The 144,179-nt window shown below is 30.8% G+C and overlaps 3 protein-coding genes across 5 annotated transcripts; 2 read left to right on the top strand and 1 right to left on the bottom strand.

Annotated features, from left to right (window-relative positions):
* The first annotated feature begins 10,290 nt into the window (after positions 1–10,290).
* Positions 10,291–50,005, top strand: eEF2 (eukaryotic translation elongation factor 2). Its single transcript, XM_075359721.1, has 16 exons — positions 10,291–10,409; positions 20,053–20,267; positions 24,181–24,374; positions 25,540–25,748; positions 27,821–27,945; positions 30,216–30,324; positions 35,008–35,121; positions 41,072–41,320; positions 42,314–42,452; positions 44,150–44,317; positions 44,468–44,757; positions 45,986–46,195; positions 46,946–47,128; positions 47,361–47,493; positions 48,598–48,722; positions 49,592–50,005. The coding sequence occupies exons 1-16, from the start codon at positions 10,407–10,409 to the stop codon at positions 49,658–49,660; spliced, it is 2,535 nt and encodes an 844-aa protein (XP_075215836.1). The 5' UTR covers positions 10,291–10,406; the 3' UTR covers positions 49,661–50,005.
* A 9,942-nt stretch (positions 50,006–59,947) lies between these two features.
* Positions 59,948–106,825, top strand: LOC142321549 (glutathione S-transferase C-terminal domain-containing protein homolog). Of its 3 annotated transcripts, XM_075359717.1 has the most exons (9): positions 59,948–60,340; positions 64,558–64,703; positions 72,890–72,983; positions 83,056–83,377; positions 87,597–88,144; positions 90,206–90,431; positions 94,549–94,761; positions 96,926–97,036; positions 102,492–106,825. In XM_075359717.1, the coding sequence occupies exons 1-9, from the start codon at positions 60,285–60,287 to the stop codon at positions 102,756–102,758; spliced, it is 1,983 nt and encodes a 660-aa protein (XP_075215832.1). In that variant the 5' UTR covers positions 59,948–60,284; the 3' UTR covers positions 102,759–106,825. The 3 variants fall into 3 exon arrangements, with proteins under 3 accessions (XP_075215832.1, XP_075215834.1, XP_075215833.1); XM_075359719.1 differs by lacking the exon at positions 64,558–64,703 and having other exon boundaries at positions 59,951–60,340; XM_075359718.1 differs by lacking the exons at positions 59,948–60,340; positions 64,558–64,703; positions 72,890–72,983 and adding an exon at positions 76,869–77,008.
* Positions 103,320–133,817, bottom strand: Rpt5 (26S proteasome regulatory subunit Rpt5). Its single transcript, XM_075359720.1, has 8 exons — positions 133,659–133,817; positions 125,802–126,008; positions 121,775–121,879; positions 117,525–117,725; positions 112,809–112,911; positions 106,622–106,908; positions 104,447–104,674; positions 103,320–103,532 (listed from the first exon to the last, which is right to left on the bottom strand). Exons 1-8 carry the CDS (start codon positions 133,725–133,727, stop codon positions 103,422–103,424), a joined length of 1,311 nt encoding a protein of 436 aa, XP_075215835.1. The 5' UTR covers positions 133,728–133,817; the 3' UTR covers positions 103,320–103,421.
* Between the last annotated feature and the right edge of the window lie 10,362 nt (positions 133,818–144,179).

The raw sequence follows: 144,179 nt of genomic DNA, 5'->3' as shown, positions 1-144,179 counted from the left end.
TTCAAGATACTGAGGATGACCTTGCTCTACAGCCTCTCTCCCTTCACCTAAGTTGAAAATTTAATGACATCAATGCCCCATGAAGTAATCTGACCAAGTTTGGTAAATATCAGTCCAGAAGTTCTATAGATATAAGGTGATTTAGAGGCCAACACCAAATACACATGCGCGCGCACACACACACATATATATATATATATATATATATAAACTTTAATATCTGGAAAATTTCCATCTGCTTTTTTTGGGTTCCTTAGGTGTCAAAACATCAAGATCTGGTGAAAACCATGTATGCCCAAATTAGACCAATTACAATACTTTCCCTTCTAGAGCTATAGCTCTTCTATAGCGCTATCTAGGTGGGAAAGTAAAATTCATTGATAAAGAAATTTTAATTCTGTTAACAAAAATCATATTCTAAAAATATTGTTGGGAAGATTTTTTTTGTAGTTTATTAACTTATTAAAAATGGCAACAGAAACATAATAAGACCCTTTCCTGTAAGCCAGAGTTTATGTCAAATTTCTTTTTAAATAGTGGTCTATCTTGTGATTGAATAAACAAATTCAACCATGATCAGTATATGTTGATTCATAACTATGAATCTATGAGTAAACCACAGCATTTTCCATCTGCAAAAAGCCTCTGTATAAGTAATGATGTGAAAAATAAACAGAAACATATAAAAAAAAATGTAAATGAGTTGATTAATGTGTTCACCGTATTAGATGAACAATAATTAAATTCACAAATTATTTTGATCATCAGATTTCCTTATCTGTTTTTTAGATTGTCTGCTGTTTAATGTATTTTATTAAGGAATCCTTTTTTTAAGGAACAGAGGAATTTACTGTTAAAGTTTTTCATAGGTGTGAAATATCCATAATAGATCTTTCACCCCTCCCCCCCCACACACATACACATTTTATATATATATATATATATATATATATATAGAGAGAGAGAGAGAGAGAGAGAGAGAGACAGAGATTTCAGTTAGAATTATTTTAATAAAAATAATGAAGCCAAATGTGTAGATAACTATAGGTTATCAGTTATCAGCATTATTTTAAAATGTGAATGAGTACTTACCTTATCACATTGAAGATAAAGTAATATTTAAGTAGATAAATATACTGAATTACAAATATTACAAAATTATTACATTAAATTAAAAATCATAATGAATAAATAATAAATTGAAATATAATTAATAAGTTCTGTGTGATCATATTTGAGAATAAGAAAAGTTTATTACAAATAATCATTTTATTCAACAGTATAGTAGAAAAATAAAAATAAAATCATTTATAAAATTTCTAAAATTTAGAAAAATTATTCCAAAATAAATGCACAGTTATGAATTTTATTCATGTATACACAGTATATACTCTTGTATATACACATTAATTGACACAGAATACATTGTGTGCTTGTATATTTCCAAATAATTGCAATCATGTATACAAACACCACATAAATCCACAATATTATTTACAAGTACAAGCAAATCATTACTGCAGTGATTGTTCTAATAAACAGAGCTACAATAAACATTCTACAACAATAGTATTAATAAGTTCAGTAAATACTTGAACATAAACTTTTATTTTAAATATAACCAATTATTGTTACAACTTGCAGAAGACACAACTGTATATATATCTAAACACAATTATTTAAAGGACTTGAAAATTCTACAGTAGCTGTTCAAAGAATTATACAACACCTAACTTTAAACTTGGGTAAAATCATTGCATTATTTATTTCAAATAGACCTAACATTCCTAATTGCATGGAGAGTACTTCCATTAGTATTTTGCTTTGAAGTGCTTTAATAAAACACTAACCTTGTTATTGTTATTAAATATTTATTGTGTTTATGTATAATTCCCTCCTGAAGTATATCAGCTCTTGGGACTCCCACAAAAAGTCAAAAAAAGTTTTCAAGTACAAAAATGGGTCATCAAAACCATGGTTTAATGCCCATAAGTATGAGTAATATTTACTCACTGATATTTAGAAAATTAAAAATGTAAATTTGTTGTGTTTATATTCATGTATGTGCAAGGTATGTCAGTCACCTATTGTTAAATAATAGCAATATCCACCTCTACCAAACCAGAAATTAGAACTGTTTTCATGTAACTTGATTCAATAGCTTATGAAAAACGGGCTTAATTTTTTTATATTTCCACTGCCCATTTTAATTAATTATTGAACCATTTAAAAAATCTTCTCAACAATTTATTTAAAAAACAATTACACACCTTTATTTCACAGTTACAATATTACTGTACGGATCAATTTTTAAATAGTACCAGTTAAAACATCCCTCTGAATTTTGTACATCCCACTCAAAATAAACATCATCAAAATGTGCTCTAATAGTAGTTATTAATAGCTTGAAAATTATTTTGTAATCTATTCTTATATTTCGTTCCTTCATTTACAAGTATTTATCTTTTTTTTTATGTTGGAGGAGGGAAAATCTCTAACAGACACCATTTGCTTGCACAAGATGATACTGTCAGACTCTCATTGACTAAACCTTAATCCCTCTACAACACGCGAAGACCAGACCCGCCATAAGCATAACACAGTCTGATGGGAATCACAGGAATGTCTGACTGAAAGGGGAGAGGTAAGGAACTCAGCGGAGCCTTACCTTATCGACGGAACATGTACATCCGCACCCGTACCTAACTCAGCCTGGTCCAACCTAACCTAATCTGGCCTAATCCAATCTGACGCAGATGGACGTCCCCCACTACTGCAGGCTGGTCCACAAACTATTCCCCAGCCCCCTTCCCCGCTATTATGCTTCTCACGATCTCGTAGAGCGCATCCCACTTCTCGCTAGCAAACATGATACGGATTATATTATTCGTGTCTAGCAGGCCCGTCCACTTATCGCACGCGAAAATCACATGCTTGATATCATCAAGGGCGCCACAATATGGGTACGGTACAAGTCGTCTTCACTGCGCTCCCTGGTGTACAGATTCGACCTGAAGTAACCAAAACCCAGCAGGAACTGAATAAGGAAATAGTTTACTTCTCCAAATTCCCTTCTAACCGACGGTGCGATACGTTTAATTAGCCTATATGTCCATTGTCGGAAACATCCCATCTGGACTGTATAGGAGAACACCGTAAGAAGATGCCCTACCCTCCCACCCACTACGTAACAGTCGTCCCTGAACCAGCAAGGCTATCAGCGGCATACTGGCGACAACAAACGCCGCCTCAGAGGAGACAGTTCAGTAGCCCCAGCAGACTCGCATCGCAAAGACATCCTTTTATGGACACGATCAAGCGTCAGTCTGTTACGCTGTGTGTTCAGGGCTATCAACCAGGCAAGCGCCCCATACAGCAGGATTGAGTTCACGACAATGTGTACACGCGCCACATCGAGGATCTTGGCTAGTTCACGTTGCTAAGAACCCTGCTCAGCGCAGACTCTATCTTCTCTGCTTTAACCGCGGTTTCGATCATATGTCTCCTAAAGGAATGCCTCGCTTCCGGCGATACCCCAAGGTACTTCACTGAAGTATTAGGGAGAACAGACATCGTGTACTCGGAAGGCAATCTGCCCCATTCTCCGCCTTCTGACCATACCAACACTTAAGTCTTCTCCGGGACCAGTTCCAGTTCCAGTTTTTTATCGAGTAGCCAGCCTCTCACTAAGTCGATGACTTTTTTGTTCCTGTCCATTATGTTCTGCTCGGTCCTACCACTACAACTAGAACCAAGTCATCGGCGAAGGCGACCGGGGCAACACCATCAAGGGACGTTAACCTCAAGACCCCATCGTAGACAACATTTCACAATAGGGATGTCAGCAGAGATCACTGCACACACACCGATCAACATAAATGTAGCCCTATCATTAACGCTAGATGCGATGATAACCCAATGGCAGAAATAAGCCTGAAGCACCCTCCTCAGATATTCGTCGATCGCCTTATCTGCAAGCGACTCGGAAGATCAACAACCATAACAGACGAAAACGTTCCTGCCGTCAAAGATGAGCGCCGGGAAGTTCCGTCTATGTCTTGATCCAGCAACCGCACTGTCAACCGTATTCATTACCCTGCTGACAGCGTCGTCGAAATGTCTATCCGAAAACCGTACTTAGGCCACCGTTTCTAGCGATGTTGTCAGCGAACCGCACCACCAATATCTTCTCGAACAGCTTCGTAAAGTTTTTGATTAACTTTCAGTTGGTGAGATGAAGTTTCACCGATACATACGGTGAGGTGACGTCATTTTGATACCCCTTAATTTTTTGTTGCTTTTACGTCATTTTTAAGTAAATTTTTAATTTTAGTTTCTGTTAAGTGAATAAAGGTTTTTAAAACACCTTTAATTCTTTAAACCACTTTTAAATACAGTAAAACAATTTTATTCTCTAATGACAAAAAAGGACTTGAACTATTGAGGGGTTTGACTAAACATCATAATATTAGATTACAAAAAATGTTTGGAGGAACTTTCATACGACTCACAGAAACTGGTATTCGAAACTAAGGGTAGTGATTGAATGTTCACATCAACAAAGATAAGCAACAACAAAGGTTTTATGAATTTATACAAATGTATAATAATGTGGAATCCAAAGTCACATTCCAACAAGGAAGTAAAAGATTATATACCAGTTGACTGCTTGACTGTAAATCAGAACTGATTTACAGCCCTAAGTAAACGAATTTACAATGCAACTAAGATAAAGCTTGGAATACAATTTGTACAGCATTTATTAAAGTGTAATGTAATTAATCTTCTGTAAGAATACTTCATAGTTCGAAATAATTAACCCGTTAGATGATTCTACGTTAGATTTCTATTCTAAGGGTTAGTACCTTTATATATATTCTGAGACGGATATAAAGGTGGTTTCTCCTAGAAAATGTGATAACTAGGTAATTGGCGGCTGAACTCATTCTGATTTACAGCCTTTTCCATTATTACATGATTGTCTGCAATTTCAAAGGAATTGCTAACAAAACGACTCACATGACTGCGAATCCGAGGAATGTGGTGTTGGAATTCCAAAGAAGGAAAACCAATATTAAAAACATAAAAAGAAATAAAGAATTTGGAAATCGTAATTTCGAGTTGATGGTTTTTCTTTTGTTTTTTTATTTTTTATTTTCACTGTTGTTTTAATTTTGGGACCGATCGGACCTTGGGAAAAAAATAACCCTTGTAAATGAGAGTAGGAGAGAAGTATAATAAGAAAATACAAAGAAGAAAAGCTAACTGGATAGGCCACATCCTATGAATGATTGTATTGAAAATGTTAATAATTGAAGGAAAGATTGCAGATATGAGGAAAAGAAGAGAAAGGAGGATAGGAATGTTGGACGATTTGAAAGAGAGACAAGGATGTTATAATTTGAGAGAAAAAGCTCAGGTCAATGGTCAATTGCTTGACCATTATGGAGAATGCAGTTCCTTGATGCCTATCAGTAGACAGTTCCACTAAAAAGTAAAATCAGTGATCTAGGATTTCAAATTTTCCAAATAATCAACAGATTATATTTGAAATTTAACACAGGACTACTTGTAGTAACATCTCAATTCCCCCCCCCCCCCCCCCCCCGAGGGGAGAAGATCCCGCCTCGTAGCGTGTCAGGTCGCTACACCATCCCCTCCGTTCCTTGCCAGTAACGGCTTTAACGGAGGACATCTTCTTGCCCTCTGAAACACTGAAACACATTCCACAGTGTACAGCCCGGCCACACAGCTGTTATTGTATTACCAACTTATGAAATAAAAATTTCTCCAAAAAAATTATTCCTTATTTTAATTTAATTTAAACAAAAATCATAGCTTTTTAACAGAACACTGCAATAACATTTATTCTTATTGTTCTTATTCTTGTTGTTTAGTGTTCTTATTCAGAACACGATCGTTGTATACGATCGTTGATACAGTACTATCCTGTATGAAATAATTTATTTTGAAACTTCTTTTATAAATTTGAGTACCAGAATTTCTGTTTTTTTTATAATTTTCCCCACTTTTGAGAAATAAATCGGTTATCTATAAAAATCACTTTCCAGTTAAATTTAGCTTTGTACTGCTCTAAATAAAAGCCCATTTTACTTAACTGTCAGTCGTTTTTTGTTTACTTTATTTATACTACTCTATTTAGAATTAAACTTCCTACAAGTTTTATTAAAGAGTTTTTTATTTGTTTATTGGCAATTTAACAAAGTTAGTACAAGTCAAATGTAAAAAAGTGTATTATTGTATACAAATCAGAATCAAGATATATTTATATTCGAGAATTACTTCTGCTAATAAAAACAGCACTATTTCATTCAACCAAAAAATACTCTTCCAAAGGGACAAACAATTAAAAAAAAAAAAACTGGACAGATAAGCCACAATAAAAATATAGTTAAATTTTATATAATGAACTGAAAATAATATTTTAAGCTGTGCTGTCAAATCAAAACGTGAAAAGATAGGTGAAATTAAATGTGAAAAAATGTGATTAGAATGATATTACACTGAACCAGCCTTTATTTATTCAAAAGTCATAATGAGTTATTGAATATTCTGATTATAATAATTCATATAAAAAATTTAAAAAAAAATACTGTTTGAATCAAATTAGGAGGAATTAATGCAGGAATTAAGTATGTAATTTTTATAAACCTGCAGAAGAAAAGTACATGTAAGTTGATGAATTATTTGTTTTTATGTTGCTATGAAGAAATGGTTATATCTTTTCATCATTATCTTTGCATACATCCTGTTTGTCCAATATAGTATTTTGCAAAATATAAAAATGTTTAAGCTCTTGAGAAGAGGAAGTTGCTTGAAATTAAGCTTAAGAAGATCTAATGGGTGTTGGGTAAGAGATCACAACTTTCTTTATCCAGTAAGGTTCTGTTCCAAAAGGGTTTCTTGAAACCAATATGGATGTATGGAATTAAACTCTGGGGAACAGCAAGTAACAGCAACATGGAGGTCATTCAACGCTTTCTGAACAAACTTGTATGGACATAACCCATGCACTGTGGTTCACAAGGAATGCTAAAATCCACAATTATGAAGCCATTCCATCCATATATTTCAAAGGAAGTTGGACGTCTAGTTTCAAGGTATGTATCCAGGTTGGATAAGCATATTAATCAACTCGCATTGAATTTGTTAGACAACAGCGAGGACATTAGGAGGCTAACAAGGCTCCATGTATTTTATCTGGTTTGATGGCTCATTATGATGATCCAGTTTTTGGCTTGGTGTTCACGTTTATTGTTTCTTGGCTGTTTCAAAGTTACTGTTTCATTTACTGTTCTATTTAAAGTTGTTATATTTATTTTGTTGTTTTAAGGTTAATGATGGTTACCATTCCATTCTAATTGACATTCTAATGAAGGTTAGGCACTATCAAATGTTATATTATTATGTTATACTATTGTTTGTTATATTTTACTATTGTTTTTGTATTACTTGGGGATTACCATTGGGTGGTCCTCTTTCAAATGATGGTTGGTCATATGTTCAGGGATAAAGGGTTCCATGAGTTAGAAAATCATCAGATGAAAATACATCACTTGCTCTTATCCAGCAATCAGTTAAACATCCCCAGAAAAAATTATATGGGGTTGTTTCACATTTAAAGATTCTTCTTCATTACTTCTATTAGATGGTACATTGAAAAGAACTGGATATATCAAAATTCTGAAGGAAAGAGTTGTAACACAACTTCAAAACAAATATTCACAAGGCAACAGAGTTTCCAGCTAGATTTGATACTATAACATACTGCCCAAAAAGAAGAAACATTTTTTGAAGAACAAAACATTAGTGTTCCCTTGGCCAGACAGTTCCCCATTATTAAATCCAGTTGAACATCTTTGTAGAATAGTAAAAAACGACAACTCTCAAAAATTATTTGTACCACAGAAATTGACCTCATTAAAATAATATCAGTATGATTTCATCATAAAGAAATGAAAAAAAATATATAGTACATTGTTAAATCAAGGCCAAATCGTGTATGTTACGTGATTAAGAATAAAGGACATATTAATTACTAGATATTCAGAAATTGTACAGGTATGATTTTTTTCTAAATAAAGTACTTTTTATTAAATAACATCTGTGTTTGGATTAATTTGCATGCTACTGTATTATGATAAATATTGGTAATTGGTAACAACCAGCATATAAATTATAAAGTTAACTGTCTTATCCATGATCTAGAATCTCACATTTTTCCTTAATGTCATGATATAAAACCTGTAGTTTTCCTTCATCATTGTTTCTTCCATCTCACCTTCCCACTTTATTTATAATGTTTGTAATCATATAAAATCTAAAAAAAATTATTTTACATTAGTTTGAATCTATCTTTGCACAACAAAAGGTTAGAGATGTAGTCTTCTACATTATAAAAAATTGTACAGAAAGTAAATATTTGCTAGATAATGATAAAATTCCTGCCACTATATTAAAAGATGTCATGTATGCTATTCTTCTTAAAAATAATTGAAGAATCTTTCATCAATGAATTTTTCCCAGTGCTTTAAGATTTTTGTTATTCTCCTCCAAGAATAAGGTTTTGCACTTTATTTAAAAAAAAAAAACATTACCGGCCAAATATAAAAAATTTTTTTGTTAGCATTTGTATTTTCCTGTGATATGTAAATTCTATTTTAAAATGAAATATTTAAATAAAATTTTTAGCATACAATTAGAAAATATTAGTTTACAGATATAGCCATATTCTAGTTTTTAGAAAGTAATTTAAATAACACAGAAAACAAAAAATTTCCTTTCAATATTTTATAACTTTAGTAAAGCATTAATTTAGTTTCATGCCTAGCTTTTCTTATTGATGAATTAGTAATTTTTTATTATATCTTTTCTGTTATGGCCTTTCACATGATAATTGTGAAAAGAATTGATTGTTTTTTAAAAAAGAAAGCCGGTGTGAATAAAATATTAAGTGAAAAAAAAAAATTTGATGTGGACACCAGATGACTTGCTTGTACGCCTATTAAATTGCATATACACATTTTTTTTTTTTTTTAATGAAAAGTACATAAAATTTTATTTCATTAATAACATCTGATTTTTTTAAAATTTTTATTGCTGAATTATTATTTATCGTAAAATTTTTTTACAATCAGAGGTTAATAATTATTAATAAATCAATATATTTAAATTAAAAAAAGGATATGAAGTCTGATTCGAACCGATGTGCCTTCTCCTTGTAAGAACCAAATATTTCATTAATTAAAATTTGATTTGCCTATAACTCTGAAACTAATGAAAATAAGTACCACTTATGATATATTGTGAAAACTTTCTTATTGAGGGATTATTATTGCAATTAAGAAAAATTCTAAAATGCAAATTTTAGGATTTTGGGCTTTTTTGGACACTTTTGATCCAATCGAATGCAATCAAAAGGGGAGGGGAATAACTAGATGAAAACATTTCTAAATTCAAAATTTCAACATCCTACGGCTAATCGTTTTTTAGTTATGCGAGATACATACGTAAATACTTACGTCATGCTGAAACTAGTCAAAATGGATTCAGGGATGGTTAAAATGGATATTTACATTAAAATCTGAAAATCGAAATTTTTTCGCGATCACAATACTTCCTTTACTCCATACAAGGAAGTATAAATGCCAGATCCACTAGCTATTTGGAATAAATGGATACATTTACAATTTTGTTTATATTTTATAAAAGTTACGACATTCATGAAAATTAAACGGAGAGATAAAACAGAATATTTATTTTACTAAATGTTTTACTAAAGAATTATCTGACATCTGAATAGTTTATATTGCTCTACTATAGAATACCTTTACTCTGTAAAAAAACGAACACTAAAACCGTATTAATGTTTTTTAACATTGCTTAAGTTAACCAAAGGAACAACGCTTTGAATGTCCCGGTTTTGAAACATCGATTGCCTCAGTAATAGAATTATTCGATTTTATTTATATGTATCAGCCCCTGAAATTTCATTCCAACCAAGAAATTAAACTGATCTACTTTAATTTATATTTTTATAATAATAAACCTTTTTTTAAATTAAGAAATATCGAAGAATTAGTTGCTTCGCAAATTTACTTGTGCAGTTAGTTAAACAATAAGAAACTATTAATATTTTTTTTAATAAAGATAGGTCGAGAATTTTATTTGGTATTTTAATTATTTTTTAAAAATTAAGTTTTTAGCGTGACAAGTAATTGATTTTAAATATTTGAAAATTTTTCTTGTATTTCTTTGGCTTTACCGGAAATAAGTTATATAGCTGCTGTCCAGATCTCGTGGCACTCTTCCTTTTGCAGGGAGTCTGCCTTCGTTGGCAGCTTCGTTTAGTGCGTTGTGTGAAAAGTAATCAGTACCCATCCAAAATGGTATGTATGAAAAGTAATTTATTGTGCTATTAGTGTATTTTAATAATCCCTATTTTGTGTTCTGTTTAATTTCATTGGTAAATTGTGGTATAATAATTACAGAATGATAAAATTGTTGCACCACCACCCGCAATAAACTTCAGTTGAAACTTGTTTAACACGTTTTCATATAATTTTTGCGTTGTATTATTATTTTATTCTGTTAAATAAAAATATAATTTTTTGAGTACTTTATGAAGATTTAAAAAAAATAATAACCGGGTTTATTTCACAACAATCAAAATCGGAAAATAGGCTTGGCCTAATTCGTGAAGTAGCAGCTTGTTACTGTAGTTCTTTTTATTTTTTGACGTATAAAAGAATAACATTTAGTAAGTTAGCGATAGGTTTGCTAGATGAACTATTCGTTACTTTAACAGCACTATCCATACTTAAAATTTTGAAGGTTAATTTTCATCGTGCTTTCAGTCGTAAACGTAGTTAAACGTGATGCCTTCAGGAACGGTCAGAATCTGTGCTTTGTACTATTAACAGTTTTGAGAACAGTAATATATTTTTTCGTGATTTTGTATTGCACTATATGGAAAATAAATCATAAGTTTCTTATATAAAAATGCACGAAATAGTTTTTCAGTTTACAATTTTATAATTTAGGACAGTCGCCTTTTTTCTTTTTTTTAAGGTAAACAGCCGTTTACTTCAAGAAAGCGAGATATCATGTTTACATGGCTGAAAATGTAATTGTCACGAGGATTTAATCTATGTATTGATTCTTTTTTTTCTTGTAACCTAGACGATATGAAATAGTTTTTATAAACTTGAAATTGCTGTGCCAAATCAGTTGCATTAAAAATAAAGCAGCGTCTGATGACAAAATAAGGTCTTATTTTTATAGGACTCTTATTTTGATTATAAACTACTTAGTGCTTGAAGTTGCAGTTAGTAAATTGGTCATGCTGAATGGAAATCCCCATTTTTTCATCCTCATAATTATTGACATTTAAACTTAAAATTGACCACAATATATGCTGCCTTATTGACCATTCTAATCTTATACTGAATGTAAGTTATAAGCATTACTGAAGTTTCTAATTTTTATTATTGAATCAATATAATATTGTATCTGACCAATGGGCATTTTAAAAGTTATTAAAATTATTTTTGATAATTAGTTGATCCGTGTAATAATTTGCCTGATAGCATTGAAAAATCAACACATCATTTTATAACACAATTTTTATATATAAAATCTGTTACAAAAGTGTTTGCATTGCAACAAATTACAGTGGTAATTGCTCTGGCTTAACAGGCCTTCTGTATTCAATACTGCTTCAGAATTGAAGTATATGTTAAATAAAAATATTTTAACAGGTTTTCATATATTGCATGGTAATCGTTAGGTAATTGTTGATTATTACCTTTTTACGTGCAATATTTTCCTTATACATTAAATGTTCTTGTTTCCATATTGCAGACAAATTACAACAGCACCTTTATGTTAAATGTGTAAATAAATTAAAATTCTTTTTTTTACTTTGACATAAGCAGCATTTAAAATTACTCTGTTGCTTGCCCCTCCCCACACTTAATACCTGGCAGGTCGCAACAGTGATCAATTGCTCAGATAATTTTGTCATACTGGGAACATATTTTTATTAATCATTAGGTTTTCACATGTCGCCTAAATCCTAAACTGACTGATTAGGGATCATAACTATCTCTGATAATTATCAGTTTGATTGTTTAATCATGCTTGTGGTTATTCAGATTCTGAATACCCATGTAGTTAAGTACATAAAATCATGTCATCTGCTTAAATTTCAAACTGCAATATTCAACTTTAATTTTACAAATTTATTTGGTACCTATGTATAATGTAGCAGCAGTTCATGTGGGAATTTTCTGATCAATATAAAATTATATTTTTTGTAAAAAAATATCGATATAGATTTTTAAGTTATTAATCTATTTTCTGATTTAGAATTTCTTTCCAGTGGAATTTGAAACCATCCATTTAACTTTCATAATTTTAAAAAGTTACAGCCTCTGATAATGCTACATACTCGTGAAAGTTGTAGTTGCATAACTATACAAGATTTCCAATATATATTAAGTTATTGAGCATATCTTATTACATATGGTGACTTCTATTTTCTATCAACATTATCACCTAAACAATCTGTAATTAATTTTTAACACTTTCGAAAGTTAGTTTTAAATCTCTAGTTAAATATAAATATTTTAAAATTCTATATGCTTGTTTTACTTTGAAATTGCTTAAATAACTTGCAGTGTAAAAGCTTCATTTGGTCTTGTTCCTGAACTTTTACAAACGTTCATCTATTAGAATTTTGTATTTTACTCTCCATTTCATCTGCAGGTTCTAATTTGAAATTGACTTCCATTAGTGTAGTGTATAATTTGGCTTTTTCTAAATTATAACTTTTTTAATGATTTAATATAATTCTCCTGGCTCAGTCTGAATGTTTCTCTCAAGACTTATTATTAATACTTATTCCTGTGTAATTCCTTACTTTTCCCATGTCTTCATTTTAAGATGTTCTTTTAACTTCTTTAATCATAGTTTGATCTTTATTTCATAGTGATAAGTCATCTACAAATATTAGAAATGTAAATATTTGCGTGTAAACAATAATCACAATTTCTTCTTTTGAAACCTAACTTCCTTGAATTTATTGAAACATTCATACCAAGTTCTGGTATTATCTCTTAAAACTATATAAAAATTCTAACAATCTAAATATATTTTATACTTTTATCATCTTTCATAATCTATTGGTTGATTAACATAAACTTCAGATTATTTTTCCATTTAAAAAGGCTGTTTCTTACATGCATTTGATCAATATTGAAACTTTTGACAACAAATATTAACAAAAATTTTAAAGTTTTTGTTCAACTTTTCCCGTTGAAAACTTGACTAACCTAACCTGCCTTTAAATTCACTTTTTCTGTCACTAAAAACCATTTTCCAAGTTCTATTAATCTATTTGTAGCTTTTTATTTTAGCAATTTTCAGATTCACTGCGTAGCAGTGAATTACATCACACCTATTTTTCTTACTCTCATGTATCTAGATTCTTACTTCATTACATTCATTAGTTTTACTTTCAGGCTCTATTGAATTGGATTTTTTAATCTGGTTTGATTCATTTTTCTCATCAATTACATTGTCTAAAATCTACATACGTGTTGTATTCTTTATTATGTCAGCAGTTTTGCATTTATTATTTATAAAAATTCAGTTGCCTACTTCTGTATATCCTAACAATTTTCTTAATTTCCCTTGGTCATAGTTTGGTTTTCTTAGTTTATATGGAATTCTCAAAAAATACTCGAACTTCCATATAATTTTTACCTACTTGGCACTAGGTTTTTCACATAAAAAATGTCATAAGGTGTTTTATGTTCCGTAGTGTTAGTTAAGAGTTCTATTTTTCATATAAGCTGCATTTTAATCACGTATGGCCAACAAATATTATTTTTTTACTTTAGCCAACAAACACCTAGCTTTATCCGTAATTGATTTGTTGTATCTTTCTGCTGAACCATTTTAACTAATGAGTCTAAGGTGGGCATGGAATTATATGTGTACTTTTTTTTCTAACTAACACATTTGCATTCAAATATTTTCTTTAACGTTATCGTTTTTTTATTATTTTACCAATCACAATTTCTGCTACATCTATGAAACAATTCGGACTGAGATTTAGTACAATAAAAGTTTGCTAGCTTATGATAACCATCTGTGAATGATAAAAAAATCTCTCCATAATTGCCTGCAGTTGCTTAAGGCGCATTTAAATCTGTATAGATCATTTCTAAAATGTCTTTGGTTTATTTTTCCATTTTAAAATATAGTTATCCATTTTACTTTTTATACCTGTTGCACACCTCATATATTCTGATTCTATTTTTTTTTTATACACCAATTATTTATTTTTTATGAAGTATTTAAATAATTAAAATTTTTGTCCCAACATAAGATGCCATTTTTCTTTTAAAATTGTTTTACTTTCATTATTTACTAAACTTCATGTACAGTTATTTTGTTTTTTATAAACTCATTATATAAGTTTCCATGCAGATAAGTTTTTCAGATGACCAACTACCGCAATGGAAAAAATTTTCTTTTCGATCAGTGTAAAAGCCACTTGACTTAAGACAAAATCCTTCAGTTTGCCCCATTAGATCTTTTCTTCAATTGATCTTTAACCATCCCATCCTCAGATAATACATGAATTAAATCTCCAATGTAACTGTAAGATAACTTTTTAACATGTATTTTACTTTCTCATGTTTGGTGAATTTTGGATTAGCTGCTTTGGATTTGTTTATTGCTATCTCAGATTCATCAAGAAATGTCACTTCTGTAAAATGTTTCAATGCTTTTACATGTCATACAACTTTTGAAAATGTTATATGTTGTATCAAGTTCATTGATATATTCTAGTTGTTCATTCAAAGTGATGTTACAGATATAGTTAATAGCTTTAATACAGCTACTTTCAAACATAATATATTATCCACATCACCTTTTACCTCTTGTAACGTTACAGTTTTTCATCTCTAAACTGAAAATTCTTTTTTTGATTTGATTACTCAAGTCCCATCGAAAAACTGTATCACAATGTCAACTATTTTCATGTACACAATTTTGCTTAACTTTTAATAGGAAAAAAAATTTCACATTGTTTTAATTTATAATAGCTACTTAAACATTTATTTTCATGTTTTTTTTATTAACATTCCATGCCCTGCTACATTGTTGAAATAACTGTTTAAATTAGCAGTTAGAATTAGATTGTATTAACTTATTAAAATAATTAGAAACATTAAAATAGTGAAATCAAATTATAATAATAAGTTATTGATGTGTTTTGTACATTTGACAATTTTATTAAGACTGAAATTATTTACCACTTTCTAATATCTGCTGCACAGCCTTGCCAACATAAATGCAAATTTGTTAAATATTTTATGTGATTATTTATTAATTATTCAACATCTAGAAATTCTCTATAAATCAGAATGTATGATTAGTGGATTGTGCTATGTTCATTAACATTTAAAGAGCTAGACTTGTGGGATAATTTAAAATGTATGTTTGTGATTTTCTCCCTCTCCTTGAAGAGATATTTTTCTACAGCTTGATTAGTTTAACTTGTGCATTATTGAAACACATTGTTTTATCAAGAGAGAAGACCTGAGGTCAAGGTTTTCACAGATATTGCGGTTGTGTTTTTTCAACTTACAGAAAGATTATAAAGAGAATTTTTTCATTGTCCTAATATAAATGTTGAATTTTATTGCTGTACATATGTGTAAATTATATTTTTAGTTTATTGGTCAGATATATTGACAGTTTATCAGTTATATAATATTGCCATTTGATACCTAAATATTTTTTAATCCAGAAATTTATGTCTGTAGATAATAAATATTTATTAAAAATTCAGATTAATATATAAATTTTATTTAATAATGTAAAAGTAAACATATTTAGACTTAAGTGAAAATTTTCTTTTTTTTAAATTACAAATTGTTAATGAAAAATTATGTGAGTCTATACTACTATACTATTGTTTTCATTCTGTATTATTATGTAAAATATGGAAAATCAATTCTTTTGAAATTATGTCTTAAAAATTTACGTTAATGTGTGAATTGTTAAAGAAAGTAGAATAAATCTTGAACCTTGGTCCTAGAATACTAGGTTATCTGTTACAGAATGGTACAGGTAATTTCATGATATTGTGCTGTCTGCATGATTGTTTGTTGCATAGCAGAACCTTAGCAAAAAAAAAATTTATAAAGAAGAAATGTCTTTACTATTAGCAGATGGATGGTATGTCTTTCTGAAAGCGGTCTTCGAATGTGAAGGAGTAAATATCATGCAGTTAATTTAGAACAACAGTTGTTAAAATTGGGTGTTAGAGCTGTTGTTGATGGGGGAGTGACTGCACTACATAGGGCATGGTAATCCATCCAGCCCTATTACTGTCTTCCCAAGGTCTTGATACTGTCTTCCCAAGGGCGGTCTTCATTATGATGTTTATAGAGGGCGGAGGGATGTAGGTTTGAATTTTGTTGTTACATATTACACATTTTGAAAGGTACGAGTTTAGCATTGTACTGACTCGTTATTTAGTTGATGGTTAGGCATTTACAATCACAAGTGTTGGTATTAAAATTGGACTATACACAGAGTTTGCCCTTCTGCAGACGCTGTTAGCTAGTTCTTATTGGGTGATATTGTAGGAAAAGAAGAGTGAAGATGTCCGAAAGAAGCCTAAAGTGATGGCATTGGTTGAGATAATAATTTTTACTGATGTAAATGTCTGCCGAGACATTTGCATTGGTGGCATTCTGAATGAAGTGGTGACTGAGATGTAATCAGTTATATCGGAGGGTCTAAAGACAACCTCCAGTAAAGCACCTCAGGGCTCAGAACAGAGGGGGTGGTGTGGCGACCAGGTCACCACTAACTGAGTGTCTTCCCCTATGGGTTGGGATGTGTGGTAGATAAAGCATAAATAATGTTGTCATTACATAGGTAGGGTTTTTGAAAAATTTCCTAGTCCTCTTAAGTTGAGAGCAGTAAAAATGTTTGCACAAGATATTTTATAACAGTCTATATATATATATATATATATGTGTGTAAGTATGATAATGCAGTACAGGACTGCATTTTAAAACTTGATATAGCAATTATTCATTTTTAAGTGAACTATATATATTTCTGAGGTTTATCCTGTTTCTGTTTATCCTCTAGGAGTTACTGTTCAGGTATTACTTATGAGGATGATATATATGAGTGTAAATGAAGTGTAGTCTTGCACAGTCTCAGTTCAACCATTCCTGAGATGTGTGGTTAATCGAAACCCAACCATCAGAGAATATTGGTATCCACAATCTAGTATTCAAGTCCGTATAGAGGTAACTGCCTTTACTAGGACTTGAATGCCTAGAACTCTCAACTTCCAAATTAGCTGATTTGGGTAGCTGCATTTACTACTAGACCAACCTGATTGGTTTGTCTCTGACATCTAAACTTACCTTGCCCTTTGGTACACTTGGGTGGCCAGGGTATGTTTATATCTTGTAATAGTTGATCAGATAAATCTCCCATGTCACATTGCTTCCACAAATATCACAAGAATGTAGAAATTCTCTTAAGTTTCTAGACAGAGAGATTTAAAGAGAAGTCTAGAGTAGCACTACTGCATTCTTGTTTTATTTTTCTTGATTCTCCATAGATTTTCCAACAGTCTGGAATTATTTGTGTACCAAATAAAATACAGGCTGTAATTGTTTCATAGAAACTGGATATGTCATGGCATACACGAAACAGTTTTTGTTGATCTCTGGGTTTTTTCCCAGGCCAGCAATTTTGATGTGACTTCCAACAAATGATTAACACAAACTTTTCAGTAATTTTCTTATTGTCTGTAGAAGTATTTGGAGACATTTCGAATTCAGTCAAAAAAATTGTTGCAGTTATTCACAAACTTGTGTGCAAATGAAATTAATAATTGTTTCGAGCTTTTCGGCCAAGTACTTTTGCTCAGCGACTCATCCATACAACATCCTTGTTTATAAAATCACAACTTGTGTTTGTTGTTAGAAAGCTGTAAATTCATTACATTAATGCAAAATTTGTGTGCATTGCAATAAGAACTTAGTGGTACTAGATTTATTAGGTTCTCTGCATACTAATTCTGTAAGCAACATTATTGAATTGGTACACTTTAAAAAAGAATGTAATTTGACATCTTTACAGATTGACTTATTTAATTTTAAATTACAGAATATTTACAGTTAAGTAAAGGCAGGTTATACCATGACAAGAAGTAAACAAGTAGAAATATACAATAAATCAACACAATGTAGTGATAGAAATCCATAGTGAATTAGAGATAAAAAAAAGTAGCTAAGTAAGCACCAAACGAGTAATTACAACTACTCTGTAACATAGTGTAAATACTGTTCAAAGTTAACTGTATGAACATATTTTATTACTAAATTAATATGAATGAATAAATTTGCTGAAAATACTCCCATACTAAAGATCCAAATTGAGTAATATGTTTGCTAATGTACTAAAATAATTATTAGTATGAATTAATTATTATGCTTATTAAAGACTAAAAAAATGCTTATTAAAAAAAAAAAATTTGAATGGATATAGTGTTGAGGTTATAAGTAGGTTTTTGTTCCTATTAATTTATTGATTAATTTTTGTTTATCATGAAACCTTTGCAGTTGTAAGAAAGCTTCACTTTTCTGAGAAACGAGTAGCTGTAGAAAACTGCAGCTCTTCAGTTTTTGAATGTACTACTCATTTTAGTGAGGCAGAATCCAAAAAGAGTGCATCTATTAATCAGTAAATTAAGTGAAATGAAAAACTATGATTTTAAAAGGAATAATTTGATAGAATGGTTTTATAATTCACAATATTACTGGTAATGTTTATTCATACTGGGAAAAACATCCCTCATATTTTTTCAAGTTTATAAGTAGCTCTTTATAAGGACAGCAGCAGTTCTCATATCATGGTTAGTAATCCATGGTAATTTGATTTCTTTTTTTTTAGGGAGATTGGAACAGGTGCAGTGAGGATTACTATTGACTGTTTTGCTGTTTTCCTCAGTGCATTTTCTACTGTTTTAAGTAGGAATAATACACATTTCACATAAAGTTTTCAAAGATTAATTTTAAATTATGTTAATTTTCTTTTATTTGCTGTATTGGTAGTTATGCTTCATTGATTATTTAGAAAGAATTTGTTTTACAAGATAGGCTTATGTTAAAAGTATAACAAATCAAAATAGTTTAAATATTCTAAAAGTAAATAGTGATAAAAATAACATTTACCAGAAAAATATTTTATAGATAGATTTTAAATGCATTAACGCACCAAACTATAGCTTTTGAGAGAGTTTATTTATTTAAACTGATAAATGGGTAACAAGAATAGTTTATTTGATGTTATCTAATCCACTTATATGTACAACTATGATAAATTTAAAACTTGAATTCTTTCTGTGATTATATTCCTTGCCAGTTTTAAAATGTTTCAGTATTTATAGCTTATGAATCTGCTGAAGTACAGAACTGAAGGAAATGTCTTGCCCTGTATTTCTGATAATTTTTATACAGATCCTGCACAATCAGTTTGTATTAACTAAAATTTTCAAAATAAAGAGGAACTTTTGTTTTAAAAACCATACACATAATTATTTTTATATCTTACCCTTAGTAGATCAGTTAACTTTAGAATCTGTCTTAACAATTCACAAAGATTCTAAAAAGCATTGTACCTTTTTAACTTTATCCTTTGTAATTAAGTTTATAAACCATTGAATAATTTTTCTGCTGTAGTTTGTGAAGTTATTAATGTAATTTTACTATCATACTAAAGATTATAATGGGTTTTCTGTCAATCCAATGGCTGTATTTTCTTTACAAGAGATATTGTAAATTTCCCTTGTTTATTTGTTGTTAGAGAATTTTAATTATTAATTGAAGTAAAAAATACTTAATGGTTCTTTTTTTATAGTTGCCTATTAAAGATACAAACTGTTATTGGGGTTTAAACAATTTTGTTGTTTTGTTCCAGGTTAATTTTACAGTAGATGAAATCCGTGTGATGATGGACAAGAAACGGAACATCCGTAACATGTCTGTCATTGCACATGTTGATCATGGAAAGTCTACATTGACTGACTCCCTTGTTTCCAAGGCTGGTATTATTGCAAGTGCCAAAGCTGGTGAAACACGTTTCACAGATACAAGAAAAGATGAACAAGAGAGATGTATTACAATTAAATCTACGTAAGTTTTATAAAGTAATTTACATACAATCTAAAGGTTATATCTCTTGCACAAAGAGTCATTCTATAATCATTGTTGTGGGATCTCCATGAGGTGACTGTGTTAGAATGACAGTGCATATGGAGTAAAGTAAATAAAACTACAGTCTTGCTGATAGTCGTCTTCAGAACCTCTATCCTTATGTTCATTTGAGGTTGACAAAGGCTTGAATGGTACATCTGAATTTTGTTTACTGATATATATATATATATATATATATAGAGCTTTTGTGGTCCAATTCATTTAGTTAACAGTGTTCCCATATTAGTTTTTATAACTTAACTTTGTATTTTCACTGCTGTAATCTTCATTTTTTAATTACAAATTAAAATATCCTTTGTATTTTAATAATATTGAAAAAACAAAGTATTGAAATTAATTTTTCCATAAATTTCAAATAGTTCTGGAGGGTTATGTAATAAATGTACAATTATGATGTAACATGCCTACTGTTCAACCCTGAGTAAGCCATCTTATTTTCAAAAGTTATGAATAAACAGTTTTAAACTGTGTGATTCAGTTCAATTTTTTAATGCAGTTGCTCTGGTGTACATAATTGGTGTAATGTTCATGTGAGACAATTTTGAAACGTAGGGTTAAGTGGTTATCTCATTTTGTTAGAAGTTTCTGACTGCTCTGCTACCCTGCACAGTTGCCAAGAACAGTTTTACAACCTTAATGATAAAATTGTGGATTCATATTAAAGGCTCGTGAAGGCCACACATCTGCAAAGTCAAATGTAGATAAAAAAAGATTTTAAAAAGCTTTTTATTTAGAAATCCCTGAAAATGCTGCTTTGTGGAAAAACTTTGTTTAGCAAACACCATACACTAATCAATAGAGATATTAAGGATATAAAGAAAGAAATTATTATTTCCTTAAAATACAACAGCAGTTTTGCCCTGGTATTTTTAGATGCTGTCTCAGTTGCCATATGAACAGTGATGTATTTCAAATATCTGAGATTCAAGAGCTACTTTCTCTGAGAATAATGTTACTACTACAGAATATATTCGTAGTACAGCGAATACCAACAGTGAACAGAGTGAAATTATGGCGTGCAAAGCCTAAATATTTTCAGTTTGTTGGTGGGCTTTGCATGCTTGTGTGTAGCAGAGTATCTTTGGTTTAATGAAAAATAATTGAAGTAAGAAATTATTCTTCTCATTTCCCTTAGCAAGCCTGGCATTTAAGCTTGAAATTGGCATGGTCATTTTTTAAATGACATGCCAATTTTATGAGTACTCATTTTTTCAAATTATTTTGGTTGTTGCACTTTATATTAACTTTTTAATTTATTTTGCTAGTGTAAATTTCAAACTTCATAGTTGGAAAAAAGAAATTCAGATTATTTTAAATGTATTTTAACTATGAATGGTGAAAGTGTTGTCTTAATGCGTATTTAAAAGTCGGATATGCAAATTAAGCTAGAGAAGCAATTTTTTTTTATCTAGAAAGAACACCCAACCGATTAAAACCATAGTCGTAAATTCAGAAATATAACTGAAAAAAATCACTTTCTATATATAACTTTTAATCCTATTAAGAACAAACAAAGCTGTAGAAATCTTATGGAGAAAAGACAAATGAAACTATGACATTACAGCTCAAAAAAGTTTACCTGTTAAAAAAAATGTATTTAGATTGCAAACAATAAGATGAACTGTGATTTAATCTTATTATAATGGCCATTTTAATTGTTAAAAATAATAATTGAAAACTAAAATTCAGAGTAAATAATAATTATTTACAATTAGGGACACTCCCCTCCAGTTTTGATGAAATTTTGAGTATACTTTATTTAAGACCTAGGTTATTTGTTACAATTGAAATTTTAATTTGGAAACTATTTTCACTCAAGTAATGTCTTATAAGTTGCACAGTACCTTATCAAAAATTTTGTAATTCAACACTGCACAAGTGTAAATGGATATTTTAGACTAAATAGTTTGGTTAAGTTCGTTAATTTTATGTTAAGAATGAGATTAGATTCACTTAAACTAAATTAAGTTAGGTTAAGTGCAGTACTCATTATTTAAGATTAAATAATTTGGTTTAAGTGAAATTTGAGTAGTTAGGTAACTAATGATTTTGTGTATTGAACTTGCTCATAAGATATCAACATAACACTCGTTTCTCTTGTTCATCTCACCTAATTAACCTTAAATATTAAAATGTCTGAAAGTTAAGCTAAGTCCATAATTATGCACAGTAACAAATTTAGTGTGAAAATAATGTATAATTACACATTGTACAGTGCTGGATTATGAAATTTTTGGTGACTACACTATGTAACTTACAAGGGACGCAAGTAATTGTAACGAATATCTTAAGTCCTTAAGATATATTTCAAACTTCATCAAAATCAGAGGAAGTACCTAATTGTAAATAATTATTGTACTGTTATAAGATGGCAAAATAAATTTTAATAACAATCTGTTTTCAAAGTAACGCAACCTGTGTTGTAAGGTGTGGCCAACTATTTTCTTTGTTTACTCAACACATTAAAAAAAAATCTTTATTTAGAATAGGGGTCATTTGGACTAATTGAATGAAAAAAATAAAACATTTCTGTAGTAATGATTGAAAATGAAATGAGTAGAAACAGATGCACTCTGGGTTTGAAATTATTTTTGTGGCATCATTATTTTTTGTCAGCAAGGGGGGAAATTCATACATCCTGGCAAGTACAAGTTTTTCGTAATGTTTCAGTAGCTTCTTCATTCCCTTAAAAATTTTTTTTTTTTGCTTGATCTTGCCACAAAAAGTTGAACTGTTGGTTATGCAGGTGGAATTTATTACTGTATGGAGGATGCCATGCCAGACTGGGATTTGAAGTAGGACCTCCAGATGAAAGACCAAGACGCTATTACTCCACCATAGATATGTCAAATTCCATTCACCAGTGACAATCCAAGCAGTAAAGCCACTTTTCAATTCTGCATCATAGTCAAACCGTTATGATGCAAGCCACTGATTTAAGGTGAAGAAAAGAAGAAAATTGCTGGGAGCTTAGTCAGGGCTATAGGGTGGATGGTAAAGGATTTTCCAGTAAAATTTTTATTTCCATTTGCCATTATATGGCTGGGCATTCACGCAAAAACAAAATCCCACAGTTTTTTTTTATATATATATAAGCTTAAGATATTTTTAATCTGCATTTACAATAGTGGTGATCACTAAATTCAACAAGCAAGACATTGTTTTGGTCCCAATGTTTGAAAAATGTCCACGATTGCAGTTACTGCTGCTTAATTTTTTATGGTCCAATTTTTCAGTTTAATATTACACAAATCAAACTTGAAACATCAGAGACAATTGTCCAACTCTGGTTTCCTCAACTTTCATTCAACATGTCCATTATGACTGATATGCAGTGGTTACACGTTCATCATGAACATTTATTCGTTTTTTTCACGATGAACTGACTTACTTTAGCATCTCATAATATCCAGCTCGTAAATGTCAAATTTGCCTGAGAATTTCAACCACAGAATTATTTTTTTTCGCCATTAAAAATCAGTTGCTCTTCTTCATTCTTCACACTTTGTGAGATCTCAAATTGTAGCACTATTTATAAACAGATGAATGTAAACAACTAATAAAAGTTAGACTAATTATTGTATAATAACAGTAAGAAAATTAATATACCTAACTGTTAATTGAGCTACACAAGTGCAATCTGTTAACATCATGTTTTGCCAACAATAAATTCAAAACTGACCTTACTTTAAAAACGCTTTCTAATTGCACAGTAAGTTTGTAATTTTTAGGCAAACTTTTCTCATTATTAAATTATGTTGATGGGTGTAATATATTTTGTATATTATATGCATTTATGCTATGCTAATTATAAATTTGTCTTTTTTTCCAGAGCTATTTCTATGTTCTTTGAGTTACAAGATAAGGATTTAGTTTTCATTACCAATCCTGATCAGAGAGATAAGGGAGAAAAGGGATTTCTTATTAATTTAATTGATTCTCCTGGTCACGTCGACTTCTCAAGTGAAGTAACAGCTGCCCTTCGTGTAACTGATGGTGCATTAGTTGTTGTTGATTGTGTGTCAGGTTAGTTTGTTGTGTTAATTTCAAAATATTTGTAAAAAAATTTCATTTTAATTAAATTTAAGTAATATTTTTCTTGTTATTTTTAATCTGTTAAAGACATTCTGTTGATAATAGAAGTTCACAGTTAAATTTAAAAAAACTGATAAGCTGAAAAATCTTATATGATTTTCGTTTAGAATTGTTGTGCCCTACATGTGAACATTATGAAGTAGGTCAAATCGTTGATATTCTGCATTACACAATCGATCTTAATATTCATTTTTATTAACTCTTGCTTCCTAAGTGCGGTGGCTGTAGACTTGAGATGTTCTTTCAATACCTTCCAATATTGGTTATTCACTCTGCAACATTCTCTATTTGTATTTCTTGAGTGAATATTATTTTTAAATTCATTTCAGACTTTATAAGATTAGTCCCATGTATTCACGGTAATCTAAGAATTGTACCTTATCCATTTTGAATATTTTCAATAAATCTGAGAAGTGTAATTTTTTTTATATGTTTATTGAGTGGAGCTAATAATATTTATTGATAGTTGGAGGTCTATAGCTTTTTAGACTTTAACAGTACTAAAATAAATCAATGTCATATGATTAAAGTAAGTAAACTTAGTTTAAAATATGCAGACGCTTTTACATACAATTTTTACTACTCACAGTCAGTTAATTTACAGCAATCTCATGAGTACTAGTGCCCAACCAACAATTGAACCACCATTTGTAATATTTTCCAAATTCAAGCGACCAGCACTATTTTCATATTCTGCCTTCTAGAAGCTTAGGAAATTATAACAAAATAATTGTAAGATTTTGAGAAAGATTTTAGACATCAGTGATTGATATACCCTAATAAATAAACCCCCTCCATCACTCTCTAATCCCTTTTCCTTATGCTCATACCTTTTCTTCCCCATTAACAATGTACATCCAAACCTGTTAGGTTCTCTGTGCTAAGGATGCTGGATGAAGACCTTTTTATCCTTGGTATCTCAATAAGTAATAGAGGAAATATGTATTGGATAATTATGATTAAAGGTGCTGTGTCTAAATCCTACAAAAATTACATTTTTTGTTTATAAAGATTTTTGTAAAGCAATGAAGTTATTAATTTTTTATTTTCTTGTGATTGTTCAATCTTAATGCTGTGCATTTGTCATATTATTTAGGTGTGTGTGTACAAACTGAAACCGTACTGAGACAAGCTATTGCTGAGAGAATAAAGCCAGTACTTTTTATGAACAAGATGGACCGGGCTTTATTGGAATTGCAGCTCGACGCTGAAGATTTATACCAAACTTTCCAGAGAATTGTAGAAAATGTTAATGTTATCATTGCCACTTATAGTGATGACAGTGGTCCAATGGGTGAAGTGCGGGTGAGTTGTGATGTGATTTTTTTTTCCCCCTAATGTTACAAGGTTTGTAAGTGTCAACTCATTTATCAGAGAATGAATATTAAATATTTTTTTCTTGAAAGTAAGGTGATAAAAATTGTAAAGGTGTTATTTCTTTATTTTCTTTTACCACTTTTCTCCTGCATAAAGCGTCATTTTGAGTTGCTTCTGGGCATAGCTTAGAAGTAACTAGGACAGGATGACAGTGCTTATGGAGTATATTATATTAAAACACTCTTGTTGAAAGTTGTTTCAGAACCTCTATCCTTATGTTCTATTGAAATAAACGAAGACAAGAATGGTACATTTAATTACAATAAGAAAGTGTACTACTCTTATAATTTGTAAGTCTAATGATTAAATTATAAGTACATTTTTTTTATTACTATATTCTAATAAAACCATATACATATGGTGGTTATTTTGATGGAGTACATTATTACAATATTCAATAACACTAAAGCCTTGCCATTATAATTTTTATGTCGTTTGTAATAGAAGTAGAGAAGAATAGTGTATGTGCTAATTGGTTTTAATATACTGTTGTCAATTTAGTGGGACAATGCTTGAGCACAGTCCACCATCAGCACACGAGATGGGGAGTTTCAGCAACTGTTTGTATCCAAGAAAATAGAATTGAGCCAAGCAATCGGGCAAAGAAGTAAAAATTAAGAAAGCTAGAAAATCTAGAGATTGTTGGTGATAAAATGGTTGACATGAGCCCAACAGAAACATTTCTTTGAATATTCTAATCTGGGTTGTGTATTTGAAAGTTATATGTTTGAAAAGATATCATTGCATTAAATTTGGATAATCGTGAAATGTCATTTAATTTACCGACTGAGAAATTGTTTTTGAGTAGTACAAACTAGAATAAACTGAATTCTTTATCGAATTGATTTCCATTTTAAATGGAAATTTAAAAAAGTGGTTGTTCAGTTCACACGTGTAAGAAAAAAAGCAGATACACATTTAGATTTATGATAGAGGTGGATCAAAATTATATGAAGTAAAAGTTATTGAACTTTCAGATGAATGACATGTCATCAAGGAATCCTTCATTTATTCCGGTTTGTAGCAAACATATTATACAACACTAGAATCCAGGTTCTTGCATTTCAGTTTATCACAGTTGTAACTTTTGTGGACTTGGAACCAGTTCCCTTACCCAAATGATTGTGAAGAATTGTAAATTGAAGGAAGTAACAGCACCCGGTTAGAGACCATTTGCATTCATAGCAGAAGTTGATAATCCACAATCTACCTTCAAATACCAGGTTTCATTCTATTCCATTAATATTTGGATTTATATTATTGATATAAATTATAGTGTTAATTAAATAAATTGTAATAAAATTAAAATATTTTTTTATGAAAAATACCTTGATAACAACACTGCACCTTCTGAGTGTACCAGATAATTATATGTGCTTCAGTTGTCACCTTTGTGAGGGATATACGAATTAACTTTTTTTTCCATTAAAGTTTCAGAGCACCTGACTACCTGGAATGGAACAGGTCTGAGGCTCGGCATGTTACACCCTATAATTGTGCAGTACACACCCAACTTGTGTTAAGCAAACTTCTCTGCTTAGACTTACCCATCACAGACACCTGACCTAGCATGAAAAAGCTTATTTGTTGTGGGATGCAGATCTGATCTGACAGCAGTGTGAGGCAATAGGCTGCTTTCAAATTAAGGTTACATAGAAATCTGCCTCGAATAAAATTATTTTAAAATATTTCTTTACTGTCTGCTCTTAATAGTATGGTGACTGTTGACCCCATCACAGTCAATGGGGTGGATATTTTGATGTTAATTCACATGTTCACTAGCATTCTGTTGGCCTTCCCAGTGTGTAGCAGTCCGCTACTTGATTTTAAAATTGTGTAGTAGCTTTGGTGTTCCAGGTTGTTTTACTGTTGTGAAGGGAATCTTCATTTGTGAATGAAAAGTAAAACCATTATTAATATCAGTTCTTTTCTCAATCTTTCAGCAATATTTTTTCTTTTATTTTGTAAGATTTTTGTTAATTACGTCTAAAAAATTTTAGGTTGATCCAAGTAAAGGAAGTGTAGGATTTGGTTCTGGACTGCATGGTTGGGCATTCACCCTTAAGCAGTTTGCCGAGATGTATGCAGAGAAGTTTAAAATTGATGTAGTGAAACTTATGAACAGGTATGTTTTATTGATATTTCCTTTTTGTGAGCATTTTGATGCTAATTCCTGAGTGTATTCATAATATTGTAATGTTTCAATACTAGCAGAAAATATTCTATTTCTAATGATAAAAATATTTGTTTTTAATTTCTTTTTTATGCAGCTTCAGGGATGATTGTTCACAGGGCCTGTTCTGAACATCTTTTTGATTATATATTGAACAGCACACTTTCTGAGATGCTGCGGTTCACTTTATTATATCTCTTTCAGTCCGTGACCTTGGTTATGCACAATGTGCCATCTGGTTTTTAGGATAGAAGTTTTCCTTTAACTGATAAAAAGTAGGCTTGTAGTTAATAGATTGCAAACCCAGATTGCGTTAAACAGGGTTAACGTTTAAAAAGTTTATAATTTAAAGAAGTAAAGGCACAAGATGCTGCTTGTTCAGTTTCAGCCAGATGAAACTTTTTTGCGCTGGCTCTTTGTACATGACTGTAATAGGGTCATAATTTTTATTTACTAATTTGCCAGCTGACTAAAGTAACATGATATCATGGAGTACATTTGAGTTTTATTGCCTGTATGTATTGATTTAAGAAATGTGTATTATACAGTTACATAATGATCGTTAATGGCCAGTCAGTTTATAGCACTTGATCACATATTCAGTTTGTATACTTTTTAAATGCAGTTTTCTATGATGATTGTTCTTCACAGACCTGTACTGAACTTAGTTGTTGAAATACAGAACGGCCATCTGAGTCAGCTGCATTATTATATATAAAAGATTTTTTAAAATTATATATAGTGCACTAAATTTATTTTAGTATTTGCCAACTTATTGTCATCTGTGTGTGATAATATGTAGAGTTCATTTGAGGTTTATTACCTGTATATATTGATTTAAGAAATATGTGTATTTCACTGTTATCTATAGACAGTTTACAGCCAGTTAGTTTGTAACACTGGATCACTTAAAAATTATTTGTTGACCATTCAGTTATATACTTTTTAAATGCAGTTTTCTATGATGATTATTCTTCACAGACCTGTACTGAACTTACTAGTTGTTGAAAAACAGAATGGTCATCTGAGTCGGCTGCATTATTAACTATAAAGGTTTTTTTTTTATATAGTGCACATTTAATTTATGATGGATAGTATTTGCCAACTTACTTTTGTCATCTGTATGTGACAACATGGAGTACATTTAAGATTTTATTGCCTGTATATATTGATTTAAGAAATATGTGTATTATACCGTTATCTTGACACTTTATGGCCAGTTTATAACACTGGATCACGTAATTATTTGTTGGCTATTTAGTTACATACTTTTTAAATGCAGTTTTCTATGATGATTGTTCTTCACAGACCTGTTCTGAACTTACTAATTGTTGAAACATAGAACGGCCATCTGAGTCAGCTGCATTATTAATTATAAAAGATAGTTTTGTTTTTTTATTTATTTATATAGTGCACTATATTTATATATTGGAATTACTTTATCTAGAATCTTTTATGGCTTGGCTTGGCTGGTAGGAAACAATATCAAAAGATTGAGATTTTTTTTTGTGAAACAAAATCCTTGTGTGTATTTTTATGTTAATCCCTGAGGTATACTTAATGCAGCCATGAAGTTTAATGAAGTAGTATAATGCTCTTATAGTAAGTAAGTTCTTGAATATGCAATTGCTGAGAAATTTTTAGTGGCAGTTATTTTTTTGTTTTACATTAGCCTGTTTGCCAATTGAAACATGGCTACAATTTGCTTTACAGACCTCTACATCTATATACTTACCTAGTAAATATTTTTTACTTTACACTTGTTAGACAGAAAAATATTTCTAAATAAAAAATTGTAGAAATTGTTAAACAAGATTCTTCAGTGAGAAAATATTTTCAATCAGGGTAATGGAGTAGACTCCTTCTCTCACCAAAGGTCAGTAAATGAGTAGATTTAATGAAGATAAATTTACGTGATTTAGTAAGAGGGAAAATACTGAAACTGGAATTTTTAATGTGAAATATGCTGAAGTTAAATAAATTATCAGTTCAAAATGTACTGTCAGTTATTTTAAAATGTGATAACATTTTTTAGTTTTTATATATAATTATTCTTAGAAACTATAGAATTATAAAAGGTATTAATTTGATAATATTCCATTTACATAAAGAATAAAAATTGAAAGATGTTAATAGTGCTATTTTTGTTGTTTATTCATGTTAACTGATGTATGGTAAATAGGTATGTTTCTATAATACCTTAAACATTGATTTTTTTTAAGACTATGGGGAGAAAATTTCTTCAATCCAAAGACAAAAAAATGGGCCAAACAGAAGGAAGGAGATAACAAGAGATCATTCAATATGTATGTCTTGGATCCTATCTATAAGGTAACTGAACAGCATTTTATTTTATATTTCTAAGCAAATGTCAATAATTAGAAAAAGTAATATGTATATGGATATTGCAGTTGATGAAACTTTGAATTCTATTAATTCTTCCTAGGAATCTTGATTTTATACTAATTTAACCTTTTTGCAGTTTAAGCGAGTGTAATTATATAAATATCTCCCAAGGATGATTTAGCAGAAAAGTTCTATATATACAATTAAGCTAAATAATTTCAGTAATTCACTTTGATATAAAGAAATTAGCAGTTTCAATGATGATTGTTTCATCACAGACCTGTTCTGAATTTGTTTGAGGAAGCATGGAACGGCCATCTGAGTTACTGCATTCTGCTTAATTTTTTATGTAGAATTATAAAACCACAATATTACCTGTATAACTTGTTTTTCAGTTAATTTCAGAATTTGTTTTATTGTCAAGTTGAATATCAGAGTGAATTTGTTAAAGTCAATTCACATTCAACATGCATCACGTATGTTGCATGATTAATACTCTCTATAACCTATTTGAATTGTGAATCTGCTCACAAACATTTGTTCTCTTGCAGGCTCCGTGTATTATATTTGTTGCATGTTGTTAGCCTTACATGTACTGTGTTATGGCGTGGGATATATGATTATCTGACTGGTATTGGGTTGCAGAAATTTGTACTACAGAAATTGGAAGTTGTTACATCCACAGATGTTAAACCTCGTTTGTTGTGTTTTAGCCAGTAAAAATGAATAGTGATGATATCTATATAAATAATTATAAAATACCTCTAGTAGTGAGTTTGATAGCTCTGTTGACCCAGAATTTATCTACAGATATTGAATCTGAAAAATTGTATTTGCCTAACCAAATTCCTTGGGTTGCGTGGTAAACATAACTTCAGTTGTGTAAATAATTTAGTGGAGCCTTTACCAGAATTTTGCCTGCTAATATATCACAAGATGAGCTCGATCAATTTCAGCAATACGAAGAGCTAGATCCCCAAATTTTGAGGTTAGGATGACCAGCCATCACAGTGAACAAGTCAAGCAAAATCAATGAGCACAACCAGATGTTGTTTAGACTGATGTCACCGGTGATTAATGAATTTTGATTGTAATGTACAAGATGGTTTTTTAGGGAGTGTACTGGAAAATCTCCTGCATAGTACTATTTGTAAATAATCCAATTCTTGGTGAAATTGTAAATCAAGCAAACAAGTATGCAAACCAAAAAATTATTCAGGGCTTATTAGATGATTCAATAAGTGAACATTTTCCATACTTTAAATTGGAATGACGCAGATCGTAATGAAATTGTGTTTTGTTGCTATAATAATTTGGATGGGCCTGGATAACAAATCACCAATTAGATAAGTGAATTTTACCAATGAAACCAAAATTTTTAGAAATCTGTTTTATGCATTGTTGCCATTGCTACATTCTGTGGATAATGAAACCTGCCTTTCTAGAAACAGAATGCACAAGGTTGAGTGGTTGGTGAAATTTATGAATGTTCATTTTCAAAAATGTTAGAAAAAAGATGACACTATGATGCCATTCTAAGGGTAAAATTTGTTCCGCTAGAACATAGCTAATGAGCGCCATAAATATGGTGTGAAACTTTCAAAGTTGTGTGATGATGGAGAATTTATTCATACAATAAAAGTATATACAGGAAAAGACATTAATGGAAAATATGGGATTAGTTTCACAGCAAATTATTTGTGAGCTGGTACAGCCTCTTCTAGGTGAAGGCAGGGAACTTTATACTGATAATTTCTACACTAAAGTGAGTCTAGCTAAAAAGTAAAAACCATCTTGTTGGCACAGAAAAAAAAAGAAAACCCAATCCTAAGCCAGTGACAACAGCCAAACTACAGAAGGAGGAACTGAAGTTACAAAGTAATTTAAAAATCATTGTTTGAAAGTGGAAAGATAAGAGAGATGTTCTTTTTCTCACCACCAAATCTGTTTCAGAAATTGTTAACGTTAAAACAAAAGGGTGGGGAACAAGTTTCAAAGCCATCCACAATTGTTGATTACAACTCGGCAAAAGGCTTCATCGATATCTCAGATCAAATGAGATTACAGTTCTGTTAGGAGGAAATCTTTTAAGTGGTATCATAAAGTAGTGGTTGAATTCTAACAAACACAAGTATGGTCAATGCTTACATCTTGTATACCACCGTAGAAAAAAAAAAATTGAAATTGATGAAAATGCTGAAGGTACTACCTGCCAACCACAACATTGTGACAAACAAATAATTGAGGCTGCTGTACATCATGTTATGAGTAGATGTCAAGCATACGGTCATCGTTGCCATGCTGCAAGGTATGTCAAAACAGTATCCTCTGGTTGTGACAGAAATACATCTTATGCATGGATTGTTTTTTCTTGACTTTCAGTAGGCATCTTAAAAGATTAAGCAACAATATTTCAGCCATATCAATGGGGGGAAAAATTACCTTTACTATTCCATTTTCTGTACTTTAGTGATTCTTACTCATTTATAAGTACTAGTCAACTTAGCTTAATTGATTTTTAATTGCTTTTGTATTGAATTCAAGAAAATAGAACATTGTGGTTTTTTGATAATACACCTACTTTGTATTAGCCAGTTTGTTTTAAATCTGTAAACGTAAAAATATTTTAATAAAACAGCTGTGTATCATATCAAAATAATTTCTTTTGCAACCCGTGTGTGTCAAATGTGATCAAAGCACTTTTTTCAAAACTAAATCCTTAGTGTTTGATTTAATATTTTACTCTTATTTTTACATGTTTATTAAAGAGTGGTGCTAAAAAAATTGATTGGGTTGTATATTATTAAAAATAAAATTATTTAGTTAAAAAATAATTTTATTTTCATTTGTAATCTGTGCAGCAGATATGATTCACATGAGACAACCTGTTAATAAATAAAAGCTTTGTTAATGTACAGTGATCAAGACTAGTGTTTATCTTACTTTTGAGGAATGGCTTTTGGAGTTGATGTATTTTACTTAATGTTAGGTAGTGTTTCACACCCTAGGGGTTGCAAAATTAGCCTACAACTTGACACGTAAACAATGAAATCATTTTATGAGAAAAAATAATTTATTATAAACATTTTGCTTATATTTGTGTAAGTATCATATGTAAAGAAAATAAATTAATGGAATTTGTTTTCCATTCAAAAGTTTCTCCATAAATGATATATCTTAAGAAAGACTAAAGAAAATTGTTTTCAAGTTATAAAAAAGACAATTCCTATATTCAGTTTAATAACTAACCATAGATGAAAAACCCTGTCGCAGAGGTAAGAAAGGGATTAATATTTTGAATGCTGCAGTAAGAAACTGAATAATTATAATAATAACAACAATAATTTTACCAAAATGATACTGAACTAAAAAATCTCGAATAACTATAATAATAAAAATAATAGAAAAAAACTAATAAATGAATTTAAATTAATAACTCGCCAAAAAGAAATTTTAATCATAATGGTTCAAAATATATAAAAATAAACTTAAAAGTTGATAATTTAAAGCCACACAAATATAAGATAAAGCTACATTATCATAATTTTATATTAAAAAAAAGCAATGGTTCAAAATATATAAAAATAAACTTAAACAATAAATAATCTTAATATCAAAAAATAACAATAGTATAATAATAAATTTGTTTTTAAAGAACCAAAATAAATATTTAAATAAAACATATGTAATTATTTTGTTAAACTAAACCTTAAGATAAGAATTTTATATTGACTTTTGACGATCAATCCAAATTATTTGGTCATGAACATCGGCAGCCATGTTATCTATTCGCTTTGATACTGTATTAGAAAGTGGAATTTCTTTTTGGCTTTCATGCCTATTAAAACTGACCGTATCAACTGCAGCAGGCAGTTTGACATTTTCTGCAATTGTGTTGCATTTGGAATTTTAGCTGCTCTTAACAGTCATGGAACTGGGGCGGTGGGGGGGTGTGGCATCCAGAATGTTACTAGGCGGGTTGAATGTTACGGGGTTGGGATGCTTTTAACAGTGTGAGAAGATGCTTAAATTGTACTTTTATCACAGTATCATTGTAGAGGACTTGAAAGCAAACAACAGACTGGCTTTCCATCCATTGAGGTAAAACTGTAATTTCGGGAGGTCATTTGTACAATTGTCTTTTAACCAATTGATTCACTAGATGTAGTGCTTGCTTCATTTTTTCATAAATTTATCCATTTTGGAAAAAAATGCATAGTTGGTGATCTCACATTTAAAAAAACCTCAATTATAATTACTTTCAGTGAAACTTTACTATTAGAGTTGGGACCCCTGTAAATTGCTCGTGTTCGTACAATTCATACATGCACATTCGTACCAGTTTCTATCAAAGCAGCTAAATAGTTCTAATTAGATTTCATTGCGGGGGAGTTCGTGAATATCTTTTTGGGGTTTGTGGAGCACGCTAACAAACAATTTTTTGGGGGTCTTTTGTTTTAAAATAGATTTTTCATAGTGTTAAAAATTTATTTAAAAAAATAATAACCCATGTTTGAAGTTTAGCTGTAAAAAAGTAGAATGGCTACATGAACTAATTTTATTTTTTAGTTCAACATAATGCACCAACTGATTTGTTTAAATATTTATAGTAATTAATAAATTCGGTTAGTTTAATTATCCAATTACCCTGTTGGTTTTTTTTTTTAGGTCTTTGACTGCATCATGAACTACAAAAAGGATGAAGCGGCTACACTTATGCAGAAACTGAATGTTGAATTGAAACCTGAAGATAAGGAAAAGGATGGCAAACAGCTATTAAAGGTAACATTTAGTTTGTATTTTATTCACTTTTTGTCTGATTACTTGTAAGTAATTTTTTCTTCTAAATTCAAATACGGTTTGTTCATGTTACTTGTTTTGAACATTTCAGTAAAACAAAAACAAAAAAAACGTGTGTTTAAACCTAACAAATTTAATCACTTACTCAAGATAAGATATTAGGTGTCTAAATTGATCTGATTTATTGTCAAAGGTGGTAATAGTAATTTTCACTGTATTGTGTAAACTTTCTACTAATCTATATAATTTATTGTTTATTCATAAAATTAGTCGTAAATTGTTTTCATAAAATTTTAGTAGTATTTTACAAAGATGAGAATTAATTGCTTATCAAAATTGAGTCAGTCATCCATATGAAGAAATCCTGTAAGGATTGCTTGACAAGGATTCCTGTTTACTTAAGAGTGGTGGCCAATTTTGTTAGCAGCACGTGTTAATTTTTGACTGTGCAAACGATATCTTTGGACTGAATTATGCCAAAACATTACAATATAACTTTTTAATTTATATCCTTTTATATTAAAAACCTTAATAGTAACAACAAAGCCTATTTTTTGACTGTGCAAACGATATCTTTGGACTGAATTATGCCAAAACATTACAATATAACTTTTTAATTTATATCCTTTTATATTAAAAACCTTAATAGTAACAACAAAGCCTATTAAGTGAAAATAACCTCTAAAGTGGTACCAAAATTTAACAAATGCCACTTTTTATAGCTTGAATTTGCAGTTTTTAGGTTTTTTTTAATATTACAGTATTACCATACTTACACCTGGCTTAAGTAAGTAATGTGTTCCTTCCTTTTTTTATGAATTTTTGAAGATACAAATTGTTTAATTTAAAAAAAAAATTGAAGCCTGATATATCTCTGGTGGTGATTGGGATAAAAATATAATTTTTCCACATAATATACATCTGCATAAGAGCAAATTACAGTAAAAATTTCAACTTTGATATTTGACTGAACCTAGTTATGAATTTTCAAAAGTTGCACAAATTAAGTGCATTTATGCTTTCATTTGACCACCCTGAAATTTGAGAAATACATTGTATCCGTTAAATAATAGTGGGGTTGTAAATGGTTATAGCTTCAGAATAAAGCACTGTAGAGATAACTATATATACATTAAATGAAAGAGAAATACTGGTATGTTTCTTACTTGTTCAGTAGATTTTGATCCCTTAGTTGCCCTTCAAACATCATGACTATATTCAGTCTCATGTGCCATACATGAACATCCAGGGTGATAGAAGGAACAGTTTCAGTGATCCTTTCTTTTAATTGAACAGAATTCGCTTGTGTGTTTACACAACCCCAAAAGTAGAAATGCATAGTAGTAGGTCTGAAGACCATGAGGGCCAGGCAACTGCCAAACCCTTCTTGTCAAACTCATCGCCAAGTAAATGTTTTAAGAAAATCCTGCATGATTGTGACAAAATGTGAAGGTGCACCATCTACCTGCAAAATGGAATTCTCCAGTATTTGGGTCTCTGTATTTTCTTCTAACATCTAGGAAGGTGTTCCCTGTTATTTTTTTCAGCAAAAACGCCAATAACTGTTTAATCCAATAGCGATGACAAATTCATTTTTTCACTGTCACGTTGGTTTTAATAATAACATGTGGAAGTTTAGTATCACATATACGAACATTATGCCTATGTACTTTTCAAAAAACATTAAATGTTGCTTCATCACTCAAAATGAACTTGTTAAAAAAAATCATCCTGCTTTAACCTATATCCAGAATATTTACAGTAAAATAAAGTAGTTTATTGTGTCGTGCTAATAATGTTGTAATGCCTGATAGTTGTACGCAAAACATAACTGTCTTTAACACATTTTGAACAGTTGTTTTAGGAATGACCAACTGTCAAGAACATTTGTGCATGGATTTTTTTGGGCTATGCTAGAAGCTTGTTCACACTGCTTCAATAATTTCATCAGACGCTGGGATGGCTGTCCTGGATGTGTCCAGGACAGCCATCCATCCTGCTTCAGCGGGTCTGCCTGGTTGTTTTAAGTTGTTTGTCCCATCACTGAAAGTTATTTTATCGTACACAATGGTATTCATGTGCCTAACGTGACTCAAATGTAGCAAACCTTGACACATCATACATATTGAACCTTCCTCCGCACCGCAAACATTGTTATAAACGTGCATGTACTGGAAACAATGTGTATGCGCCATGCACATAAACTTGTGTGCATGAAGTTTCTCTTTTATTTAACGTATAGTTCATCTCTATAATACTTTGTTTGAAGCTATAATCATTTAAAACCCCACCCATTATTTTATGGGCAATGTATATTCAACATAGTTAATCATAGAACACTTCTCCTTTAGCATGTTCTTTTTTGTAGCAGTTAGTTCTTTTAGAAATAGCCTACAACAAATTAAATCAAATAAATATAGTTAATTTTAAAAAGCTTACAGAGACTTGTGACCCCCCTTTAGGTGCTGTTATTTTTCATTTTGAACTTTTTAAAATAATTTTTAACATTTTTGAAATGTTCTTTTCAATTTTAATTCATTTTAAAGTTTTAAACTTTAGAGATCATGGTCCAAATTAAAGAGGAGAATTTGATGAAAAAAAAAATATTGTTTATGTTGCACATACACACTACTGTGCTGCTGAAACATAAATATCAACCACTCATCAACTGGGCAGGATAAAAATAAAAAAACCTGTGGGTTGTGCTGGTGTTAATGAAAATAAAAATTTAAATGGTTAGCAAGCCAAAAATATTTTGGTTAGATCACTTCATATGGATTGACTTATGTGTAGTTGATAAAACTAATAAAGGGATATATATCTCTTCACAAACAACTGTATTTACTTACTCAACCAGACAACTTAATAAACAAATTTTTGTTAATATTTCCTAAATGTTTTAGCTGGTTGAACAAATTAAGATATATCTGTCCAATTTTTCACTGTTTGCAAATCAGAATCTTACAGCAAAATTATTTGACATTTTTATATCTAATTACCTATTATTTTATTTTCTTTATCAGGATATATCTATGACAATTTATACAGTATAATTAAGATTGCTGTTACTGTTAATAAATCCTTTGAATAAATTGCCGTTAAAAAATTATTAATTATAGTTACTGATTAGAAATTGAACCTTTGTAGTAAGGCGAAGGACATGTCAGAATTCAAACTTATCAGAGTTTATGGATAATGTCAAAGTAATATTTTACAAATTTCTGAATTGATGAGATTAGAACTAAAATGAAAATGCTTTTTATTTTATTTTTTTAAATAAAAAAAATTATAAGCTATATTTGTTAAAAATTTCAACAGGCAAGAATGTAAATTATATACATACAATGCATTGTGAGCAATCTTTTTGAAATTTATCGCTTAAAGAATTATTGAATATATGTGTCTGGCTCATCAAGTGTCTCCATCATTTTTAATGTTACTAGGTAACAAAAATTTCCCATTTCTGAGAATGCAATAGTTTATTCCTCTTATCTTAATATTTAATTCCCCATTTCTGAGAATGCAATAGTGTATTCTTCTTATCTTAATATTTAATTCCTCATTATTGTTTTAGTTAACTTCATTTTCTTTGCTTTACTTTTAATTTAAATTTACTTTAAGACTAAAGTTGCCTTGCAATAATCTGTGCCATTAAGTATTCTAACTTATATTTGGGTTTCTACTGAAAAAAGATCAGCAAGTTTCAACATCTTTTGGTTATATTTGTCCCATTCTCTTAATTCTTTCTTCTCTAGCACTTTTATCAGTCAATTATTCTCCTGCATCCAGTTGTGCTACATATTCCTGCTGCCTGTTTCTTACCTTTTTTATTTGCTTATCAGATTCACTTTATTTGGTTTATTGCCCCAAAATTTTCTTTTGCAACAAGAAAGGTGTACAATGTACCTTTCTTGTAAATCAGTTATTCTCATATTTCATTACACTTTTCTGTCAACCATATTCTGTTAATTTTGTTTCTTACGTTAAAACAAGTTTCTCTTCATATTTTGTACTTCCTACATTTGTCAATCAGTTCTTATATTCTTTGTCCATTCCACTGTTCTCATTTCCTACTTTTTATTTTAACTTGCCTATTTTTAATTTTTACTCATTTGTTTTTATCTGAACCCTCTTGTAATAACTACTAATCCTAAATCAGTGATTGTATGCAGTTTTAATTTGTACATCATTTCTCTGTAGCTTTTTTATTTCTTTGTTTTCAATTTTTCTTTAACTTCTTTTCTAAACTAATACTTGATTAGTAGGTAGGCTTTCAAAATCGATGCTTGTTCTCAGATATGTTTTTGAAGTCTATGATTTGGTACTGAAATCTGCATCTAAACTTATAAACTTATCCAATAACTTACTAGTCTTACTTTCATTACTTAGGTGTGGAGGTAAGGTGCAGATGCAGTTCAAACTGCATGATAATTGAGAATGTTATCACTGCATGTTGGTCAGCAATGCACTATTTTTGGTAGCTGGTTAAATATGAGGGTTATTTTTTTTCAAGGTCCGGTCGGTCGCGAAATAAAAACCCGTGAAAAAATCGGATGAACCTTTGCGCATATGTGTTGTGCAGCGTCTCTAGTATGGTCTTCAATCACGCCGCATTACTTCATTTAGTTCTGAACACTTTTTTAGCACGTAAACATGTCTATAACAATAGCATCTTTCACGAAGTGTGTGCAGTAATTCAATTTCTTCAGGCTGAGGGGTGTAATGCAGCTGAAATTCATCAACGAATAAGTAATGTGTACAGTGAAACTTCAGTGAGTGACAGCAAAGTGTGACAATGGTGCAGGCGGTCAGGGAAGGAAACAAGTGTCAACCGATGAGCGAGTGGATGAGGCAATTCGAGAAAATTGTCTGTTCACAATTTCTGTATTGAGTGGTTTGTTTCCTGAAATTTCAAGATCAGCTCTCTATACCATTGTGAGTGAGAGACTTCAGTACTGCAAACTGTGTGCAAGATGGTTCCCAAGATGCTGTCCGACCACCATAAAACAATGAGAATGGACGCCTCCCTAATGTTTCTCCAGCGCTACCACAATGAAGATTTTTTTAACAAAATTGTCACAGGGACGAGACATGGGTCTATTTCGAAACTGAAGAAACAAAAGAACAATGCAAACAGTGGATGCATTTCTCATTCTCCCAGTAAACCAAAGAAATTCAAGCAAACCTTCTCCAACAGAAAGTGTATGGCTACTGTGTTCTGGGACCAGAATGGAGTTCTCTTGGTGGAATTCATGGAACGTGGCATGACCATCACTGCAGCCTCATACTGCGTAACTCTTCAACATCTACAAAGGGCAACACAGAATAAGTGGAGAGGAATGTTGTCATCACGCATTGTCTTTCTCCATGATAATGCTCGACTGCACACTGCAGCTGTAACAAAGAAGAAAGAAGCTCCTGCAGTGTTTTCGTTTGGAAGTGTTTGATCACCCACCATACAGCCTGGACTTTGCTCCATCCGATTTTCACCTGATTGCTCACATGAAACGCTGGCTAGGAGGACAACATTTTGGCACAGACATCGAGCTGCAGACCAGCCTAGAAACATGACTGAAAATACAAGCGGCTATGTTCTATGAATATAGAACCACATTACGACAAATGTCTAAATCAGAGTGGTGAATATGTCGAGAAATAGCGTAACTATGCAAGTACTTGTTACAAATAAAAATTTGTTTCACTGGTTTTAATTTTGTGACCGATCGCACCTTGAATAAAAATAACCCTTGTATGTGTCAAATCTCTTTTATTTGAGTTGTGTCATTGATAAATTATTGGTCTCTTAAGATACCCTGTGATTTTTTTTTGTAGTGAGAATTTAACTAAATGTTTAATGAAATTATAGTCTATTTTTCTTCATGTGATTTATGTTCGGTTCATAAGTCTGTACACTCTTTTATTAATTTCTTAGGTTGTTATGAGATCATGGTTACCAGCCGGAGAGGCCCTTCTTCAGATGATAGCTATTCACTTACCATCACCTGTCGTTGCCCAGAAGTACAGGATGGAAATGTTGTATGAAGGTCCGCATGATGATGAAGCTGCAATTGGTGTCAAAAATTGTGATCCCAATGCTCCACTTATGATGTACGTGTCAAAAATGGTACCGACATCTGATAAGGGGCGGTTCTATGCTTTTGGGCGTGTTTTCTCTGGAAAGGTGAGTAAGCTAGTAAACAAAATCAATGATGTTAGTTTTTTTTAAATAATATTCTAGAATGGTAAGATAGGATATCAAATTAATCTGTTGAAGTATAATATTGTTTTTTTTATTTGTGTTTAAACAATATGATAAAATTTGAATAACTATATATTGTTAATTATTTTATTTCTGTGAAATTTAACTTAAAATAATTTTTTTTGTCATATTAATTTTAAGAAAATTAGTTAATATAAAAATACTTCTCTGTTTATCTTATTGAGCTATTGTTTTTAACAGTAAGTTACAAATTAATGTAACCAAATTTTATATTATGTTACTACATCTAAGTATTTCAAGAGAAAAATTTTGGAATAGAAGTGAAATTTGACAATAATTCGGTTGAGTTAAAAAGAAAAAACGCCAACAAAAAGAGACTTGTTTAATTACTTAATTATTGTAAAGAAAAAAAATTATGAGAAAAGAAATGTAGTAGAAGACTGCTCTTTTTATGAGAATAGTATATTGCACACAGATTTTAATACTGAAGAGAGATCGTTCTGTAAGCTGTAAATGACAATCTTTGCTTCCTTACTACCAGAGAATCTGGCACAAAGCTATGGTGTAAAACTGATACTTAATAATAAATTTATGCAATCAACTGTCGAGTGCTTAGCCAGTGCATTAACAGCCAGATGATTTAGTTGTGCAAATACTTTACTTTGTTTCATTTCAATTTTGATTCTGTTGCAATTAGCAAGCAACAACAGTATATGTTTTGAGTATACTGGGTGACAAAATAAAAATTGGAACCTTTGAAAAAATGCAAAAAAAAATATTCTAATCATAAAATGTTATTTCTTAACGATAGAAACTTCCTGAAGTCTCTGTACTCATTTTAGTTATTATAAAATACATTGCTTATAAACGCGTTCAAATGTTTTGGGAGAGCAGAATTCTCCAGTGCATTTTCCTCCCCTTAAGGTATATTTCTTATTTAAACATTTTTTTCAGGTTGCAACTGGAATGAAAGCTAGAATTATGGGACCTAACTTTGTACCTGGTAAAAAGGAAGATTTATATGAGAAAGCTATTCAGAGAACAATTCTTATGATGGGCCGTTATGTTGAAGCAATTGAAGATGTTCCCAGTGGTAAGTAACTTGATATAAAATACGTTTTATGAATATTTTAATCTTTATTGGAGATCATCTCATATTGGCCATTTCTTTACCTCTTTTTTCAAAATGTCTTATCAGTCTGTTTATTCACTTATTTTATGAATGTCAGTATTAATAGATTTCCAACTTGTGCAATTAAAATATTAAAAAAATATATAATTTATAATTTTTAAATCTTTTTTTTAGTAAAATCATTCTTTGTAGTTCATATTCCATAACCATAAATTTATTTAAAAATCCTGTTCTGTTACAAGAAGAAAGTTTACTATTAATGTTATATGTTTTACTTTAATTATCTGACAAAGAAAAACTATAAATTTCAGAAATGGAAATAGTAGCAAGTAAAGTTTTCTTCAACCTGATTTGAAATTTAAAATAGACATTACAATAAAATTATACAAGACTTAAAATATTCTGAAAGATCAGTGTTTGCCATTTATTTCTCATATCTTTTATTAATTTCAAACATTCTGTTGTTCATATGCCACCTTCACTATATAGTTTTTTAACCTTTCCCTGAAATTCTGCATTACTTCTCTTGTCATTTTCAATAGTATTGCGGTGATTTGTTAGCAGCGGTGATGGATAGCAGCTTTTAAATGAGCAAGGGTTTCGTGGCTTTTGTTTAAAGATTTCAGCCTTCAGATGCCCCAGAGAAAAAAATCACATGGTGCAAGATTGGGTAACCGTGTAGGCGATAGGGTTTTTCCTCTTTTGTGAAATAAAATGTCTGGGAAACATTTCTCTGAGGAAATTCATTGATCATTTTGCTGTGTGAACAATGGCCTAATCTTGTTAAAACCATAAATTTTCAGCTTGATGTCAAGAGTCCATAAAGTCTGCAGTAAGAAGTCTTGTAATATTTTTACATTATATTCAAAAGTTACTGTAATTGATTGATTGCCTTTCTTCCTCAAAAACATATGACCCAATTATTCAAAATTCAGCAACTGCGCACCAAACTGTAACACACTCTTGAAGTTGTAAGGGGTTGTTTTCTGCCCAGTATCAAAACTTTTTGTTTGTTTAAACAACCTGATAAATAAAAATGAGTTTTTTCACTTCGGTCAAGTTCACCGGATCATTTTCCAGAGCAGCCCGGCAAGAAACAATACAGCTGGCTAATCGAGTCGCATACATTCAGCTGCTGCACATTTTGTAAGGATGAAACTGTAAGTCTGTGTAAAATGCTCCTTACAATCTGATCGGAGATTTATAACAGCAGCATGGTGATTGTATAACTGCTTGTCTCACTGTTTCAATATTTTCGAGTATTTGAACACTTCGTGGCCTACCAGGTGGTTTCTTCAAAGCTGAACTGGTAGCTCTAAAATTGGACACTCGTAACTGTATTGTCTTCTTGGGTACCATGGTGCATCTACCGAGCCAAAAGTATGAACGAAGTAATTGCTGCATATTGATAACTCAATCACCATGTTTAAAATACTTTCAATAATGAAAGCACAATGCTCACCACTCCATGCCACAGTTAATAGTGCTCCACCAGCAGCGGTGGGAAATTTGGTTATTTGTCAGACCCTGTACTTAATAATTCCAATATAATGTATTAAGTTGTAAGTTTTGAATGTTAATATTGATTTTAATTATACCTAGCTGCTGTAAGATGTTATTAGCAGTAGTAAAGTAATTTTATTTTTTAATGTTTTCAGGTAACATATGTGGTCTTGTTGGTGTTGACCAGTTTCTTGTTAAAACTGGTACAATTACAACATTCAAAGATGCTCATAACATGCGTGTCATGAAATTCAGTGTCTCCCCTGTAGTCAGAGTTGCTGTAGAACCCAAGAACCCTGCTGATTTGCCAAAACTCGTGGAAGGTATGATTTAATTTTGTCTATTAAATGTCTTATCTTATAAATAATAAATATTACTATAGTCAGATGCTGTACATTGCACCTATGCTCACTGTTTAAAATTTATTTTCTTTAAAAAAAATATTTTGAATTTATAAAAATTCTTTTTTTAAGGTCTTAAACGTCTTGCAAAATCTGATCCTATGGTACAATGTATAATTGAAGAATCAGGAGAGCATATTATTGCTGGAGCTGGAGAATTACATTTAGAAATTTGTTTAAAGGATTTGGAAGAAGACCATGCATGTATTCCTATTAAGAAATCAGATCCTGTTGTATCATATCGTGAAACAGTCTCTGAAGAATCCGATCAGATGTGTCTATCGAAGTCGCCTAATAAACATAATAGGTTATTTATGAAGGCTGTTCCTATACCTGATGGCCTTGCTGAAGATATTGATAATGTAAGTATTTGTGAAAATTTTAACTTATTTTACATTACTTTTTTTTAAATGTGATCATCGAATCTACTTGTAAGCTAGCTAAATTATAAACCTTTCCGTAAAGGTATCAATTCTTAAATGTTATTATATTATCAACTTAAATATAAATCAAAATACTAAGCATGTGTTTTGTTAAATGTTATCAATTTGCTTTAATTCTTAAACTTAATTTATAAATATGTATTGTCACCAAATTAAGCAGAATCTATCATACAAAAATAAAATTATAAATTATTAATTTGATCATTAAGGGCTGTTTTTTCATGCTGAAATTCTCAAAAGTTAATCAATGTTTTTCAATGACATCACTGATTTTGAATGGCGTGCAGTAACTCAGAGTTTCCCACTAGGCTTCTGCAATTATATTCGTTCCATATGGCATGAAATCAGCAGTATACCAAACCAATCCCAAAAGACTGTGGTCATCAGTTTGCGTCCAAATGGCTGTGGCTTTACCTTAGTTGGTCTGGTTGGTGATTGAGGATGATTCATTCACTTGACTGCCATTTTCTCTCTGGCGTGTAATACGAAATCCACATTTCATCACCAGTAACAATTGAATTAAGGAACTCATCATTTTTCTGTGTAGCACATCAAAAATTCCAAAGCAGATCCCATTCAGATTTTTTGGAACACTCCATTAAGACTTGCGGCACCCAATGCGCACAAATCTTTCTGAAGCCTAAATGGTCATTAACAATGCTCTTGAAACATCAGGAAAAAGAAGGATCAGGTTGGAAATCATTTAGTGATTGTCTTTTCTGATTTCATCTACGCATTTCAACAAGTCCTCTGTGATTATCAGGGGCCTCCCTGATTGTTCTTCATCAACGGATTAATTCTGTTATTTCTAAACCTTTCACACCATTTCGGGCGTTTCTTTCATTCATTACATTATCACTGCACAGCAACAACTATGAACTTAATGTTGCCGGCTTAATGTTTTGATTGTTTAAAAAATGTATGACTGTATTTCAGAGTCTGCGGCAATATCAATTTTCCTGTTCACTTTATAACATATTTCCTTTATATTTATAACATAATAACTTGCGCATAATCTGGTATAATTTTCTGTTTTATTAAATTTGTGTATTTCTCATTTCTTGCTATTTCCTTTTTTTATTCATGTATTCTCAAATTTATAACTTGTGTTAATTGTAGTTTTGTATTATTTGCTTATGAATTACAGGGTGAAGTAAACCCAAGAGATGACTTCAAGAGCCGTGCTAGGTACCTTGGTGAAAAATACGATTATGATGTCACAGAAGCCAGAAAAATATGGGCTTTTGGACCTGATGGAACTGGACCTAATTTGCTCATAGATTGCACAAAGGGAGTACAGTATTTAAATGAAATTAAGGACTCTGTGGTCGCTGGTTTCCAATGGGCTACCAAAGAGGTATAGATTTTATGTAATATGTTTAGATGCCCTGTTAATCAATATTCTTTGTTAACGAGATATTATTAGTTTGTTTTTCATAAAAGTTAACATTTATTGGACAATAGTTATTTTACGGGCAGAATACAAACACAAAATTTTATCCCATACATATTTGTATGGCATAATTTATTTTCTGAATATATTTTTTATTTGGTTATTAGTGCATTTGATTCATGTTGCATAATTTCACTGCCACAGTATGCGCTGCAATTATGAATTTTCTCAAATTACATTTTTAATTCTATTCTGTTTTTATTTTATATGAATTTATTTTCTTTGTGTATATTGTTCATTAATACAAAGAACATCAAACTCTGAATAGTTCTCCTACTTAGCTAATACACATAAGTAAGAGGGCTATTACAAACATAATCATTAGCGTAAAATTTTTCATCTACATTATAGTTTAAGTTTACTTTTCTAAGGATCAGTTATTAGTTAAAAGAAACTGAAAAACATCATTCATAGAACAGAAACATTTCCATGAGTAAGAGCGGGATTTTTGAAAGTTAAGTGCTAAAGGGGGGGAGTTATCCCCATTCTTCTTATGGAACTACATTTATTTGACTTGTTTTTAAATATTCCTGGGTTTTTTTTTACCCTGTTTGTATGGGTTATAACTTTTTTAATTAATATTATTTAGACTGAAATATTTTTTTACATAGTAAATAATAAATAAGTTCTTAATTTGGATTAACTGTGTTACAGGGTGTTTTATCAGAAGAAAATATGCGAGGCGTTAGGTTTAACATTTATGATGTTACTTTACATGCTGATGCAATTCACAGAGGTGGTGGTCAGATCATTCCAACTACTAGACGATGTTTGTATGCATGTGTGTTAACAGCTAGCCCGAGATTAATGGAACCTGTTTATTTGTGTGAAATTCAGGTAATTATGTTTATTTTTAATTTACAAACTGTGTTTTTGATCAGACTAACACTGTTAACAGAAATTTTTTATACTTGTACAATTTATTTTATATAATTATATTTTATTTCACGCTTGATCTAATATTTTTAAATTCTTATATTTTCTTGTGATTTCTTTTCCTGCTGTAAATTGAATGGTTTTAAGAGAAAATAACTTCTCTAAACAGTTTAATAATTTTTTTTTTTAATAGTGCCCTGAAGTTGCTGTTGGAGGTATTTATGGAGTATTAAATAGAAGAAGAGGTCATGTATTTGAAGAAATGCAAGTCGCCGGAACACCGATGTTTGTTGTTAAAGCATACCTGCCTGTAAACGAATCATTCGGTAACTATTTTCATTGTATAAAAATTACATAGTAAGTTAACACTACCTACCACTTTTTGAGATAGAGTTTTAGATTTTTACCAGTAAAAACTCCACCATATAAGAGATGCTGGATTTCTGTTAATGTATATACTCAGTTGTGTATTGTAGTTTTCTTGGTTCCTGTAAAAATCTTATTGCTTTAATTACCACTCATCTGCAATTATTTAAACATGTCAGTTCCTTTGTTTTCTTTGTAGATAATAGATAATAAAATAAAAATCTCTTTACTTGTCCTGCACTTCATAGTGTAAATAAAACAAATAACGTGTTAAATTACAAATAAGTAAATTAATCTTATTGATTTTTGTGTGATCTTTTTTTGCATATTTTTATTCATTTATAATTTTTATGACAATATTTTATATAATTTATTCTAATAATTTTTTTTTCTTATAAATTGGTTTGTGTATTGGTGGTTACCATTTCAAAAAAAAAAATTGCACACATTGCACCCTAACAAATGTATTTTGTAAAATTGTTTTGTAGTTTTTTTTTTAGATTCAAATGTTTTTCATAGGTAAAGTGTGGTATTCTGTTAATCGTAGTTTTCAGACATAGTTTTTATTTCCTGTATTTGTGTGATAATATTTTTTTAAATGATGAAAGAGTTAACATTGATTTCTCAGCTGAAAGTCCTGAAATGAAATATTTGATTAAGTCTTAAGTCTGTGTTCTTACAAAGCAGTAGTATTAGATTTATTTTTTGAAATTGTGAAAAATTGAAGGGATAATGGACATATATTATCATTGTTGGATCACCTCACAAAATATTAACAACATGAAAATGAAAACATACAATTTCTGAATTCAACAGGTTCTCTTATTAGTCTTGGATCACAATTTCTGAGATGGTTTCTTCAATTAAACATCAAAATAAACCTAGAAAGCAGGTCCTGGCATTCAGATCAGTTAATGTTAAATCACCACCTTGTAAGTTTTATATCCTGCAGCATTAGTCAGTTGTTTGAAGTACTGATATTTTTAAAATACAATAATCACTTTACATAACTACATTTTAATAAAAATAATCATGTGAAACATAATTGTTTTTTAATTTTACAGGTTTTACTGCAGATCTTCGTAGCAATACAGGAGGACAAGCATTCCCACAATGTGTGTTTGACCACTGGCAGATTCTTCCTGGAGACCCACTTGATATTGGAACCAGGCCATACAATGTTGTGCAGGTATGATTTATTATTTGTTGTTAACTCATTTTGAAGTACAATGTCAGTGTAATTTTTTTTGTTTTTGGTGGTAGTGTTTTTAAAAAATTGATATAAGCCTGTGACTGATTCTTCATAAATGGTTTATTTTTACCCCCACATCATTCAATGCTCTAATTTATAAATTAATTTGTGGAGTATTTTGCACACTGTGGGAAAAGTAATTTGTTCTTAGAGTTTAGGCTTGTAATGGTTTTTGTAATTACAGCCTGAATAGGGGAACAAACAGCAGTAAAAGAAAAAAGAAAATATTTGATATGAAAAACCTATTTAAGATCTATAAAACATAGCTCCTCAAAGAGGTTTTTTGCTTCAGATAAATGGGTAATAAAAAAAATAATAAGCAACATATCAGATTATTTAGACCACTAATAAATACAGAAATTTGCTGAATTAAAATATTTTTTATACATATTAATGAACTCAAAACATAAATTTCATTGTGTGTAATAAATTTACAGGATTAAAACTAGACTTTCTATGGCTATTTCATTCTATGAATGTTTTACTTGGTTTTCGCATTAAGTTAAATATAAGTTGCAATTTGATTTTTGTTGAGGGATGTTCATATATATATATATATATATATATATATATATACATATTATTTTGCTTACAGGATTTTATTGTGAGGACTTAGTTACATAGTTGAAATTTTACAATGGCAAACAATTGTGCAGTTTATTTTTTTGGGCCATTAGGATGTAAAGCTATTCAAATAATTTTCTACCTTTGGGGATTTCTTTATGTATATTATTTGTTGTAAGATTTTGTACTTACATTATGCATACTTTGACTTTCAATTTAATGGTTTTTTTTGTCAATTTCAGGACACAAGAAAAAGGAAAGGACTCAAAGAAGGATTGCCAGACCTTGCACAATATCTTGACAAATTATAAGTCATCACATTGCAGACGATGCGGGCGTCAACAGAACTTATCTTTATTGAACTTATATTTTTATTACTTTTTTGTATATATTGTGGGGGGGGTTCATCACTACAGTTATGTTCAGAATTAATTATTATTTGTTGTTGATGTTTATTGTGTCAGTCTCTGCAGTTCTCAAAGAAGTTCAATTGTGATTTATTCATCAAAGAAGATTTAAAGATGCTCTTTTTTTTAATTTTTCATAATATTTTTTTTTTATTATTTTATTCGTAAGTTCTGTATATCCGTGCCCATGGCAAAAGTAATATATTACGATTGATAAATTTTAAAATGGAATAAAAACATTGTTAAATATTTTGTTTTTTAATTTTTACCTTAAGTCTGTTTTTTGATCATTTTGTTTTGCCTCAGTTGTTTATGTATGTGTTAAATATACAGTGAAAGCCTGTTTTGACTATCTTGAGAAAAACAATGCAGCGGACATCTATTATAACCACTATGACGTTGATTAAATTAAACAACTTCTCCGCTGTAGATCAATGTCACAGATTACAACAGGCTGAAGCCTTATCTATAACAATTTTTAATAGTTTTTTGTCATATATATATATAATATGAAATGCTGTAACTGATAGGACTTGAACCTGGAAACCTCAAGATAGTCAAGAGATAGTTTACTAGCTATATGTAAGTGGTCACAGAGTGGAATTAGATATCTAACACCAAAGCCAGATTATTGTGTAAAGGCTGATATATGTTACAAATTTGTTTTACTAAAGTCACACTTGATTTGCTGATATATAATAAATGATGGATGTATATTAACTAGCACTAGATAGGGAATCTTTGAGAGCTGCATCAAACCAGTCAAATGACTGTAGACAAAAAAAAAAGTATATTAAGCATGTTTATATACAGTAAAATTGTCCTTTAATGGGAAAGAATTAGATAATTTAAAATTTTTAAAACTATTATAGTAGGAAGAAATGTTATTTTCTTTTTGAATAAGGGAAATGTATGTTTTCTTAATGGGTTCCTTCCAAGTTTTGTCAGGTGTTTTGTTTTCTTTTATTAATAAAGAATTTAAAAATATAAGTATTATTTACACACTGTATTTCTCTACACAAGTGTGCCAAAAGTTGTATGCTAGTTTATTTAACTAGCATAACATAGTTGATTTATGAGCAGTTTGACCAGTACATAGTTATAAAATTACTACTTTATGGTGTTTGAAATTTTTATCTTACACATTGAATCTTTTAAGTAGGAAGATGGTGTATGACACGAGTTATATAAATTTACCAGGTGAGTAAATATGAAACTGGAATTTGCCCATAGATGGCCCTAGCTGTCTGTGTTGTGTTACTGTCAAACTCACATCATTTGTGCCATTTTCTTTGTTTGACAGCTGACAAAGATTTTCAACTCCCAACAGTACAAGTTTCACATAACAGCATAGTTTTAATTAGTGTTGAAAATGTTTTGTACCTACAAATTATGATTTGCAGACAGCATTGATTTTCAGTTACCATTTAAAGAAAATCGCATCGAATGCTTGTCAAAGCTTATGATGAACATACTCTTGGTTAAATCACAGTGCTTTGAGTGATTTAAAAATTCAAAAGTGACGATTTTAATGTGAGAAACTAAGAATGTGGAAGACTACCAAAAAAGTTCAATTAAAGATCTATTACTACCAAAGATCAATTAATTGTAACACAAGAAGTCGTCTCGATATGTTTGAAAGCCATGGAAAAATGGGTTCCGCATGAACTGAATGTAAGACTGCAAGAAAACAGTAAAACCACTTGTGAAATGCTGCCTGCCAGGTACAAAAGAAAAGTCATTTCTCCATCGAATTGTGACAGATGATGAAAAGTAGATATATTTTGAGAATCCTAAGCGTAAAAGATCATGGGTAACTCCAGGCAAACCATAGACATTGATTTCAAGGCCAAATTGCTATGGAAAGAAGACAGTACTCTGTATTTGGTGTGATTTATTCTGAGCTGCCAAAATTGTTGATACTGAACACTACCGACAACAAATGATAGACTTGAATCAAGGATTACATGAAAAATGACCAGAATATCAAAAAAGCAACAGTGATTTTGCTTCTGTAGTGTATGCAACCATCGCATACAGCAAAACCAGTCAAGGAAACGATTGACGCATTCAGTAAGGAAATACTTTCGCATGCAGTTTACTCATCAGACTACTAATTATTTGCATTGATGGGACACAAACTTGCTGAGCAGCGCTGCTTTACTTATGAAAATGGCTCAATATCTGGTTTGCCTTAAAAGAGCAAGTTTTTTTGGCATGGCATTCATAAATTGTCAGAGAGATAGGAAAAATGTATAGCTAGCAACGGACAATATTTCAAATAAAATCTTTTTTATAATTTTCATAACAAAAATTCTGGTTTCATATTCTCTTACACACCTGGTAGAGTTTAGTTTAGTTATCTATAATAATGTACTGACATACTAATGTACAGTAAAGACAAAATGTGTGTAGTATTAAGTAAATATTTTTTTTTTAAATGTAATACAGTACAAAACTAATTTTTTTTTTGAGTTCTCTTCTGGCAGATTTGAAAGTAGAGGGCATTTTCAATCTTCACTAATGCACCATCTCTACTTGAACTTTCAAAGGTATTATTTCATGTCTTTTGCTGTAATTGTTAATTTCTACTTTTTCTGTTTCACCTTCATCGGAATCATTACTGGTTGGATTGCAGGAATTTTGTCCATACAATTACACTACATTCTTCTGAAATTGAGAAAGGATCTGCAAATTCATCTTAATTTTTTCCAGATGAAAATCCACAAGTCTGAAGCGCAGCACAATTAACAATTTTTTCTGGGCAGTGAATGTCTGCTCAGAAACAATTTTCCACGCTTTGTCAGTGAAATGTACAGCCTGTAACATAGTTGTACAAGTTTTCCTGCCATCTGCTATATTTTCACACACAACTTTGTTGTAGAGAATTTTGACTACGCTAGCGATAAAAATAAATCTGAAGTTGATTAACACTAGGCTTGCAGTGTGATGAAATTCTGTCACACTAATGATCGCTGTACACTATCAAAGTGAATTACTGCTATTAATGCTTCTTTGGAAATCGTGTACAGTATGTAAATAAATTCATTATTGAAAACGTTTTCATCAAAGAAATATGTATATAAAGTCCTTGAATTTTTTGAATGAAGGAGGTTATTTCAAGGGAACAAAGTAAAGATTTGATTTAGGGAGGTTTGACTATTAATACACAATAATCTTTTACAACATTAAATTGAATGTCTATGTCAGTTGATGTTTAAGTTCTCATGGTATTTAATTTTAAATGTTTTTGGTCTAAAATTATTTAATAAGACTTGCATCATACCATTCTACCTGAAAATTTACAAAATTCTTCCCCTCTACAGCTTTGTAGCGAGCTATTCTTATGGTGATATCTGTTTATAACTTCTATCATGTAGGGGTGGGGTATACTGGCCATTGTAGATCAAATGTTTAAATTTTTTATCTTTGCATAATACTTTTTAGTGAATGACAACAAAAAATTCTTGCCAGATGCTTGTTTATGAATCAAATGTGACACTTTCAGTTACAATTGACAAATCTGACTGGCAACATTTTGTGTCGATCTAAGTTAACTTCATTTATATTTTTTTATTACAGCAGCCTTAAAATAACATTACTCACGTTTTTTATACATTCTGTATATGAAAATGTGAGTTGTAGGAATGTGAACTTTGTTTCAATAAAAAAAAGCAGCTCAATATGCCCATAATCAGTTGATTTTTTTTAATTTAGTTGCAATTAAGTTCATGATAATAGTGGTAATCAGCACTCAATTTTAATGAAATATTAAAAATAATTATATTGAAAGTATTGGCCAAATGGTAAGGCCTGATTGAAACTTTGGACAAATGCACTATTATTTTCACTTAATTTTGCTTTGACAAGTCATTTTGTTCTGTTCAATAAAGATTATAAATTTTTAGAGCGAGTTGAAATTTAATAAAATTTGGTGTGTATCTTCCCAAACATCTTTTAAAATCCTTAGGCTGTTGTACTGTCTTGTTGAATATGAGCATTATTGATTTTGTTAGCTCTCCCATGAAATGCTTAATGACTGCACAATAAAATGAGCTGGGTATTGTTTCTGCAAAGAATATTGGGCTGGCTATTCAGGGTATTGTAATCTACATCCCAATCAACTGGTCAAATAGAGGAATTTCATGTACGACATTTGGATGTTTAGCTGTTGGCAGACTGTAAATGTGAGCTCTGTGTACTCATATCTAGATAATGGAAGCTTCATTGGTATACAAAATATTGTCAGAATTATCCACTTGAAACTGTTCACTTTTCCACAGTCTGGCTGATAATTTCATACCGCTTTAACTTTATATAGGATGAGTATTGCAGTTCCAGTACCAATGTAAGCATAGTTGACATTTTTAAAGATTAAAAACCATCAACATGAATTTTGATAATTAAAATCAATTTTGTGGAAAAGATAAGAATATAAAGTATTAAACATAGAAGAGAATAATAGTTAATATAAGTCTTCTTCTCATTTAATTCCTGAAACTGCAAAAACTTGTATTTCCATGAATATGGTAAAATTCGTTCCAATACGTGTAATCAACAAAAGAAGTAATATTATTTGTTTGTAACCACTTTTCATAGTGAAAATTTTTGTTAGTATATGGTTGTCATAAGGTAATTCTTTTAATGCACAACATTTTTAGCAGAGTTGATTTTATAGGAAAGGATGAAGCAAAACACAGGAATAGAGAGATATATGTAATTAGTTTTGGAGATTTTGTCCCTGGAAATAACGTGCTACAAAAACAAGGAGCAGCAGCTAGTAAAGCAACTATGTATGCACATTTTACTAATTGTTTTTCTCTAGTCATCTTACAACTATTGAACTTCTTCATATATAAAAACTGAAAAGTAATCTTAAAAAGGCTTTGTTTTTTTCAGAATAGGTTTTAAAAGAGTCAAAAACTTACTATTTACAATTTTGGGATTTAAATGTAAAGACAAATTAGGGTTGGTTGTTTTGTATTTGTGAAAGAAGTATTTAGAGAAAAAAGTTATTGTTTTACTTTAACACCATACTCACAATACTTCATGACATCGATTCTGTGATAACTAGTGTTGTGATTCAGTACAATATATAAAAGTATAAGTGCACCTCAGTAATTTTTGGTCATAATTTAATATGTTTTTAGAAGCGACCAAGCAAACCAAAAGAAGCTTTCAAAGGCAGGTGGTTGCTTAAAACGAATTTTATTGATGCTTGTTTTTGCATCAATAATACAAAAAAAAATCCCTATTTAGAATCCAAAATCGCAACTACCCACTTACAAGTAGAAAATTTTTGAGTGTTCAAATCACTTATTTGTGTATCTACATTCAGAGTTAGATATAATATAGAAGTCCTGGATTTGAGTCTGTGACTTTTTTCTTAAGTACACACAACTGTCTAAAAAGGAGTAATGTATTTAAATGTAATTTTATTCTACTGTAGCAGTTCAATGGCTGAAACAATTTAGATGTATGACCCAATGTTGGATCCTTATGTTAAGGATCTTACATCCGAATTTTTGAATAGTTTCTATTGTGCATGTAACCATGTGTGGATGTGCATTTTATTGTGAAGAACAATTCCTGATATCAGCATTCTCTGTTGTTGATTTTGAATGGCATGCAGTTTAAAAAGTGTTTCACAGTAGACCTGTACTAAATGGTCCAGGTTCCATGAAATCAATCAAAAGCTTACCCTTTGGGTCCCAGAATATAGTTGCCATGTCTGGGCTTGTATGAATTTTTTGGTTTAGATGAACCGGAATGACACCATTGCTATCTTGAATTTAGAGAAGGGATTCCCTGCAAAAGTGCATCAATAATTTCTGCTGAAAGCAGACCACCTGCCCTTGTCAGCTAAATCAAACAAAGCAGATGATTGGTTGTGATTATGCATGCTTAGTGAAATGTCTGATGCACTTTGGCTGTGCCAATGTCATTGAGATTCTGCACAATACATGAAAGTATTGTCATCAAAATAATCAGCAGAACTCATGTGAAAATGTTTTCTCATCATTTATATTTGAAGCATGGCTTCTGGAAGAAATTTTTATAACTTAGCTGATATTTGCTAATATTTACCTTGATAAATGCTGTATGATGAGTTTAATATGGCATTGTGTTGTTAAATTCAAATGAGATCAGAATAAATAACATTTTTCTAACTTTTAAACTTCCACAATCTAACCATCCCACGCAGCACAAATTCCATTTGTTTCACATAGCCATATATATAATAGGCAATTTAACAAAGATCATAACCTGTAATAATGGTGCACCTTCGGTAAACCATCTGGTTAATGGTTAATGACTACCTAAGCATATTTCTAGACAAGACAAGATACAGAAAAAGTCAGTAACACACTTGGTGATATTAAATAAATAGCACTTAACAAACAAGTATATGAGCCACCAACAGTATTACAATATTTTCCAAAAATAATGTATTTTCACAAAAGGTTACTATTACAAAACAAACAAACTACAAATTATACTGAAAGCAGCAATTTATATTACTGGGTTGCTGCCTGTAAGTAAAGGGCATGTACATAAAGTCTGTATAAAACTGGTAAGGGAAGAGAGTATGACTACCATGGTTAGGCTTATCATATGTCCAAGATTAGCCCAGACAGTCCTGGTTTTTTAGTGCTGTCCGGGGTTTGAGAATTTTATGACTGGCAAGGATTTTGTTTAATTTTAATACTTATATGTTTGACATCGTGTTTTTAAACATTCTCTTATGGCCATGCATCTCTTAGCTGACATTGGCAACACAACAGGGGCATGTGTTTATGTTGTTTTTGTGTGTGAAGTAACTCATCTACACATTTTTAATAATTTTATCTCTATTTGTTTTTTGTCCCATTGTTTAGCAATGGGCAAAAGAAAGTGTGTTTAATGTTAACCGCAACAGGAATACAAATTTTTGAAATTGTGTAATGACAGTAACAATGAACGTGTTTATTGCACACTGTACTGGAGAATTTTCTGTTGCACATTAAGGAAAGGGTGAAATTGAAGACCACGTGAAAACATCTAAATATAGGAGTGCTGTTAATGCTACTGCTTCAGCAAACATAAGAGATTTTTTTAAAGCCAAAGATGAGAATAACAATAATAGTACACTACTAAAGAAGCTACATTTTCATACCACACTGCTAGACACGAACTCAGTTTCAAAACATCAGACTGCACATCTAAAGTGGTTAAGAAGTTATATGACCTAAAATTTTCATCTGCTATAACCATAACCAAGGTAATTATTTTTAATGTTATTTCGCCATATGTATTTGATAATGTGTTCCATCTTTGGAAAACATTAATTATGTAACAGTAACGATGGATAGCTCAAACAGAAGTGAAGTAAAACTTTCCCTGATTGTTGTAAGATATTTCAGTCTGGAGGAGGAAATTCAAGTTAAATTTTTAAATTTTGAAGAAGTGTCACATGAAACTACTCAAATTTTGACTCTGTATCTTTTGTAGTATATGAAAAAATACAAACTTGAAGAAAAGTTGGTTTGTTATTCTGCTGATAACACTAACAGTAATTTTGGTGGTGTGAAGAGAAAGGGGAATGAAAATGTGTTTAGAAAAGTTCAAAGTGATTTAAATAAACCTATTTTAGGAATTAGTTGTTCAGCCCACATTATACACAAACAGCATTTGATTCTCTCTCTACCCCTGAACATAGATGTTATTGTTATAAAAATTTATAAATATTTTCACATATATACAGTAAGAGTAACGAAACTTAAAGAGTTCTGTGAGTTTGTATAAACAGATTACAAAAAGGTATTATCTCATAGCAGCACAAGGTTCCTTAGTTTTACCTGCAATAGAAAGAATTCTTTCCATTTCTGATTAAAAAAAATCATACTTACCTTGTGACAAATGTGCAAAATTATTATTTGATTTTTTTGAAAATCTAGAAAGTGAACTGTTTTTGAAATTGTTATATGGTGCTCTACAGTTATTTAATAATGTAGTTCTGAAATTTGAAGCCGATTCTATCACAGCAACAGAAGCATTTCAAACATATTCTAAATTAATTTGTCAACTTCAGGAAAGAAATGCCCACAAATTTATACCATCATCTGCCAAAGAATTACTATGCACTCTAAAAGAAAATAATGATGTTCAGGAACAAAAATTCTCAAGCGTAGGCAATTTTTACAATTCTAGTATCCAATACTTAAGAGTTGCGGAGAACCAGTTTTAATAAAGTTAGTAAGTTTCAGTGGATAAATTTACGAACTGAAACTGTTTGGTCTGATTTAGAAGAGAGTGCAAAAGTTGTTAATGAAATTATAAAAGATTCCGTAAATATTGATGAACGTAAAATGTTGAACCACATAATTCAAAACCAAAGAGTAGGTTGTGGTTCAAGTCTTGAAAAAGTACCAGGTACTATTGAAAAGAAGTGGAAAGCAATTTTTAAGGTGTTTCAAATCAATATTTCATTTTGCAATATTTCTAAAATGGTTGAGTTTGTGATGTTTGCCTGGTACATCTCTGCTCAAGTTGAGAAAGTTTTTCAGTTACGGGAAACATTTGGTCTGCAGAAATGTTAAATTTAATTTAGAACTTTCTGGTGAATTTTATGATATAATTAAAATAAATAAACATTTCTGTAAAAAAAGTCTAGTGAAAAATACAACTGAATAAATAAAGTTTAATGATTCAGTAAACTGTTAAGTACTTTCAAAAATATGTCCTTGGTTGGACCCAAAAAAATATGGTAAGCCTAATTATGGTGAAATTAAGAATATGATGAAGTATAACTGATGGTTAGTAGGTCAATAGTATGCAATGATTACTAAATATTAAATGCTATTTAGTTTACAAAATATTACTATGTTGGCTAATTTCTTGGGTTTTATTCAGATTCTAGTTTTGATTGTGTCGGTAGTGCAGTGGATAAATTGTCAAATAGGGTCTATAATAATAACTGTGAAGAAAACTGTAAGTAGCAAAGACTGTCGCGTTTTTAAAGTGTTTGCGAAGCAAATCAATTAAAAGCGGTTTTTTTTTAAATTTTGACCAATGGTATCGTAAAAAAATATTTAAAAAACAAAGACAATCTCTCAGATTGTGACGCACCAATGATAGATTGTATAAAGGATAACTTTTAGAATTATTAAACACAGTGTATGATACATGAACACGATATAATATTATAAATAAAGGAAAACTATTGTAAGGTAAAAAAAAATTAGAATTCGCGTTGTTCTAGATTAATAATGTGAATAATTACGTATTCTTGCATACGAGAACAGGCAGTATTATTTAGACGCATAAACGATAAATCAAAGACGAATATGACAGCAACGACATAACGAGGGATATAACGAACACAATGATCACATTATCCATGATCAAAATAATACAGAATTTAGAAATCTCCAGGAAAAATTAGATGATTTACGGGACCTACAGTTTCACGATCGGATTAGTTGTTTGTGCAGCTATGTACGGCGTTAACGCATCCAACAAATTTTAATGATGCTAATAGAATAGATCCTGTCGGCCTCTGGAGCGCGAGTGGTAGCGTTTCGGCCTTTCATCCGGAGGTCTCGGGTTCGAATCCCGGTCAGAGCATGGCATTTTCACATGTTACTTGTCATTCATCTCGCTCTCTGAAGTAATACCTAACGGCGGTCCCGGAGGTTAAAAAATAAAAACAAAATATATCCTAGAAATGTACCAATTAAACTCCAAGATCTTTCATATGTTATAACGACTCTTGTTGCTAAAGTTGCTGTTGAATCATTATTCAGTTTTGAAAGCATGTTGCAAATTAATGAAAATTCATTAATGCAGTCGAGATAAGTTATGACCATTTTGTGTATTGCTAATGAAATTGAGAATTTTCATAATCTATATAAAAAAATATACACGTGAAGCCGAATTGGAAAAACAAAATCATACATACTTGTGACATACGTATATTTTTCAAACGTTTTGGCCCATGAAGGCTACCCTGTTTTCATCAGACTCCATCCAATTTATTTGGGGAAGCAAATTAGACGTTTTCAATAATTTATAAAAAGATTCAACCAAAATAATAATAATAAGTTGCCTGGATTTCAGTGCTATACTGGGAATAAATTATCACTGATTCGCCTTATGTTGTTGATAATTATGTTTGCATTAATAATAATAACTTTTTATCTTTTCTATTTATCACTCTGATTAGGTTCTAACGTCGAGCTTAAAAATTAATTATAATGCCAGCAATAATTCTCAATAGCTGGCAGTAATCATTATTTTTTAGTGAATAAACGACATGTGAAATTAATTTTGTACGCCCACCTCCAAACTGTATATTAATGTTTGCAAAGTAATAGCGTGACATTCTAACGTCCAATTTTATCCACTATACTATTAGTCATTTGCAGTTGTTGACGTCCTCTGTAGGTTATGTTAACCACATTTATTATATTCCAGTTGTTTTTGAATCGTTGTTTTTCCTTTGGGATGGTACAGTTATTGATAATTAAAAGCTTATGAAATTACCGTCATGATTGAATCATGTACTATCCAGCGTATGATACTTGGTATAATATTCTTGGGAGGGTGAGTAATTTTCTTTTACATTTACTATTACGTTTTGTGACGATGTTTTCGTTATGTTCTAAACTGTATTGAAAATTTTACGTTCAAATATGCGCATTGTGTGATTTTTAATGCAACATGCTTGGAGTAATTCATTGATTAACATGGTTATAAGTTAGAAAGTGCTAACAAACTGGTAACTTAAAGAATATCATTTTAAGGCCATATCTGCAATAGCAATTTAAATATTTTTATTACTCAATACGTGATATAGTTTTCTCTGTTTAGACCAGAACTTGCAACACTATTGTCATTTCTAGTTTAGCCTTTAAACTTTTCTCAATATAAGTCAATGTGATCCTTCAGTTGTGGTCGGTTAAACAAAGATGGGACGCTTATCATTGTTAAACTTCTATTTATGTGTTCTGATAATGTAACCGCAAAGTGTATCTTAACTAATAAGCTTATCTAATTACTTTTGTCTTCAAAAAGACGTCATAAGAGTACTATAACCAACCAAAGATTCAGTAACATGAAAAAGAACTAGCAACCATATTCTAACGTCAGCAGATAAGTTGCTTATTACACTATTGTATTTTACATTTGCTTGTTTACAAATAAATTTGCTGACTAATTTATTTGAACATCATACAGGAGTTCGTGTTATTAGAGTAATAGAAATCATTTATTATGTGTTGGAAATGTAGGTAGTATGTATATTAAAATTGTTGATCATATAGAAGGTTTCTATGGAAGAGATAAATTACCAAGGCCACATTGATGCAGTTAACTGGACTGTAGAAAACATGTTGGACTTTGTAGATGCCTTAAAGATTTTTCTTCTGTCACTGTGCAAATGGTCAGTAATGCTAAAAATTACATGAAGGACTATGTGTTGTTTTGGTTAAAACAACTTCCTCTGAAGTATTATCTAAAGGTAGTTACAGGAAAAACAAAGTTCAAAAGGTTAAGTATGGTTAAACCCACCGGGTTGGTCTAGTGGTTAACGCGTCTTCCCAAATCAGCTGATTTGGAAGTCAAGAGTTACAGCATTCAAGTCTTAGTAAAGCCAGTTATTTTTACATGGATTTGATTACTAGATCATGGATACCGGTGTTTTTTGATCGTTGGGTTTCAATTAACCACACATCTCAGGAATGGTTGAACTGAGAATGTACAAGACTACACTTCATTTACACTCATACATATCATCCTCATTCATCCTCTGAAGAATTATCTAAATAGTAGTTACCAGAGGCTAAACAGGGAAAAGAAAGGTTAAGTATGGTTAACCCTAGACCTGGTTGGTCTAGTGGTGATTGTGTCTTTGCAAATCAACTGATTTCAGTCGAGAATTCTAAGGTTCAAATCCTAGTAAAAGCAGTTACTTTTATATGGATTTGAAAACTAGATCGTTGATACTGGTATTCTTTGGTGGTTGGGTTTCAATTAATCACATAATCTGAGACTGTACAAGACCACACACTTCATTTACACTCATACATATCATCCTCATTCATCCTCTGAAGTAATCCTGATGGTGGTTCCAGAGGCTTAAACAGAAAAAAAGAAAAAGGTTAAGTTTGGTTAGGTAATGTTATTTCCATTTACTGAACTTATATAACCTAATCAAACTTAAGCTAATGCTCATTTTGCTCACTAACCTTGTCTGATTAACATTAAATATACAAATTATATACAATTTTTTTATAATGTATGGTATCAGTTTACTATTTAAAGTAAATTAGGTTGGACAGTGACTGAGTTGGTGGGATGATTCTACTTTAGACCTTAAGGTGGATTGTAGATTTGTTTTTACCACCACTTATATTCGCATAAGTTACTAAAATATAGGATTGGGAAAAACGTTATGGTACTTGTGTATTATAATGGCGCCATTATCGTTGGGAGATTATAACCAGCACGACTTGTAGCGAGTTAAATAACTATGTTCTACTTCATATCAGTAAGACGATAAAATATAAATATTTGTTAAAGTTAACGGTGAATTTATAAGTGAAATTTGTGCTCTTAGAATTTGTCCCCATGTTGTGAAGATGAAGCTGTTAGATTTTTGCAGGTTAGGCTTGAATAATTTGAATAAATAATCCAGTTTCTAGTTTTGTGTTTCTACTTTATTCCTAACAGATTCCAACAGCCATCATAAATTTACAGACCTATTATGTATAACCTTCCAACCATAGTGGTGCCGTTATAATACATAAAGTTTTTTTATATTTCAAATAAAGTTTAGTTGTGTTAAATTGTGTCATGTTAAACATAACATATCTTAAAATGATACATGCCTTTTTTATTGATGACCTTTTCTAATATTTGAGGTAAAATCGTAATCCCACCACTAGAACTTCAGTGTTTTCTGTATGAAAAACTGAGGAACTGTGATTTTTACATGCCTCATTTGAACTCAACTTTGTACTATTAAAAGAGTTGTGTAGACACCAAAACAAATGGTAGTCTGATTTTGCAAGGTCAGGACTATAAGCTGGATGAATAAAATATTCCCAGTCAAGCCCTCTCAGTTTTTGATGCATCACCAAAGTTGTGTTAGGTCTGATGTTGTGGTAAAAAAGATCGTTTCCTGTCGATTAGTTATGGTATCTTTTTCATGTTCAAATAGTGTAATGTTTCCAGTTGCAGGGTAGAGGTTGAGATCAATTGTTTTTGGCTGGGTGGCAGCAACTCTTAGTGAAGAATTCCTTTTCGATCCCCCATATGCACAGGATGACTTTTTTTGATGTCAATCTTGGCTGCTGGTGTTTGTGAAGTTTCACCTTACTTTGACCATGATCTTCGTGTACATTATTGTCTTTTCGCTACTGATTTATTTTTTTTAGCCTGAAATGAGTCGTTTCAAAAAATGGTTCTTTGCAGACCAACAATGTATAAACAGTATTATTTTATTGAATAGTAAACATTATTGTTCTTATCACATATTTTAATGCACAATGATCTCAAAGCTATTGCATTTTGCTTACTGCTACGCTAGTGCCCCTATATGCAGATGTTAGGCCCATTTTGACATGTGTTCACATCATAAATGATATTATATCCATTTAGATAAACAACATATTTCCATGTGAAGTCTGAATAAGAAATGAATGAAAATTTACCAGTTATAGTTTTATTTAATATATCTTAAATTGTTATAACTGGGAAAAAGGTATTTTTACCTTTTGATGTGATGACTCTTTGTTAAGTAAATCATTTCTTTGTAAATATATTGAACACTTGGCAACAAAATTAATGCTTATTAATAGGCTTATTTTTATATTTATCTTGTCTGTATGTGTCTGTTTTTATATATATTGTTTAATTGTACAATTTAAATGCATGTTTTTGTCTTTTCTGCATACTAATGATATAATTATCATCTTTACTTAGAATTATAAAATACAAGTTAATTTACATTGCACTAATTTCAGAGACTATACCTTTGAAACAGGTCATTTTTATAGAAAGTTTTTTAAATAATTTTTAAAAGATAACATTGATTGGGAATTCTGTTCAAAATATAGAACTTTAGCTGAATTCCAACCATGTGTTTTCATTATGAAATAATTATTACCAGTTAGTAATTGTTAGATAAAGCTGGGATGAAATAAGTAAATCTCTTATTCTGATTGATTAAGCACAATACAATACAATTTTTATATTTAATCAGGAATGTGTAGATGTATTACTCCACTAATAAAAAGGAGAAACTGTGGTAAAACCTTGATTGCAGGAACATTACAAAATATATACAGTTAATTATAAAATAAAAAGTAAATATGATTAAAATACATTTTAATTATAAACTACACATGAAATAATTTATAATTCAGAAGGTTTTAATAAAAATTATTGGTACATATTTATGTAGATGTTGAAAATAGTGTAAAATATTCAGGTTTTTTAAAAAGGTTTTTAACTAATATTATTACGAGATTCATTTTTAGAGGAATATTATTTCTATAAAAAAACCTTTTTATTCCATTTTAAATTGATTAGTGAGAAAATCTTTTTAATGGTTTGATAATTTTATTAAGTATGACAGAAGTATAATATGGTCCTTTCTTATAAGCTAAAGCGCTATATTGAGTTATACAAAAACAGTTCCGGTGTCTGATTTAGTAAAACATTTTCCAATTTTTGGTTATAGAATCATCTCCTGAGAGATTGTCTTACAATTTGGAATCACTTTGTATTATGTATTTTTTTATGTTTATTTTATTTAGATTAACAATTTTGGTTTTGGTTATTGAGAGTAACTGGACAAGTAATAATAGTAGGAATCTTGCTAGAAATATTGAGCACAATTCTTCAGATACTTGTTGGTTAAATGAAGATTATGAAGTTATTGAGGAGTGTCATCCTTGTACAGGTATTATTTTTGAAATTTATAAATGTGTTTTAATGTAATGTTATTTAATTCAGTTTGTGTAACTAATCCTGATCAATTCTTTAAATATTTTATTGGGATAAGTGCATAATTGTGAATTATGTGGGTCCATCAGGAAGAACTGATAGGTGCATTACTTCATGGATAATAAAAGGAACTATTTTAACATCTTACCAAAAGGATCAAGTACAGTATAGAAAACTTTGATATCATAGCTGTTTCTTGAAGAATAAAATAAATAAATAACAAAAACAATTAATAGTATTATTCTAATACATGAATGTGAAAGTTTGTGGTGGGTTTTCTCTGTCTGTTTGCTACAGCAACACGTGAAAACCAACTGACCAATTGCTTTAAAATTTCAGGATTCATTCATGTTATCCCACGGAAGGTTTTAAGCCAGTTTTTAGATTGAAGCTCTAGCTCTCCTGGGAGTGAAGTTGTGAAGTTTTCCTTGTCAAAAGTTTGTGCACTTTAGTTACTGTAATTACTACTATTCAGTTTTTTGTAATCTATTTTCTTTTTTAGGTGTTTGTAAAGTTTATATACTTAAATTGTTATTTATCAGTATTATTAGATAGATAAAATATAGATAAACCTTTACTTTTTGTCACGATTTTAAATTTTGAAAAAAGTAAAAAAAATAGTATATAAATAATTGTTGCTGTTCTAGACAGCTCAGTAGTATTTCTGTGTTATTCTTTATGAACCTGTAGTTAAACCTGATAAAATTCTCCAGCTTTCAAACAAATAAATAAACATATTCCATAAAATATACAAAATTCTGTAAAACTAGTATGTTTTCTTTTTGCTAGGATTTTAGATTAATAAAAAAAATAAAAGTAAAAGTAATATATATAAATCATTACTGATATTCTTAGTATTTCTGTGGATATTCTTTATGAACCTGTAGTTAAACCTAATAAAATTCTCCAACCTTCTATTTAGCAAAGTGATTATTAAAAAAAATTAACAATCCAGCAATCACTTTCTTTTTTCATTTAAAATAACTTTGATCTAATTAATTATTTTACGTAAAAGATGAAATTTTACAGATTGATGAAACTTTTATGGTTTTTAATGTGACTGTACTACATTTCAGGATTCCCAACAAGGAAACAATGATATTTTGCTGGGTTAATGGATCGCCCAATCTATTGATTCTTATAAATTAGAGGAATACGTAAAATGAATAAGTTTATGTATGAAACAAAGCATTTTTTAATTTAATTACAATCTATAAATGAACATGGAACAGCATTAGGTAACCTCCTGTTTGGATTAGTTAATTTTTTTCATGGGTAATTTAGAAATGAGAGGTAAAAGAAAATTTCAACATTTCCAGTAAGTTTGGTTGAAATATATTTATAATATTTTTTCTGTTGATAGGCCTGTTTTATTAAAATACTGAAAATTTTATTAAAAAGATTGAACAAAATCAACAAATACATTAAATTTAGATTAAAAAATAAAATAAACAGTTTTTTTAAATTTAAAAATGGTTCATAAAAAAGAATAAAACTTATTTTATGAGTACTAAAAAAAATACATTCGTGATCTGCTTATCACTAATGATAGAAAACTTGAGAAATTGGCTGTAGCCCAGTATTTCTTGAAAACTGATCACAAAATTAATTTATTTGAAACAATAGTTTTAAAAATTTACACAATAAAGAGGAATTGATAGTCAGAAAACTTGCTTTATTATAGTGATACAGAAACTTCATTGTTAAGCAATGGTAGGTGATCAATAGCTAATAGTTTGTTTGAAGTTAAGTTAAAAAACCTTTTGTGTGAAGTTTACAATATTAAGAACATTAAAGTATTTATCTTCATCCTTAAAATATTATTTGTAGGTAGGTATAACTTTTTGATTAATTAAGTTTCATGGTGTCTGTGTCATCCTTGAAATAATATCTTTAACGTCCTTGAAGTTCTGGTGGGCAGTCTTGATTACAGGTTTAAGTAATTTAGGTATTTTAAAATACAGACAAATTTACTTTTTTTAATAGGAATTGCTTAGAAAAATAACAGTTATTTGAATTTCTTACTTTTATTCTATTATTCTTATTCTAAAATCCTGGCAAAAAATACATGTTTTGTAGTGTTTTGTAACTCTACTTAAATGATTTTTATTTTTATTTCTCTTATGTGTTTACATTTTTTTATATACTTTGCCATAGTGTCTGCTGTTGATGGTTGTTTTGCAATGGAAATGGTGTTCTTTACATCTTAAGTAAAACTTTTTGTTAATGGTTTATGGACTGTAATCTTTATAATTAAATGTATTTCAGTATCTGTTTAGCATAGCTGTTAATTTGTATGTTTAATCTATATGTATATAAAACAATATGTTGTGAGTGAATCAAAGTCCAGTTAAAATTACTTAAGGTAAATTGATGAAAATTAGTATATATTTGTTCTTCTTGCTATGTAAGTGCCTACTAAGAAAGGATTTTTTAAAAATCCAAGTTTAAAGAATTGAAATGGAGTAACTATGACATTTTTTGTTGTTGTAATCTTCATATGAATATTTAAAAACAGTTTTCTAAATTTTTTGAAATTCCACGTTTAAAGGGTTAAAATTATTTTTGATTTTTTGAAATCCCGATATTTTTTTAATTTCTTAACAGTGTAATAATATCAACTTAATTTTTGATGTGTGTAATCTTCAATGTGCATATTTAAATACCAATTTTTAGATTTTTGAAATTCAACCTTGAAAGGGGTGAAGAAAGGTAACAAGTTTTGAACAATGATTGAAAATTTTCCCCATTTCTTACTATACTAAACAAGATAATCACTAGATGTGGGCTTGCAAATACTTCTCATATAAATATCTAAAAACAATTTTTGGGTTTTTCTGAATTTTGTTTTTTTAAGGAGTGCCATGATGGCTTAACCAATGCAGCTACTGTTACTTAATGTGTGACATGACTGGTTGCAACTGGTTCTGGTTACTGGTTATTAAAAAATATAAAATAAAAAAAATTGACTGATGGGAAACACAAGTAATCATATAGAGCGGGCAAAGCTGTGACAGAGATGCTAGATGCTAATACTAATATAAATATAAAAACATAATAAAACATTATAATTTATTTCTAAATTAATAATATATTGTTACTCATAAAGTAATAAACATAAATAATTAAGTGATAGTAAAAAGTATACAAAATTAAATAATACCAGTTAGATAAACTGTATTTAATTAGGTTTTCCATAATGGTTTAAGATTTACTTGAATAGTAATATTTTTAGAACAAACCATGACACAGACCTGAAGTAAACATCAAAGTGAAGAGAAACCAAAGTGTTTGATACTTAAAAAGTTTTAGTACCAGCTCATTGGTGCTGTGTTGCAAGGGCAACAGCTACATGAAGCTCTGTAGTCACCATGATTAAGGTGCAGAGGAAGGTTCAGTGTGTTTTACAGCTCACTTAGTTTGAGTCAGTTACACTTGTTACTCGTGAATCACCATCATGTGTTCAATAAAGACCCACCGCATGAAAATAACAGTTTCCGGTGGGATAGATGATTAAAAAAACTGGCAACCTACTTAAGCAGTCATGTCCAGGATGACCATCATTGACGATTGTCTTTCAACAAGATTGTAGAAGCTATGCAAACAAGTTATTTGTGTACCCTGAAAAATTCAGTGTGATAATATTATTTATTTGTGTTTAAAAACAACTATTCACATTTTAAAAAAATTTGCTTTACAGAAATATTCACCTGTACCATAAAATTTACATACAGGAAAAATTAAACAATTTGAATATGTTGTAGACATTCTAGATAAGTTAGATCATGATGGGGAGTTTTAAATCAGTTTATTTTCAGTGATGAGCTGTGTATCATATTTTGGGATGAATAAGTCAGTATAATGTCTGAATATGGGATACTGAACCTCAATGTCATTATGGAACATCAGTGTAGTAGCCCAGAGGTTAATGTATGGTGTGTAATTTGACAAGACAGAAATATTGGCCCCCTACTTTTTTGCTGAAGACTATAACAAGAAGCAACTTCCTGAATATATTAGATGGGTATGTTGTGTCTCAAATACTGGAGAATTCCATTCTCAAGTTTAATATAGCTCCTTCATATTTTACCGCATTTGTTGGATTGTTTAAATGAAACATTTTCTCAGCAGTGGGATGAATGAGAAAGTTGACTGAAACTGACTTCTTTCGTCTTCAATTTTTACCCTTATGGATTTTTATTTTTTTTTGTGGGATGAATGAGAAAGTTGACTGAAACTGACTTCTTTCGTCTTCAATTTTTACCCTTATGGATTTTTATTTTTTTTGTAAAGACACAAGTGTTCTATGTTTAAAAATAAATTTAGACCATTTAAAAAAACAGATCACTATAACTATTTTGTCTATCAGAAATGAAACTTGGAGGTCTACCCTGACCTGGCATCCTACTTGATATACAAACTGTTTCAGTGAATTGATTGTACATGCAATAAAAAAACTTTGAGCTGCTTGTGATATTTAATCATGAATTGTCTCTAAACGACAGTAGGCGATTTGGTTTCATGAAACCATAAACACTGAGCACACTCTGTACTGGTATATGACTCCATGATATCTGATGGAATTACTCATCTAGATGTGTCACCTAGAACCCACTGGGTTGGTCTAGTGGTTAACGCGTCTTCCAAATCAACTGATTTGGAAGTCGAGAGTTCAAGTAAAGCCAGTTATTTTTACACGGATTTGAATACTAGATCGTGGATACTGGTGTTCTTTGGTGGTTGGGTTTCAATTAACCACACATCTCAGGAATGGTCGAACTGAGAATGTACAAGACTACACTTCATTTACACTCATACATATCATCCTCATTCATCCTCTGAAGAATTATCTAAACGGTAGTTACCGGAGACTAAACAGGAAAAAGAAAGAAAGAAAGAAAAAGATGTGCTACCTAGAGAGAATATCAGAACTATTATTAGGTTGGAATGAAACCTGAAGATATACTGTATTCAGTGACATATCAAACAATTCTGTAAGTTATTTATTTTTTTTCATTATGAAAGGTTACTTTTGTATAACTAATTTATAAATATGCTGTATTACATTAGGTATAAAAGTAGACTTAAGTGATTTACATAATGTCAAGGGAGGTATCATTGCAATTTATTTTTAACACAGAGAATAATGTTAAAGTGCAGTGGAAAACTATTAATAACCTGATTGGTTATTCAGCTTGGTCCGAAAAAATTAACAAAATATTATTGGCCAGAAGGTGTTTGGGGGGGGGGGATACATGAGGTTGATAATGATATTACAAATTCTTTTAACAAATATTTTTTAAAAGTCACAGGAAAATTAAAAAAAAAGAAATATAGGTCACACTTGATAGGAATTCACTGTCTTTGGTCATAAGTGAAAACTTTACAATACCAAGCTCTATAGTCTCTTTTTTCTTAAATCCACTGATTGTTTTGAAATATATAAAATAATACTATCAATGGCTGATAAATATTTTGTTGGGTTTGACAGTATAAAAACTAAAATTCTAAAAGAAATTGCATGTGTGATTTCTGATAAATTAGCCATTTTAATTAATCTATTATTTGAAAAAAGGGTATTTTTCCCAGTGTTTTAAATCATCAGTTGCACCTATTCCAAAAAAAGGGTGATAGTGAATTGATTTCTAACTACAGGCCAATTAATTTTCTGTCACCAATTTCAAAATTACTTGAAAAATAGAAAAATAAGACATGAATTTTCTTGAATCAAATAGAATCTTTAGTCAAAATCAGTATGGTTTTCATAAAGGTCATAGCTCGGAAAAGGCAATCTGTAATCACTAGACTACTCTATGATACAAATAAAGGTATTAACAACAGTGAGAAAGTAGTAGGCCTATTCTTGGAATGTAAAAGGCTTTTGACATAGTGCAGCATTCAATTTTACTATATAAAATGGAAAAAATGGGTATTAGGATTGTTAATAACTTGTTCTCTACGTATTTGCAAAATAGAATTCAATCAATTAAAGTTGGTAATGTAAAAATTAAGCAGGTAAATTATCTCGTGGAGTTCCAAAGCTGTGCTTGGTCCTGTCCTATTTCTGATATATGTGAATGGTTTTTGTAATGGAAAATTTAAAGGGGAAATGATGTGGCTATCTGTAATGAGCAGTTAGAATACAGCAATTACATAATAATATTGTCAGTGATCTCAGACACTTAAGGGCTTGGGTAACATTGAATGGAATTACTTTAAATGCTCAAAAAATGAATTTTTGTGGATTCTAGTTTAAAATCTAGGGATAATGTAAGTAATAGTTTAATATATCATAATGTAAGTTTTATGGATGGAAACTTACTAATTGTATTGGGTGTAAATTGTATAGGTTTCTATCATTAATGTTGATAGTGTTATATAGCTTGGAATGACCTCAGATAGCCAATTGACATGGAAAAGTCATGTTCATTATGTTAGAAATCTTAATGGTTTTTGTATAAGAAAAGTTTTATTACTTAAAAAAATCAAGTATACAATAACAAATGTACAATATATTTGATTCTTGTTCAGAATCAAATATGTAATAACATATGGGGAGGTACATATAATCGGTTATCGAGCTGTAAATTATGATCCAAAAACATATTATGAGGTTGATCACTAATGAGCCGAGATTAAGTTCATTGTTACCTGTTTTTAGGAAATTAAAATTGTAACTATAAGACAGTTTTTCATATTTAGACTAATGATAACTTTTATTTAAGAAGAGGATGATGTATTGAAGGAGATCATAATATCATACAGTCTGGTAGAAGTAAGAGAAAAATTGTTTCCATTCCCAAAAGGAATATTTCAAAAGATTGTATGATTATATGGCTCTTAGGTTTGTAACTTATTATTTGATGATATTAGGGAAACTGGAACTTATCCTGCAAGAAAAAGAACCCTTTAAAAAATAAAAATAAAATAAATATTTGAGATGGATGATCCAGAATGTTTCTTCCTGTCGATTGAATAATTGCCATGCTTATGAGGTTTGATTGATTGGTAACTTTATTACACGATTACTTGCATTGTTCGACGAATATATGTTAATTGCTCTGGCCTTTCATATTGTTCAATATATGTGATAGACAACTGATGTGATAATATCTATTGTGATATCATATTTGTCTTCTGTTTTTGAATAGTTAATTATTTGAATTTGATTACAATAATAAGTGTCAATTTGTCATTTGAGTGGAATTTTTATGTTTCGTTTGTGGGAAATATGTTATACGATAAGTTTATTCTGAATACCACTTTTTGCATCTTTTAAGTTAGTATTAAATTGATGCATTATTTTTGCTCTTATTATATTAATTGTACTGCTGCTAATCTCTGAAACAGGCTTATTTATATAGGCAATTTATACCTAATTTCTAATAAATTTGGAGTGATGTCTAAACTGCGCATTATTAAGTAGTGTAAATTTATTTTGATTGTAAAGTAGAATAATAATTTGTAATATTTGATTTAATTGAAAACAAAATTATTGTTTTAAAACATTATATAAAAACATTTAATACATGAACATTTGTTACACACCATTTAAGGAAGTGATACTAATTTTCATTAAAAAATATGATAACATTCAGTATTTAATGTTTAAAAAAAATGTAGACCAGACTTTAAGTTAAAACAAATTTTATGTGAAAGGACAATTTTTTATTTCTCGCAAAAAAACATGACCAGAACCACCAACCATTCCAACACCAGTGCACCCCTGATTAATGGGAATTAATCACGTCTATAGTCACATCTATCTGAGAAGCACAATGCAATGGTTTTATCCATACTTAAAGTTAGATGGTTACAATCCATCCAGTAAATAAGGTGTTTTTTTTTTTTAGCTGTTTGTAGAATTTTCAATTTCTTTTAAATATTGATTTTTATTTTGAGATAAAATTTAATGAATAATATTACAATTACTTTTTTTAATACTTATTATTTCTGAGTTAACATGCTACAAATGACTTCTTGAAAACTAATTTAGCTTTTGTCTGTCTATGCTAATGTAAAAGAAACAAAAAAGTTAGGTAAGTCTCTTTTATTTCTTGTTAAGCATGTTACATGAAACTGAACATTTTTTTGTGATGATTACTATGCTATAATTCATAGATGTTGTCTTTACTTTTATAGATTTTGAAGTAGCAAGTAAAACTAACAAGGTTTGCTCTGAAACACATTACAAAGAAGCTGTTAATTGTAAAAAATCTGGTAAAACCTACAGAAGGTAAGCAATTACAATACAGAGCGGTAAAAAAAAATGTACTCACTGTTTGCTAGTCCATATCTCGTGATAAAGTTGACTTGATGTGACAATGTTTGGCACTGAGAGAGGGTTATGGTAAGTGTTCGAAATGACCACCAGCAGCTTCTATACAACACCCATGGCACCGAACTGTACACTGAAATATGGCTGTTAATGTATCTGGCATAATGGCAGCACATTTTCACGTAGTTCATCAATTGTTGCTGCTTTTTGTTGATACATGTGATTCTTGACGGTCCTACCAGAGGTAGAAGTGCAGAGGTGTCAAATCAGGACACCAAGGTGGGTACTCAACAATATCTCTACGACCCACCCACCGTCTGGGTAGAGTTTTATCAAGGTACAACCTGACATCTTGATGGTAGTGAGGCAGGGATCCGTCTTATTGCATGTAAAAAAGTTCATCATACAAGCTTTGGATGGCAGACAAAATTTTTGTCTGAAGCACATCAAGATATGCCTCACCAGTTTATGGTATCCTCGAAGAAGAAGGGATCAGTCAAACCGTGCACTGATAGGCCACACCACACAGCAACCCCCGGTAGATTCACTGCCCTGTCCACATGAGCATGAGGCTTTTCAAGAGCCCAGTAAACACAATTGTGGTGGTTCACAGTACTGTTAAGTTTGAATTGTGTCTCATCAGTCCACACAAACTTCCCTGAAAATTCCTCATCCTCACCAACCATGTGCTGAAATCATTCACAGTACTCCATTCTTCAATCTGGGTTGTCCTCATTCATGGTGTGTAGCAGTCTTGGAATGTAGCCTTTTCACTTTGCACTCTTCAGAATGTATCTTACACTTGACTGGTTCACCCCACTTTCATGTGCTTCCTGGTTCACTGATTTTTGCGGTGATAGGGTGAAATGTTGCAATACCACATTATGGACACCGGACTTGTAGCTGTTTGTGGTCGGCCAGATCTTTCCTTGTTTCAAACTTTCTCTGCCACTGCCATTGTACTGCGTGAATGTTCTTGTACTTCTACTACCCACTTCAATACAGGCTTGCATTCAATAAACGACAAGCAAACTTCAGCCCTTGTTACTGCTTGACTGTCTTCTGCTGCACTGGCTAATATGACTGGCTCATTCCACCATCAACCACCCGTTCATGCACGGCATAAATTGCCAGGTCCACCTACCACAACAAATTTAATACCTTACACTAACACTTCATGTTAGATTAATGAGTGTAAGTCTTTTTGTTTAGATATTAATTACAAACAGTGAGTACATTTTTTGGATCCCTATGTATTTTCAAGTTTATTATTTATTTACTCATGGTTTATATCTTACATTTTTTTTTTTACTGGCTTTTCAAAGAAACGTTCAGTGTTATTCTCAATTGCATGGTGGAAGTGGGGGATGAAAATGAATTTTCTTTACGTTTTGAGGTATGGGGAGTACAAAAATACAATTCACTTAAATTGGTGGGTTTCTTATATATATATATATCTATGTGTGTGTATGTGCACGCGCACGTGCGCATAATATATATAATATATTGCATATATTTAATTTTGTGGTTCAAAAATGTCTAAAACTACTTGATCAATTTTATTGAAATTTAGATATGCTTTAGTAATGTATTCGAACTTGTGCATGTAGAAATTTTATGAAGATTGGTTGATTCATTCTTGAGTTACACCCAATTTAAGATTGAAAAAATTTGAGTGTGGCAAACTAGAAGTGTGGTTTGTTATGAAAGTTGGAATGTTGATGTTTCTTTATCTGTAGTATCTACTGTTAGCAATATTATTATCTTAGTTTTTATTTGTTGTTTTAATTTTATTTTTTATTGTAGTACATTTTTGACATATAACAGTTTTCTATAGATCAAAGGTCTCTTTTACAAAAAAATTTTATTAGAATGAATTTATACTTTTGAAAGAAACAATAAAATATTGAGTTGATCTAGTACAGAACTGCGCAAGAATTTTTTTAATTTTAACTCAATATTTTATGTATCTGTACATTAATGCTAAAATTTTAAGATTCTTATTTTTGTGTTGGTGAATACAAGTATTTCCACATTATGTTGATCGATTTTTTATTGCTAGGATTAGTCTTATCGCCGGCCTCCATGGTGCGAATAGTAGCACCTCGGCCTTTCATCTGGAGGTCCCAGGTTTGAATCCCAGTCAGGCATGGCATTTTTCATACACACAGCAAATCATTCATTTCATTCCTAAAGCAATACCTAATGGTGATCTTGGAGGTTAAACAAGGAAAAAAAGGATTAGTCTTATTAGTCCCTAAAGAAATATATACCACTGATTTATATGGTGCAAATATCTATTGTTTATCTGGTTTCACCAGATTATTGATCATCTACTACAATCATATAGAAATGGTAATTTTTTTCCCCAGAGGAAAATATAAAATATAAAACCAAATAAATAAAAACAATTTTTAAATCTACTATTATTTGCAGTCAAGTTTGACTGGGGAATACCCTCTCGTTAATATTTAATATTAAAAAATAGAATAATTATGTTTTATAATTAAATTTGTATACAGATTTTATTAAAAATGGTATTGTTATGTGATAAGAAAAAAAATAAGTGATTGAAATAGTACAAAATGGGATACTGTAAGCTAGTTTACATCAGGTCTTTTCCTTTCATATTGTAATGTGGAGTCCATATTTACAGGGATATGCACACAAAGCATAATTTAATAACTATTAATTTTCTCAGTATTTATTTTATATTAATTGCAAACAAAACTCATCAGATTTTAATAATTGTATATTTTAGGGTAGGATCATGGAGGGCCAGATACAATCGTCATGATGTGGTATTATTTTATCTGGTGGCATTTCTCTTAAGCCATCAGTCACCATTTTTGTTCCAAGACTTCTCCTTCAGCTCCTTGTAGTTTCCAGTCTTCATCTTATCTATTAAATTCATCTTTCTTCTTCCTCTCTTCCTTTCTCCTTCTACTGACCCTTGCAATGCAGTTGTCAAGTTTTCACTTCCTCTAACCGGATATCCTGACTAGTTTCCATTTCTTTGGTGTACTTCCTTCAAAAGTGCTATTCTTTTTTAATCCTATTCATTACTTCCTTATTCCTCAGTTTATCTCTCAATCCTTCTCCACATTCATAACTTAAAAGCCTCAATCCAGTCCCTCTCCTTCCTACGCATCAGCTGTGCTTCACTTCCTTAAAACAAGACACTATGTATACGATTTGGGTAACCCCTTCCTCAGCTCTAAATCATTTACTACATAGTAATTTCCCCTTCTTATTGAAGGTTTTCTTTATCATTGTTATTGTTCCTTTTATTTCCATTGTACTCTTCCAGTCTTCTGTCACTATAGTCGCTGTTATAAGATAACCGAGCATAATTAGTAAATAAAAAAATGGTAAATCTTTTAAATTTAGGGGTTGTTTCATAAGTTAACACATCCTTACTGTACAGTTGACCCAGGCATGTCTGAATCTTTTCAGCCAGTCTCATTCATTTATATACTAAATTGTGCAGGTTCTTATTACATTCTTTACAATTTTGTTGTCTCTGTGTATATCTAAAATAGGTAAGAAAATAGAAAATACTGTAGCAGTGAAGTGAGATCTGAAATTTGATTTCTTAATACAAGAAATATATAAACACATGATATTCATTCCGCATAACCACATTCATCACATAACATAATCTAGCTCTTCTATCATTGAAAAGCTATCTGCATTGTGATGTTAAATGAATGCTAAAATGTAACTGCTTTTTGAATGTCTCTTTTAATAAAATTTATTGTAACTTTTCAACATAATACAGTTTTTTAACATTCACTTTTTTAATTTCATTTGTAGCTGTGATAAAGTAAAATGGCTGGAAGAGAAAAAATTTTGGCAGTTTGAGGGAATAATGCTTTTAATTGCTTGTGTTTCCACTGCTGTTGTTCATTTGCGCCAGAAAATTCTTGATCATCGTATGCTTCGTCGTATACAAAGGCAGATTGCAAATAGTGTATGAGTTTGTAAGTACAAGCTGCTGTCTTTATTAAATTTTAGTTTTTTGTACGTATTATATTTAGTAAATATTGTGAATATCAGCACATCTTTCAGAACTATAATAACTACCAAATTGATCTCAGAAGTAGAAATGAAGTAAATTTGACCTGAAAGATGCAGTATTTTGAGGTAATTCTAAACACATTGAATTTGTGTCAATCTTTGTGTAAAATATCTGTTCTTCATTGTTTCTTAAACTATTCTTGCGTTATCTATCTTTTCAAATCTGCTCAGCCAGCTATATAAGTGCTTCAATAAATTTTACTGAATCTCTGCTGTTTATTGGTTCCTCCAGCTCCTTACTGTGTGTATCCTCTATTCCTCATGTTCGTTTATGTAAGATTTTGTTTAAAAAATTCTCAAATACTTTTCATCACAAGTTTTTTTGGTCATATCTCTGAACTGTATGTAACAACTGGTCTCCTACAAATTTCACATATTCTCATTTTATTTTGAACTATTTTTATTTTATTAAAATAAATAAATAAATTCAAATGTATTATTCAATTTTACTTGTATAATGTTAATATATAAAAAAAACCATCATTACAACCATATGAGTCAGTTAGATATAGATCTTTATTTAATATATAATAAATCCTTTATTGTTAGCTATTATTGTTTATCAGATATTTTAACAAATTTATAAACCTACTAGCACAGTTGTAGTAACAATTTATGTTTAAGCACTCTTCTATCGAGCATATGATCCGAGGGTCTTGAAAAATTGTAGCTGAAACAGTTTTGCTCTAATGAAAGAATTACATTTACATTTTTTTGTTATTTTTCTCCTTTCAAATAATGAAGTCTGTTTTCCCAGAAATTAAAATTTAAAAAGAGTAATTTAAAAAATACATTTTATTGAATTTATTTCTTGTGCAGAAAAAGGTTAGGTCGGTAAGGGATTTGAAAAATAATTTCGTTTGCTTTTCTAAACACTCACCTAAAAATTGAGTAAGTTGGAATTTTTTCAGATCAAAAATTTAATTTTATTTTATGTATCTGCTATTCAAATCCACCTTCCAAGCCTATCGCTTAATATTTTAAAGTAGCAGTTTTTATAATGGTTCAATTATAAAAATTGCTTTTCTTGTTAAATGTAATACTTATTTTATTAAAAAAACACACAACATGTAACTAGATTTGTACTTCCTGTAAAATTTGCATTACCAATAAGTAAATTTAAATTAATTTGTATGTTTGAAAATATACAGTTTTCTTTTAATTTTGCATAAATTTTGTGCTGTAATTATTTTTTCAATTTTGTCTTTCTATTCATCAGTTTACTTGTGTATACCATAAAATATGTCAGCTATTAAGAATAACCTGGTGTATCATAGTGGTCTATTTTAAATTACCTAGAAAACCTGTTTTGGAGTAATGAAGGTCGTGACTGGACAAAATATGTTGGAGTAATTTGTTAAAAAAGTTCAAAACTGGTTAAAATGAATGTGTTGTAAAAGTATTAGTAAAGGAGAGAGATATTGAAAATCATTTTGGTCAGAATTTGTTTATATATTTGATGTAGCTAGGATAGAGAAAATGCTTTATAGTATAAACTTCATTAAAAAAATTATGTTTTGTATCAAAACAATTATTATTATTATTGTAAAGATACAATTATTTCAAATTGTATCTAAAACTGATATTTATGATTAAAAATTTTGTTTCATGGCCTATTTGAGACTTAAATAAATTTGTAAGTAACTACTACTCAAGTAATTTCTTCAGATATATTTTAAATATAACTTTTAAACTTTCTTTCTGAATTTTGTTTGTTTATCTGCTTAGGATGGATAAATTAATACATTAAGAATTTAATACTTACATCTTAAACAAATCATTTTTCAAGATCTGTAGTATTTGTATCTGTAGTGTTTGATAAATCTGTGAAAAAAAAGGACACAATTCTCCAGGAAAAGTTTTCTATTTCTCAACAAAATCTCGTTTCAATTTATACACTTGGTTCAACAATGCTCAAGTTTTTTGACCACTTATCCCATTCATATAAGATTTATTCAAGTCTTCAAAACTGGCAGATGTTTTTGCAATAACTTCAAAATTTCTTTCTAGCAAGCCAGTTCTTCATATTTGTAAACAGATAATATATCGAAGATGCTGTCAAGGCCAGATGCAGGTACAGAGTGTATTTATTGCTCTTTTGCTGGGTGGGAGAAGGGGTGATGATCCCTACTTTAAATCCAAAATTGCAACTTCCAACTTGGTCCTACCTAATAAGTAAACTCCATTTAAAGATCTTTGAGTATTTCAAGTAGCTAATTTACATATCTAAAGTCACAGAGCTGAATGACAAGCATTCCAGTCTCATGGTCAAGAGGACTCTTGTTTGAGTTTCCATATAACTTTTTTTAAATATTTATCTTCTTTTCTTACATATAAACTAATGGAGATGATTTTTTTAATTGTACAGTATTTATAATACAAATGATTATAAGAATCTAAAAAACTTGTGAATTCATGTTTGCTGATTTTTATTTTATTTGAATATAATTAACACTGGTGTACATGATTTTTGTAAAATGAATGAAAATGCTTTTTGTGTTTTATTTTATTATTAAAATATCTATTCCCAAATTTTCCTACCATGTCCCATTTCAGAGTTCTTTCTACCTGTTAACCTGTTTTGAATTACCTGGAATTGTTTACACCTGGCTTACTGGATATTCCCACTGCTTTCTACAAGCTTTTAAAAACTCTGTTATGTTTCTTTAAAGTTTAGTTTGATTCTGTCTTGCATACAGTCTTATGTCTTTTAGTGATTTTGTTATATTTTGTGTAAAATGGCCAAGTCCTAATTGTCTGATGCAAAAATCTAGTGGATAAGTTTTTTATACATGTGGAAGATTTACTTTAAAGTCACAGATTAGATCTATATCTCAGGAAGTCAAAAAAGCCTAATTTTTATATTTTAAGTGCCAAATTGGAGATCAAGATAAACATTGAGCTCCTTATATTTTCTGTGCGAGTTTCATGCAAATCTCGCGCAGTGGATGCATTTCAAGAAAATTTCTATGCTCTTTGCTGTTCCTGTGGTGTGGAGAGAACCTTCTGATCATATAAGTGATTGTTACTTTTGCTTTACTAAAAGAGAGGTATTCAAAAAAGCAAAGGGTAAAATTGAGTATCAAAATTTGCCTTCAGCACTAAGGCCCATTTATCACAGCCAGGAATTTCCAGTGCCAATTGTGCCTTAAACTTAGAAAACAATAAGTTTCCTGATGATTGTTATTTCTCATTAGAATTTGGTTCACAACTTCCTGAGACCACTGATAGTGACCCTGTTTTTACAAACCGTCAGTGACCCTTATTTAAAACTCAAAACAAATTAAATGACTTATGTGCCTTGGTTTGCTAAAACAAAGAATTTAATTTTTTGGTTCCAGACTTCAAGAATGAAATCTGTTAGATAAAAACACAAGTGTTTCACTTTACCGAAAATGGAATGTAACATTTTAGTTTCTATAAAATTGAAGGATTGCCATGAATCTGTTATGATATTGATGGTTTAATGAGTGAACTTATGTTGAACACATACTTTCTGGGTGGCATATATTCATAGATTCATGCAAATACAGTCTAAAAACAGTCTTGTTTCATAATGGAAATGAAAAACCATCTCGCTCATTCAGTGACATGAAAGAAAACTATGATAACTTAGCTACCATAATGAAGTTAAATATGAACAGTATCAGTTGGATATTTATGGAGATATAAAAGTGAATTTCCATTCACATTAGGGCTTCACGGGGTTTTACAAAGTATTATTCTTTTATATGCCTATGGGACAGTCGGGCAATACAAGAAGAACATTTCATTTAGAAAGATTAATCCAGGTACTTCAAATGTAAATTATGCTCCTCTCATTGATACAAAAAAAGTGCTTCTCCTGCTTCTGATTATTAAGGTTCGACTAATAAAAAACTTTGTTATATTATGGATAAAGAAAGTAATGGTTTCAATTTCTTAAAAGAACTTTTTTCCCATTTAAGTAATGCAAAACTAAAAGAAGATATCTCTATTGGACCTGAAATAAGGAAACTTTTAAGTGATCCCCTTTGTAAAAAAAATAAAATGTTAAAGAATTGGCTGCTTGGAACTGTTTTGTGAGTATAGTGAAGGGATTTCTGGGTAATAAGAAAGATGAGAACCATAAAACCTTCATAGATGAAGTAGATAAAACTATAAAACCCTCAACTCTTAAAAACATATGAATTACTAGGATATCGCATGTCCTTAAAAATGTATTTTTTGTACTCATTTGGATTTTTTCCAGAAAATTTGGATGCAGTGACGAACAAGGTTAGAAATTTACCAGGACATCAAGAAAATTTGTCCTGATGTTCTTAATAAAACACAACACCAGGGATGCTGGGACCCATCTGTGATGGGTGATTACTGCTGGTTTTTAAAGAAGATTTTACTGAATATAAGAGAAAAAAATATATATTTTTGTCATTGCATTATGTTGCTATGGTCCTTTATGCAACATTTTATATTTTTTATTGCATATGTTCCTTAATAAAATGTCTTTAATTAGATTAACATGTTTTAGATTTAAATATATTTTTTATTCAATATATATTACATTGAAAAAATATGTCATCTTTTGTTTTTAGTCAAATCCCCAACCCCTATAACAGAAAAATTGTACATCTTACAGTATTTTGCATATCATTTTCAAATCAGGGGCCACAAAATATTTAAATACAACTTTTTTCATCAAAGTTACTTAAAAAATTTTTAATTTGTTGACTAGTGTTATTTATTAACCTGACAAAAAGACTTTGTTTTACAGAACTTGAAAAAAGTTAATTAAATAAATTTATTTTGATTTTCAGCTTGCCTATTGCAATGCAAAGATATTTTTATTTAATTTTTTTCTATAATCATATGAACTGTAACGAGCATAAAATTTCAAATAAATTTATTTCGGAAAGTCAATGAAGAATCAGCCACAAGTATAATCTTTCTTGCTGATGGAACAGTTACTTTGGAGTGAGTTCATAGACTGCAATTCACTACTTTTTTCAGTTTCTCTGTGCTTAGAAATTTGCAGTTTACTTTTCAACACTTTGATTGTGAGCAAATGTGGCATTCATCTTATGAATAGTTTTTGCATGTGTAAATATTTCTGTGAAATATGATGTGTTCATTAATTTGAGATGTCTATCGTTTTTGCAATCTTATTCTCTCTTTCTTCTTTTATCTTTTGTCTTCCATCGCAATATCAAAAGTTTTTTCAATATTCTTTTAGTTTGTAACATAAACAGGCCACCTGGAATGTTCAGTTTCATTTATGCTCATATGACCACTCTGAAAATAACTGTACCACCGATAAACTGTTCTAATCAATGGAGTCGACTCGCATAATATTTATTTAGTTGTGCTTTAGTTTCTTGAATGATTTTATCTTTCAAAAAATAATGTTTGATCACAACAGTAGTTTTTTTTTGCAAAAGAGCTACTTTCCCTTTGCCCACTTTTCATTAATCACAATACTTGGTTGACTCAAACGACTGACTACAACAGAATTATTAATGTATCCGATTGAAACATGGTGTATGCACCTAGCAGAGATGTGAGAACTACGAATGACTTGAACAATGTACTAATAGTACAGTCTCTACCGGTGGTCATCTCTTGATTTTGTACCGACTTATCAAATATTTTCATCAGAATTAATTGATAATATATTTTCTATATATATATTTTTTGTCTTTTCATACCTACTTGCCAGTATTGGTGGGTTGGCAGGAGAAATTTAACATTATTTTCATATCAGATGTCCATCTTAGGTCAACCTACCAGTGGGAATGAAGTATGGAAATTTGAGTCATCTGAAAAACATTATTGCTGACCAGGATAATAAACTCACATTCATAAAGAGCATGGAGTTAATTTTGTGGACTTAAAATCTTTTGTGATGCAAATGTTTGTAGGTTGTCTTTTTTATTTAAAGTATTCTTATATAAATTTTATTGGTTTATTTCAGAGTTTTCATGATGACTGAAGCAGAAGTATTCTTATTAATCCACAACATTAATGGTGATGAGTGTATTGTTCCTGTTCAGTCAGCCATTTGTCTTTTTGTACTGAAATACTTACAGTTACCTGTACAACTGATTATTTCATTAGTGTTAAATGACAATGATAACTACCACCAGCCTACTGTATCAGTTAATTTAAAAGGATTTAGTTATAGAGTTCTGTCTCTAAAAGATTTAAAACATCCCATCAAAGATTGCCATTTACCTGTTTTCACCAATAATGATGGAATCTCTTGTACTGCTGGATTGTGTGCCGTTTTAAGAAGAGTAAGTAATAATAAATTAACTTACAAATAATGGCATTTTTTATTTTAGGGTTTTGCTTTTCTTTTAATGTATGTGTTTTTCATATAATTATATTCTTATTTGGAATTAGTTGAGAATCTACACTAGCTTTGATGAAACAATTGCATTCTGATGTTTTAAAAGTAGAATTTTTATGAAATTCAACATTTTAGAAAGTCTAAAAATTTATCCAAGGTTTTATTAAATAGTGTTTTTGTTAATGTCTTTGTTAGTGATAATTGACTTTTCTTAAATTAGAAAAGAGTAAAGTTACTCTTTTCTAATTTAACATTATACACACTGCAGTCAAGTGACTGCAGCGTGTATGGAAGGCTTTTACAACCCATATCTACTGTATTTGTGATGTAGATTTGGTCATTTTTCTCTATGAATTATTATACTGATTTTTGTAAATTTAAGTTTTGAAGTGTTAAGTGTTTGTAAAAGTGTTAAAAGGAATTCACCAATTACTTCCATGCTGAAATTTTCAATGCAGAGTTAACTGATGACAGAAAGTTGTGATTCATTCTTTGTTTGCTGTTGATTCATCAGATAATCTTTTGATATGCTGTCCAGTAGTTATTTCCTTTTTTGTGTACAGTTCTCTTGATATGTTGTAATTGATAAAAATCAACCATAAACTAATTCCATACTCTAATGTCATACTCCAATAAAATAAACTTTCTCTTATAAAATACTAATACTGTTAATTTTAGTAGTGTACGATAGTGTACAACCAACTTATGTAATATAGTATCAACTGACATTTTTTAGCTCCCCCAGGTGATTGATCCATGGTTTAGCATTCACTGGAACTGCCTTAGGGTTGTTGGCTGTAGCAGATCTCCTGAGTAATTAAAAGTGTGGAACACGGATACATACACTTAATATATATAAAAAGTGCATTAACTCTTTGTGTAATGTAAATGTACATTAATTCTGCATATACAGAAATTAAAGTTAGAGTTCAAGCTGTATAGCATCTTGAAAACATGCCAGGGAAATCTATTTCTTCTTTGATAGAAATGGTTTTTGACCATGGTCTCAATTGAACGTCATTTTTATAAAAACATCCAATAACTGATCATTGTAACTCTGCTCGTTCATTTTCTTCTTTCTGCTTTTCATTCTCCTATTCATTACACAAATCTTACATTTTTGTTATTCTGAACGTTCATGATAAATACTTATACTTATACTTGATAGCTTCTTCAATTCTCTTTATCATTTTCCAATTTCTTCTAAGAGAGTGATTCTCAACCTTTTTAGCTTCATGACCCCCAAAAAGTAAAAAGAAATATATCATGAATATTTCATGACCTTCAACCTCTCAATCCAGTGAAACCTAGTTAAAACTATTTAGCTGCATTGATAGCGAGGGCACATGAGCAAATTACAAGTTCCAACTTGATATGCCCCTTGTAATTTGGACTGCCTGCATAATATTCGCTGTGAGATTATCATGTTCGAACATGCATATGATATGTTAGAACACATCATGCTCCCAGCAGTATAAAAGAGGCATAACAAATTGCAGAATGTCAGCTTAGTTTTGAATGTGAAGTTTGCGTCTGATGCCTTTATTTAAGTTTTTAGAAGCATAGTTTAATTGAAAATAATAATTGAGGTTTCGGTTTTTTAGAGTGTGGTCAAATGATGTAACTAGTTTTTTTTTAAATTAGATTTTTATGCTAAATGAATAAATTTATGAAAAAATGAAGTGAGTCTTCTACATCCAGTGAATCAACTGATAAAAAAACAAGATTGTACAGTGAAAGTTATTTAAATTGTGGATTTACCTCATTAGATGGAAAGCCAGAGTGCATTGTTTGCTTTCAAGTCCTCTCCAATGAAAGCTTGAAGCCATCAGAATTAATTTTGACACTTGTAAAAAAATCTCCACATCATGAAAGCAAACCCTTGGAATTTTTTGAAAGATAATTATATACTTTGGGAAATCAGCAAGCATCTGTTTGTAAATCAAGCCATACTCATAAAAGTACACTTGAAGCACCTTATCTCATAGCATTAAGAGTAGATAAGATGTCTAAACCCCATACAATTGCAGAAAATCTTGTACTGCCTGTTGAAATTGATATGGTCAGTGTTTTAAAGATGTGGAAGGAGCAAAAAAAATTGAAAAAAATTCCACTGACAATCCAGTGTCAAGGAGAATTGATGACATGGCTGCAGATATTCATGGTCAGATAATTCAGCAAGTGAATCTTTTAATATTCACTTTGATGAATCAACACATGTAGCAAACATTTATCTGTTCTTATGTTTTGTGAGATATGAATGTGATAGGGACAGATCAGTCAAAGAAAGTATGTTTTACAAATCAATAATACGTGTTCATGCAACAGGACAGTGTCTTTATTATGCTTTTTGTGAAGCTACTAAGAACTATAACATATATTTGACATAATGTATTGCAGTATGTAGTGATGGTGCAAAGGTGATAACAGTGGATTTCTGAAAAAAATAATCTAAAGATCATCTTATGTAGGGGAAGAATGGACCCACTGCTTCCTTCACAGATATGCTCAAAAATATGCTGGAAAATCTCAAATAAATTCTTTGTAAGGCTGTAAAAATGGTTAATTTTATTAAAAGTTGACAATTACAGAATAGGTTGTTTGCTGCAGAAGTCAGATGGTTATCGCAGGGGAAAGTGTTAAGCTGGTTATTGGAGTTACGAGATGAATTAATAATATTTCTCCAGGGTAAAAAAAATGCCATTCTCAATGTTTTTACAGAATGATGAGTATATATTGCGATTTGTTTACTTAGTTGATGTATTTTTGCGGCTTGAATGTGAATTTACAAGGATGTGATAAAAACATTTTATTAATGATAGACAAAATTCATGCTTTCATTAAGAAGCTGGATATATGGATTATTAGCATTCAAAACAAAATTTTGATATGTTTCTGCTCAGTTCTGATTATATTGAGAAAGATTTGGATGAAGAAGGCACTATTATTCACCACAGTTTGGATAGCATGAAGATGCATTTGCTTGAGCTAAAAATTCAGTTGATGGAGTAATTCCCAGGAGATAAAAATGGTTTCTCAAAGAGCGGCTACTGAATCCTTTAGTGAAAATGTTGTTCCAGCTGATAACTACTAATTGAGATTCATGACCAGCTCATCGAAATGTTACAACATTACATTTGAAGATTTGGTAAAACCGTGCAAAAAAGTAAAGCCAATATGATGGTGTGTTACTTCTATAAATTAGAACAATTTACAGATGGTTTGGTAATTTTTTGGAGTGATTTTATGAGCACAACCATGCTGAACATTTTGGACAGCCTGTTAAGGTTACAACTAGAGAGAATACTGAAAAAAATCCTATGGTGATTGAGGATAGAAGATTGAAAGTGTGTGGGGGCTGCTTCAAACAAATTGAAAGGAATTTTTGCTACATTTTAAAACAGTTGATGAAAATGACTATAATACTACCAACCTGAAACTAAGGAACAGTTAAAATGTTGGGTTGCAGTAGGAGAACTTGCTACAAAGAGCAAGAAAAACGATTGTTGCTGTCATTTGGGATGGGTACTCATTGCATAAACTTCATTGACTTTTTGGAGCAGAGAAAACGATAACCGGGCAATATTATTCATATTTCCTGGATCATCTAAATGAGAAAGTAAAAAAGATCACATTTGTGAAAAGAAATATTTTTTTCACAAAAAAATACACTTGCTCACTTTTGTGATAGTTACAGCAAAATTGTGTGAATTTTACTACAAAATTCGTCCACATCCCCCTTACTTGGACACCTTTGAACTGTTATCTGTTTCCAAATACAAAGAACTGGCTTGCTGATTTACACAAATCATAAAGTTACTGTTGAAATATTTGCCTATTTTGAAGGCTTAGATAAGTCATACTGTAAGGTTGGGTTAAAACCTGAGCATTGTTAGACTTAGTGAAAAAACTTGAAAGAAGATTATATGAGAAATAAAAATTTTCGTTGAGAAATTATCTTCTTTATTTTTTCCATTGGTATCAAATATGTGGTGTTGTGTGTGTGTGTGTGTGTGTGTGCGCGTGCGCACACACACACACACACACACACACACACACACACACACACACACACAAATTCACTGTATGTTATATTTTTATAGATCATTCTAATTAAATGTGATGTAAACTTTAATATATTTTATTTTATTCTTTTAATGTAGGTGATAAAATGCAGTGGAGAAGAATGGAAGTGGCTGTTAGGTTTCAGAGAAAGTTGTTTAGCTGCATGTGCCGAAGTATCTCTATGGACTAGATATTGTGAAGTGGACATAATCAATACAGTTGAAAGTGTGCTCAGTGATAGTATAAGTAATATTTTAAATGACAGTTTAAAAATTCCTGTCGATGTTGTTCGCTTTGAAGAACATTTAAATCAAGCAGTTCGTGTTCATAATATTAAAAAAGTATTACAGGATAAAAATCAGGACACATTAAATCATAGTTTTGCTGAAAGTCATCAGATGTCTTTAGCTGATATTATAATATTTCCATGTTTCTATATTATACTCAAGATTATTTCTAGTAGTTCATTAGAGTCATTGTTACCATTAGTTCATAAATGGTACAAATTAATTTCTGAACAACAACATATTTTGGATACATTAACTGTATTTAATTTGTTGCCAACTATTGTGATTAATGATCTAAATATAGTATATATTAAGCCTTATGTTCCTACACAAAGCTTGTATAAAAGCGACCCAAAACGGTAAGGAAACTATTCGTATAATTTTTTTATTTTTAAAGTGATTAACTATACAGAAGCATAAACATAATATTTTTATTTTTTTGTGTTTAGTTTGTAGTTATTTTTAATGCAAGTTATAGTTTTTTTTTTACTAAGCAAGGTTTATTTATAATATTACCTTTGATTCTTGATAATTGTTTATGTAATGGTTGACAAACTAAAAGCATGTTTCATTTATAGTATTATTTTTGTATAGTTATTTTATGAGTTAACCACCAGGCTGGTCTAGTGGTTAACTTGGTGTTGCAAATCAGTTGTTTAGATGCTGATTGTCAAAGTTAAAGATTCTGAGGTTCGAATAGTATTTGCTTTATACGGATTTGAATACTTGACAGTGAATACTAGTATACTTTGGTGGTTGGGATTCAATTAACCACATGTCTCAGGAATGGTTGGCCTGAGTCTGTACAAGACTACATTTCATTTATATGTCATACATATAATCCTCATCTTATGGGGCCATAGGGAGTTGCTTATTGTTCACTTGTTAAACAGATTGCAATGCACACATTAGGAAAAGTAAATATAAGTTACTGGCTAAATCATCTAATACTATTAGAGATAGCTACATGATTTCCATTAGCAAAATTTTAATTTTAATTCTTATTTACCGTAATAAAAGAAATTATTTCTTTTTTTATAAGTAGTTGTCAAAATAAAGATTATGGTAGTGGAATGTGATGTTCTTCATAGTTATTTTTTGAGGAAATACATTTAATAGAAATAAATTTAAATTTCATTTAAAATGCATTAATTATTTAGAATTTATTAACTCTCCTTTAAAAAATCAAATTTTGTTTAGTTTTAGGTGGTCAATTTTGTGACTCCGTAATGGAAAATGTAGTTTTTGGGAAACATGTTTTCAGAACATTCATTGTTATTCAAATAGTAAATGCTGTGACACCAATTTGTTGGAATTGAATTTAAGCATGAATCTCACCAATTATCAATGTAGCATATAAGTATTTCACATTATCACTCGGAAGTAATGGTTACTGTGTGACCATCTTCTTTGAAAAAGTATGGGTCAATAATTCAAAAAGAAACAATGTATACCATAATTTTGCAATTGCTTTTTGTACATTTGCAATGAATTTTTGTCATTCCAGTAATGGAAATTTTATTTGTTTATAATTCTCAGTAAGATAAAAATGTGCCTAATCTGATGCAGTTAGTTTATTTAAAAAAATTGGGATTCATATTCAGAATTTCATTAAAATGAATACAGAATTTTAATTTCACTTCTCCTTTTACCTAGCTAAGATACTTTCTGATTGCATTTTGTTTTATTCAAACCTCCATAAGAAGTAAGTGCAATAAAACAACTTTCTTTTTTGTCATTTACAGACTAAAAATCACACTGTTGTACTAATCAGATAACATTAGATTGCATTTGTTTGTCAATTTGGTTTTGAAGTAATTTCATTCAGAAACAGGAGTAGTAAGCCTAATTTTTTTTGTCAATTATTATGTTATTTGATATAACTGAATTACCAAGTTTATCAAATTTCTGAATACAGGTCATTGATGCCATTTAATTTTGGTTGCTGTTAGTCAAGAGAGTAGGTAGGGAGATATGGATGCCGGGGATCCTGTACCTGAAAATTTTACTAACAGAAAAAATTTTTTTACATAATTCTTTACTGCTTACTTACATATTTTAATGTTCTACGTATTTTTCCTACTAAGTCTGTCGAAGGTGAAGCCTTCAGTAGCTAGAGTTGTATAACTTTACTGGAGAAGTTGTGAAAGTTTTTCTACTCTTTGGCAGCCGTTTTCTTTAATGTAAATAAGATATTATAAGGAATATAAGTTGCATATAAGTTGGTATATAAGTTGTATTTAAGGTGTATAAGTTGTTGAAGGTATTATAAGTTGCTGGTTTGGTATTTCACCTAAGTGAGTTTTCATATAGTAGTTTTTGAATTAAGTATTCTGCACTCATGTTATTTTTGTTCACCTGTTGTCTACTAAATGAATTGCGTTACAGTTATCAAAATATCAAATATTTGTTTGTTACAGTTATAAACCAAGGTCAAAATTGTATACAAGGCAAGATGAGGTTGATGGTATATTATTGACGATGGATAATATATTGATACCTGTTGAGTATTCTTCATTGCCATTTGGTTATGAAAAATTGTTAGATTGGTCATGTCTACCTACCAGTGTACAACCTGATGTTCCAAACTCTAGGCTGAGCAGAAAAGTTCAACAGTTAGAAAATCTTGCCAAAGCTGTTCTTAAGGTATTAATTTAAGATTTGAAATAATGTTTGTTTACTCACATATATAAAAGTAAGGAATCAAACTTAACAAATTTAAATATACCATACAGATATAGTCACATATGTAGATGTACCACAACGTATACAAGATCTATAAATAAAGTAATGAGACTAATTTTTTTTGGCAGCCAAAGTGACAACACTGTAAAGTTACTAGTAAACATATGATTGTATGAATAGCTGATTTATATTAGATAGTAATATTTTAGTCTATTGTTGCCATGTGAGATGTAAACAAACTTATCATGAAATGAGTTTTTGTTGTGCATTACAAAAATGAGTGATACTAATTATGAGCAATGTTGTGGAATCAAGTTTTGTGTTAAATTCTGTGAAAATGCTACTGTAACTTTTTCAAAATTGAAAAGGGCGTATGGAGATGATGATCTGTAACCAAGCCAAAGATTTTAGGTGGTGTAAAGCATTTTCAGATGACTGGTAATCAGTTGCAAATGATCCATGCTCTGGAAGATCGTTAACGCCAAAAAGTGACGGCAATATTGAGCAAATCAGAGACTTGATATGGTACGACTGGCAATTAACTGTCAGAATCATTGCAGAACAATTGAACTTGAAAAAACTTGTGGGTCCAAAATTGGTCCCACAAAACCTCATTGTTGAACAGAAAAACAACAGGATGGAAGTGTGCCGCGTTCTAGAACGAATTAAAACTGATCCTGATATTCTAAAAAATGTTATTTGATCCAGAAACAAAACACCAGAGCAAGGAGTGGCACATTTCAAACTCACCACATCCCAAAAAAGCAAAAATGATCAAATCAGAACCATGCTAATCTGTTTCTTTGATAGTAATGGCATTGTCCATAAGGAGTTTTTGCTCATAGGACTGACTGTAAATCAATATTTTTACTGATAAATTCTTGAAAGACTGCAGAAAAGGGTTGCCTGCGTGATATCAGCCATCAAAAACAACTGGATGCAGCATCACAACAATGCACCTTGTCACACTGCATTCTCAATTAATGAGATTATGGCAAATAAAAACATTCTTGTAATTTCTCATCTTCTTATTCACCTGACTTGATACTTTTTCTTCTTCCCAACTGTAAAAAAAACACATCAAAGGACACAGATTTGGAACAAAAGAAAACATAAAAATATATAACCAGCCATCTGATGGATATTCCGGTTTCTGAGTCCCAACACTGCTATGAAAAATGGGAAAACGGTCTGAAGTGTTGCGTGGCTTCCCAAGGGAATTATTTTGAAAATGTTAAGTTCATATATAATTGGATTCTAAATAAAAAATTTTTCTGAACTGGTCTCATTACTTTATTTACAGATTGGATATTCATCCTGCAATTTCGCAGACTTCACTTCCCATTAACCACCCTCACAGGTTATGTCAAGTAACTATCTAATCAAAATAGGAAAGCCGATAAAAATTAAACCAATGAAACTGTTATTTCAGTGCAACATGTTTAAGTGTTAGTAGCAATTTTCTGGTGTAACAATACAACATAAATTTTGTGTGAAACTGAGAAAACTCACAGAAATGTTTCAACTTTTGAAACAAGTGGTCACCAGTCAATTGAAGATGACCCTCAACCAGGAAGGCCTTCGACTTCAACTGATGACACCCATGATCAGAAAATCAACGATCTGGTGCTTCCATTGACTGTCAGACAACTTGCAGAAGGGTTAGCATCTCAATTGGACCATGCCATGACATTTTGAATGAAAAATTGAACATGCATCTAGTTGCAGCAAAGTTTGTTCCTTGTTTGATGACCAAACAGCAGAAAGAACACTGAATGGATGTTTGTCGGCAACCTCTTGAACAAGCCAATGATGATGATGAAACATTCACGCAAAGGATCATAATGGGAAACAAAAGCTGGGTTTACAGCTACGACATTGAGACAAAAGTTCATCATCATCAAAAAATCAGTACTAACATTTAAACACGTTGCTCTTAAATAAGAATAACATGAAAGCTAAACGAGATATCAACAATCCAAGCACATGTGGTTATATAAGAAGTAATGCTGCCACCGCACATCTCTAAATATCTATGTTTGTGTGTAATTAAAAATGTTCAGTTATTTTCTGAACAGACCTCGTATACAACTAAATTACCAAAATTAAAACGGTTTTTAATATTTATGTGGTATGAGAAAGTTTGTGTATTTGGTCAGCCACATTTGTTTTAAGTTTTAATTAAATTCCTGCTCTTATTGCTACCGGCAGCACAATATAACTTCAGCATAAAGTAGGTATTCTACTGGTATGTAATAAATCAACAGCAACTTCTTTGTTATCATTATCATTTATGATCATACCTTTTACAGCTCAGCAATTATCCATATCTCTTTTCTTTGATCTTTAAGCTTATGCTTTGATATAGTATTTGTGTTAGTGTTGTTATAATACTCTTGTTTGTTTAATATGCATGAAACAAAATCCTTTACGGAGAACTGAATTAGGAATCAGTTTTTTTTTTAACTGGCTCTGATATTCTAACCAACCTCTGGTAAGAATATTCTTAAAGAGCAGGTAAACTCTTTATAATTATAATGATAATTCTTAAATAATTAAACAGACAAATGGCAATAACAGGAAAAACTATTTTATAGAATCAACTGAAACTGTCTGATGTTCAAGTTGGCAGCCCTGAGATATAGAATATCTGCTGTTAAGAGAATTTCCTTTATTTTGGCTTTTTTGTTTTATTTTAAAATGTCAGCTCTGCTTGAAACACGTACCATGGAATAGCAGCTTGCTGTGATGAAATTTTTATTTTTATTTTCTGAAGGTGTAAAAATTGATCAAACTCACTTGCAAACATAAAAACAGTAGAGTAAAAAGTGTATTAACCATGCAAATCTTTATAAGTGGATTGAACAATTTAAATCACAAGTGTTACTGATTTTCATGGTAGTGAAAATTTTGGGTGAAGCTTTACGAAAATTACATTATGATTTACTTGCAAGGGCAGGCGCATTCAAAATTTGGGAAACCACTGCAATTTTTGGTGTATCGTGATTGTCTATTTCATTGTCCATGTTTAACTGAATTATTGCAAAACATGTGAGTTCTGAAATACTCAACTCAAAGCCTCAGACACCAAAATTCAAATTTTTATGGGATGTAAACAACGGTTTTTAGAGGAAGGTTTTTAGATCGTTTAATAACTTGCAATGAATTCTTCATTTTGAACCAGAATCCATATGTCAGAATATTTAATGGAAGCATCCAGTTCATGCACCAGGAAAACTTTTCAAATCTACACATCAACTGGTAAGGTGATGCTAATGGTGTTTAGAGATTTTAAAAGCCCAATTTATTTTTAGAAGAACAACATCCAATCAACTCCTTACTAAATGTTTTATTTCTTTCATTGAGCTCTTTTCTTTACTTCATCATACACTCACCAGTCACCCAAGGCTTAAGTGAATACTTTTAATATGACCATATTGTGTAATTTTAAGATAACAGCTGTACAATTCTATAATTTATCAGATACTGGATAAATTATTACTAAATTAATATGTGTATAAGTTGTAATTAACCATTCTCCGTATAATCCATTTGTAATAATGGTTACTTAAAATGTCAGTAAGTCTATAATGGATTATCTGTAAATTTTTTTTTTTCTAAATAAATAGGTTGAGAGCTCTACAAGGATAATTTTGGCTTTCATTATGATTATTATAGACTTATCTACCATTATTTTACTGATATTTAAAAGGTTTAATGTATATAAAGCAGTTTTCTATGAAAATACTTTATTGATAACAAAACATGTTTCTGTTAATGATCATTATGCAATGTAAAAACCAGTATTCTGTAATGAATTACATCATTTAAAGCTATTTTATTAAATTTTGGTTAGATTAGTATAAAAATTTCAGACTATAACGTTTAGTTATGAAGTCTTAAGTTAAATGATTGTAAATGGTATAAGTTGAGAATTTGTCCCAATATATTGTTTTTGAAAAAAGGGGTTTATCTACTGCTTCTATAACATTTTATTGTTAATTTAATATTGTTCTTGTTTTTTTTTTTATTTTGAATAACCTATGTTATATCATTGTAAAATATATTGTTAATTTAGATTGCACAACCTGGAGACACAATTGTTGATTTCTGCAGTGGTAGCGGACACCTTGGTATACTGGTTGCCTTTTGCTTACCAGATTGTCATGTTATACTTCTTGACAATAAAGAAGAATCTTTAGCAAGAGCTCAGGCTAGAGTCGCTGAACTTAAACTAAATAATATTCATGTTATACAATGTAATTTAGATTATTTTAGTGGTGATATACAGGTTGGTCTACTTGTCTCTCTTATTTATAAAGTAAGATTTTTTAATATGGTCTATTTTTATCTTTTCATTGGTGAATTAAAACAATTTAAATTAAATCAATATATTAGAGAAAGAGCATGGGTTCAAGAGAAGGGTACTCAGTTTATTTTGGAGGGCAAGAAGAAATACAGAACATGTAATCTTTAGAGTTTGTAATATAGCGTATATATTAACTATATTTTAATATGCAATTTGAGGGTAAGACTTGATAATATAGAGTATATGAAGTGTGTCTTATTAAATAACAACATTTATATATAACTCAGATTTATTTGCATGTATTTCTTCTGTACCACATTAACTGACTCAGAATGTATTCCTTTACGCATAGATTTCACTTTAGGGAAGGAAAAATAAAAAGGTCACATATGCTAAATCTGGTGAATGTTTTAGTGTAGTAATGTGTATGTTTGTCAGCCAAAAAAACTGCTTTACAAAAAGTAGTGAATGAGCAGGTACATTGTGCTAATGAAGAATGAAACCTTTGGTTGTTTTTCCAGACTTTTTCTTCTGGCTTTGTCAAAACTTTCTTTATAATATTGCTGGTTCTCTGTTGTGCCTTCTGGGGATCTTATTCTCCCAAAGTACACCTTTGGTATAAAAAACCACAATGAGCAAGGCTTTGAATTTGTATTCGCTTTAATGAGATTTCTTTATACTTTTTGTGATGGCAGTGTCTTCTAGTGCATTGACTATCATTTTATCTCAGGATCATACAATCTCAGGGTCGACCATTCCTGAGGTGTGTGTTAATTGAAACCCATCCACCAAAGAACACCAGTATCCACGATCAAGTATTCAAATCCATATAAAAGTAACTGCCTTTACTAATATTTGAACCTTAGAACTATCAACTTCGAAAAAAACTGATTTGCGAAGACGTGTTCACCACTAGACCAACCTGGTGGACAGGAAAAAGAAAAGAAAAGGGTTCACACTTCAACCTACTGGTAGCGTTACTTACTCGCACTCTCATATAACATTCCTGATCACCTGGCAGGTAAAAAGTCCCACCAAAATGGTCTGTCGTTTTAAAAATATTTTTTTTCTGGGTATAAAGAATGTATACAAGGATTTTTTAAGCAAAGTTAAAAATTCAAGGGTTGGCTAGGTTGGCTAGTAGTAGGCCCCACTACTCTTCAGCCATGTCTTTGATTTTATATTCAGACATTACAAAAAAGTGTTACACAAATTTTCATGGTGCCTCAAATATCTACCTAAAATGTTTAACAGCTCTCGAACTAAATGATTCATCTACGAAGTAATATTGTTTTTGTGAAAAAATTTGTTTAATTATATTTTAGATAAATTGATAATTCAGTAATTTATTAAAAGTGTCAATGGAAGTATGTCTGTTGATTAATTTGATCATCTTAAGAAAATTTGTCAGAATACCCTGAAATTTCTCTTTATGGGCAACAAAAATAGTATCATTATTGTTAATGGAAATTCTGTACATGCAATTAGTAAACCATAAAGAATCTTTGTTAAAACTTCTGCAAAAAGCAACTGCACAATTATGATTAACTCCAGTGAGCAAACATGATAGTAAACAATGATTAATTTATCAGATTTATTTTTTTTTAGTTCAATTTTTAAATTAATAACAGCATTATATTAAGTTTTTCTTTATTCATGCTATATATATATTCTTTAAAAAAATTAACTTTGTAAATAAGTCTTATCTTTTAAATATATTTTTTGACAGTAGTCTGCAATGTTTATAATTTATTTCATTACAATAGAAAATCTACATAACTTTTTTAAATTGAAGAACAAAGGAATGAGTTCCATATGTAAGCAAGAAAAAAAAATTGAAGATAACTGTAATATATAATAATTAATATATGATTGTAAATACTAAAACATGTGTATAAAGATAAATCTATTTACAACTGTGGTTTTAAAAAGTAAATGCTTTAACAGGTTATAGTTCATCAAGCATCATTTTGTATCACTTAAGATAGAGGGATCACTGCTGCTTTAATAATCAATTTCATTTTAGTCCACATGCTCAGAAACTTTTTCTGGTTTCTATAATACCAATCATACTTTCGCAATTAATTTATAAGTCAAAGAACATTTAAAAAAAACTGTAAATCTAAAATTTTATTTTATATTTCAGATAGGCATGTCTTTACATGCTTGTGGTGTGGCATCAGATTTAGTTATTCAAACATGTTTAAAAAAGAGAGCATCTTTCATAGTTTGCCCTTGCTGTTATGGATCCTTGCAGGTATGTTTCTAAAGATATAATGTCCATTAGGTGGACAAATATATATTCATGCGTGTATTAATTTTTGAAGAAAATTTATATGATTTTTAGAGTATTTATAACTTTTTAATAAAATTAAAAATAATCTTCACAAAAAACATTATTAGTTATAAATGAGTTAAAAAAAAGTTAAAGCTATTAATATATTAACAAACTCGTAGAAAACAAATGTTTTTTATTGTATTCACCTACACTTTATATAAGTACGTTAAACAAATAATGAAAATTAAAAAAAAAATGTTTACTTATTCTATAACAATATTGCCCCATTTAAAGCAGTCCTCCAGAGATGCAACACATGCATTCTGGCATTTCTTTCAATCCTCAAATCATTTCTGGAAACATTTTTTGGTCTAGCCTTAAGTTTACTTGGCAATTTTTTCTTTATTTCATCTATTGTTGCAAATCATTGTCCTTTTAATCAGTGGGAACATAAAAAGTCATGGTGTCATGTCCAAAGAATACAGAGGTTGTGGCTTCAGCATGATATTATTTTTGGCTACATAATCACGAATTAATAATGAAATGAGCTGTGTGTAATCATGGTGCAAAATCTAAGAATTGTTTGCTCACATTTATAGGTTTATTTTTTTCAGATAGCCTCACATAAACTGTTAAGTAATGTTTGTTGAATGTTCAACTTTGTGGTTAGAATTCTTAATACATGTTGCAATTGCAATTGAAAAATAACAGTAATGAGAACCTTAACATTCGATCGAACTCTGCATGCTTCTTTCGGTCTTGGTTCATCAACAAGCTTCTCTTGGGATGACTGGAACTTCATTTAAATATCATAACTGTATATCCTCGATTCATCACCTATTATTATGACACATTTGTGTAATTCTGAGTCATCAGTGATTTCATCAAACAGTTCTCTAATGCTGATTTTGTTGAACATTCAACAATTTTGAAACAAATTTTGCTGCTACTTATTTCATATCCCAATGTCAGTCAAAATGATTTCATATGATCAACTTCTAACTCTTCAGCAACTTCTCTAGTAGCAATTTGATAATTATTGATCACAATGTCTTATATTGTCAATATTTTCATTGGTTATTGGTGTGCCAGGATAGCCAGTGCTTTTTAATCTTCAGTGTTTTCACAGCCTTCTTGTATCTGTTTGTACCTCACCTAAATCCTTGTTTTCGACATAACATCTTCGCTAAAAGCCTTCTCAAACATTTTTACAACTTTACTGCTCTTTATTCCATTTTTTATGCAAATCCTTTGTTCTATCATTTTTAACAAAATAAATTGCCACTTATAATAAAATATTGATATACAAATATAGATATAGTATGGGAAAAAGGAAGAATTTTGTCAAAAGATATAGCACACAGAATTAAAAAAAATTTTTTATCACACCTCTTAAACACAGAATCAGAATTTAAGGAGAGTTCTATAAATGAAATTCATATGGAATGTATAAAATGAAATGTGAACATTATAAAATATCTTAAAAAGGCAACACAGAAACCCCAAAGTAGTGGAAATTAATGAAAAATGCACACTGTTATAAGCTTTGGAAATTAATTTTAAAATATTGGATATTTGCTACAATAATAAAAAATTAACATGTTACTTGAAAAATTTCACCTGTGTAAAATTAAAAAAATAAATTAACGAACAGCCAAACAGAATTTATTAAAACTGATAATCGCTTAAGTTGGTATCACTGACAACATAAATTGTTTAAAAAAATATGTTTATTCTAAGATAAGTTAATTAACCTCATACCTGTGGGTTTATCAAAAGCCTATTGCCAAAGTGATCAAATATGCAATTAACTACCACATCTGATTGGCCAATCTCGTATGTGTTTGGTTGTAGTCTGCGTTAGATTGTCACATGCAGTGGAAAAACAATGCATATATTAGGTATTGAGCATATAGTTTAAAGTTAGTTTATGTGGTTTTACTTAAACTTATAAACAAACATTAATAATCAACTGCTCGATTGATTATTTGTAGATTTGATGTCTTTTGTTACAGTTCATAGCTGATGTAATTTTAAGTCATGATTATTATATGAGGGTCATACAAATATAAATCTGAATTCGATTACATAACTTTATTGATATTAGATAGAATTACTAATAAATTACCTTATTTTTTTACATAGTTTCTTTCAACAGAAATATTTTTCTCCATCAGACAGATAGCTTCCTGATCTCATCAAAAACAAAGATGGCTATTCCAACAACCAATTGTGCACATAATGCTAGACTGTGGTATCATCTTCAAATTTTTCTTAAGTCATAAAACCAAAATACTAGTATGCACTGAGAACAGGACAAATAGAACAACAATAAAACTGAGAAGTGAGACTATTCAGGAAGTTGAAGAGTATAAATATTTGGGAAGTAAAATAATAAGCGATTGAAGAAGCAACAAATAAATAGCAAGTAGAATACACCAGGCAAAGAACACCTTTAACAGAAAAAAACCCTTTTTACAGCAAATAATGTAAGCTTTGAGTTGAGAAAACAATTACTGAGAACATTTGTGTGGAGTATTGCATTGTATTGTATGGCTGCGAGTCATGGACAACTGGAGGAGAGAAAAAGAGGAGACTTTTGGCTTTTGAAGTATGATGAAGATAAGCTGGATGGAAAAAGTGTGAAATGAGGAGGTATTTAATAGAGTTAATGAAGAGAGAAGCTTTTTGAAACAATTAAAAAGAAGAACTCGGCTAATAGGACCAGGACCTTGAAGAAACGGCACCAGGATCTTGTGCCTAAGAGGGAGATGGAAGGAAGAAATTGTAGAGGAAGTCTTCAGTTGGAGTTTATAAAACTAATTGTACGATATGAACTGTAATACTGGAAGCTAAAGAGAAAGGCTGCTAAGCAAGAAGAGTAACTGCTGCCTTATGAGTGTTAACCAAAGAAGAAAGCTTCTTTCAGCAAACCAAACAAATGGAAATCGCACAGTGACAAATCTTGACTGTGCAGTGGGTATTAAAGAGATGTCCAGCAAATTTTAGTGAGTTTTATCGTGGGTGTGAACTGTGGCTATATTGTATTTGTACTGTTGTACATGCACGGCCTTAAGTAACAACATATTCGCCATCATCGTATTCTTTCCTAGAATATTTTACATGTTAGCTCGTAATTTAAATTTACGCCGCATAACCCACACACACACACATCCACAAAGATATGGTGTATCATTATTTAGTTGCAGCAAACACAAACAGGTGCATCAGTCTGACATTAGGTGTTTATGTATAAGATTAGTATGCGCCATTTGTAAATGGCGCATACTAATAAATAATAAGCAAATAATAACCTTCTCTCTATGGTTGCTGCACATTGAAAACTCCATGGCAGCACAGTATCCTTTACGTGTAGGAGTTTATTATCTACTATAATAGTCCAGTCATCTTACCACCTTTCTCGAAGAATGTGTTGTTTAATAGAATTAATAAAATTGGTATTGGTAACACGCGTGAAGGACAGTTGGCTACATGCATCTTTAGCAGTGGAATCCGTATGTTCATTACCCAGGATTCCCACATGGCGAGGGATCCAGCAGAAACTCACTTTGTTTTGTGACAGTTGATCTCAACGATTGCATTATGAATTTCGGTGATGATAGAATGTTTAGAATACAAATCTTCTAAACCTTTACACTACACTAATTGCTACAATGAGGATGTGAATGTATTTTTTGGTTAATGATATTTAAAGCCTTATTGATGGCGTACAGTTCAGCATTATAGACACTTGTATACAAGGTAGACGACTGAAAGTATATGTTGTCATTTACAACAAAAGCACATCCAACTTTATCATTGTGTTTCAACCCATCTCTATACTACTGTGTCTGTTTTTGTCAAAACATTTGTTGAAAGCTAATAAGATGTTTTAATTTTTTATTGTATATGGTGAGATCATAATTAAAATTTATCGGGTTGAGTGTACACGGAGGATATCAGACATGGATAGATGGGAAAACACTGTTAAAATTTAAAAGGTATACTAAATGCCAGGCACCCATTAGTGCTGTATAACATGGACGGTTTTCATATTGTTGTAAATGAAAATTTATAATTTGCATATAATATCATCACACACTCTTTGATAAAGCAAAATTTCAGTGAGGTGGGTTACATGTCTTCTCAATGAAGCACAGAGAAATATTCGGGAATACATGTCAGCAACTTCTGAATCGCTTTGAGGAAGAAGGAAAAGCATTTTTGACCTGTGACAAAACTTGGGTTTACTACTACATCCCAGAAAGCAAGAGAACAAGTTTGGAGTGGTGGAAAAGCAGCATGGGAGTATCGATTGAGACCAAGAAATGCTTGTCAGCTGGAAAAATTTTTGGGACTCAAAAAGTGTGCTGCTGACAAATTTCCTACACAAACAGATGTGTAGTATTTACAAAAAAATGGTAAATACAGCATACTACTGCTAGTTGTTGAATGACATCAGGGCTGCTTATCGCAACACATACCATGCTTATGATGCTGGATGCTTGTACGTCATGCGTTTCTTGTCTTGATACAGGTACCTTTAGATCAAACTGTCACAAGGATACTTGTTGATTGCAGCGAGCCATCACTTTTAGGATAGATAGAACCAGCTGCTAGCATCTTAAAGGACAACCAAATCACTCTGTTTTTAAAGCAGTCCTCGCAAATTTTCATTTACAACAATATGAAAACCGTCCATGTTATACAGCACTAATGGGTGATTGTGCCTGACATATTGTATGCCCACTTATGATGCAATTTCAGAAACCTTCCAGAAGGCCTGAATGTTGTTATCATTGATGCTGGTCTGTGAACAGTGTTTGTGACTTTTGTTCTTCCACTGCATCAGCCACTTTGAAATTTTTTGCCCCAATCAAACAATTGAATTTTTGGTAGAGTAACATCTCTGAACTGTGCTTGGAATAGTCAAAATTTCAGAGGATTTGAAAACATTGTTGCACAGTGGACGATGTTACCTCCTGCTCAAACATTCTGCTACTGGGGTGGGGGGATCATTACTTATAAGTATGGCTGGTTGGTTGCACACCCCTCCACACATATCAAACAGCCCATCACATTCACTCACTCACTCACTGCTCTTCCTCAGCCCATGCAGCAAAATTATGGTTTATATTTATTTGTATTTATCCAAACTTAACATCATACGCATAGTTTCACATAGGCTGAAGGTTAAATAATGCTTATTTAACTGATATTTTTGTCAGTGATAAATAAAATACCATTTTTTTATGTCCACTTTACTACTTTTTAAATACTGCTTAAAAGAGTTTAACTCGATCAGTATTGTCAAAGTTTGTTCAGTGCACCTAAGTGTATGCTCATCTGTGCTGCTGTAGTTGCCTACAAAGCAAGCTTCTCTTTTATTTACTTGTGTAGGGGAAATTATTTTAACTTTTTTTTTTTTTTATAGGATAATCATAAAGTGAGTTACCCGCAAAGTAGGTGCTTAAAAGAATCATCTGTGACGAAGAGAGATTTCTTTGTTTTAGGACATTGTGCGGATCAAGTTCATAAACAAATGTATGAAAAATCTGAACAGGGTGAAAGATGTATGGCAATAGTTGATTTTGATCGATGCTTACAAGCTAAAGAAATTGGTTACAAGATTTCTGTGGCAAAATTAATACCTCCTACTTGTACACCTAGAAATAATCTGTTGGTTGGAATTCCACAATAACAGGAATTTTCAATAGTCTAGATTATTTTCTAAAATTATTAATTTATATCAGTTAAATAAATAATACTTTAGTATTGTAATCATTGCTAACCCCACCTGAGCAAATTTTACATAAACATTCTTTATGTAAACTGTTACTAAACAGTTTATATGTTGTAAACACTTATCACAAAATGAGCATCATTGTATTGCATACTATATCTGTAGAAAATAAATTATAGTTAAATATGAGTGTTATGAAATGTTTTTATAAATGACAAGACTTTTATAAAATGAAAGTTTTACATAAAACACTTTCACCTAATAAATAACTTAGATCCATAATAGTAAATGACTTGATTAATTTAACTTATTTTTCCAGCCCTACATTTCCCTAGCTGATTTTGTGTAGTTTATAAGGGAAAGAATTAAAAGGACAGCTTTATGTATAATTTTATCATAAATGGTAAAATGCTTAGAATTTTAATGCCAGAACCAATCCAGCCACTCGTATAATATGGAGGTTTCCAATATGATGGTACTATATACTACTTTAAAGATAAAATTAAGGTGTGAACAAAATAATTTTTCCTTTTTTTTTAATAATAATAAACTTATTCACAATACAATAATCTAGTACAAAGAAAAATTAACAAATAGATTAACTAAAAATTTTTAATTTTTTTAAGCATAATAATTCAAGTTAGCTTTCTTCTTAGCCTGTACTTCTAAGATAGCATCCATAAAGTCTTCATGAGTTACAGCAACTGCACCTCGTCTCAATGCAATCATACCCTGAAAATCAATTTTTTATCACAAAATTTTTAATTATTGAATAATTATAATTACAGATTGCATAACATTAAAAAAAGGGGTAAATAATAATTATAAATGATTTTTGTTATCTATATGTTGTCACTGAAAATTACATCATCACTTTTTAAAAATGAATTAATTTGTAAGTAGATGCGTTATTGTATTTTTTAATACATCTATTCTCATTCATATCTTCATTTCTGAAGAATAAAATCCTTTACAACTGTAACCATGAATTTTAGTTTTCCACTGTTCGTGGTTATCATTATGAAGACTATCACAAACATTGTTTTAACAAACATTTGCTTTCCATCTCCCTGGACCATTTTATTTGTCTTCTGGTTAAAATTACAAAACAACATTAACACCATCTACAGAATAAAAGAGTACATGGTTTTTTGAGTTTAGGGTTAATTACAGACTTTTCTCCATTTAATCTTAGAATAGAATGTACAATTCTAAAATCCAAATACATTGTTCTTTCTCAGCAGTTAATTAAATTAAATTTTCCCTTTTTTCAAAGTATATGTAAGTTCAATTTTGATATTTCAATTAATATGTAATCAGCACACAGGTTAAAAAAAAAAATACCACCTGCAGAACTAGCATTTTATACACACTGGTGCATAAGAACAGAATGAAAAATAACTATTTCAAGATTACATTCATTATAACATTTGAAGATGACTTATGCCTTACTAAGCACAAATAAAAATATGGATGACTTGTAAAACTGAATAAAATTGATTTTTCTTTACAGAAAATTAAGCAATTTTTTGAACTTTTTGGTACCATTCCTTAAAAAAGATAATGGTAGTTATATAAAAAAGGCAGTTCATATAAAAAATAAGAATGTAATAAATTAACCTTTATTAAAACAAAAATATACATACGGCTTCCACACAAAGGGCCTTGCATTGAGCTCCGTTAAAGTCATCTGTTGATCTTGAAATTTCTTCAAAGTTAACATCAGGACTGACATTCATTTTCCGTGAGTGAATTTGCATTATACGAGCACGAGCCTCTTCATTCGGATGAGGGAATTCAATCTTTCTATCGAGTCTTCCTGAACGTAACAATGCAGGATCTAGGATATCAACTCTATTTGTAGCAGCTATCACCTATTAAGAACAACAGTATAATTAATCAGTATCTTGCAATAAAAAAATAAAATAAAACAAAAGGTCTGAACTTTAGATTGGCTAATAAAAGGTAAAGTCTAGTTAAAAACGTTATATTTTTATAAGAAATAATTGAAGAAAATCATATTCAGATCATATGGATACCATCAAGAAATAGGTCCACTTTTCACCTCAGGAGGTCGGCGAAGGAGAGATGACAAGATTTGATGACAAGGTTTAAACTGCTTTCTGCATGGCAGGTACTATATTTTTATTGGGCCTATCAGTACCCAGCCCTTCCACAAAGACTGCAAACCTCCGCTATGATCAAAAGGAAAACCAAAAACAGACACTGGAACACAGACACTATATTGTAGTGTTGTACAAGCCTAGCCATGTTCAGAGACTCCATAATTTTAGAGAGCTGCTTTTGCACCTCTTCTTGGGAGGCTATAAAGATAAAAAAGGTATGGAGTGGGACATCCATAAAATTAATGGTGAGGAATTTGACAGTGGGTCTGAAGGACCCTGGCGTAGCCCCCCTCTAAAAGTAACTGAAGCTAGGGAATCTTGGTTAAGACCTTATGCATGCTTTTGTGTTGGTTACCAGATTACTTTTTAAATAAATCTTCTTGCACAATGAAACATTTCAAAAAGTATAGGTTTAATATGATCTTGTTAGGTTTTTGTATTACTAAACTTAAAGGAAGTTTTTGTATTCCTAAACTTAAAGGAAATATGTTCAGTAAAAATTTTAATAATTGTAAATGTTAAAAACGTTCCTTGTTTTTTGTAAAGATCCAGACTATGAACACTAGTATTGTTTTTCTGCTTCATGGAAACAATTGGTTCATAAGCACTGTATTTGGAGATGAATGAACTCTAGGAAGGGGTAATTAAGGAAAGGCAGTGATTTTTACGAATAGCAGGGTTAAAAAAAACAAGGAACCTTATGACATTTACAATAATCAACATTTTTACTTGACACATTTCCAATAAGTTTTTAGGAATTAAAAAACCTTAACAAGATCATATTAAACCTACATTTTTTTAAAAATACTTCACTGTGCATCAATAATAATACTAATTGTTTTAACATTTAAAAATAAATAATTAATTGCAGACAAGGATATAAATGTGGTATAATAGATATCAACATCATGAAAACAGTTCAACTCTGAAGCTGAAACTTTATACTGAAAATTTACTGATTTCTATTACTTCCTTTTTTCGTGTTTAGCCTCCAGGAATCACCATCTGTTATTACTTCAGAGGATGAATGAGGATGATATGTATGAGTAAGTGGAGTGTGGTCTTGTATAGTCTCAGGTCGACCATTTCTGAGGTATGTGGTTAATTGAAATCCAACCACCAAAGAACAGCAGTATCCATGATTATAGTATTCAAATCTGTATAAAAGTAACTGCCTTTACTAGAAATTTAATGCTGGAACTCTCGACTCTGAAATCAGCTGATTTGCAGACGCATTCACCACTAGACCAACCTGGTGGGTACTGGTTCCTATTGCAACGTTTTCTTGAGCTATTGAGTGTTGATATGGGTATTGAAATGTTTGACCATATCAATAAATTACAAAAACCTGTTGGAAAAAAACAACCAATAACTTTGTAGAGAAGAAAGCAAACTTTGTTTTTTAAAGAAAACTAACCATAAGATAGAACAGAAGCACAAATAAGTGATTTTCATGTAAGTACTGAATAAGTTCTGTTTATTTTATAGCAAAGTATATTACTTCATTCACAGTTTTTGGCTAATGGCATCTGATCATTTGATGTGTCTTAGAAAGTAGTGATGCAGCAAACGGGTCATGAAATGTAGAATAGGAGAAAACTTTCACACCTCAATTCTGAATCATCTATTTTTCCTTAAGTAAAATGTTAAGTATATTTTTCCTTAAATAAAATATATAAACAAAATACTGAAAACCTTTATGTCTGAAGTTGAGCTGAAACCATCTAGCTGATTTAACAATTCAAGCATAGTCCTCTGAACTTCTCGATCGCCTGCTTTTTCAGAATCAAAACGTTTAGTACCAATAGCATCAAGTTCATCAATAAAAATAATGGCAGGAGCTTTTTCTTTTGCTAACGCAAACGCATCTCTAACAAGCTTTGCTCCATCACCTATAAACATCTGAACGAGTTGAGGTCCAGCCAATTTGAGAAATGTTGACTTAGTTTGTGCTGCACAAGCTCTAGCTAAGAGTGTTTTACCTGAAAACAACAAAAATCAAAGTTATTAAAATATCCAAAATGATTGAACTTACACCCAACAGTTAAATGTGGAAACTAGGCAAATAATTAGGTAGTTTATATGGCATATTTTAAAATTATTTTTGTACACTTTACATTGGGGTAATATCAAGAAAGATTAAAAAAATTTCAAAAGAGGGTACTTTGATACTACTATGATGACCATCACTTCTTGAGCACAATAATCATTGCAAAAAAGCAGCATGTTTTGTTTAGTTTAATGTAATACCTTTTAATGTTACAATATAGTGTTACTATTATGGATACTATTAGTATTGTCATTTAATATTAGTGTAATGAACTCATTAACTGAAGGTTGTCTATAATTACAAAATGTTGAGATGTGATGAATAATAAAAATTATATAGAAAGATATACATATATATATATATATATATGATATACAAATATACAAAGACATTTAACCTGAAACTTTTTTATTTACAGAGTGTGTGTTCACACAGTTTAGTGCAATTGTGGTGTTGATTTGTCTCTTATACAGAGTGGATCAGAAAAATCTGACAATTTTTAGAATATAATACTAATTACAAAGAGCTTATTTTTATTCCTGTGCTATACTTTTACATGTATACTGTTGAAAAAAAATGTTTTAATGAACTAGTGAGGAATATACCATCTTGCAGATGTTATCTAGTTTGGTCTACACACTGTTGAGGTTGGTCACCGAAACTTCTCAGCATGAATCCCAGAATGGTGGCCGCCTTATGTTGAACCGCTGTCTTCAGTTCAGGTACTGCTAGGGTACACTTACGGTTATGAAATAATCCCATAAGTAAAAGTCACCTCAACACTTCCATCGAAACTCTAGCCATGTGGGCAGTTACCCCATCATGCTGGAACCACAATTCAGTTTAGTGTAAGTGCCTTCTGTATAAGGTTCTATAGCACCGAAGTACACCATTCTGCATACAATGTGACAATGTGATAAGAAACATGGGCCAATCATCTCAAACACATTGGATCCACTTTATATACCATAAAATTGTCTTGGGAATATCAGAAGTTCTGTTTTTTACTACACCCTAACAAGTAGAAATAGAATTTCTTCTTTCTTTCCTGTTTAGCCTCCAGTAACTACCGTTCAGATAATACTTCAGAGGATGATATGTATGAGTGTAAATGAAGTGTAGTCTTGTACATTTTCAGTTCAACCATTCCTGAGATGTGTGGTTAATTGAAACCCAACCACCAAAGAACACCGGTATCCACAATCTAGTATTCAAATCCGTGTAAAAATAGCTGGCTTTACTAGGATTTGAACGCTGGAACTCTCGACTTCCAAATCAGCTGATTTGGGAAGACGCTTTCACCACTAGACCAACCCGGTGGGTCATGAAATAGAATTTGTCACTCGTGAAGATAACTGTGTTTTCTATTATCATTTCCAACAATGTCTGTGAAAACTTAGCTGTTTCTAATCATAAAGGGTTAATTTGTCAGTTAGTAGGGTGTAGAAATTTAAGTCAGAATGTAATATTCTTTTGACTTTGATTGGGAATATTCAGAACAGTAATATCAATTTGTCAATTGGAAAGGGTAGCTTCAATCACCTGCCTTACCTGTTCAATGTTCTCTGATATTTATATTGATCTTGGCCTTACCATGGTTTCTTTTCTTATGCTGAGACTATCCAGAAACTACAACCACAAGATTACGAAAGGCACAGGGTCAACAATGAAATGTTGACAGGATTTTCTAAGCAAGCATGACATTCTATTTTTGAAAAATGTTTCCACAGTGAAAGGGTGGCATATAACATTCCACAGCTTTATGCTGACTGAAATGGCACCTAGTGAGAAGTGGAACACTTACTACCCAACCTTTCCATGATGCCCCCTCACATATGCAATAACCAACAAAATTATCACCAGGTTTTTCTGCCCCACCCTGTACTAGTATGTAAAACTGATTTGAAAATAAACGGCTGAAGAATTTTTCAAGAATAAATGAATTCTACATTAACATTTGACTGTGCAGAAGTGTAAAAGATAAATCTGATAGGTGGTGATGTAATAAAAGAGAATGTAGGGCAGATCTACATGTGCAGAATTATATAACTTCACATCCAGAAAAACTACCTCTGGGAAGGTGTATCAATTTGATCTTACGACTGTAGATAATTTGGGAAAAATAGTCAAAACTGATGTTTTATTTTCTGAAACTTAAAAATAATGTAGGTAGGGTGTACCCACAACAATGAGTCTTTGAAAGAATATGTCAATAAACAAACTATTTTTTATTTTATGCAGTATCAAATGACATAATGGATGTTTAGTTTATTGTTGGCTGTTGTGAAGGTTACATTTGTTTTGGTATGGTCGGCAATTTTTAACTTGTGGCAAAAATGATGCAAAGAATTTGCAATTAAATTTTGTAGAATGGAATAAAGTGCAGCACTACATTGGAATGTTGAATATTGCTTTTGGTGATAATCCTATGAATAAAACAAGCTTTTACACTGATACAAACATTTCCAAGGGACGTTGAAGGTGACTAGTGCCCTGGATGTCCCTGCACATCAACAATCGATGACATCATAAGTGAAGAAAATGATTATGGACAATCACTGAATTATTATCAGGTTGCTGATGTTGGCATATCATTTGGCTCATGTTAAGCAATTTTTTCAGATGTTTTGGGCATGAACATGTAGCTACAAAATTGTTAAATTTCAATAAAAAAGCAAGTGCCATATGAACATTGTTCAAGAGTTGCTGAATGAAATGAATGACAATCAAGAACTGCTCAAATGAGTCATAGCTGGTGATGAAACATGGATGTATGTGTATGATGTCGAAACTAAGATCCCATTGTGCTATGGAAGACTGCTGAAGAGCCAAAAAGCTTGTACAGTTCAATCGAATGTGAAGGTTCTGATCACTATGTTCTTCTATTTCAACAGCTTAGTACATAATGAGTTCTTGACACAAGGTTATATCGTCAGTAAGGAGTATACAACCTGGAAGTTCTATACCATTTGTGTGAAGCAATCTGAAGAAAGTGCTCACATTTGCGGCAGAATAATTAATGGTAATTGCATCATAATGCACCTGCTCACACTTGACTGCTTGTTCATGAATTTTTGACCTAAAACAATGTTATGATGCCTCAGACTCTGTATTTGTTGGACATGGTCCCCTGTGACTTCTTCCTATTCCTCCAAGCTAAAAAGAATCATGAAAGAACATTGTTTTGCCAACTCTGGAGAGATACAGACAGTCACTGAAGTAGGTAATCACTGTAGTACATCGTACTGAAAACTGCATTTCAGGGGTATTTTGAAGATTGGAAAAAGTGCTGGCACAAATGTATTATATCTGAAGGAGAGTACTTTGAAGGTTACAAAATCAATATTGATAAATAAATAAAGATTTTTTGAGAAAAACTCAAAATTTTTCATATTTTTTTATCAAACCTCGTACATAAACCACTACTCTATAAAGACACACAAGATAAACATAAACACTGATGAAGATTCAACAGACATATTTGCCCCACAAATCTACATAGTATTTATTATTCATAACACATTTAATTTACACCAAATTCATGAAAATAGTCGAGTAATAAGCACACACTTCATGTCATACAGCTCGTTATTCTGTTCACTTCTAATTATTGCAGATATAACAAAATTAAAAAAAAAAAGTGCCGTACCAATTCTTCCATTTCTGAGCAGTACAAAAGTAATGATTCTGGCCACATTAACATTGAGAATCCCACTAATGTTTAAACGTGTAATATGATATAAATGATAAATTACAATAGAATCTGGCATTACTTCATAATATATATTGTTCAAAATTTTGCATTTATTTACGCTCTCATTGTATTCCCAATGAGAACTGAAAATATTACGTAAACAAGTTTTTTAATTAATTCTGACAAAGAAACATAATGTTTTATACTAATAATAATCTGTCTAAAATTATTCTAGTAACTAAAACTTTAGGTTTATTTAGTCAGATTTGGTGCAATCTAAAAGTTCCAAAAATGTTTATTATGAGTAGTATAACCAAATGTTGACAATCAATACATCTAGCAATCTAAGCTTATATGTTTGTTACTGGCAGGCAATTTTTCCGCTGTCAAGTTTACTTGTGACTGAGATTTTTGAATGAATGATTTGAGAAAACAGTGTATCAGTACAAAGCTTTGTTTTAAACTTGGAAAAATGGCAAAACAGCTGCAGAAATATACAAAATGCTAGTGCAAACATTTGGTAACAATATTTTATACCAATCACAAATGTGTGACCACATCAAAAAATATCACTGCTGTTTGGAATGCGATTGTGACTGATCATAGGCAGACCATTGATAACATAATGAGATTTGTATTGAACATGCCAGCTGAAATTGAACTTGAGCATGACTTTGCAAACTTAGTGCTATGGCTACTGAGTGATGAACAAAAACCGCATTCCATAAATGTCTGCAGCAAGCTGAAAGAACTGCTTAAAATTGACACAGATTTCTTTTCTTAAGTTGTCCTAGGGGATGAAAGTTGAGTTTCTGGATATGACCATGAAATTAGGCAGCAAAGAAAGTTGCCTAATTGAGAGCTGCAAAGCTCTTAGCCAAAGAAAGCTCATCAAGTCAAGAGCAACATCAAACCCCTACTGTTCTATTTCTTTGATATGATGCAGGAATGATTGGGTTGTTCATATACTAATGCAAGGCCAGATACTACTTTCATTATGTAGAATTTTTAGTAAAAAAAATAACAATGCCATTGTTCCTTATTCACCTACATTTGGGTGCAACCTCTTCATCTTTCCCAAAGTGGAAACTAAGTGAAGTTGCTGGTGTTACTGAACACACTCACCAAAATATTCTTTCAGGATACATTCAGTTTATGGAAGAAGCACTGGGATTGGTTCTGAGCTCCCACAGAGGACCATTTTGAAGGCAACAGTAACAAACAAGGCAAATATGACGTTCTTGAATTTAGAAACTATACATTTCAGAAACTTTTGGTTAGCAACTCATACAATGCCTAGCTCCAAAACGAGAGTGAGACTGATTTTTTAGTAATCAATTCTAAAAGTAAACACAACTTTTTGCATTTATTTACACTTCACATAAACATGCAGAAATACAAGAATATGCAAGTTATAATCCAATATTTAATTCATTAAGGTAAGATGTAGCTAATGAAAATAACATGACCATTCAGAATGTCAACTGCTTATGCAAGTGATGTACCATTAATGATGCAGCAATTAAGTTGCTGTTTAGCTGTTAAGTTGTTGTTCAGCTGTCAGTATGAACAAAGTTTCACAGATTCATATACATTCTAAATTATTTAGTGTGCGAAAAAACTGAATTTATGGGGAAATTAACAATTGAGTACAGAGTTGTTATAAATGAATGAATAAAAAAAAAAAAAAAAAAAAATATATATATATATATATATATAAATCAATTATGTTAAATGAAAGAAAATTAAAGGTTTATAAAAAAGATCATTTTGGACAACACTATCCTATGTCTGAAGCATTAAAGCAAAAAATTGACAATGAAATTTCTAAGAATAGATAACTGCTAATTTACATAAGATTTCAAGGTCTCATCTACTGTTTTTTCACCACAGGAACTGGATAAATAATGGACATCATTACTCTTACAGAAAGTAACACAAAGTAATGTTATTTGTATCTCAGATTGTCTTAGTTGTATGAAATCCTGGAACTTCACCCACTTGATAAAAACAAAATAATTTAATTTTTTCAGATATTACAAACACTAATAAAATAAGGCTTCTGGTATTTTTTTGAAAATGTTGAATGTAAATTACACCATATAAACACAAACACTGCCTATAAAATATTCACAAACCTGTTCCTGGTGGACCATAGAGAAGAACTCCTTTAGGTGGCTGAATTCCAAGATTTTCAAATTTTTCTTTAATTGTCATCGGCAAAACAACAGCTTCTATCAGCTACAAAAAAAATAAATAAATAAATAAAAACTTATGTGATTATAATAAATAAATAATATGCACACAGTACTCTGTATGAATCAAGTCTTGTGACTTAGAACACATTTTAAATGATTTAAAATAGTGAAATAACTGAAAAATCTCACAGAATTAAGGAAACGTAAACAAGCATAATGTGACCAATGTGTATATATATTCTGGCTAAACTGACCACATTTCCAATCCCAGCCTAAAAGATAGAGAATTCTATTACAAACATTTTTTCATATAGTGAAAACCTGTTTAAGACCCATACATCCAAAAATAGTTTACCAGTATTTTTAGTATTCAGTAATGATTAGTTTGTCTTGTTCTCGTTATAACAAGAAGAATCTATCTCTAAAAATTTATTCTGGGAAAGAAGATATAAAATACAAATATAATTTTTTTAAATGATTAAAACTCTTCTTTTATACACTGATGTAAAAAAAAAAAACACTCACAAATGTACTCATAGAAAACTTGGAAGGTGGCAGCTCAGTATTAAATAAAATTCAATTACGCACAAAAGGTGTCAGATCAGTATTAAACAAGATTCGATTACAGACAAAATACAAACTGACAAAAGTTTCTAGGCTTTTCAGTTATCTATAAAGATTGATTATTATCTTCAAAAATTAAATATCTAACTTGTATAGCCAATGAGCTTTCAGTAGAAGGTACTTTAATAATTGATAACAAAACACAATTAAAGGTTTTTTTTTTGAAAAACAAATAATGTCAAACATTTAGGAAAAAGTAACACTATTAGTGTTTTTTATTATGTTGAACATACGATGGTTTAGCAAAAACAACCAATATCCATAAATTTTTTTAGTAAAAACAGCCATTGTCAATTACATTGGTTGTTTCTCTGCAAAAATTTATGCGTAATATTCATGTAACTGGCTGCACTTATTTTTTCCAAAGCCTTTTATAAACTCCTGAGTGACACTTTATAGACAGCTGATTGCATAAAACTGTAAAGTTAATGTTACTTGTGAGGTTACGTGTGGATGTTAAATTGTTGTTGTTAGTAGATTAGTGGTATAAAAATGAATGTATTAAGCACTTCTGATGAAGGGCAGCAGTGGAAAAACAAAAATAAAAAGTAATAGAGAGTTTCAGAAAACACTGAAGTTTCTGGTAAGCCTTACACTACATAGAAAGGCAAACAAATGCAAGGGAGGTTAATTGGAGAAGATTGCAAGTAAGTTAGTTATTCAATTTAGTTTAGTGTTTTAATAACATTATTTTGACAACAGTCCTGAAATTTCTTCTGTCTGATGTAAAATTACGTATATGTAGATCTAATAATTCTTGAGGTTATGTTGTAGGTAAGGTTACTATTTGCATTTTCTAATATAGATAAAAATATATTCAATGCTATTATACACTTAACATAATTATATACTAAATACTATTAGGGATTACTTGCTCACTAGGGATAACATAAGCTTACTTTATAAGTAGGCCTTTTTATTAACACGTACTATAATAGAGGTCCAGTTATGGTTCTGTTACATACTAAATTACAACAATTTGCTAACAGAACTTATTTATCACAATTTAGAATGCTTTGAAAAAATGAATGAAAAAGATCAGCAAGAAATTGTAAAATTTAATAGTTTTAATCCTAAAGATGAACAAAATATTTACTAGGTGGGCTTGATATCAAATATGAAACAGTTAAACAAAAACATACTAAACTGATCCCAATGAAACAGAAAGTAGTGGTAAAGTTTTTGACCATATACTGACATATAGTTATAAAGTACGGGTGTGAGATAGAAGTGTGTTACAAAGCATTTCTAAGTATATATGGTATTGGAAGAAAAAAATACATAGAATTCTGGAATTTATAATGAAGAAAGGTATTTCACCCAAGGATTGTAGAAATAAGTATACTAATAGACCAAGAAAGATACCAGAACCTCTGTTGAACCTCATTCGCTGCCAAATTAGTTCATTCAAAGCCGGCAATCACATTATTCTCTGAGAGACAATCCTAGGAAGGTTTTAATCGTAATCTCAAATGTAAATATTATTCACAAACTATTTTTGCAAGAGTATCAGATTAATTTACCTTATTTAATTACTATTCTATTTTCAAAAATGATTTTACATCAAATTTGGCATTCCTTGTTCAGATACCTGCAGTATTTGCTTAAGTATAAACTAAACATTGCTTGTGAAGAAAACATAGACAAATAAAAAAACAAAATGAAACTGATCAAATGCTGCACTTAAATAAAACTGAAATAATTTTTCAATTAAAAGCAAGTACAACGTGCTTGCACGGCGATTGTGAACTTCTTTCATATGACATTATGCAGAACTTGCCTCTTCCAAAACATGTGATATATTTTATATACAGTAACTATGGCATTATGTTTTTGGTGTCCATGACCTTTCTTTTTTTTTCCTGTTTTGCCTCCAGTAATTACCTTTCAGATAATACTTCAGAGGATGAATGAGGATTATATGTATGAGTGTAAATGAAGTGTAGTTTTGTACAGTCTCAGTTCAACCATTCCTGAGATGTGTGGTTAACTGAAACCCAACCACCAAAGAATATCGATATCCACAATCAAGTATTCAATCTGTTAAAATAACTGACTTTACTAGGATTTGAATGCTGGAACTCTTGACTTCCAAATCAGCTGATTTGGAAAGACGCTTCACCACTAGACCAACCATGGGTTGGTGTCCATGACCTACCAAATGATAAGGCAATTATGTTTACAGACAGTGAAATAACAGGAGGAAAAGGCTCAAATAATATTGTGTAAATATTACAGAAATATTTTAATATATTTTGTGCTTCAAAAAGCAAACTGATTCTTTTCAGTGATGGATATAGCGGACAAAATAAGAACAGTACAATGGTTCTTTTTTTTGTATAGTATTGTGCACGCACTGCGCCTGTATACAGAAATAATTCATATTTTTCATATTAGAGGTCATTCACTCCTTCCAAATAACCAAGATTTTGCTGATATTGAGAAACAGAAGAAAGTGAATGTTCCTGAAGTCCCAGATGAATGGGGTTCTTTGATTTTGAAAGCAGCACAAAATCCAACACTTTTCATTTTGACAAAGATGGTACAAAGTGATTTTTATAATATTCAAAGAGCACTGGCACCATATTTTTTAAAAGCAGTACGTCCACCACTCCGTTTACAATCAGCAAGAATGTTGAAGGTTCACTCAATCCATTTGTTTTTATTTGAGACGCTTACTCAAGCTCATGGATAAAATGCACTGTGAGAAAAGACAAAAAGTTTCCTTCAGGATTTGATCTTTCACTGCTTTACACTTCTTTGGTTCCATTAAATAAAGCAAAATGTAATGACTTAAAATGATTCAGTTCATTCCTAACAAAACCTAGTAGTATAAGCAGTTCTATGGAATGTTTTGCAATACTACAAATTTAGTAGATAATGACATGTGTGAAGTAGATGATGATGGTGATAACACTGATGGATGTGATGTTTAAGCAAAGGTTTTCAAAAATTATTGCTATGTTAAGTATTAATATGTAGACATTGTATTTGAATATTTTATTAACAGCTGCCTTTTTTAACTTTGAAGTAATGTTTTCTTTGGTTTCTTTGGTAAATGTTATTATTTTTTCTTTTTCTTTTATTTGTATTAATAAAATTTATTTAATATAGATGTAGTGCATTGAATTTTAGTTTTCTAGTAATTAATTAAATTTAAATTCAAAGCATAAATAAAAACAAATAATGAGCAAAAAATTTTTTTTGTCTAACAAGTACAATTTTTATTAGAAAAAACAACCTTCATCAAAATATAAAACTTAAATTTCAAGAATGTTAGTAACTTTTTTTATTACTGCACTGTAGTAGAAAAATAGAAAAAATGTTAATTTCAACAAGCAGAACAATTAACTATTTATATGATAAAGTTTATTTTTACTTTTGTCAACAAACAAGTTTTTTGACATTGGTTGTTTTTCCAAAAAAAAACCTTAAAAATTATTATGATAAACAATCACATTACCTAAATCTAAAGGTTTTTTAATGCATCTGGGAGTTAAGCTGTAGTTACTTTAGAAAATAAATAAGCAAAATACCAAAAACAATATCTTTTGTGTTCTCACAATTTATTATTTGACTAAACCTATCAACTTGATATAGAAAAACAGAGCTCAGGATCAGTTAACATCACATATTGTAATTGTTATTATTAATTTATTGGTACAGAAAAGTAATTAAGATTGGTATCTTAAGGACAATACTCTTTTTTTAGATATAATAATCTTTCCTTAAAATAATCTACTTATTTCAGAAGGAAGTTAGGGTTAAGGAGTGATGATAATATGTGTTGTCAACAATGTAATATATATATATATATATAATAGAGCAACTTCTAATAATAAAGAACTTTAGTAGTCTGGGAAATGCACATCTTTTCTTCAAAACTCACCCACTTTAAATTTTTTTCCAAAACCAATAAGAATAAACAATTTAAATGAGTATAAAGAAAAAGAAGGCAATGAGAAGATATTAAAAGTAAATAATTTTTCTAATGTTTGCGATTAATATAAGAATAACAAATTTCATACATACCTCCTGTATCTGTTTATCAAGACCTCCAATATCTGAATACTGTTCAGTAGGCCTTTCATCAACTTCCATAGCCTTAACTCGGGCATCATATTCTGCAGGGAGAGTTTCTAATATTAAATATGAATCTTTATTCACACCGACCAAATCACCAGGTTTCAGTTTTTCAGCATCAACTAAACCGATTACAGGAAGAAAGTAGGTCTGAAATTCAAATTAATTTTTAACAGAAATTAAAAAACCACATTTATGTATGTTAAATAATAAATATTCTCAATCTAAATATCTGCCTTCTAAGTTGAACACCTATTAAAAGTAAACAATTTTTTTTCAGGAATATATTAAGCAATAAATAAAACATTGTTGAACTTAATAGAATATCACTCATAAGATAGGCAACCATTATATATTTTTTTAACAAATAATTACATATTATTATTATTATTGTTGACAATAAAAGGCTACCATTCATTCTTGCTAGCGAGTAGCATCAACAAATATTAAAAATGTCTGTGGACTCTGCTAACATTTAACTTTTTCACTAGTTGCCACAAGGGATGCCTGGATTCTTATCTACTGCCCACAACTTGTTTAGTGAATGCTTTTAAATTTATTTTATAACAAAAACAAAAAGAGGTAAGAAGTAAATGAAGTATAAAGGACATTTTTATTTTGACCACATAATTTCGCATAATACAAGTCAATGGGGATTATCAGGAGTGGACAAAGTGGCCGGCCAGTCTTACAAGGTTCTGTCAGTAGGTTGTACATGAGTCTTAGAAACAGTACTACACATTTCTGTTACACAACGCATCATCAAATTTTTTGCTCGCAAGAGCATAAAACTGAAATAATGTAGACTCTGTTGCCATAGTTTGGGGATCAAACAATGTCAAGACCACACCACATGTTTTAGCCTGATATAAGAAATTCACACAGAGCCGTGAAAAGGTTGAAATGAAAAACAGTCATCACCCACGGACAAGCATTACAGAGAAGAACAGTTACATCATTTGTGAATTTATAGAAGTTAATTGATGTTTCAGGGTTTCCAAAATTTCTTCTGAGGTCGGAATAAGTTATGGAAGCACTCAATCCTTAATCAAAAAGTATCTATGGTTTCATAAAGTGTCTCCCTGATGGGTCCCTCGTCTTTTATCTGCATAACAGAAATTGATACGTTTGCAGTTGCATGAACAACTCCCAGTGGGTTATACACAAGAAGGCATTTTTAAATTATATTGTACCAGAAATGGAACATGAATACAGCATTACATGCCTGAACAGAAACAAGCCAACAAGAATTGGAGAGAGAAGGGTGAGGCAGCCCACTTCAAAGCCAAGTCTTGATTGTCAGCTGGCAAGATACTTTACATTGTTTTTTGGGACCAGCACAGTATTTTTTAAATTAACTTTTTGCACGATTGTCACAACATCACTGCAAGCTTTAAAGTGAGATTAAACTTGCTTATCATCACAAAAGATGCAGCCAATCAGCATGATTAGTGATCCTTCATTATGGCAACATGTAGCCTCATACTGCAACTGTAGCAAGTGAAAAATTTTAAATGAAAAGTCTTGCTTATATTTAATTCACCCTCATACAAACAGTTCAGCATGCAGAATATGATGGAGTTGTAAGACTGTCAACTCTTATCTATATAGTAGAATCAGACCTTAAATTATTCACTTGAGTGAACTTTGTTTCCAGGTCGGCAAATACAGTTCAAATTGTTAACTGTCATACATTAATTAAATGTTTAATAATTACTATAAAAATCAAAGTAGAAAAACAATATTTTTTACTCAGGGTACCAAGTTTGCTTGTACAGTCTATGAAAGTATTACAAATTTTATTACCAGTATTAATAAAGTAGGCATTATTGTATAGCAAGAAAGATACAAATAATATTCTGTTTCTTTCGTGCTCACTAGAACATTACTGGTGGGATCACAAGGCAATAACTTTCACTTCTTCTTTTTCTGTTGAGCCTCCAGAACCACTGTAAGGTATTTCTTCACAAGATGAATGATATGCATGAATGTAGTCTAGTTCAGTTCCAGGTCAACCATTCCTGAGATGTAAGGTTAATTGAAACCCAACCACCGGGTTAATTGAAAGAACACCGGTATCCATGATCTAGAATTTAAATCTGTACAAAAGTAACTGCCTTTACTAGGATTTAAACCTTAGAACTTTTGACTTCAAAATCAGCTGATCTGTGATGTATACTTTTAGGTTAAGGGTATCTTGTATAATTATTTAATGAATAGTTTCATTAAAGTACCATTCAAACACCAGTGCCACAACCAACGAAACAACTCACTATTTCTAGCAGTAGTGTCTGAAGGTTTTCAATTTTTGAAATATGAATATCAAATTTCAAACTTTTCTGTAACATTTTTTTTAATCAAGCTATTATATTACTAAATATAGTAAATAATAATAATTAAAAAGCAAATAAGACTTTTTAGGAACAAAGCCATTTTTTGACTAGCATGTTCAATACCATTTACGTAATTTATATAATGATAATAAAAAATAAAATGGAAGTAGGCACACTATGTTTAAACTATCTAAAATAACACATACATCTATTTACTCTATTTATGTACATTCTATTTATTATTTATCTTTTTATGTATATTCTTGTATGTATATTAAATTTTTTTTTTTTTGATACCTAATCATGAAAACCATCCTTACAGTTCTAGAATTACAATGGCAAAAGAACAAAATACAGTGTTGTTTGTAAAGACAGTAGGGTTTCCAACAGTCATAGTTTTTGATAAATAAACGCTTCTGGAACCAACACATACTTACTGCATTAAAAGGTTAGCCATATTATGCTTGTTAATGTCCTTGACTGGATTATAGTGCACAAGAAGGTTCACTATGGTTTATGGCTGGGTAAGTTTGAATCAGTTATACTTGTTGAACATGAATACCATTGTGTGTACAATGAAGAGGAACCATATGAAAATATAATTTTTTAATCTGACAAACAAATAGACAGCCTACTGATGCAGTCATGTCTGGTACAATCATCAGTATCTAATGAGACAGTTGAACAGGTTATTGAAGATAAAAAATATTAGTGCAATAAGTGTTGTTTAGAGTTAGGTATTTCAAAACCAACTGTTCACAACATTAAAAAAACAACTACAAAAAAAAATTGAAATTCAGCTGTTACATACAATTCATCCACAGGATAAAATTAAACAATTTGAATTCACTACAGACATTCTGGAGGAGTTAGATCTTGAACAGAAGTTTAAAATCAAGTTTATTTTCAGTGATGAAGCTATATTTCATGTTTTGGAACAAGCACAACAAAAATAATTCAAAATATTGGAACAAAAAAAATTAATGTGTGGTGTGTAATTGGACATAGTTATTGCTTCCTTCACTGTCGCTGAAAAAGCTATGGGAAAAAATGTCCTAGACACGTTAGAAACGTACTTAACACCCAAATATGAGGGAACTAAATTCTCCAGTTAGATGTAGTAAATCCACATTTTGCCACATTTGTACTGGATTATCTAAACAAAGTATTTCCTCAGCAATGGGTCCAACAAGATGAATAATCTGCTACCACAGCCTTCAGATCTTACCCCATATTGATTTTTATTTATGAGGCTGTGTAAAGACACAAGTGCTCTGTTCAAATAAGAAATTTGGAGCTTTTAAAGAACGGATCACTGAAGCTCTTTCATCTACCACAGCAGATGATTTCTGTCTTGTTTGGCAAGAAACTGAATGTATTGGCAATTAAAGGAGTGCATATTGAAATCTACTGAACAGATAATTCTTGTAGGATTTCTCTTCATTTTAATACATAATTTAAATTTGTCCATGTTTGAAATGTCACCGTTATTTTATGGTTACAGAATATAAGCCTAGATTACACACACATTACTCTTACTCCATAATTAAATTAAAAAATCTTGATTACTCAACAGTGAATTGATTGTGAAAGATCATTAATGAATATCTATAGGTTTAATATAACGATGAATGTTTATCTGTTTTCTCTTAAGACTACATCATTATCTCTTAGAAATATGAACAATAATATCTGATTGAAACCTGTTTGTTCTAAGAGGTTAGTGAAACCTTCGTTTAAATACTGGGTAAATTTTACCAGACATATTTAAGTTAATTTCATTTTTTTAAATTCCGGGAAAAGTCAGCTGAAAAACTTACAACCAATCTAAAATGATCATTCCTAAAAAACATGCTTATAACTGACCTGCCGTGTCGATGTCTTAATAACTGCACATTTCCCTTTCCTTTGGGCATCCAAATCAACAACTGCACCATCTTCTTCTGTATCTTGAGGATCAACGTCTAATAACTGTAATTAAAATATAACTATTACGGCAACTAAAAATGATCAAATTATAGTTTGAAAACTGAGAATGTAAGGTAAATAGAATATACCATTAGAAATTGTATTTTATTAGTATTTGATTCTTTATTTTAATACTAATAAAATACAATTTTTAATGGTATATTGTATTTCATTAATATTAAAATATCTTTGATATTTTTATGATATTGATGATATGCAAGTGTTGATAGTATGATTTTCTTGTATCAAGGAATACGCATTCCTTAGGACAACAAAATTAACATCTCATTTTCCTTATAACTAGTTGCAACAATCTAACATTTTTTAATCATATGTAATATCTGACCACAATCTACTAATCAGTGGCATCACTGATTTCTAATCAATAAGGTCTCAGACCCTAGCAAAAACGACAAATTTTTTCTTTAATTTATCATACTCTTCATCATAAAAAAGGCTAAACTGGAATTTAATATTTACAGTATATTGTTATTGTTACTACATAATTTGTACTATATTAATTTATGTAATACACTTATGAGGGTTGTTTAGAAAGTTTTCGGCCTAACAAAGAGATAGCACGAATATAACCAATACTACAATATTTGTCAATTATGATCATTTAAATGGTATGCTCTGAATTTCAGAAGGCTCAGTCAGAATGCCCAAGAGTTGCTAGAAAATTGACATAAAAATCCATAATACCCTGTTAAATGATATACTGAGTGAAGGTAGATAAGCTTGCTGTACTGCAAACATTTCAATAAAAATACTCTATCTACTATATTTTATAAGATATTTAGTCTTATTTAAATGTGATTCTGCTGAGTCTCCCTGACATTTTATAACTTGAAACATGGATTCATCATTACATACAGGAAACCAAATACCAGTACAAAGAAAAAATGATGCCATCTTCTGGAGAAGTAATGACTAAGATTTTTTGGAATTCTCATGATGTGGTGCTTATAGACTACCAGAAAAAAAGGCAGGCCTGAAAAAAGCAGGACTTTTTTATGATTAATAAAAAAAGTTAAACAAATTCAGGTCACTGGGGAGTATTACCTTCACTACTGGACAAACTGAAGAGTACTATTTGGATTAAACATTCATATCAGACCAAAAAGAAACTATTTTACCATGATAATGCACACATACATACTTCTCTGGTTTTTGCTGCAAAACTCCATGACCTCCATGAGTTTGAAGTACTTCCAAAGGAACCAGATTTAGCGCCGAGTGATTACTTCCTACTCTCAAACTTGAAGAAATGGCTGTTGGATGAAAATTTACTTCAAACGATCAGGTCAAAGCTGAGATAATTGCTTACTTTACAGAGTTGCATAAATTGGCATTATCCTGAGGATATTAATAAACTGGAAAGTTGTTGGTCTAAATGTATTGAACTGACAGCTATACTGAAAAATAAAATTCTGAAATATCTTGTTTCTTTATAGGCCAATAATTTTCTGAACGACCCTTGCATGCACACAGCTATAAACACTAAACGAACTATGTAAGAGTAATAAAATGTTCAATAATGTAACTGTAAAAACCATCAACGAGAATAAAGCCATTTCAAATGAGTAACTATTAAAACAAGAAATGGAAAAATTCAGTACTTTTCTACTAAATGTTCCCACCATGAAAAGTTCTCCTAGACACCTTCATTCTTTTAAACGTTTCACTATCAGTTGTTATCAAAAAAGTTTTGAATTATTTAGATGCATAATACTGTACCTTTAATTTACATGAACATCAGTATCTGATATAACTGGTGTTTAAAAGGCTTATAATCTTTTAAATAATGAATGTTACATATACACTCTAATAAAATAAGAATGTTATCTATTTAACTTAAGAATAAATTTAGAACATTTAGAAGGCCTACATCCCTCAGTATGGTAAATAACTACATGCTGCTGTGTACTAGTTACAGTTTTATTTGAATTGGCAACTGTTAAATTCTGAGAAAGAAAACTTGTCACTATTATAATGTAACTGTATAGGCTGTTACAATTATTTACGCAAGGTTTGGGCATCTAAATTATTAACATGTACTGCAGTTACAGGAGGTCTGGATTATGTTGATGAAGTAAGAGGGCTGTTTTTTTTTTCAACTTCTGATGAGCTATAAAAAGACACACTGACATAAGAAAATGATTTTATTACTAAAAGCTGAGTAGTATTTAACATATTTTTCTACATATTTGTCAAAACAATTGAGATATTGTATTGTGACACCAGCTTTCAAATGCACTCTTCAAAGAAGTTTGCCGCCAGTGAGGTAAGGTTCGTCTGAAAGCCTCTTGAAGTTCTTCACGGGTGGCAAAGTGTTATCCTTTAACCATGCCTTCAATTTTCAAGAGGTAAAACTCACTAGGTGCTAGGTCTGGACTCTACAGTGGATGGTTGAAAACTTCCCTCTTGAATTGTTTGAGAAGGTCTTGCATCACGTTGGCACAGTGCAGTCTTTCATTGTTGTGGATCAAAACCACCATACCAGATGAGAGCATGCCTCTTTTGTTTGTTCAGGATTGCTCTATGGAGGTGAAAAATAAAGATTCACAATAAACTTCCTTTGTTCTTCTCTGCTCTATAAGGTCCACCAACAAGACACTTTTATGGTCCCAAAAAACTGTATCCACTGTTTTCCTATTCCTCAGTGTATGTTTGAACTTTTTTGGTGTGTTTGGAGAAGTGTACATCCACTGCTTAGACTGTTCTTTGCTTTCAGGATTGTCATAGTGAATCCAAGTCTCATCACCAGTAATGATAAACTTTAAAAACTCTTTTCCCCCTCATTATTGTAACGTGTGAGAAACATTAAGGTTGACGGCCATTCACTGTGTGTTGTGATCGTCACTCAACATTTTTGGGACCCAGTGTGCACAGTTTCTGATATCCTTGGTCTTTAGTCACAATTGTATATAGAGAAGACCTTGAAATTTCTGGAATTTGTGCAGAAAGTTTACTTATCTTAAAACTCTATTTGTCACAGATAAAATCATCAACACACTCAAGCAGGTGTACAGTAACGACAAACTTGCGTCCTTTCTCACATTCATCATGGACATGCATTTGCTCTTTAAATTTCCTACACCATTCCCATACACAACCATCACTCATAAAGTTTTCACCATACACTAGGCTCATTCTGCAATGGATATCAGCAGCACTACATCCTTCTGCTTGCAGAAAATAAATCACACTTGGTGGGAGCACCGATCATAGGGACCATGTTCAATTACCCACAGCCCAGCTCAGACTGGTGCAACAGAGTTGGCAATGGCAGAGGTTGTGGTGGGGGATGGCACAATCACACGATGCAGACTTGGCTCCTGCCTATCTCTTGTTTACTTAGAAACACAATTGGAGATTGAAAAAAGCAGCCCTCATAGTTGTCACTATTTACAATTACAAAATAGAAAATGTAGTTATGAAGTAACCAGTTAGGTAACATGTCTTCAGCAGAACAGGCAAGTAAAAGAAAAAATGTTTTCTTTTTATGATTCAAGATCATAGCCATAATATACTGATGATTATTTGCAACCATTCAAAAACAGGAACTACAAAGTGTACATTAAGAGGTATGATTAACTTAGCAAGTACTGAAAATTTTGTTGATCGAATATTTGTACAATATACACAGACAATTGAAAGATTGTGGAGGTCTATAAAATTCAATATGCATGTACACGCAGCAAATGCCATGTTGAACAATTAGCTGAATTTCTACGGCACCATCGTCTTTTTCCTGATGTCAATCCACTTAAACAAATTTTCTGTGAAATTAGCAATTGTTGGCTACCTCAACAGGTAAGTTTACATTTTCAAAATTAATAAGTATTACGTCTAGAAGGAGAAAAGATTTCAGAAGGTGGGCAATTAATGGAAAAGTACCAAAAAATTCATGAATACTTACTTCAATAACATTAGAAACAAGATATGGTAGAGTTTTATTCACTTTAATTTTTTCAGTATTTTCTTTAATTTTATCAGTCTGTGCCTGTAACTCATGAGAAATGTGCATAACTTCACTTTTCATAATTTTGATTTCGTTATCAAGCAGACGAGTACGGCTAACTACTTCATCTGTGGACATTCGTAACACTTCTTCTCCCAGAGATTCCTAAAAGTTAGAAAAAGTTTTTAATTAATAATACAAAAACAAATCTTATACATAAAACATGATTTTTAATACCTGGAAGTTAAGATATAGTTGAATTACCCAGTATTTCAACCCGTTAAAAAGTTATTACCATCAATTACTGTGAAGGGAATGTTGGTCAAAATTCAGGCAGGAACATGTGTCTGAAATTTTCTGTTACATCAAGGATAACATTTCAAAAATACATATGCAAAGGATGCTTTATAAGTTAAGAGAAGACACTTGTAATACATTGTTGAAGAGATTCTTAGTTTTCCGTTATCACTGCTATGAGAGTGCAGTGAGTTTGTCAGATAAATTCATAATGTTCTTGATTTTTTTTGTGTATTTGGTGGGTGTAAAACGCTTTGGCATTATCATCGTCTGGAATAAAATTTTATAAAAGAAAATAAATAGTAGAAAAAAACTGTCTTAAAAACTAAAAAATTAAGCAAAAACTTACAACTATCACAGCTAAAAAAATTATTTTAAGAACACTAAAAATTAATATCACAGTCAAAAAAATAAAATTAAAAATAAGCTTAAAACTAAAAATAAAACGAATTTAAAAAAGTCGAAGAGGAGTGTAAAGGGTTCCTACTAGGATAAGGGGATGACTAAAATATAAAAATAAAACTCCAATCCTAGTTAAAAACTAAAAAAACTGAACTTTTAAAAACCTAAAACTGAACAATAAACATAAAATATCGCTAAAAAAAAAAAAAAACTTAAAACTAATATCACTACTATCAGAGATAAAAACAACTATGTATATATAAAAACAAAATAAATATAACGAACTCCAAGAGGAGTGTAAAAAGCTCGTTTTCAGGTAACAGAAGAAAATATAAATTTAAAATCAAACACATAACAGTAAAAAAAAACACACTATTAAAATATATGCAAAACATTAATACTTCAAGATATAAAAAATCCTGGTCCAAAACTTCTTTATCATTGTCCAGGATTTACTGAATGTTCCTAGGCAATTTAAATTTACAACGCAAAGCCGCACAACAAATGCAATCCATAAGGATGTGGTGCATAATAAAGCAGTTGCATCGCATTCATATTGGTGCATTTACTTTTGACATTAGACATAAATGTGCGACTCTAGTATGGCCTAACAGCAATCAACAAAGGGCTACTTCCTTTTGATAAAATTATCTGAAAGACGAGTCCCATGGCAACACAGTGTTTTTAATGTATCAGAGTTTATTATCCACTGTGGCAGTCCAGTCACCTAGCTACTTTGAACAGCATGTTTCACACAATTGCTAAAATCACATGTAGTAACATGATTGGTGAAATAAGGTTGACTACACACGTCCCTAGCAGCAGAATCTGCATGTTTATCGTCCACAATTCCTACGTGGCTAGGGATCCAGCAGAAACTCAATTGTGTATGATGGTTCAACTTGGCAATTGCGTTATAGATTTTGGTGGCCAATGAATGTCTAGAGTAAAAATGTTCCAAAGCTTGGAGTGCACACCAAACAAGTCACTACAAATAAGGATAAGACACTATTTTGGGTTAATGATATTTACCTGTAATATTCGGTAGACCAAACATATAGATTCTGTTACTAAGAATAATAAATGCGCATCCAACAGTATCATTCTGTTTCGATCCATCTGTGTACACTACACATCTGGGTTTATTTTGGCGAGAATATGATGAAAATTTATGAGAATGTGACGATAAGTGGTGTTGATTGTTTCTTGTATATCGTAAGATAAAAAAAAAATTTATAAGGTTGATTCTCCACAGTGGATACAAACAGGTTATGTTGGAAAAATTGGACATATATCTACATTTAAAAGCTGTAGTAACCACTGGATATGTACACCCATAGGTGCATTGAAACGTGGATGGTCTTCATATCTTTGTAGATTAGGATTCGCAAGAACTGTGGTAAAAGCTGGGTGATTCGGTTGCCCTTTAAGACAGGCAAAGTAAGATGCTGAAAGTTGGTTACTTCTATCCCAAAGTGATGGCTCACCACACTCAGCAAGTATGCCTGTGACAGGGCTTGATCTAAAAGCTCTTGCAGCAAGAAAGAGAGAAGTGTGATGTACAGCATCTAACACCTTCAGCGCGGTATTACGCGCTGAAGAGTAGGCGATACAACTGTAATCTAAATGAGAACCAACTCAGGAATAATAAAATCACAATATACATAACCATCAGCTCTCCAATTGGTGTTGCTAAGAACTCGTAGCAGTTTGGAACATTTTGTTTTTGGTTCTTTGATGTGTTTGACCCAAGTAAGGCAAGTATCAAAAAATAAATCTAAAAACCTGATGTCAGGAGAGATAGTAATTAGCTCATCGTTGAGAAAAATTTGCAGAATGGAAAGGTCCCAGAGCTGAGAAAAGACTACATATTTTGTTTTCTCAGATGAAAAGGCAAAGCCAAGCTTGGACCAAGCTTCAAGGTGAGTTATTGTGTTCTGTAGTAGTCTCTCTGCTGTGGCTGTTGATTTGGATATAGTATATGTGGCAAAATCATCAACAAATAACAAACATGAAACAGGTGGTTGCACATACTCAGTAATACTGTTGATGGCTGTAGCAAACAAGGTGGCACTTAATATACTTCCTTGAGGTACTCCACTCTCTAGGGTGATGCTACCCGATAAGAAATTTCCAACACAAATACAGAAAGTTCGGTCATTTAAGAAACCCCTGATAAATGCAAGCATACAACCCTTGACTCCCCACTCTTTAAGGGTGTTAAGAATACCACATCACTGGGCTGTGTCGTAAGCCTTCTTAATATCAAAGAAGATAGCGATGAGGCACTGGCGGAATAGGAAAGCATTTTGAATAGCTGCTTCTAGTAACATTAAGTGGTCAATGGAAGAACATCCACGGGAAACTGCATCATTCTAGACATAGATGACCATGTCTCTCTAAGTACCATGTCAGCATGTGGTTCACCATTCTTTCCATGACTTTACATAAAATGCTTGTCAAAGAGATAGGACAGTAGCTTGAGGAATTTGTTTATCCTTACCAGGTTTAAGAACTGATATGACAAAGACTTCTGACCAGACCGAAGGGAAAACTTGTGAGGAGAATAGACTATTATAAGTACACAACAGGTGTTATAGCACTGAATTAGGTATGAAAGCATACTAAGACAAATGTTGTCAAGTACAGGGGAGATGTCACGTGAATTTTTAAGTGTGTGTGACGTTGAATAAAAATGGAGCTTTAATTCACCAACGTTTAACGATAGTACTTCCATCTGTAATTTGTATCTCTGAAATTCAGTACTGCATGATGAGGTAAGGGAAACCGAACGTAAACAATCTGCCAAAGTACTTACCAATGTAGAAGGTGATGTAAGGAGTTCTTCTTCATGTATGAGTCCAAGAATGAATTGCTTTGGTGATCCGCAGATTGCACGGATCTTTTTCCACACAGCAGATGTGGGAGTAGTGGGTGAGATGGTGTCCATGTAATTCCACCATGACTTCCTCTTAGTGTCTAAGAATACCCGATGAAATACCGCTCTAGCCTTACAAATCTAGATACACATCTTGGTACAAATCTCGGTGTTCATTTGTAGGTCTGCGGATAAATTTGTGCAATGCTTTTCGTCGACTGCTAATAGCGTTCTGGCAGTCATTATTCCACCAAGGAACGGAAAGACGTCTTCAGTTTCTGATGTTTAAGGGATGTGTACTGTCATACTGTGATGGGAAGACTTTATGGTAAGTGCTGCCTTTTCAACAATCCATCTATATGGTGTTTTATTCACTTTGCCATCGACACCAAAGGCTATAGTAATTGGCCTGTGGTCACTGCCGTGAAGGTCATCCCAAGCAGACCAATTCAAACGAGGGTGTAAATTTGGTGAGCATAAGGAGAGGTTGATGTTTGACAGTGTACCGGAAGACATAAATGTGTATAATCCAATATTCAGAAGACAAGGGTCCAAGTCTTGTCTCACTCTGTTTATTATATTTCCTCAAGAGGAGCCCCAGGAAATATGGTGGGCATTGAAGTCTCCTACTATTAATGACAATGATGGGATTTGTGTGAGGAGATTTGATATTTCTAGAGCATTGAACTCAGAGTTCCGTGAGAGATACAAATTGCAGACATACAATTTAAACGGGACTGAGATTTTTACCTGATAAAGCAGAAATACTCTCCATTTGAAAATCTTAGGAACGAATAGAGATTACAGTAAAAGAGGATAAAAATGATGCCGGAGGATTTAAATAGACAGTTACTAGTGCCTTAAAATAAGTATTGGTATACACAAAGTCTAAAACAACTGCACTCCTAATTCAGGATCTTGAATGTGACATAACGAAAGACATAGATAAAAGACTTGGAGAAATTGCTGGTCCGGACTTGCCGGAAAATGTGCATCAGAACAGGCTATGGTGACACTAAGGTGCAGACTACCTACAGCATTAGCTGTCACCAATGCGTAGAAGGGCCACGTACGAATTGGCATGGTCTCGTGTCGCGTCGATACAAAAGAGCAGTCTCTGAAGTGCTTCAGGTGTTTTGAGACACATAATTACTGACTGTCTCACACATGACAATAGCAGTGCACCTTTTTCAGAAATATTTAATTGGTTTCATGCAGTCTCATTTTACCACAAAACCAAGCCTGATCTCTCTTACTACAGTGTTGGTGCTGCCTCTCAGTACAAAAACAGACTCAATTTTCTCAACCTCTGTTACCATGAATCAGACTTTGGGATCAAAGCAGAGTGGCATTCTTTCTCCACATCTCATGGCAAAATTGCATGTGGTGGTGTGGTAGGGACTGCTAAAATGCTCTAGGGACAGCTAGGGCAAATCTTCAAATGACCTGCAATAACCAGATTATGTCTCCATGACAGTTGTATGACTGGGCAAACGGACACATTGGGTCGATACATTTCCATTACAGAACAATTAAACAGCATAATGGAGAAGAAGAGGCTTTGAAGAGTAGGACAATGAGAGGAAAACCTATACCAGGTGTACAGTTTCATGTCCTTATTACTTATTAACAAACTATATAACTCTTTTCTTCTTACTTATGTTAGGCATAGGGTTAATCAAGTTTAGTTGCAGCTGTTTTATAATAAATATATATATATATATATATTTCTTGTTAAATGCTATTGTTAAAGTCCTTTTCATTTAGGTTATTATTTTTTTCTCTCTTTTAAAATTTGTTATAGTAAAATGATTCTCTTTAAAAATGTTAATAAAGTTCAATAAAAGATGTCTTAAAGGTTAAATCAATGCTATTTAAAATGTAACTTAAAAACATGAATCTAAATAAATACAATACTTCAAATATAAATATTGTACATGAATATACTAATAAAATAAATGAGTTATCTAAATCTGTAATAAAATGTATATATAATAAAAATGTAACTGAATACATTAACAAAGTATTTATTGAAGATATTATCGATCCAGTGGTATAAGTTTCAAATTCTGGGTATAAGGTGTGAAACCAGCAGAAATTTACTGAAGAATGTTGAAACAGTATGGTGAAGAGTGTTTTAACCATAGAAACGTGTATAAGTGGATGCGACAGTTTAATTAAAGCAGAACAAGTGTGACTGATCTCCATCGTTCTGGAAGACCAGCTGAAGTTTCAAATACCGCACTGCAAAATTGCATATATGATCTTATTTGCAAAGACAGGCAAGTTAAAATTTCCCAAATTGTTAGTTTGTGTAAAATTAGTGTTGGAACCACACATTCAATCATTTAAGATCTGCTGAATTATCACAAAACGTGTTCAAAGACAGTTGACTCAAGCCCATAAAGACGCCTAGTTTGAAGCAGAAAATGACTTTCTATGAAACATACAGTTTCAAACATGAATCCAAACGACAAAGTCCTGAGTGGAAGCATCCGGATTCGCCCACCAAAAAAATTTGAAACTCATGTATCAGCTGGTAAAGTAATATTGATAGTCTTCTGGGACTTGCAAAGTCCAATTTTTAGTGGCTACTTAGAAGAACAACATACTGCAAACAGTGAGTACTATTCTAACATCCTCCAACAGAAAGTGAGACTCGCGATACGGCAAGAACGTCACGGCGCTTTCTCAAAAGATGATTGCATGAAAAGTGTTGCCACATCCTCCTTACAGCTCGCACCTTGCGCTGTCTGATTTTCATTTGTTCAGCCCACTCAGACGTTTTACACAGTAAGAAGTTTGATGACAAAGAAGCGGTCAAAAAAGCGGTACATCAATGGTTCAAACAAGGTAAAGACTTATACGCTGCAGGAACCAGAAAGCTCACAGAATAGTGGGACAAGTGTCTAAATTTTGCTGGAGACTATGCTGAAAAGTAGTGCAAGTTTCATTGTCACTGAACAAATCATTTCTTACATCAATTTGTCTCATAATTATAATTATTGAACATGCCTCGTGTGTGTGTGTGTGTGTATATATATATATATATATATACATATATATGTATAATCAATAAAAAAAAAACATAATTCAAATTTTAAATGGTGAAAAAGTATTTATCATCTGTGACTGAAATAAAATGAATAATCCCGCTACTATTACAATATAGTGATAGAAAATGAAACTATTATGTTGATACCGTACTAAAAAAAAGTTGTATAGAAAATTTCATAAGGAATGAGGAATTATTGTATAAAGAGCTAGAAATACTAACTGGTTCTACGCAGCATTAATTTTTCAAGTATACTAAGTTAAATCTCTGGATGCACTTACTACGTGTGTCTGATGAATTACTACTACATGTACTTCACTGTGTCCTTAGATAATTTTAAAAGCTACGCTGACCACAAACTAAAATACTGACAAAAACCTATCATAAGAGATAAAACTTAGTTCACACCTTTTTAACAATATAAACAAACTACTTGCTTTTATTAACACTGTTTTAACCTAGGATACATAATGTTGGTATCAATAGCAGAATGGGGATCTAATCCAGTTTTACTTAAATTCTAAATAATTACCATTCAACTTTTTGAAAGTTGTGGTATATTCTTAGTTTACAGATCAGCATAATAAAATGAGATTTAAATTTGAGTGATTTAAAACAACTGACTTTCAAACTGTGAAATAGTTCACAAAAGAAAATCTAGAGTTATATTTCAACATACTGTATTTAGAATGAAAGTCATATTTTCAATTAATTTTTAAAACTGATGAATTATTTCAGGTAATAGAAAAATACGATCATTCAAAGAAAAGAGGATAAAAACATGTAAAAGAAACTATTAATATTTCACAATAGTAATACTATTACTATCATAATAAATAAATGTCATCATTAAATTATAATGTTGTAACGAACATCGTAATTCTAAACAAAACTGCGTTAAAATATAAAATGAAACTGCAATACTGTATTGCAGTGTAAGTGGATATAAGATTTAGTTTTAGTACATTTTAATAAAAGAAAAACTGACGAATGATAGGAAAAAATAAAATTCTAGTAAATACATAACATTATGTACACAACACCTACCAACGTAGGAATTTTGAGAAGTAAAATGTAATTATAACGCTATAACCCTATTTCGTCTGCACCAGTCGAATTTATACTAAGAACGGCTTAAAACCTAAGAATGGGATTAAAAACGTTAAACATTAAATATACTTACTTCTCCATCTTCCCAAATTGATTTGTCTTCTAAAGTTTTTGCAGTAGCAACACCTGAACCACTTGCCATTTTACTAATGACAACGCAGATTTACACAAAAATATTCAACTCACCAGTGCTGTCTACTGTCGACAATTTTAGAATTCATGTAATGAAACGCTACTAGCGATCTCTTTCGTTATTAACAACAATGAGAATTTGAGAAATAAAGCCCTGAATATATTTTATAAAGATTTACGCCGCCAAAAAGTATTTTAAAAATACTGTACTAATGTAAAGTGAAGCTAATTTAAGAGAAATATTTTTGTAAAAAATTTTAATTGTTATTCAATTTGGGGTGGTCAGCATGCTGGTTTTACACTAGCTGGTACTGGATAAATTTGCAGTTAGAATTGTCTCATATATTTTTCATTTTGTTGCGGAAAAATCAACATTGAAGGTTACCATAACTGATTCAAGAGCTTGAAATAAGGAAAGAATTTCATACAAACATATGTCGCACTTTTGAGAGATGTAACACGGGCGCTGGGAAATATACCATTTTCAATAAAAAAATTATACAAAAGTCCATTTCGATTTGGAACTATTTGTGATAAATTCTATTAGTAATAGTACACTTACTAGTGCCCATGTTTCATCTGAACGGTGCATGGTAGTGAAAGGGAAAACATTTTTAAAGTGGTACAGCTACTACTAGCCTAGTCCTACAACGAGCATGCGAAGAATTTCTACAAGACAACATTCCACAAAGTACAGAATGGTGGACGTTATTTGCTTACGGTCTGCGTCGTATCATACTCGAATTCAGAAAGTTCAACATCTCTAGCTTGAAAATGCTAGACGACTGCAGTTTTGTCAATGGGTTAACATTTTCACCACTTTTTTCGGACGAAACTACTTTTACCCGACCTATAAACAACATTTGGAATTCACGTAAGTGGTCTGAAGAAAACCCCCATGGTGTAGTTGAATCAAATTTACGGCAACAATTTTCGGTGAATGTTTAGTGCGGCACGATCGACAACCAGGTTCTTTCGAAATAGGCTCTTTCATACAGGAATAATGTGTAACAAGGAGATTATATGGAATCTTTAAACAATGAATTTCTTACAATGCTTGGAAAATTTCTAATTTGCGAAACGAATTAAATGAAAATATTTACTGTAAACTTATGGAGTACCAACATATTTAAATGATTTAAGACAATTCTTAGATGAAAAATTTAATCTTAAATGGATTGGACGTAAAGGGCCAGTAAATTGGCCAATTACATCACCGATCTTAATCCCTTAATATTACTGTTTGCAGGGATGTATAAAAAACGAAGTATACAAGCAAAAAGTAGACATGTGTGAACTAATCGCTCGCATTCTCACTGCTACTGCTCTCATCAAGAAACGCAAAGATTTTTGATTGGCGACAGAAAATATAAAGAAACGATTTGAAAAATGCATTGGTGGAATTTTCGAACATTTACTTAAATTAAGACTGTATAAACCACAATGAGTATTTTTTTTTTACAGTAAATTAAAATTATTTTAATTTTTCAAAAGTCTAAATTTATCATACTAAAAACAGCTGTTTTCATTTTTACAAATCCATTTTTCAGTTAAGATTTGTTTTTAATGATAAAAGTTGATTGTAATGTTTTTCAGAGACTTACTACGTAAATTTACTCAGAATAAAATTCTGTACAAGTTTGGTTATAGCATTTATACCTAAAAAAACGTGTTTTCCCTCACGGAATTTTTCTGTTTTACGTTGGATATCATGAAAACTAAGGGAGCTGCAGTTCTTTGACATTTATTGTTCCATTTTTCAGTTCAAAATACATAAGAAACAACGCCTTATTCACACCGTATATAATGCCTTAAAAATTTCAGAATGATTTCATTTCACGGGGTAAATGAAATCCAAGCGAAATCTTTTGCTATACGTAACTCGATAAGAAATCGTTTCTAGACAATTATGTTTGTATAAACTTCAAGCTCTTGAATTAGTTCACAAATTATATATATATATATATATATATATATATATATATATATATATATATATATATACACATACACACACAATATTTTATATTTCACTTATTCTTAAAAAGATTTTTTTTATTGCAATCTTACTATATTAATGAATTTTTTTTAAATCCTGACTTCTGCATCCCACTCAACATAAATGTACTCAAAATAATTTTTCAGTTATGAAAGTTAATTATGTTATCAATTGTTTAAAAGTGATTTTTAGAGGTCGATGGTTCTGAAATTCAAACCCCAGTAAAAGTTGTTGGTTTTAAATGGATTTAAATACTAAATACTGGATATCAGTGTACTTTGGTGTTTAGGATTCTTCCATATGACTCAGAAATGGTCGGCCTGAGTCTGTACAATATTGCACCTCTTTTACATGTCATAAGTATCATCATTAAATTGGTCTGTGAGGGGGGTTGCTTATTGTTCACTAGTTGAATGTGTGTGTTGACTGCAACATACACGTTGCAGAAAAAATAATAAACTTCATCAACACCTTCTGAATTGTGAATTAATTGTTATATTTAATGTTATCAACCATAAAATTATTTCATGCATTTGTATTACTACATCTAGTTTTTATCTTGTAATTTATGTTTCTTTTTTTATAATATATCTTATAATAATGGGATCTATATAATGCATTAATGTACCAATCCCAATAAAAAGATTAAACTGGCAAAAATTATTTTCTGAAAATTATTGATCTGAATTTGTATGAAAAGTCTGAAGTTAGAAATAAGTATTTCAACTAGTAGCATATTTCTTGAACTGTTTCTGTGGATAGATTAAATAAAAATTTAGAGTATTGTATTATGCTTCAACAAACAGTAAGTCTTCATGTGCATAATATACTGTAACAAGAACGATATAATGGACCTGAGTAATGGATTCCTGTCAGTTTAGTAGAAAGTAGTACAAAATATAATAATGGTAGGAATCCAGAAAGGGGTTAAAAGGAACCCTTTTTTGTGCTAACAGGTCTGTTTAACAATCGTCTTTGTAATACTACTGTCCGCTGGCACACCAAAACGGATGTTATTCAGTGAAAAGAGGCTACTGGACCAGGTGAGGAATTTCATGGGAAAATGTGAGGGCAGACAATCATTCTCATGTTATTTGGTCTGGTACTGCAGGTCATGAGGGTAGGAGTATAAATTCTCCAGGGAAGACCAGTTGACAGTCAGTCTGCTATAGTTCCAAGCAAGGAGTTATGAGTCAGTGAAGGTGTAATTCTAGTGCGTACATGTTTGACATGATTAAGGTGATGTCACAAGTTGTTGTTAACTGCAAGTGAAAGAGATAATGTCCTAAATTTCATTCATAAATTGTTAGGGTAGTTTTATTAGTTAACAGCAAAGGCATTCACAGTAAAAGAACTTTACTTGTCTTAAATATTACTGTTAATACAAAACTAGTGATTAAATGTGTTAAGATTAGCGGTCATGCTTATGTCTTTTGTCAATGGGACTGAATTGTGGTTTTCAATATTTAACTACCTGTAAAAAGATCCTGATGATTACTTTTAATTCTATTTTGTATGTAATCAGTGTTTAATATTATATTAACATTTATTATTAATATTGTTGTGATTACTGTTATTATTATTACTGTTGTCATTATTGTTATTGATTTGTCTTATTTTATTTATGTTCTTAAAGTAATAAATCGTAATTATATAAACATTTTCAATTGTCAATCTCTCATCCTGATTGAGTCACAAACATGCGACAATATTTAGGTTTGAATATTCTCCCTTGTTTAAAAACAGTCAAAAACAGTCATGAGACCAAAAGAGTAATAATAATTGATATTTTTTTACAATACAGCTGACATTGAACTTTTCAGTCATAATGATGTGCAGATGCAGGTGAATGTATCACAACAAATCTGTGTTTTAATTTATTTCAGAGAAGCTGAAATATGTTTCAAAGAATTATAAATTATTCACAATTTTAATTTTTGCTATTATAAATTGAGAAGACTTTTAATATTATAATTTAAAAAAGATTAAAGCTGTTAGTATTAACTTTACTTACCTTAATTTTATTAACCTTAATGTAAATGCATGAATCTTTAAAAAAGAGTTATGCCTTTGGTGATCTACCTCTATAAACTGTATCCCTATGGTTGGAGAAAGGCTCTTTTCATATCCTTATAGGCATCTTCTTTTGTCCTAAACAATTGTAACAGCAGGTATACGATTTCATTATCTTGAAACAATTATGATAAAAGGTAAATTTGAAAAACTTTGTATCCATAGGGCCCACTTACTTATTTTGTTTTCCGCTAGTCACATGTTAGAGCCAGATCAGAATCTTAATTTGGTGAAAAAGTGAAGTGTTTTCTTCAAGAAACAGACAAGTTTTCAAAAAACTGATAATACCTTAACATTCTAATTTATGTTATAATGCTCAAACCAGTTTATTTAGGAAGGGGAAAATCAGGGGTTAAGGATTTACAAAGCTAACTAAATAAAATAAAAAAAGTTTTATTTTATTTTAGTTTAGTTTTGTTAAAATTCATGAAATTTCTGAACATAGAAATTCATGAACTTTGTTAAAATTCTTCTGATGTCTGAACATCATAACAGAAAACTACAATGGTAAGATATAACCAGCTTATGTATTTATCTGTTTCTTAAAGTTATCTTTTTATTTTATCTTTTTCTTCACCACAGTAATTAATTCTGATTTACACCTTTATTTTTAATACATTCTGATTGTACTTCAAAGTAAATATTTCTGATCATAATACATTGTTTCAAATTCCATAAAACTAATGATTCACTGGGGACCATTTATTGCTTTATTGGCATTCTATTTCAGTCAATTTTAGTACTATTTTTTCCCCAATATGTAAATAAATATGTAATAAGAATATTTGAATAATATCAGTCAATTTTGGCTGTATTTATCTAATATATAAATGACATACCTATATCAATTATGCACAGCAGGTTATTAAAATTTGCAGATGACATTTCATTATTTATTACAAATAAAAATAATCTCATTATACATGAAAAAAGAACTTAGAGATTTACTGATCTGTAGCTAAATCAAGAAAACACTAATTTACTTAACTTTCAGACAAATATCATATCTACCTAATATCTTTAATATTGTGCCTTCTGGTAAATTTCCTAGGTGTCCAAGTGTATGGAATAGAAACGTACATAGATTGTCTAATGAGTAATTTGACCAAAATCTATTTTGAAATGATTATGCTTGCTGGTCTGGTCAATGCTAATATTTTATAGTGCACTGTAATTAACTTTCCAGGTGTAGGAAAAATCACAAGCATAAGAATAATAACCTCCTTTACGTTCATTAAACTTTGAAATGTTTATGAGAATGAAGTCCATAAACATAAGACACAGATATACTGTGCAATATCAAAAGACGGAACAAATTTTTATTTATATTATCTTAATCATCAGCAGTTGCATTAATTGTGAAATTTCAAATTCAATTTTTTGAGTGTGTTTTTTAATATTGTATTTTATTGCATCAGAATGTATCATATACCTTAAAGTGCACCTAACATCAGTCCTGTATAACATTTTGTTAACATGCCTGAGATGTCAATAATGACTCACTCTGGCAAAACTCTGATTCATCAATTTCCATTTATCAAGTTACGTATAGTTATACTTTTTTCTATTTCCTAAAGTATTGGTGTTCTTAATGTATCTTTTACATGTGAGTTATCTACTTTTGGCATCTGTGATGACAGAAAATCCTTTATGATACAATGACAAATAAAACCAAAATTTAAAAAGGAATAACATTTAAGACATTTACTAAGAAATAAAAATAACTATTATGTTTTTCAAATTCATTTTTTATTAGGTTAAAAACACTAAAAGAAATGTTTGTATTATTAAAAGCAAAGGAGTCACATAAATTCTTGCAATATTCTGTTTATGACATTAGAAACCCCACCTAATAGATATATGTAGTGCAAGAAAAAAAAAGAAATAGATATTTTAACAACTTGTTTTTAAATTGTGAAAATTTTTTATTCGAAGGCTTTTTAGAGTTAATTACTGGTATCTTTCACAGTAGTATATCTGGTGTTGTCAACATCACTGAAATTAAATAAACTTTTGTATATAGTTAGAATAATACATTAAACTCACTACATGCTATGAAAATTCATCTCTGTCAATGGTTGTAGTTGGATGTTATCCTGTAGTTGCTTGAGAAAAAAAATGTTCCATCACTATGCTGTTTACAGAAAAGTAATATGAAGACAAGCATCTACTATCATAAAAATTCAGCCAGTGATTAACATCATATCTGGTTATCTGTTCTGGGATGTTCCAGGACCCAGGCTCAATTCCAGTTAAAAGCTAATTGAATTTGAATGATTGTGTTTGTTATCAATAACAATTATATTTGGCAATTAAGTTTCATAATAGTTAGAGATAAAGTGAGGTGAATAAAAAGAAGCTAAAACTACTTAAAGTAAATTGTCCAATTTAGTAACTGGAAAAACTTAACAACTATACTTAATATCTATAGTACTAAGTCTGCCTTATATCTATTTATTACTGCATTTTAAATGAACCACACATGTGTGATCACGCTGACACATTCTGACATGTTACCACTCTTTCATTTGGTTGCTTCTTGACATGAAATAATCTTATTTTCATATCATATTTGCACTGGTCAAATTTCAGTAAAGAAGAGTTGATATTTTACAATTATTTGAAAATTACTTCTTCATCAGACTAAGAGGTAGTGGATAAGACGCAGATGTTTGTTTGTAAAATTATTATCAGAAAATAAAATAATATTCGGAAAGTGTAATTTGCTGAGAGTGATATCATCATCAAAGAAACATACCTGGGAAATAATTATGGATTTGTATTCATATGTATTTCGTAAACTGGTAAGTACCATGCAGTTATGTTAAATAATTTACAAAAAGAAGAAAATCGACATACAGTGAATGAAAATCTGGTTTCAGTAAATTCTAGGAAGTTTATCAGCCAGAATATGTGACATAGTAGACAACACCATACAAAGTGTTCAATCTGAAAATGTTGGAAGAAAAAATAGCTCAGAAATAGCAAGATTCAGAACCAAGCATGTCAAGTGTCCAATCAGAGAGAGTCAGAAAAAGTGTCAAACAGTTGTGTTAAAAAAACGAACAAAATAAAGATCTGTCCTTGCCGCAACTTCAATAAATTATATAATCTTGCAGCAAATGTAGTTAAATAAACTGCAGATCAAAACAGAAATGCTACAAATTAAAATTAAAAAAAAGAATGTTTCAAATCAATCCAACAAATGTTGAAATTTATAAACTGAATAACTACTTTATATTTTTCAACTTGTAACAAACATATTTGTAGCCCTACCCTATTCCTAGACATTAAATTAAAAAAAAAGTAAAAATAAAGTTATTCAGGGGTGATGCTTGCATATGTCAATGTGTGTATGTGTATGTGCACACACACATAATACATATTTGCAGTATAAGTACTCCATTATTGTATAATGTACATTATATTGCAAAAGAAAATCATTACCAATATTAAAAATAATGTAATAACATTCAAAAAATAAATTTTTCATTAATTTATACAACACTGAGCAACCCCATCATGCTATTGTGTTTCTCTTCCCCTTAAGTTGTTATTAACCTATTTTAAAAAAGTCATTGATCAGGTTTATCATTAACAAATTGATCTTCTTCATTTACTTATTCAAGTTGTTATTTAGATGCCTCATAATGTTGTCTAAAAGAGTGCAAGATACGATCAATTTTGACAGTCTGTTGAGTGATCTTCTTATACAATTTTCCAGAATCTGGAAACAGTCTTTCCCACTGCCCAAATACTCTTCCTGCATTGACCTGCTTCTTACAGTGAGTTATTAAAATATTGTTGAGCTCTATTGGCAGAAGCTGTATATGGTGTTATGGAGAAATACCGTACCCTGAATCTAGCAGTAACAACCTGTTCCATCATGCAGAGAAAGTAAAAATCTCAGAACTTGAGATATGGAGATATACATATCCTCGCATTGTGTTCAATCCCAGGCTATTCAGCACTTACAGTGATAAATTTTTCTCCACCATCGTAAGTCACTTGTACATTAATTGGTCCGTAACCTATCCTGTTGATGTACTGATCCCCAAATACTGACGGTTTCCCTATCTTTATGAGTGTGCAATCTGCAACCCTTAATGTCGTTGACAGCTAAGATCATGACTACCACACTTTGCATCATTAATTTCTCTTGCAAAGGAAAAAAAATGAATCCATTTATCACCTACAATCCATAAGAATAATTCCATGTGCTGTCTTTATGAAAAAGCACCACCAAGTGTTTATTTTTTCTGGCAATAACATACTCTCATTTTTTATAATCCCCTTTTAATCTACTTTCCTTCGTTTCCTGTACACTTTCCTGCTACATATATTAAGAACATCCCCATGGCTGGAACTAATAAAAAAACAAGGATGCCTCCTAATGTTATTTAAATTACAATCAAGTAACTTTGCTTTTTAAGTAGTTACTAGAAATCTGGAAAACCCAAGTGAAAACTAAGCTTAGTGGTATCTAATTTTTTTATTCACATTAGAACTAATAGTTACTTTAAAAATAGTGTAATATTAGCAGCTACTACTTTTCATTCAATTCAGCCAATTTATTAAATAGTCATCCTTGACACCGTATTAAATATGATACACTTTATTTTTAATACATAATGTATAACAAAAATATTTCTTAACTGCATCATAATGTTTATAATTTCTTTTGTAGCCTGGCTCAGTAACATTAGTGCTGTAATTTTGCATCATACTTTCTCCAAATTTATTGTTAATTTTATACTGGAGTTGGTGGATAAAGTCTCTTTGTTTTTCCAGGTGGATGGGTTTACATTGCATAACTCTATAATATCGTTGTAATATTAATGAAACCTGTCAACATCTGCATGATTTTGAAAGATGACGTATCACTGGGTATTTCTAGAAAGTTTATGACTATATTAGTTTATTTATGTAAAACTTATTGCTTCTGAGTAAAAAAATAAATTTGTTACATTTTGAATTATTGTTAAAAAAGGGAAAGAATGTAACTAAACTGCTAAAAAATTGAGATGTTTTTGGACATGATGCAGTAACAGTACATTTGGCACAAAGATTGTCAAAGCTATTTTCAATCATCTGAAATTTGAATGTTAATGATTCAGCTCGCTCTGTTTGGCCAATGACTGAAAAAGTTGATGAAACATTGAAAAAAATTAACTAAGACTCCAGCACATTAGCTAGTCATAATACAGTAACAAATTTAAGCATGCACTACAAAATAGTTTTAAATCTCTTAAAGAAGATACAAAGAAGAAAAGCTCAATGTCATGTTCTCAGTAACATGAGTAACTCATGATTTAACTATGAAAAATATATGGATTGAAGTTTTATCTAAGATTCATTGCTAAAACGGAACAAAATCAAACAATTTCTGGAATTGAAATGAAAAAATTGATGCTGAATCAAGAATTCACCTCAAGAAAAGTGGTAAGTGTGTGTGACAAAATCAAAAAGGAATTGTTCACTATGAGCAGCTGCTGCCACCAAATGATTTTTTTTGGTCAAATGATTCTAACAACTGGAAATATTATGCCAAGCAACTGAGAAAAAGTATCAAGAATTTACCAAGGTACCGTTTTCCCTTACAACTACACTAAATCCCATTCATCTAAGTTGACCTGTTAAAAAGTGAGAGCTTAGCTGGGAAGTTATGATGCATCCATCATATAGTCTTGATCTAGCAGACTAACATATTTGTTAGTCTCTACAGAACTCTCTTAGTTATAAATTGGCTCTAAAAGAGCCTGTGAAACTGCCTGATATTTTTTAACTCAACATTTTTGTTTTCTATTTCTAGTGCCCTTTAAAATGGTGTATCATAATCCTATCATTACCTTTCAGTTAACATTTTTGAGTTGCCCCTTTGGGTGCTTGGACTATGGTGGTCTCATACCAAATAAATAGATAGTTTAGGAGCATTTGCTAAATTTAATTATTCTATATTTGTTAATATTTCTGCTCAAGTCATAACATGTATTTTTACTTTTCCAATCTTACAGACAGAACTATATAGTATCTCTCTCTCTCTCTCTCTCTCCCTCCCTCTCTCTCTCTCTCTATAATGTTTCTTTGTATAATGTTAAAACACTTTTTACAGGTTGAGTTGAATTCTATTACACCAGATAATGTCCACATACATATGAGAATTTCCCTCTATGTTCCTTCTTTGAAAAAATTTTCATATGAAGTGGAATTATGTACATAAGAGTGGTATTTCTTCATTTTTTGATGAAAAAAGTTACAGTTTACATTAAGATTAAATTATCTAAGTGTAATGATTACAGTTGTAATTTACCAGAATGTTCTGCAATCATATCTTTAACTTCAGTTCCCAGATTTCATTTTTAAATATTAAAACCCTCACTTTCAAATTAA

This window comes from Lycorma delicatula, chromosome 3 (genome assembly GCF_047948215.1).
Source record: "Lycorma delicatula isolate Av1 chromosome 3, ASM4794821v1, whole genome shotgun sequence".
NCBI classification, from domain to species: domain Eukaryota; kingdom Metazoa; phylum Arthropoda; class Insecta; order Hemiptera; family Fulgoridae; genus Lycorma; species Lycorma delicatula.
This window is presented reverse-complemented; position numbering and strand designations above follow the sequence as displayed.

Bases quoted from the DNA above. Each gene is read 5' to 3' on its own strand.
- eEF2 (XM_075359721.1), top strand. The intron at 41,321-42,313 runs GTGAGTAAGCTA...CATTTTTTTCAG, and splicing joins GGCGTGTTTTCTCTGGAAAG to GTTGCAACTGGAATGAAAGC. The intron at 44,758-45,985 runs GTAAGTATTTGT...TATGAATTACAG, and splicing joins TTGCTGAAGATATTGATAAT to GGTGAAGTAAACCCAAGAGA.
- LOC142321549 (XM_075359717.1), top strand. From the start codon at position 60,285: ATGATTGAATCATGTACTATCCAGCGTATGATACTTGGTATAATATTC. The intron at 60,341-64,557 runs GTGAGTAATTTT...TATTTTATTTAG, and splicing joins GGTATAATATTCTTGGGAGG to ATTAACAATTTTGGTTTTGG. The intron at 88,145-90,205 runs GTAAGGAAACTA...TGTTTGTTACAG, and splicing joins TATAAAAGCGACCCAAAACG to TTATAAACCAAGGTCAAAAT.
- Rpt5 (XM_075359720.1), bottom strand. From the start codon at position 133,727: ATGGCAAGTGGTTCAGGTGTTGCTACTGCAAAAACTTTAGAAGACAAA. The intron at 121,880-125,801 runs GTAAGTATTCAT...TTTTAATTACAG, and splicing joins TTGTTTCTAATGTTATTGAA to TTATTAGACGTTGATCCTCA. The intron at 112,912-117,524 runs GTATGTATGAAA...TTTTTTTTGTAG, and splicing joins TTGATAAACAGATACAGGAG to CTGATAGAAGCTGTTGTTTT.